This window comes from Hyla sarda, chromosome 1 (genome assembly GCF_029499605.1).
Source record: "Hyla sarda isolate aHylSar1 chromosome 1, aHylSar1.hap1, whole genome shotgun sequence".
NCBI classification, from domain to species: domain Eukaryota; kingdom Metazoa; phylum Chordata; class Amphibia; order Anura; family Hylidae; genus Hyla; species Hyla sarda.
In genome coordinates this window covers 609,672,394-609,801,060 of record NC_079189.1, presented here as the reverse complement: position 1 = coordinate 609,801,060, position 128,667 = coordinate 609,672,394, and the positions used below count along the sequence as shown (strand labels likewise).

At 42.1% G+C, this 128,667-nt stretch overlaps 3 protein-coding genes across 3 annotated transcripts in view; all 3 read left to right on the top strand.

Annotated features, from left to right (window-relative positions):
* Window positions 1-27,814, top strand: part of LOC130300591 (oocyte zinc finger protein XlCOF7.1-like) — a 110,775-nt gene extending 82,961 nt beyond the window's left edge. Inside the window, 2 exon segments of the mRNA XM_056551561.1 lie at window positions 16,333-16,912; window positions 25,275-27,814. Of these exon segments, the coding sequence (XP_056407536.1) occupies window positions 16,333-16,912; window positions 25,275-27,319 (2,625 nt within the window). The 3' untranslated portion in view covers window positions 27,320-27,814.
* Window positions 27,815-60,337: 32,523 nt separating this feature from the next.
* Window positions 60,338-93,239, top strand: LOC130298224 (oocyte zinc finger protein XlCOF6.1-like). Its single transcript, XM_056551145.1, has 4 exons — window positions 60,338-60,399; window positions 79,417-79,589; window positions 80,040-80,328; window positions 89,907-93,239. Exons 3-4 carry the CDS (start codon window positions 80,049-80,051, stop codon window positions 90,941-90,943), a joined length of 1,317 nt encoding a protein of 438 aa, XP_056407120.1. The 5' UTR covers window positions 60,338-60,399; window positions 79,417-79,589; window positions 80,040-80,048; the 3' UTR covers window positions 90,944-93,239.
* A 7,733-nt stretch (window positions 93,240-100,972) lies between these two features.
* Window positions 100,973-125,505, top strand: LOC130297980 (gastrula zinc finger protein XlCGF26.1-like). The gene is made up of 3 exons (XM_056550858.1): window positions 100,973-101,000; window positions 118,847-119,315; window positions 123,577-125,505. The coding sequence occupies exons 2-3, from the start codon at window positions 118,856-118,858 to the stop codon at window positions 124,719-124,721; spliced, it is 1,605 nt and encodes a 534-aa protein (XP_056406833.1). The 5' UTR covers window positions 100,973-101,000; window positions 118,847-118,855; the 3' UTR covers window positions 124,722-125,505.
* Window positions 125,506-128,667: the final 3,162 nt, after the last annotated feature.

Sequence of the window (128,667 nt, the reverse complement as noted above, 5' to 3'; positions counted from 1 at the left end):
CATAACAAGGGGTATAGTGAGCATTTACACCCCACAGGTGTTTGAAGAATTTATTTATTAAAGTTGGATGGAAAAATGAAAAAAAAATGTTTTCACTAAAATGCTGGTGTTACCCTACAATTTGTAACCTCACTTCTTCTGAGTAAGAGCATACCCCATATGTGAATTTAAAGTGCTCTGCGGGCGAACTACGATGCTCAGAAGAGAGGGAGCCCCATTTGGCTTTTGGAGAGAAAATTTGTCCGGAATTGGAGGCCACGTGTATTTACAAAGCCCCCGTAGTGCCAGAACAATGGACCCCCCCACACACGTGACCCCATATTGGAAACTACACCCCTCACGTAATGTAATAAGGGGTACAGTGAACATTTATGCCCCACAGGTGTCTGACAGATTTTTGGAACAGTGGTCCGTGAAAATGAAAAATTGATTTTTTCATTTGCACAGCCCACTGTTGGAAAGATCTGTCAAACGCCAGTGGGGTGGAAATACTCACTGCACCCCTTATTAAATTCTGTTAGGGGTGTAGTTTCCAAAATGGGGTCACATGTGGGGGGGGTCCACTGTTCTGGCACCACGGGGGGCTTTGTAAACGCACATGGCCTCTGACTTCCATTCCAAGCAAATTCTCTCTCTAAAAGCTCAATGACGCTCCTTCTCTTCTGAGCATTGTAGTGTGCCAGCAGAGCACTTGACGTCCACACATGGGGTATTTCCATACTCAGAAGAAATGGGGTTACAAATTTTGGGGTTCATTTTCTCCTATTACCCCTTGTAAAAATGTAAAATTTGGGGAAAAAACTGCATTTTAGTGAAATTCTTTTTTTTTTTTTCATTTATACATCCAACTTTAACAAAAAGTTGTCAAACACCTGTGAGATGTTAAGGCTCACTGTACGCCTTGTTACGTTCCTTGAGGGGTGTAGTTTCCAAAATAGTAGGCCATGTGTTTTTTTTTTTTGCTGTTCTGGCACCATAGGGGCTTCCTAAATTCCAAAAACCATTTCAGCAAAATTTGCTTTCCAAAAGCCAAATGTGACTCCTCTTCTGAGCATTGTAGTTCGCCCGAAGAGCACTTTACATCCTAACATGGGGTATTTACACAGTCAGAAGAGATGGGGTTACAAATTTTTGGGGGCATTTTCTCCCATTACCCTTTGTAAAAATGGTAAATTTGGGGGAAAAAACTGCACTTTAGTGGAAATTTATTTTTTTCATTTACACATCTGATTTTAACTAAAAGTTGTCAAACACCTGTGGACTCACTGGACCCCTTGTTACGTGCCTTGAGGGGTGTAGTTTTCAAAACGGTATGCCATGTGGGGTTTTTTCTGCTGTTCTGACACTATAGGGGCTTCCTAAATGCAACATGCCCCCCAAAAACCATTTCAGCAAAATTCACTCTCCAAAATCCCATTGTTGCTACTTCCCTTCTGAGCCCTCTACTGTGCACGCTGAATACTTGACATATACATATGAGATATTTCCTTACTCAAGAGGAATTGGGTTACAAATTTTGGGGGGCTTTTTCTCCTATTTAAAATCTGGGTCTACAAGAACATGCGAGTGTAAAAAATGAAGATTTAGAATTTTCTCCTTCACTTTGCTGCTATTCCTGTGAAACACCTAAAGGGTTAACACACTTACTGAATGTCATTTTGAATACTTTGAGGGGTGCAGTTTTTATAATTGGGTCATATGTGGGGTATTTCTAATATGAATGCCCTTCAAATCCACTTCAAAACTGAACTGGTCCCTGAAAAATTCAGATTTAGAAAATTTTGTGAAAAATTAGAAAATTGCTGCTGAACTTTGTCTTCCAAAAGTAAAAACATGTCAACTTTAGGATGCAAACATAAATTAGACATATTGTATATGTGAATCAATATATAATTTATTTGGAATGTCTATTTTCCTTACAAGCAGAGAGCTTCAAAGTTAGAAGAATGCAACATTTTAAATTTTTTCATAACATTTTAGAATTTTTCACCAAGAAATGATGCAAGTATCGACATAAATTTACCACTAACATAAAGTAGAATATGTCACGAAATCAGTATGAAAAGTAAAAGCATACCAGAGTTATTAATGTTTAAAGTGAGAGTTGTCAGATGTTCAAAAAACGCTCTGGTCCTTAAGGGGTTAAATCGCACAGGCTGGGTAATAAGGTGTTCTGGACTTATTCACCTGCAACATGTCCAACAGTCCCTTAATCCACTTGTTGTCAAAGTCTCTCTTGGTCAGAGTGTATTCGATTGGGAAGACCGTAGTGTATGAAATACTTCTGCCAAAGTATAGTCACAGCCTTTTGATCTTTAGTGGGAAAAGCTGGAACATTTTAGACCCCCGTTATCGTTTTCAATGCAGAGATAATCCATGCACACAAGATCCATGAGTCCTGTACTATTTAGATCGCCCATGGGGCAAGCTCTCACAGGTAGGGTCTTTCTCTGGATACATCTCCTGAAGGTCTTTACATGATGCTCGACATTTTCCCTCATGCTAGGCCAATAGAATCGGTCTTGTACTAAACCATAGGTCTTGGCCACCCCGAGATGCCCATGTTGATCGTGTAGGGCTCTCAGGACGAACTCTCTGTACCTGTGTGGTAGTACCAATTGTTTTCTGCCAGGGTGATCATGATATTTCACAACCCTATAAAGAATTTCATCTTCCACATTCTCTTCAGTATAAATCTCTCTGACCCACAGGGAGAAAAGTCAACAACTTGGCGTTCTTGGCTTTCTTGGCCCTGAGATCTGCCCCTTTTATTTTAATTTTTTTCAACTTTATTTTTTTAAATCAATTTTTAATAAGGACATGAAAGGACATGAAAATAAAAACATAAGGGGTCAGAGACCCAGTTACAATTGTCAAGACAATGCATAATAGAGCATAAAGCCATGTATGGCCAGCATAGATAAACCAAAACCAAAGGAAGCCCCATGACAGGGGTAAAAGCACAGAAAGGCCAAAATGCCAGCTCTACGGAAAACATAAGCAGGTGTTTTGCATCCCACTAACAAATAAAAGCACAGAAGCCAAGAGGGCAGAAACAAAGGAGAAGGGAGGGAGGAAAGGGGGGGGGGGGACAAAATAGGGACCACGAAGAAGAAGAAGTTCAATACACAATGTGAAGATCAGGGGGGATAACAGACAACCCTGATGAGTACCATTAAACAAAGGGAAAGTAGGAGAGGGGGCATGAGGAAGGCAGAGAAGCAGTAGGAGAGGAGTAGGAGACCCCGCAGTGCAATAGGAATATTACCACTGATACCAAATTTCTGGAGAGTAGCAAAAAAGAAACGGCCATCCCAGCCTATAAAAGGCCTTTTCTGCATCTAAGCTGAGAATCAATGCCTGTTCAGACCTGCGATTGATCAAATCAACAAAACCCACCACTCTTCTAGCATTATCACCTCCCGGACAGCAAGGTATAAATCCAACCTGATCCTCAAGGATAAAAGAGGGGAGAAAAAAGCAAAGACAGACAGTCAAAACCTTAGAAAATAGTTTCAGATCAGAGTTAAGAAGGGCAATGGGTCTATAACTGGAGCAATCGTGAGGATCCTTATAGGGTTTAGGTATCAGAGTGATCAAAGAGTGCAAAAGGACTGCGGGATCTCCTCAACCTCCCATGAAAGAATTGAAGAGAGGAACAAGTTTAGGTATGAGAATTGAAGAGTAAGTCTTATAATACAAATATGTGAATCTGTCTGGGCTGGGGGAGTGACCAGCAGGATGAGACTTGATGACCTCCAGGAGCTCCTCACTAGTAATGGGAGCATTTAGAACCTCACGATCCACCCCTGACATAGTCGGCAAGCCACATCGAGAGATAATAATCAAGGGCAGCTGCACGCTTCACCCGGTCAGACGGAAGCTGAGAAGAAAGAGAATAAAGACCAGAGTAATTGTCAACTAGAAGTTGGGAAATTTTGGCTAGGTAATAATGGACAACACCAGAAGAGTCTTTCAAGGCTGAGGGGGACATAGGCACCTAGCTAACATGGTATAAGCCTTATTTTTCTCATAAAAACGTTGATTAGCATACAACAGTCGTCGCTTAACATGAGAGCAAGGTCACCCAGTTGAGCCCGAGTAGCCGCCAAGCGCCTCATCACCGAGGGGGAGGACAGTAAAAGTGTTTCCAGTCTGGTAATTTGTGCCTTAAGTTCCCGGGAACGAGCCAAAGCATCACGCTTAAGTCGCGCACCCAGAGCAATATAATGCCTCCATACAACTGACTTGTTAGCTTCCCAGAGAACAGCCTGAGAAGTAACTGATACCTCATTATTTGCAAAATATTCAGTCAGGCATGTCTGGATCGACTCCCGGGAGGGAAAGGACTTAAGTAAAGAGTCATTAAGAAACCATTGACAACTCCGAAGGAAAGAGGGATTAGAGGAGAAAGAAAGGTGAATAGGGCAGTGATCAGACCATGAGATCGCCTCAAGAGAGGCATGTGAGAGCATACGCAGATTACCGAAAAAATAGTCTATACGCATATGGAACTTATGGGGATGGGAATAAAAGCTAAAAGAGCTATCCTTCGGGTGGTTAATCCACCAGAGATCGTACAATGAAGAGGCTTGAGTGATCTGTCGAAAAATCGAGGCTAAGTGCAATTGAGCAGGAGCGGGAGGGACAATAGTAAGGAGTGGCGGTCCAGAGAAGGAGAGAAAATATGATTAAACTCCCCCCTCCAAGAAGCCAGGCAGAAGAGGGATATTTATGAAGCTCAGCAAGCCCCCTGCATAAGAATGAAATCTGAGAAGTGTCAGGAGTATAAATATTACTGAGCAGGAGCGATACACCCCCTAGGACACCCTCCACCACCACAAAACGCCCCTGGGGATCAAGGAAGGAAGAGGAAACCTGGAGCGGACAAGATCTAGAAACAAGAATAGAAACCCCAGCAGCCTTCCTATCAGAGATAGCAGAGTAGACCTGCGGATTAAGATGATTGAGAAACTGAAAGGATCCAGAACAGTCAAAGTGTGTCTCCTGAAGGAAAACAATATTGTTCCGCAGCGCAACTAACTCCCGCTGCAATAAATGCCATTTATGGGGGGGGGAGTTCAGGCCCTTGACATACAGAGAGACACACTTAACCATGGTGGATGAGTGGGAGGAACATAGCCAATAAGAGAGATATTCACAGAAGACTCCAAGGGAACCACTTTGGACCAAAAGAGATGGAGCCTGCATACTAGAGCCCAGCAACAGAAGAGCAAAACTAAGGAACATAGTAGGGATTGACCGATTATTGGTTTGGCCGATAATTACGATTTTGGACGTTATCGGTATCGGCAATTACCTTGCCGATAATGCCCGCCGCACCGACAAACCCCCCCCCCATCCCCGGTTTTATAATTACCTGTTCCCTGGGTCCGCGCTACTTTTGGCTCCTGTAGCGTCCTGCGCTATTGCTGTGCACTGCGCAATGACGAGTCCTCAATGCGACGTCACCATCAGTGCGCACAGTGACAGCTCAGGTCGCCCGCGGAGCCAGAAGTAGCCCGGGCCCTGGGAACAGGTAATTATAAAACCGGGGATGGGGTAGGCAATGAACCATTGACCAAGCGGCCAATGCGGAAGCCAAGACCATTAACGGGAGCAGGGTAAACAAATACCCAGAAAACAGGTAGTCCATTGACACAGCCTCAAGGGGGGGGGGGGAAATGGGTGAACGACACCAGAAAGCTACCGCCAAAAGGCCATACACCACTCCCTAAGGCCGCCAAATGGACATGTGCTGAAAGAGAAATAACAGGAGCAGACATTAACTACAGCAAATATGACTACAGTAACATAGCAATATTCAAAGTAGCGACATCAAGCAAGGGTGAACGAGGAGCCAACCAAAGCCCCGAGGCAATAGACAGAGAGGAAGCATCAGTCCTCGGACGGCAGCTCAAAGGTGGGGCCCGCGGTGAGCCCCGAGGATCCTGGGGGGTAGACTTCCTGTTCTGTCCAGAACGGCGGGAGTGGACAGGTTGCCAAACAGGAGGGAGATGAGGGGGAGGGGGTGTCAGGTCCCAGTCTACCATCTGAGGAACAGGCAAGTCCAAGGCTGAGCAGAATGCCAGGACATCTGAGAAGGAGCACAGCAGAGCAGCAAACGGGAAATTCCACCTGTAAGGACCTGTAAGACACTTGGGGTCACCACTGAGGATGGGGTATTTTAATATTTATAATATTTTATTCCTTTTGACACCCCGAAATGCGTTTGGTTTTTGTTATTTATGTTTTGAGATCTGAAGTTTTTTTTGGGGATTATTGCCCTGTTCATACTCTGCGTTTTATCTGCGATTTGTATGAAATAATTGTTTGGACATTTTTTGGATGTTTTTTGATGGAACACCCATTGCTATAGCTGTGACAGAAACAAGAGACTTTTTATCTCCATCTAGCGGCATGGACTACAAGTCCCAGCATAACTTTCTAATTCAGTGTATAAACCTCCGCTAATCTGCATCATTTGCATCATATACACCATTGAAACCACCCTTGGAGTCCCTATCTACTTGTCTGTATACGGCTCACACTGGCTCTAGAGGTCAGCTGACTGAAATCAGCTGACCCGTGACATCACACGCCACCGGGGATTACCGAGGAACGCGCTGTGAGCAGTGGCTGCATTGAGGTACGTTACCTCTGCAGCCTCCCGCGTACGTACTGAACCTTCAGACACCGGGACCCCGAATCATAAGGGTGGTGAGTGGCACACAGTGCCGAGAACTTCTTCCTTTTTAGGATTAATATATGCTTTATTATACCAGAAAATATACAGTATAATATTATTGCCGCACAGGAGAAACATTATATGCTTCTTACAGGATTGAAAAACTGTTATAAATTTACTCTTGGATATAAATTACCTGCGGAACTTTTATAAGCCATCTGTGGAACTGATACGAAATATCCAGAGATTTGCCACATTATTGTTTTCTGTTACAGGACTGATTTTATATTATTTGTGAAATTTCTTTTCTTTTTTGCAGGTTATTTTTTCTTTTAGGATATTCTTCACAGGATATTTTTAGGATATATTTTTACAGATGAGATCATTATTTCTTGTTATTAGCAGATTATCGCTTACCATTTGTACTGTATCAATTCAATATTTGTATGATCACATATGGGCAGAAGTCATTGTTAAGCAAATAATCATTTTACTGTAATCCCATTACACATCTGTAGGGCCCTGCGGTTTGTGGATTGGTTATATTTATATTAATAAATCTTTTATAATATTGTCTAGTAAATCCATTCCTCCATCACATACATGTTTGAACAGGTGGGAGACTGAGGACTGAGTACTCTCTTTTTTTTTATATCTGTCAGAAACATGCTGTAAGTCTTGGCGTAGGGAAGAAACTTCCGTCCGGCAGGTATCTTTGACTTCAGCAATAAGTGAACGGAAATCCTCTTTAGTAGGAATCTGGGAAAGAAGCTGACTCCAATCCGGATGGGCAGAAGAGGGTCCAGGCAGTCCTCAACAAGCCAAAACAGCTTCCGAAAGGGTATCCCATGACGTCTTTTTCAGCCATCAGCACAGGGGGCACCGAAGGCCCAGGGGAAACAGATGGGCTCCCTTGGAAGGAGAAGCGCGGGGCCCCTACATTCAGCTTGTGTGCAGACATAATTCTCTGAGGTTTAGGTGAGGCAGGCAAAATGGTGCTGATGGAGAGGAGCTCAGGGTGCAGTAAGAGGGGGTGGGGGTCATAGAGCTCAGTCCAGTGCCCCCACTGAGGCAGGTAGTACAGGCCCCCTAGCAGGAGGCTCAAGGGGAGAGGGGTCCATAGGCAGGAGGACCAGCTGAAGGAGGGCACCTGCAAGCATGAGGAGGAGAATGACCCCTTGACCAATGAGGCCTAAGATGGCGGCCCCTTGCATAAGATGGGGGAGATGGTCAGAATCCCCTGTGAGGAGGACTGCAGAGAGGCATCCGAAGGGCTGGAGTCCCAGGCAGGCACGCCAAGAGAGTCACTCACCAGAGAGTCTGGGCTGGCAGGAGCAGCGTCAGCAGCAGGAAGCTCCAGGAGCACAGCTACGGAGCAGGGAGGAGGCGTCCGGTCCACCACACGGAGAGGAGGCTGAGGTAGGAGGCAGCAGCTGCAATGTGTCTTGCGAGTCGTCCGCTGCTGTCGGCTGGAGCGCAGGCGAGTCGGCAGCCCGGCTGAAAGCGGGACCCAGGGAGCAGGAACGCAGGGCCTGTAATTTTTACTGCATAGAAAAAATACAAAAACAGAGCTTCCTATTGGGCAGTATGTTTTTACTGGATAATAACAGTAGGGTTGATATAAATTGAAATCTCACCTTGTTGTGTTGGGCAAACAACAACCTTGTGAGCGTCTTGTGTATGTGATCCCTTGGGATCCTGTTTACAGTGCAGCCATCCGGGTTGCTCGAGGTGTGTGGCAGCACACTCGATGAAGCAAGCTTGCAGGGTTTTGTCTCTGGAAAAAATCCCGGGTGTTCGGCGCCAACCGTGGATCAGTACGACTTGGTGAATTCTAAGTTTCTTTATTTGCCGTGTCAAACGCGTTTCGAGGTCATGCACCTCTTTCTCAATGACTGTGGCATACATACATGAGTACAATATCACTGGCTATATATAGTTTAAAAAGGGTGCCAGAGTATACAATTAGTTGATTAAAAGAGTGTCATAAAGCTGCGCCACGGGGTATTGTGATAGCGCTGTCCAATGGCGTAAAAAGTGTTTCATTCATAAAATTGAAGATGTGTGTTTTTAAAGGGGTTATCCAGGAAAAAACTTTTTTTTATATATATATCAACAGTCTCCAGAAAGTTAAACAGATTTGTAAATTACTTCTATTAAAATATCTTAATCCTTTCAGTACTTATGAGCTTCTGAAGTTAAGGTTGTTCTTTTCTAAGTGCTCTCAGATGACACGTGTCTCGGGAACCGCCCAGTTTAGAAACAAATCCCCATAGCAAACCTCTTCTAAACTTCTAAACAAATCTGTTTAACATTCTGGAGCCAGTTGATATATATAAAAAAAGTTTTTTCCTGGATAACCCCTTTAATGTTATACAATGAATAAAACCAAAAAAAGAGATAAAAACTGGTATATAAAAAGAGTTGCCAGACCGGTCTGGTATCTAAGATGTGCATATTGTAGTGTGAGTATTTAAAAAATTCACTTTGGCACGAAGATAAAGTTTCTATTTGGCGCATGCGTGAGTTGAATTTAAACGAGTGCTTGTAAGATAGCAGCAGTGATCTCAAGAGAGTAGAACTGCAGCGCTGTCAACATGCCGGATAATAGGTATCAGAACTTGTTCTTTAACCCCTTAAGGACTGAGCCCTTTTTCACCTTAAGGACTGAGCCCTTTTTCGCAATTCTGACCACCGTCACTTTAGGCGTTAACAACTCTAAGATGCTTTTACCGATTATTCTGATTCTGAGATTGTTTTTTCGTGACATTCTACATTATTTTGGTGGCAAATTTTCGGCGTAACCGCCACCATCTTCTCCCCCCGTTCTGTCCGACATCCAGGGGTGGGCAGAACGGGGGTTTCCATGGCAACCCCCTGTCCTGCGCTGCCATTGGTCAGCACTGCGACCTCGCTCCTATCCCTTAGGATGTTCGGGGCTGTCACTGACAACTCCGATCATCCCTATTTTCCGGGTGATCGGGTCACCAGAGACCCGATCAGCCCGGAATTGGAGAAAATCGCATGTCTGAATTGACATGCGATTTTCTCCGATCGCCGACATGGGGGTGGGGGGGTCTCAAGACCCCCCTTGGCGATGTGCCGGGATGCCTGCTGAATGATTCCAGCAGGCATCCCGGTCCGGTCCCCAACCGGCTAGCGGCGGGGACCGGAATTCCCACGGGCGTATCCATACGCCCTCAGTCCTTAAGGACTTTAAAACGGGGGGCGTATGGATACGCCCGCTGTCCTTAACGGGTTAAAGAAAGATTTTTCTCAGTGCAAGTGTGTATGTTGAATGGCAGCAGCAGTGGTCTCAGAAAATGCAACTGCAGCGCTGTCAACATGCCGGTTAACGGGTATTGGGGTTTGTTATTTAGATAGAGGTTATTCTTGTTTAGAGGGAGATTTTTCTCAGCACAAGTGTGTCTATTGAATGTAGTATATGTATGAATATTTAGTGTTGGTAATAGTTAGGTCGGGTGCGCATATATTCAAGGGTATATGTGGATGCTAGAGATCGGATGCACACAAAATTTAGGATTTTCCTAGTGTAGTGACAGAAAATGTAGATTTTATAAGGACAGGAGGCGAGTATCATTGCATTATCTTTCTTTAATAAGCTCAATAGCAGAAAGAAAAAGATGCATTTATTCATACAATACTGGAAGAAAAAAGATGCAGGTCACCTAGCAACCTGACCGCACCCCTTCCATATGCCAACCAATGATAACAGAACTTGCTCCATAAAGCCACATTGCAGCTCCACCACCTCCTCTTTCTTGACGCTCGTAGTCCCAAGGAAACCGGAACACCACTGAACTACGACCTCCGGGAACCCGTAGAAAACCGCATCACCATGGAGCCACCTTGAATCGAACAGGAATCTATCCTCCAGGACCGAACTTGAAACGACCTTCCATGACCATGAACTGGAAACATCAACCCAGCGATCGCTGAACCGAACTGCCACTCACCATCCGTTAAACAGATACTTCAATAACCTAGAAAAAATAGGGATGGGACTAATAATAATAACACAATAATAACAATAAGAAGTGAGGGATGATACTCTCCTCCTGTCCTTATAAAATCTACATTTTCCGTCACTACACTAGGAAAATCCAAAATTTTATGGCGGACAGGAGGCTCATATCATTGCAAGTTCAAAGCATACATAATCATAATACAGACATAGATACATGACTTTTCGGCCTAAAATAAAACCGCCGAAACGTATCTTCCGATGACCAGTCCGCCGCCTTCAAAACGTCCGAGAGCGAGCCTCCCGATTGAGCCATTTTTGTAGCAATGGCACCTCTAGACGAATGTGCAGAAAAAAAGAGACATCTACACCTGCCAAGGCCATAACCTGTTTAACCCAGCGAGCCAACGACGGAGAAGAAACTGGTTGATGGGGAGGACAAAACAAAATTAACAATTGAGAAAACCGCGGAGACCTAACCGCCGCCGTCTTAAGCTCATAAGCCTTTAAACAACGCACTACACAAAGCTTGGGATGAGAGGAAAAAGTCGGATAAAATACCGAAGGTAAATCCGTCTTAGTACGTCTAGCGATGGTAAACTGAACTCCTTGAGGAGTGAACTGTCTCCTCGAAATGTCCAAAGCCTGTACGTCCGAAACGTGCTTGATGGACACCAGGCATAAAAGCCTAGTCAGTTTAAAGGACAAAAATGTCAACGACAACGTATCGTTATCCTCCCACGTTGAAAACATATTGAGAACCAACGACACATCCCACGTGGCCACATACCGCGGCCCCGGAGGACGTTTAAAACGTATGCCCCTGAGGAGACGACAAACCAAGGCATGTCGACCTATCGCCACCCCATCTATCGGGGCATGCTGGGCGGAAATGGCTGACCTATAAACATTAATAGTCCTTTAGGCCTTGCCATCCTGAAAGGCTTCCGACAAAAAATTCAAAATTCCATACACAGGGGCATGAGCGGGATCCATATGCCGTTGTGAGCACCAAAGAACCCATAATCCCCAGGCAGATCGGTAAGCCGACCTGGTGCCTGGAGCCCACGACTCGCAAATGAGGTCTCTAGCTGCCCGTGAAATGTCGCAATCGAGAGTGGTCTACCTGATATCAGCCAAGCCACCAACGGTAATTGCCCCGACAATACCAACGGATGAAAGTCTCCTGTCGGTCCTATTAGGGTCGAAGGGAACAACGGACATATCCTCGGATAGTCTATGGTCATCCCCAGAACCTGAGGAAACCACGACTGGGTTGGCCACCACGGAGTGATTAAAACCAATGTCGATCCTTGCGACATCGTGTGCCATAGCACCCTGGGTATCAACGCAAACGGAGGAAACGCGTATAGTGTTCCCTGAGGCCAGCTTTGAAGGAAAGCATCCGTCGCCTCCGGATCCGGCCTCCAACTGAAGAATCGGGGCAACTGGCGATTGAGCCTCGAAGCAAACAGGTCCATAAACAGTGGACCCCATAGTACCTGAATGGTCCGAAAAATGGAGGGGTGCAGACGCCAATTGCTGCCGTCTACCAGATGTCTTGAATTCCAATCTGCTACCGAATTGGATCTCCCCGGGAGGTACTCTGCCTGGATGACAATGTTCCTTTCCAGACAAAAGAGCCAAAACTCCTTTGCCAATTCCGCCAGGCTTACCGATTTTGTGCCCCCCAGACGATTGATATACTGAACTGCCGAGATGTTGTCCATCCGGAGCAGTATACAACAATTCATTCTGTGAGCAGCAAAGCTCTTGAGGGCAAACGAGCCTGCCAGAAGTTCCAGACAGTTGATGTGCAACTGAGACTCTTCTGACGACCATTTCCCTACTGTGGTGGAGGACCTTCACCTGGCACCCCAGCCGCTCAGGCTGGCGTCCGATTCGATAATCAAATCCGGTTTGGAATTGAAGATTGTTCTTCCATTCCATTCCTGGACATGCCGCAGCCACCACAGCAGCTCCTCGCGAGCGTCCTCCGATAACGGAACCTGATCCGCCTAAGACAAACCCTCTGCGAGATGTTTGGTCTTCAATCTCTGAAGCGCCCTGTAGTGTAAGGGCGCCGGGAAAATTGCTTGTACAGAAGCGGACAACAGGTCCACGATCCGAGCCACTGCCCGTAAGGACACCCGCTGTTTGTGGAGCAACACCCGTATTTCTTCGCGAAGCATTACCAGCTTCTTGTTTGGCAGACTCAACGTCGCCTCCCGAGTGTCTATGACAAAACCCAAAAACTCCATGTCCCGAGCGGGAACTAACACGGATTTGGGATAGTTGATGAGAAAACCCAGTTCTGTCAATAGATCGGTGGTCCATGCCACATGTAGCAACGCCTGTTGTTCTGATTGTGCCATGATCAATATATCGTCACGATATATGATCAAGCGGACACCCCGGCTCCGCAGAACCGCCATGACCGGCTTCAGGAGCTTGGTGAAACATCACGGAGCTGACGACAGGCCAAACGGGAGACAAGAGAACTCCCATTTCTGACCCTCCCACACGAACTGCAGGAATTGACGGGAGGAGTGATGGATTGGTACCGTGAGGTACGCATCCCTGATGACCGCCATCTTCTTTACTAAGAAGAGATTGCTCACGAATCCTGGCTTGGACAGATCCACCTGTATTATTGCATGTTTGGCATGTAATTTGCTTATTTCTGTTCGAATGAGAGTCACATCGTCGTCGTAAAACTGAATCCTCCTCGGTCATTGCTCTTGAGCCGGAGGAGTCATAAATTCTATGACGTAACCCGCCGCTGCATGCAGGACCCAAGGGTCCACGCTAATCCGGGACCAGGCACGGGTAAAAAATATCAACCTGCCCCCCACCGGGATATTCTGCAGCAACGGAATGTGGGGACCTACCTGCGCCTCTGCCCCTGGAGAATCCACGTGTACTGCCCCTCGCCCTCCAGGGCCGACCTCTCGTTGGGAAGAAAGGGGATGTGACCACGGGTGCCGGGACTGCTTGAAGTTGAGTGGTGGAGGCCTGAGGCGTCTAAGAAAGCGCACAATGTTCCCAGGCGGGGCGGAAGACTGCTGGGCAGTAGAGGAAGACTTTAAACGGCACCGGGAGGTTCTCCCCATCTAATAGAGCGTGGGCACCAGCAGATTCAAGCTAGTTTGCGGCCACGGGAGCAGATTTAGTGTGTGGCGATCTCCTTCGGCACCGTGCTACGCCATAACCCCCCCGAGAACTGCCCGTTTATACCAGTACTGTGACTGGGCCTTCCTCTTGTCTTCCGGGGTTATGCTGGACCACTGTTGAAGCATGACTGGAGTTTGAATTCCTCTGGCACTGCTTCTGAGGAGTGACTGATGGAGTATATCCTCTTGGTCCTGAGTCACTACATACATTTGACAAAATGTTCCCACCCCGATCCAGAATTTTCTTCCCACTTCTCTTTGTCTTGGTGAGGAGGGAGTCCAGGTCTGGGGGACAGGGCATCCGGACTGACATTCTTGGAATCCTGCTTGTATATCAGGCTGAAACTGTAATTTTATAATGCAGCCAAGCACCTATGTCCTGTGGCACCCAGCTTGGCTGTAGTCTGAATGAAGGTAACTGGATTATTATCAGTCCTTACTTCAAATCTTGCTCCATATAAATAGTCATGCAGCTTGTCCACAATGGCCCACTTGAGTGTCACAAATTCCAAATTGTGGACTGGATAATTCTTCTTGGCAACTGTAAGATTTCTTCTTATGTAAACCACCGCCTTAATCCTTCTGGAAAAGGTTGGAGCAGAATGCCCCCTAGGCCTTCCGTACTGGCATCCACGAGGAGTACATAGGGGTTTTCAGGGTCTGCATACGCCAATCAGTAGCTTCTCTTCTTCATTGCTTAGAAGGCCTCTTCACATCCTGAAGTCCATTACTTTCCAATGAGATCTTTAGGATGTGGCGCTTTAGCACCCTGTATCTCAGAGGTAGTCTCGGGCAATTTAACACTGCGTCAATCTTAGCGGGGTCCGTGGCCATTCCTTCTGCAGCGACAACGTGCCCAACACCTTCAGCAATCTCTATTCATGCTCTTCCGGTGTGTTCCCAAATACAATGTGGTTCATTTCTCCCAGTTTTCTCTATCAGCCTCTTAAATGTAGCAGGAGCTCCTGTGCCTCCTCAGCAGATCATCTGTGGCAGCGCGTACTGATCTAGCACAGTCCTCTTGTAGTCCACACATAGCCGGACCGCACCATTTTTTTCCCTCACTACCATGATGGGCAATAGGGACTTCTAGATTTTTGGATGATGTCAGCTCCTTCCATCTCGGGTAGTTAGTTGAGAATGAAGGCCGCCTTTCCACTGCTGTGGTAGAGGAGAATCTTCCTAGTCAAAATCTACCAGTGCTTTAACATGTAGATTCTGTTCTGCCCTCACAGACATGATAAAACTTGGTCTAACAAGTGAATGACACCAATCTTCTAAAGACGATCCATCCGGACTTCCACATGTGTTAGATTCTGTATCATCACAGGAAAACTCTTACACCAATCCATCCCTTCTTCTGATCCTCTTCAGGCAAATACTCAATAAGGTGTGGTCCGGTTCCCCTCAACATTTCATGGTGCATGGAGGCTATGGCTCGTAGAGTGTTGGTTTCACCAGGCTTCATAAATACAGGTTATTTCCCTTAATAGTGGCATGACCCTTGCTTTGTTTCCAGGGCTAGTCGATGGCACTCTTTTTCTAGAGCAGGGCTGACCTCCATCAGCAGAGGTAACAATACATCTCCCACTTCTGTCAGGTAGGATGGAGTTTAGCTGGGGAATGGTTATAGTCGCTCTTATCCCTCCACAGGTTGAGCTTGAGATCCCATTCCCTGTAACTGAAGCTCTCCTGCAGGTTTCTTGGGAATGTGTCAAATAGGTCATCTCTGGGGGGATTTCCCTGACATGGAAGTTAGAAACTGGGAATAATTTTCTGCGCCATAGTCTCCTAACCCTAACTCGAAGGATTGTTGCAGTGTAGCTCCTTTATCCTCATCAGGACTAGCGTACACTAGGAGGCATCTTCCAGGTGGGGCTCCAAACAGATGAAGATTTGTGGCCTCTCATGGTCTCTGAAATCTGTATGGAATATATTTACATGTAAGTTTGATTGTCAGAATCCTGCAGGATATCCCTTATGGCGCCAGTCAGATTTCAAAATTTTGGGCGATCTTTTCTACTTACAATGTTTAGTAGAATTCTTTAAGCTCTGTGTCCTTTCGGTCTTTTCTGCTGCATGTTCCTCCTTCAGCCAAACCGGAGACCGGTCAGTTATGGAAGATAATAGATTATAATATAGATGCAGAATACAGGTGTATTATGGGCAGGAAATATACCTATGCGCTGGAATGTAAGGATCGCGGTAGAAAGGGTGTGATTGTGACCTGACCCGCAAGTCCCTAATCCCTGAATGAGCGTGGCTTTTGATTGTGTATGCATCACACTGGCCGCTCCATCCTTAATGTAACCTCCCCTGTTTATAAACATGGGGGAACATTGTATTAATGGGGTTCAGATAACTCCTTTTGTTATTTTTGTTCTGTGAAATAATTAATGATCTTTTCTGCTTATATAAAACATTCAACATGACTTTTACTGTCTGAAGACTTTTTTACAATATTTTTTCCACATCTTATCATTCAGGGAGAAGATATGAACAATATTAATGTTCCAAAGACAGATTGGAGCGGTGATGAGCAGTATAAGGAGATCTTTCCTACAGGGAAAGATGTGATCTATATTAATGCCACAGACATAAAGGAAGAAGAGAAAGATGTGAGCGGTGATGATCAGCATATGGAGGACATTCCTACAGGAAAAGATCCAATCTATATTCATGCTGCAGACATAAAGGAAGAAGAAGAGGAGACAGATGTGAGCGGTGATGAGCAGTATATGGAGGACATTCCTACAGGAAAAGATCCAATCTATGTTAATGCTGCAGACATAAAGGAAGAAGAAGAGGAGACAGATGTGAGCGGTGATGAGCACTATATGGAAGACATTCCTACAGGAAAAGATCCAATCTATATTCATGCTGCAGACATAAAGGAAGAAGAAGAGGAGACAGATGTGAGCAGTGATGAGCAGTATATGGAGGACATTCCTACAGGAAAAGATCGAATCTATATTAATGCTGCAGACATAAAGGAAGAAGAAGAGGAGACACATGTGAGCGGTGATGAGCAGTATAAGGAGGACATTCCTACAGGTAACCATCCAGGTGAGTAGTAACCACTAAATGCAGGGGACAGATTTTAATCAGTCAGCGGCAGCTACAATGTTTTGTGCAGTTCTTTAAAGGGGTTATCCAGGAAAAAACTTTTTTTTATATATCAACTGGCTCCAGAAAGTTAAACAGATTTGTAAATTACTTCTATTAAAAAAATCTTAATCCTTTCAGTACTTATGAGCTTCTGAAGTTTAGGTTGTTCTTTTCTGTCTAAGTAATCTCTGATGACGTGTCTCGGGAACCGCCCAGTTTAGAAGAGGTTTGCTATGGGAATTTGCTTCTAAACTGGGCGGTTCCCGAGACACGTGTCATCAGAGAGCACTTAGATAGAAAAGAACAACCTTAACTTCAGAAGCTCATAAGTACTGAAAGGATTAATATTTTTTAATAGAAGTAATATACAAATCTGTTCAACTTTCTGGAGCCAGTTGATATATATAAAAAAAAGTTTTTTCCTGGAATACCCCTTTAAGCTCTGTGTCCTGTCTCTTTTCTGCTGTATGTTCCTCCATTCAGCCAAACCTGTGACTCAGTTACGGGAGATAACACATTTATAATATGGATGCAGAATACAGCTGGAATATAGACATAAAATATACCTATGTGCTGGACGTAAGGATCGCAGTGGAAAGGGGGTGTGCCTGTGACCTGGTCTGCAGGGGACACATGTCCCTGATCCCCTAACAAGCGTGGCTATTGATTGTGTATGTGTTACACTGGTGGCTCCGTCCTGTCTCTGTAGCCATGACTTCCGGTGTAGGCAGCATCTCTGTATGGCGCTGTCTGTATAGGGAGCTCAGAGAGTTGGAGCCGCGGGGAGCAGAGAGGAAAAATGATTAGAGAGAGGTATTTGTTTTTTTCATTGGGCTACTACTATATGGTGGCCAACTACTTTATGGGGCACCGAGGGGGCCTAAGTACTATATGTGGCATTATTGAGGCGTAATACTGGGGGCAGTATGGGGGCACAGAAGGGACCTAACTACTATATTGGTGCTCAAAGTGGGAACTATTACTGTGTGGTGCAATACAGATATGTAAAGTGGTGGGGATTGTGCTGGATAAAGGAACACAACATTTTTGTCAGCAGATTCTGCAGAGACGAGTTTTGATCAGGAAAAGTCTTCATGGCTGTCTGGGCCAGATAGAAAAGAGTCACTGGATGTATCTGTAATCACTTATATGGTCTGCAGAGCCCTAGTGTACAGCTAGTATGCCACCAAGACCAACATCTACAAGGAGTTTGGATGTTCTCCCTTTGTTTACGTGGATTTCCTCCCACACTCCAAAGACATACTGATAGGTGAATTAGGGATTTAGATTGTGATCCCCAATGGGGACAGGGAGCAACCTGAGTGATAACAAACTGTGTACAGCGCTGCAGAATATGTGGGCATGATATAAATAAAGGCGTTTTTATTCTGATTTTTTTACCCCTTCTGTGCCCCACTTATTCTGTGCCCCCCCCCCCCCACACTGATATGATACCCCTCCTGTGCCCCCACACTGATATGATAACCCTCCTGTACCCCCATACTGATATTATACCCCTCCTGTGCCCCCACACTGACTCCATGTTTGACAGTGCTATCCAGTGTACATCTTGGTCAATGTATACAATCCTTGAACAGCAGTAGGGGGGTGCATATTGTTGTGCGGGTTGTTCATTTAGAAGCCCAGATCCTGGATCCTGAGGAGCATCTGGCAAGACTGAGATGTATTGACAACATGGAGAGGAGTCTGCTGGGTACTGAGCGGGCACTCTGTGGGGTAGAGGTGGGGAGGATAGTGGGATGGAGGTGCAGGACAGTCAGGCAGCTAGCTGGGTTATAGTTAGAAAACGGGGTAGAGGGAGAAGTGTCAGGGAGGCTAGTCCTGATCTTACACCCCAACAAGTTTGCCCGGTTGGTATATGAGGGGATGTTAGTTCAGAGTTAGCGATGCTGCAGCAAGATACTGCCTCTGACCACCAGGGGGGTGTCTGCACCAGTAAGGATGGAAGGAGGAGTGCAGGGCAGGCCAGACAGGTACTGGTAGTGGGGGACTCTGTTATTAGGGGGACAGACAGGGCGATCTGTCACAAAGACTGGGATCACTGAAACAGTGTGTTGTCTTCCTGGCGCTCGAGTTCGGCACATTGCGGATCGTGTTGACCGGTTACTGGGAGGGGCTGGAGAAGACCCAGCAGTCATGGTACACATTGGCATTAATGACAAAGTAAGAGGTAGGTAGAGTGTCCTTAAAAATGATTTCAGGGACTTAGGCCGCAAGCTGAAGGAGAGGACCTCCAAGGTGGTAATCTCTGAAATATTATCTGTACCACGAGCCACACCAGAGAGACAGCGGGGGATTAGGGTGCATTCACACCACGTTTTTGCAATACAGTTCCCATATCATGTTTTTGTTGAAAAACAAATTCCTCAAAACCGGACTAAACGGTATCAAAACGTGTGTACATATTTTATCCCAAATACGGTTAAAAACTGTATGCAGTTTGAAAAATGATGTCTGGTTGCATACATTTTTTAAGAAAAAAACATATACGTTTTTAACTTTTTACTCCATTATGAAGAAAGTTTTACTTGTTTGATTGAAATTCCAAGAAATATATCTGTGCAAAAGTAAAAAACCGTATGGTTTAAGCCGGATGGACCCGTACTCACAAACGGTTCTGTACGGTTCCCATTGACTCTCAAAAAACGTATAGGGTTTAATACGGTTTTTCACCCAGACCAAGAACCGTGGTAGGCTACAGTTTTGGGTACGGGGAAAAAACTGACAAAACCGTACAAAACGGAAAACGGATGCATCGTTTGGCATACGGTTTTCAATGGAGAGTCAATGCATACGGTTTCTCAATACGGCTCTGTACGGTTTTCACATTGAAAACATATACGGGAACTGTATTGCAAAAACGTGGTGTGAATACACCCTTTGGGAGGTAAACAAGTGGCTCAGAAGCTGTGTAGGAAGGAGGGGTTTGGGTTCATGGAGAACTGGGCTGACTTCTCTGCTGATACAGGCTCTACCGTAGGGACTGGCTGCACCTCAATGAGGAGGGGGCGCTGTGCTCGGGGTGAAGATGGCCAGAAGGGTGGAGGAGTGTAGCATTCTAGGTTTTGTTTTTGATTTTTTTCCCCATATCGTGCACACTCACCATTACTAGTCCTACAGTATAATTTGTTTCATTCCAGTACAGCTACATCCATGTGTTTCATTGCTGTAACTGAGTCATGTAATCACCAGCCCACAAATGACATTGCTTAATATGTCATAGTTAGTGGTCAGTCATAAGTCAGCTAACTTCCTGTGAACTACAGGATGATCTCATCACATAGCAGATCTCTCCTGCTAACCCTCCCCTCCAGCTCTATGTGTGTACTGCTGCTGCTATCTCTATGGGATCAGGATAATTGTTATACACCTCCTTAAAGTTGTGTTCACATATCATTTAGCATTTTTTCAGTTTTTGCCATGGTTTATTTATTTATTTATTTTTTTAAATCTTGGTATTTACTTAAAGGGGTTATTCAGGAAAAAACTTTTATATATATATATATATATATATATATATATATATATATATATATATATATATATATATATATCAACTGGCTCCAGAAAGTTAAACAGATTTCTATTAAAAAATCTTAATCCTTTCAGTACTTATGAGCTGCTGAAGTTAAGGTTGTTGTTTTCTGTCTAAGTGCTCTCTGAGGACACGTGTCTTGGGAACCGCCCCGTTTAGAAGCAAATCCCCATTGCAAACCTCTTCTAAACTGGGCGGTTCCTGAGACACGTCATCAGAGAGCACTTAGACAGAAAAGAACAACCTTAACTTCAGAAGCTCTTAAGTACTGAAAGGATTAAGATTTTTTAATAGAAGTAATTTATAAATCTGTTTACTTTCTGGAGCCAGTTGATATATATAAAAAAAAGTTTTTTCCTGGATAACCCCTTTAACTTTTACAGCGATTTTATAAAATCACGGTCAAAAGGCAGACAAAAAAAAGTGAAAAAAATGCAAATGAAATGATAACATATCCTAAAGACTAAAAACACCTCAATTGTGATTATAGGTCAAACCACTTTCTCCTTATGGTAATATTTCTTTAAAAACGCACTTTGAAAAAGAAAATGCATCAAAACTGCACATAATGTGAACTGAGCTCAACCCATATATGAGTCTAATCAGTTCACCTGGCTTAACTCCAGCACCAACAACCTAATTAGACGACCAGGTGCAGTGATGAGACCCTGCCCCCTCTCTGCAAACCCAGAGGATTCATGGGAAATGTATGAGAAAATAATTTCTGTTCTAAAATAGGAAAAAGGTACGGCTGAGAACCCATGCCTGCCACATCAGCTAAAACAGGTAAGCACAAGGCATACACAAGAACATCTTCAATGTTCTCTAATAATAGCCTATGCTGCACTATATAAGTATAAAATAAATCCCATAGGGCTTTTTTAAAGGGATATTCCAGGATTTCTTTTCTTCAGCCTTTGATCACATGACGTCTAGTTATAATCCTGTGTTATTTGCTTCTATTTCCTCCGTGCGTCACTTTGTCCCATTTTCATGCACAGGACCCGGAAGTGCTGTAGTGCAAGTCTTTTTATTTAACTGTTGTCTCTGTCCTTTCCCAGCATTCCATGCAGCCAGAGACAATATGTCATGAGTCACATGGTCTCCAGGGGGCGTGGTTATGCCGCAGTGGGTGGGTGGATAGCATTACTTCAGTAAATCCCATCCACCCTGCTATCCACTCACCCACTGCAGCATAGCCACGCCCCCTTGTGACCATGTGACTTATGACATTTAGGGTAGGGTCACACGTAACGGATCTGCAGCATTATTTACAACCTTCAAAAGAAAGGTGTCATTACAAAGTACAATTGGTTCCCAAAGGACAAGTCCTCATATTAGTCTGTAGATGAAAAAATAAGAGTTATGGAGGAAAAGTGGTGCAGTTGCCCATAGCAACCAATAACATTGCTTTCATTTTTCTCTTTTAACCTCTTAAGGACGTAGGGCGTACCTGTACGCCCTACGCCCGATCCCGGTATATAAAACGGGGTCACGCCGTGACCCCGTGTTATACCGGGTCGGTCCCGGCGGCTAATGATTGCCGGGACCCTGGGCTAATAGCGCGCGGCACCGATCCAAGTTGATCGCCGTGTCTAAAATTAAAGTGAAAGCTTCCCAGCAGCTCAGTCAGACTGATCGGGACCATCGCGATAAAATCCATCGCGTCCGGTCAGCGATTGATTGCCCCAAGCCTGAGATACAGGCTTGAGCAACCGACCGCCTATAACACTGGTCCATGCAAAGCTATGGCTTTGCAGGAATTAGTGTAAAAGATCAGTGTGTGCAGTGTTATAGGTCCCTATGGGAGCTATAACACTGCAAAAAAAAAGTGGAAAAAAAAGTTAATAAAGGTCATTTAACCCCTTCCCTAATAAAAGTTTGAATCACCCCCTTTTCCCATAAAAAAAACCCCAAACTGTAAATAAAAATAAACGTATGTGATATCGCCGCGTGCGGAAATGTCCGAATTATAAAAATCCATTGTTAATTAAACTGCACGGTCAATGGCGTACGCGCAAAAAAATTCCAACGTCCAAAATAGCATATTTTTGGTCACTTTTTTATATCGTGAAAACATGAATAAAAAGCAATCAACAAGTCCGATCAATACAAAAATGGTACCGATAAAAACTTCAGATTACAGCGCAAAAAATTAGCCCTCATACCGGCCCGTACGCGGAAAAATAAAAAAGTTATAGGAGTCAGAAGATGAGAATTTTTAACATTTACATTTTTCAGAACGAAGTCAAAATCCAACCTATATAATTAGGGTATCATTTTAATCGTATGGACCTACAGAATAAAGATAATGTGTCATTGTTACTGAAAAATGCACTGCGTAGAAACGGAAGCCCCCAAAAATGTCATTTTTTCGCACAATGAATTTTTTCCCCATTTCGCCGGGGATTTTTTGGTAAAATGACACTACGAAGTAGAATTGGTGGCGCAAAAAATAAGCCATAATATGGAATTTTATGTGCAAAATTGAAAGAGTTATGATTTTTAGAAGGTGATGAGGAAAAAATGAAAATGCAAAAACGGAAAAACCCTGCGTCCTTAACCCCTTAAAGGGGTTCTCCCTTGCTTATACTGTTATTTTTGTGTGCTATGTGTGTATAAGTATGTGTTTTTTTATGTGTGTTGTGATTATGTATATATGTATTTTCTTACCTTTTGGGAAGATCCGGAAGCTGGCCCCTTTTTCTTCCAGTGGCTTGCTGTGTACCTCGGCCTTCGCCATGTTGTGTTCGGTAAATGGGATGTCGGGGGGTGTGCTCTTGCTTCTGTCCTTCCTATCTTCTGACGTCCGAGGCAAATCTTTTCTTCCTGTTTCTTCCGTGACTCAGCGACGAATCTGTGGCCTCTTCCGGCGCATGCGCAGGTAGTTATTTTTTTTACCAATACATTTTTTTTCTAATTGACAAACTGTCTGCGCATGCGCGAGTACGCAAGTGCTACGCTAACAGCGTAGCGTACATTAGGTCTACGCTAATAGCGTAGCTTCGCGCAAGCGCAGACAGTTTGTCAATTAGACAAAAAAAACTTTATTGGTAAAAAAAAAAATACCTGCACATGCGCCGGAAGAGGCCGCAGATTCGTCGCTGAGCCACGGAAGAAACAGGAAGAAAAGATTTGCCTCGGACGTCAGAAGATAGGAAGGACAGAAGCAAGAACACACCCCCCGACATCCCACTTACCGAACACAACATGGCGGAGGCCGAGGTGCACAGCAAGCCACTGGAAGAAAAAGGGGCCAGCTTCCGGATCTTCACAAAAGGTAAGAAAATACATGTATACATAATCACAACACACAAAAAAAAACACATACACATATAACACACAAACATAATAACAAAAAACAGTATAAGCAAGGGAGAACCCCTTTAAGGACGCAGGGTTTTTCCGTTTTTGCATTTTCATTTTTTCCTCATCACCTTCTAAAAATCATAACTCTTTCAATTTTGCACATAAAATTCCATATTATGGCTTAATTTTTGCGCCAACAATTCTACTTTGCAGTGACATTAGTCATTTTAGCCAAAAATCCACGGCGAAACGGAAAAAAAATTCGTTGTGCGACAAAATTGAAGAAAAAATGTCATTTTATAACTTTTGGGGGCTTCCGTTTCTACGCAGTTCATTTTTCGGTAAAAATAACACCTTATCTTTATTCTTTATATCATAACTACATGCAGGAAAATGTATATGTTTAAAATTCTCATCTTCTAGCCCCTTGTAACTTTTTTATTTTTCGGCGCACGGGCCGGTATGAGGGCTCATTTTTTGCGCCGTGTTCTGAAGTTTTTATCGGTACCATTTTTGTATTGATCGGACTTTTTGATTGCTTTTTATTCATTTTTTTCATGATATAAAAAGTGACCAAAAATACACTATTTTAGACTTTGGAATTTTTTTGCGCGCACGCCATTGACCGTGCAATTTCATTAACGATATATTTTTATATTTCGGACATTTCTGCACGCGGCGATACCACATATGTTTATTTTTAATTACACAGTTTATTTTTTTTATGGGAAAAGGGGGGTGATTCAAACTTTTAATAAGGAAGGGGTTAAATGACCTTTGTTAACTTTTTTTTTCCACTTTTTTTTTGCAGTGTTATAGCTCCCATAGGGACCTATAACACTGCACACACTGATCATTGTTATCCCATAGGGACCTATAACACTGCACACACTGATCTCCTATGCTGATCCCTGCAAAGCCATAGCTTTGCAGGGATCAGTGAGATAGGGGCTCGATTGCTCAAGCCTGTAGCTCTGGCTTGGAGCAATCAATCGACGATCAGACGCCGCGGAGAGAGGTAAGGAGATTTTATCGCGATGTCCCGATCAGCCCGACTGAGCTGCCGGGAAGCGTTTACATTCGCTTTCAGATGCAGCGGTCAACTTTGATTGCCGCGTCTGAGGGGTTAACAGCGCGCGGCACAGCTATCGGAGATGCTGTTAGCCCAGGGTCCCGGGACCGGCCCGGTGTGATGCAGGGTCACGGCGTGACCCCGTTTTAAACACCGGGACCGGGCATAGGGCGTACAGGTACGCCCTACGTCCTTAAGAGGTTAAGGGGTTAAAATAAAAGAAGCAATCTGGTTGCCATGTGCAACTGCACCACTCTTCCTCTACTCAGGTTTTGATAAATCTCCCTATATGTCTCTTAAAAGCAAAAATTTAAATTTCCTGGGTCATTAAGGGGTTAAGATTGTTGCTTAAAAATATAATCTGTTTTATTTCTTCTTGGCAGATGACTGTACCAGGAGATCCGAGGAGAATCTTATATCTTCAGATTATAAAGCAGATGATGATATCACACAAGATACATATGAAGAACATTCCATTATCCCAGATACACCCTCAGCCCTTCACAGCCAAGATCTGTCATCTCATCCTGTTATACAAGTCCAACCTAAAGATTCATCTCAGTCTGTTAACCAAAAAATGGAAAAGCGATTTTCATGTTCAGAATGTGGGAAATATTTTACTGACAAATCAGGTTTTGTTAAACATAAAAAAATTCACACAGGAGAGAAGCCATTTTCATGTTCAGAATGTGGGAAATGTTTTCCTTGGAAATCAAGTCTTGTTAAGCATCAAAGAACTCACACAGGAGAGAAGCCATTTTCATGCTCAGAATGTGGAAAATGTTTTAGTCTGAATTCAAATCTTGTTAAACATCAAAGAATTCACACAAGAGAAAAGCTTGTTTCATGTTCAGATTGTGGGAAATGTTTTACTGACAAATCAGGATTTGTTAAACATCAAAAAATTCACACAGGAGAAAAGCCATTTTCATGTTCTGAATGTGGGAAAAGTTTTACTCGGAAATCACAACTTGATTCGCATCAAAGAAATCACACAGGAGAAAAGCCATTTTCATGTTCAGAATGTGGGAAGTGTTTTACTCAGAAAACAATTCTTGTTAAACATCAAATAATTCACACAGGAGAAAAGCCATTTTCATGTTCAGAATGTGGGAAATGTTTTACTCGGAAATCACATCTTGTTTCGCATCAAAGAAATCACACAGGAGAAAAGCCATTTTCATGTTCAGAATGTGGGAAGTGTTTTACTCAGAAAACAATTCTTGTTCAACATCAAATAATTCACACAGGAGAAAAGCCATTTTCATGTTCAGAATGTGGGAAATGTTTTACTCGGAAATCACATCTTGTTTCACATCAAAGAAATCACACAGGAGAAAAGCCATTTTCATGTTCAGAATGTGGGAAGTGTTTTACTCAGAAAACAATGCTTGTTAAACATCAAACAATTCACACAGGAGAAGAGCCATTTTCATGTTCAGAATGTGGGAAATGTTTTACTCGGAAATCACATCTTGTTTCGCATCAAAGAAATCACACAGGAGAAAAGCCATTTTCATGTTCAGAATGTGGGAAGTGTTTTACTCTGAAATCAGTTCTTGTTAAACATCAAAGAATTCACACAGGAGAAAAGCCATTTTCCTGTTCAGAATGTGAGAAATGTTTTACTGGGAAATCACATCTTGTTATGCATCAAAAAATTCACACAGGTGAGAAGCCATTTTCATGTTCAGAATGTGGGAAGTGTTTTACTCAGAAAACCGTTCTTGTTAAACATCAAATAATTCACACAGGAAAAAAGCCATTTTCATGTTCGGAATGTGGGAAATGTTTTACTGGGAAATCACATCTTGTAATGCATCAAAGAAATCACACAGGAGAAAAGCCATTTTCATGTTCAGAATGTGGGAAGTGTTTTACTGTGAAATCAGTTCTTGTTAAACACCAAAGAATTCACACAGGAGAAAAGCTATTATCATGTTCAGAATGTGGGAAATGTTTTACTCTGATTTCACATCTTGTTACGCATCAAAGAATTCACACAGGAGAAAAGCCATTTTCATGTTCAGAATGTGGGAAATGTTTTACTCAGAAATCACATCTTGTTACGCATCAAAGAATTCACACAGGAGAAAAGCCATTTTCATGTTCAGAATGTGGGAAATGTTTTACTGAGAAATCGGATCTTCTTAAACATCAAAGAATTAACACAGGAGAAAAGACCTTTTCATGTTCAGAATGTGGGAAATGTTTTACTCTGAAATCACGTCTTGTTACGCATCAAAGAATTCACACAGGAGAAAAGCCATTTTCATGTTCAGAATGTGGGAAATGTTTTACTGAGAAATCGGATCTTCTTAAACATCAAAGAATTCACACAGGAGAAAAGACATTTTCATGTTCAGAATGTGGGAAATGTTTTACTCTGAAATCAAATCTTGTTAAACATCTAAAAACTCACACATGAAAGAAGCCATTTTCCTGTTCTGAATGTGGGAAATGTTTTTCTGTGAAACATCTTATCAAACATCTAAGAATTCACACAGGAGAGAAGCCAATTCAGAGCAATAAATGACACAGATAACACATCTATATATTAACCATGTACATAGGATATCTGACATTTATACATATATCATATACTGCATCTCCAAACTTGTTCCCAATTGTTAATAAAAGTTTTCTTTTAGAACGTAGTCACCGATCCAGCGATGTCATCACTATAGTTTACATGGTAGGAAAAGAGTGTGATATATGGTTGTGATATTCACTGCTCCTCATGGAGAAGACCCAACAGGCATAATCCATGGGGAGCTGCTACTGGAGACCCAAACACCTCAGAGAGAAGGGACTTATTCCAGTGATGAAGAATTCCAGGACATGACCAGATTAGAGACACAAAATCACTTCTATCTTCTGGCTTCTAGGACATTATTCTGATGGAAGAACTTTACACATTATAAAAAGTCCTATAGGTGTTGGGGAACATTTATACAAGGTGGGCCATTTATATGGATACACTGTAATAAAATGGGAATGGTTGGTGATAATAACTTCCTGTTTGTGGCACAATAGTATATGTGAGGGGGGAAACTTTTCAAAATGGGTGGTGACCATGGCGGCCATTTTGAAGTCGGCCATTTTGAATCCAACTTTTATTTTTTCAATAGGAAGAGGGTCATGTGACACATCAAACTTATTGAGAATTTCACAAGAAAAACAAGGATGTGCTTGGTTTTAACATAACTTTATTCTTTCATGAGTTATTTACAAGTTTCTGACCACTTATAAAATGTGTTCAATTTGCTGCCCATTGTGTTGGATTGTCAATGCAACTCTCTTCTCTATATACTGCTATATACTACTATATACACCGCAGGAGAAATGCTAGCACAGGCTTCCAGTATCCGTATACACTGCTATATACTACTATATACACCGCAGGAGACATGCTAGCACAGGCTTCCAGTATCCGTATACACTGCTATAATTTCTCCTGTGGTGTATATAGTAGTATATAGCAGTGTATATGGATACTGGAAGCCTGTGCTAGCATTTCTCCTGCGGTGTATATAGTAGTATATAGCAGTGTATACGGATACTGGAAGCCTGTGCTAGCATTTCTCCTGCGGTGTATATAGTAGTATATAGCAGTGTATACGGATACTGGAAGCCTATGCTAGCATTTCTCCTGCGGTGTATATAGTAGTATATAGCAGTGTATACGGATACTGGAAGCCTGTGCTAGCATTTCTCCTGCGGTGTATATAGTAGTATATAGCAGTGTATACGGATCCTGGAAGCCTGTGCTAGCATTTCTCCTGCGGTGTATATAGTAGTATATAGCAGTGTATACGGATACTGGAAGCCTGTGCTAGCATTTCTCCTGCGGTGTATATAGTAGTATATACGGATACTGGAAGCCTGTGCTAGCATTTCTCCTGCGGTGTATATAGTAGTATATAGCAGTGTATACGGATACTGGAAGCCTGTGCTAGCATTTCTCCTGCAGTGTATATAGTAGTATATAGCAGTGTATACGGATACTGGAAGCCTGTGCTAGCATTTCTCCTGCGGTGTATATAGTAGTATAGAGCAGTGTATACGGATACTGGAAGCCTCTGCTAGCATTTCTCCTGTGGTGTATATAGTAGTATATAGCAGTGTATACAGATACTGGAAGCCTGAGCTAGCATTTCTCCTGCGGTGTATATAGTAGTATATAGCAGTGTATACGGATACTGGAGGCCTGTGCTAGCATTTCTCCTGCAGTGTATATAGTAGTATATAGCAGTGTATACGGATACTGGAAGCCTGTGCTAGCATTTCTCCTGCGGTGTATATAGTAGTATATAGCAGTGTATACGGATACTGGAAGCCTGTGCTAGCATTTCTCCTGCGGTGTATATAGTAGTATATAGCAGTGTATACGGATACTGGAAGCATGTGCTAGCATTTCTCCTGCGGTGTATATAGTAGTATATAGCAGTGTATACGGATACTGGAAGCCTGTGCTAGCATTTCTCCTGCGGTGTATATAGTAGTATATAGCAGTGTATACGGATACTGGAAGCCTGTGCTAGCATTTCTCCTGCGGTGTTGCTATCAGTGTGTGAAGAGTGGGAGAAGAGGGTTGCATTGACAATCCAACACAATTAGCAGCACATTGAACACATTTTATAAGTGTCGTCTCAAAGGGCTGGAGGTGCTCAACCCCAAATGCGGTTGTGCATTTATACTGGGGGAGCATATCCTGTCCTTGTAGTCCGTTGCTCGGGGCGATCCCCAGCATAAAATGCATACAATAGAGGATGCCTGCAGCGGACTACAAGTGTCACAATAGAATCCTACACCAGATAGATGGTGTGGATGTGTAACAATTAGAATAATACAATACAGGAATATGGGTGCAATACTGTGGTAGATGTATACAATGACATTGGCTATCCCTCAACACTGATATTAAAATTGAGACATTCGCCAGCATATCCTTATATGAAGGACATACCAGAGCCCGCACACCAACGCCAAGGTTTCTCAAAATGGTGCGGGACCTAACACTAATCCTACCTGTGTGTGATAAGCAAAACAGGGGCCAGTGGGCAATTAGGGCAGCATTCGGTCGACTCACAGCCTCCTCCCAGGTACCCTCCAGCGTGACTGAGCACACATACAATGGGAGGAGGGAGGCAAGCTGCAAGCCCCACCTGAGTTGGCTAATATAGGTGCATGGCCTCACAGGTGCTACCCTAATGCTGCCTGGAAGATATTCAAGGCGCATTAACTATGGAGTTTACACACCTCCAAGTATAAAATTCAGTCACACAGGAGGGTACCACGGAGGAGGCTGTGAGTCGACCGAATGCTGCCGTAATTGCCCACTGGTCCCTGTTTTGCTTATCACGCACAGGTAGGATTAGCGTTAGGTCCCGTGCCATTTTGAGAAACCCTGGCGTTGGTGTGCGGGCTCTGGTATGTCCTTCATATAAGGATATGCTGGCGAATGTCTCAATTTTAACATCAGTGTTGAGGGATTAGCCAATGTCATTGTATACATCTACCACAGTAGTGCATCCATATTCCTGTATTGTATTATTCTAATTGTTAAACATCCACACCATCTATCTGGTGTAGGATTCTATTGTGGCACTTGTAGTCCGCTGCAGGCATCCTCCATTGTATGCATGCCTTGTATGTATCTGCTTCCCCAGTATAAATGCACAACCGCATTTGGGGTTGAGTACCTCCAGCCATTTGAGACCCCGTTTTTTGTTGTTTGTTTAAATTTTATACTTGGAGGTGTGTAAACTCCATAGTTATTGCGCCTTGAACATTTTCCAGGCAGCATTAGGGTAGCACCTGTGAGGCCATGCACCTATATTAGCCAACTCAGGTGGGGCTTGCAGCTTGCCTCCCTCCTCCCATTGTATGTGTGCTCAGTCACGCTGGAGGGTACCTGGGAGGTTAGGTCCCGCGCCATTTTGAGAAACCTTGGCATTGGTGTGCGGGCTCTGGTATGTCTTTCATATAAGGATATGCTGGCGAATGTCTCAATTTTAACATCAGTGTTGAGGGATTAGCCAATGTCATTGTATACATCTACCACAGTAGTGCACCCATATTCCTGTATTGTTACATTTTATAAGTGGTCAGAAACTTGCAAATAACTCATGAAAGAATAAAGTTACGTTAAAACCAAGCACATCATTGTTTTTCTTGGTAAATTCCCAATAAGTTTCATGTGTCACATGACCCTCTTCCTATTGAAAAACAAAAGTTGGATTCAAAATGGCCAACTTCAAAATGGCCGCCATGGTCACCACCCATCTTGAAAAGTTTCCCCCCTCACATATACTAATGTGCCACAAACAGGAAGTTAATATCACCAACCATTTCTATTTTATTAAGGTGTATCCATATAAATGGCCCACCCTGTAGACAATTATCCCAAGTAATATAAGTAATACAGTAACTCACCACTAGGGATGAGGGAGCCGAGCCCCGGAACCCGGATTTAACCTGAATTTCGGGGTTGCAGTGACTCACAGAATTTCCAGGTTCAGATTGTGCGTCCCGAGTAATGTGTACGATAACATGAGGGATGAAGAACACATGGCGTTTTGGTGCCCAGAGGAAGCAGGAAGTACAGGGGCAGGGAAATGGCGTCAGGTTGACCAGCATTCCTTACAACTATCACATGATCACCCCGGGTTTACAATGATTTGCTGGTTTATGTGTCTGTAAGCTCCCAGGCCAATAGGAGGCAGCATAGGGGTAGGGTCTTTTACACAGTTTCAAAGGCAAAGCGCGCAGCTGCCGACTTTCTGGAAAGAGACAAATAGACAGACAGTGCGTGTATGACCCGAGGCCAGAGCTTAGCGATCCTACAGAATACTAAAAAGCCTTCCCATATCACAATAACCTCTGAGCACAAACCCTAGGATACACAATACCACAGCAAAGTGAGCACAGCCTTCATCTGTGGGCTCCTCTCAGGGACCTCCTGTCCATTCCTACAGAAGCCTCATCGTGCACTACAAATCCCAGCCAGCCTTTGGCACATACAAATATCTGTACAACTACTAAGCAAAGCTGTGGGCTGATCCCAGAGATCTCCTGTGTCATCTCTTCCTGCAGAAGCCACATCGTGCACTACAAATCCCAGCCAGCCTTTTTCCAGGCACAGTACAACTAAACAAAGCTGTCAGCAGCAGAGACATCTAAAACGCCTTACTTACATTTATGGGGTTTAAGCACACACACAGTATATCTACCAGATGTGAGTTAACAGTGTAAGAAAAGTGCAGCCAAATAATACACATTAGCCATCCAAAGCTCCTGTACATCCATATTCTTGGCAAAGAACGAAGAAAAGTCTAGCGTGGTAAGCTCGAGCAATGCAAATAGATTTATTCAGCAATCAGCCAACATAGATGACAGGTGACGCGTTTCGCCCGTGGTATGCAGCCTTAGTCATACAAAAACCAGACATAAGTGGATGGTATTTATAGAGGAAGAGGTGGGGTCTCCACCCGAGAATTTCACCAGGTGGTTAACCCCATCGTTTCCTACTTTACAATAAAGGATAACAATAAAAACGCAGGTAGAAAATAACCCACAATGTGAACACACTATTACCAAAAAATACATATATAAAATCTCATTTTTACAAATACGGAATGTATTCTTATGTTATCTTTATTTCTTATGATGTTAATCGATCAAGAGACCATTAATAAACTCTTTCTTCATTGTTGGAGAAAAAGCAATTACTCATAATAATATGAGCATTCTGATGTGTTCCAGAACGATGTATATCAAAATTATTTAATTCTTGATATTGAATAGCCATTATGTCATGGCTCCCAAAAAACATTTTTTGGGAGAAACATTGTTCTGTAGAACACCATATAATCAACATGTTCATACAAACTATGTTCCAAAGAGGAATCTTATTTATTCGGACCAAGACATTTCATATTATTTCTTTATATAAGCGGAATCAAAAATAAAAATTAATTAGAAAAACACCCTGTGATATAAGGAAGAACATAGCAAGTGAGAGAGGTTGTGTGAATTGTGACCTATATATGTAGGCAACAGATATACATATAGACTTTTTCGGTATCCACCATAAATGACCCTTTTTGTATAATAATTGGCATGTATAGAGATATCTTATAAATTTGACATATAAAGGAGTTTTTTCTACACACTTTTTTTTTTACATAAATTATTATACTTATTAAAATGTATAAATGACACTGTCTGTGAATACAGTGGTCCCTCAACATACGATGGTAATTCGTTCCAAACGAGCCATCGTTTGTCGAATCCATCGTATGTTGAGGGATTCGTGCAATGTAAAGTATAGGAAGCTGTACTCACCTGTCCCCGCCGCTCAAGATGGTGTCCCCGCCGCTCCCGATGGTGACCCCGGCCTCCGCAGTCTTCTATCGGTCCTCTTCTGTCTTCTCTGGTCCTCTGCTGTCTTCTCCGGTCCTCTGCTGTCTTCTATCGGTCCTCTTCTGTCTTCTCTGGTCCTCTGCTGTCTTCTCCATCCTCTTCTGTCTTCTTTGGTCCTCTGCTGTCTTCTCCGGTCCTCTGCTGTCTTCTCCGGTCCTCTTCTGTCTTCTCTGGTCCTCTGCTGTCTTCTCCGGTCCTCCGCTGTCTTCTCCGGTCCTCCGCTGTCTTCTCCGGTCCTCTTCTGTCTTCCGCAAGGCCTTACTGGGCCTGCGTAGCAACGTCATTACGCCGCTGCGTACACCATTCCTATTAGATGACGTGCGCAGCAGCGTATTGACGTCATCGGAGAGGGCCGAGAAGACACCGGAAGACCAGCGCTGGACCCGGAGGGCACCCCGGAGCATCGTGGAGGAGTAAGTAATACTTACCACACCACACGGGGAACATTAAGCTGCTATCCGGCAGCAGCTTAAGCATTTGGCGCTGCCGGATAGCACTTAATGCGATGGCCCCCACATAAGAAAGCATCGTATGTCGATTTCATCATATGTCGGGGCCATCGTAGGTCGGGGGTCACTGTATATCGATGAACACACATACTCCAAGACTGCATAATGAATACTAATAATTGAGAATTATATTAAGAAATAATATGAAATGTCTTGGTCCGAATAAATAAGATTCCTCTTCGAAACATTTGAAAGTTTGTATGAACATGTTGATTATATGGTGTTCTACAGAACAATGTTTCTCCCCAAAAATGTTTTTGGGGGAGCCATGACATAATGGCTATTCAATATCGAGAATTAAATAATTTTGATATACCTCATTCTGGAACACAGATTAGTTATTTACATCAGCATGCTCATATTATTATGAGTACCGTATTTTTCGCCATATAAGACGCACTTTTTCTTCCCCAAAACTGGGGGGAAAAAGTCGGTGCATCTTATACGGCGAATACACCCCTATCGCGGCGGTCCCTGCGTCCATCGACGGCCGGGACCCGCGGCTAATACAGGACGCCACCGATCGCGGTGATGCCCTGTATTAACCCTTCAGACGCGGCAATCAAAGCTGACCGCCGCTTCTGAAGGGAAAGTGACACTAACCCGGCTGTTCAGTCGGGCTGTTCGGGATCACCGCGGCGGTCCCGAACAGCCCGACTGAATAGCCGGGTTAGTGCTTACAGGACACCGGGAGGGACCTTACCTGCCTCCTCTGTGTCTTCTCCATTCAGGGCTCCCCTGTATGGCCGGCACTCTCCTTCCTCGTCATCACGCCGTCGCGTACGTGCATCGGCGTGCGTAACGACGTGATGGCGGCGACGGAGAGAGAGGATACCCGGCCGGCAGCAGACGTTCCGGAACGACGGGGACACGGCGACAGCGATGGAGCGACATCCAGGGCAGCGGTGACGGCTCCGGAGCGGTGGGGACACGTGAGTATTACCTCCTATGCAGTGGTCTTCAATCTGCGGACCTCCAGATGTTGCAAAACTACAACTCCCAGCATGCCCGGACAGCCAACGGCTGTCCGGGCATGCTGGGAGTTGTAGTTTTGCAACATCTGGAGGTCCGCAGGTTGAAGACCACTATTGGGTTCAAAATCTTAATTTTTTTAGATTTTGCACCTATAAATTGGGTGCGTCTTATACGCCGGTGCATCCTATAGGGCGAAAAATAAGGTAATTGCTTTTTCTCCAACAATGAAAAAAGAGTTTATTAATGGTCTCTTGATCGATCAACATCATAAGAAATAAAGGTAACATAAGAATGCATTCCGTATTTGTGTATTTTTTGGTAATAGTGTGTTCACATTGTGGGTTATTTTCTACCTGCATTTTTATTGTTATCCTTGTTGTAAAGTAGGAAACGATGGGGTTAACCACCTGGTGAAATTCTGGGGTGGAGACCCCACCTCTTCCTCTATAAATACCATCCACTTATGTCTGTTTTTTGTATGAATAAGGCTGCATACTACGGTCGAAACGCGTCACCTGTCATCTATGTTGGCTGATTGCTGAATAAATCTATTTGCATTGCTTGAACCAACCACGCTGGACTTTTCTTCGTTCTTTGCCATTTTCCCGGACTGGGGTCCGGTCCTGTTCGTGTCGTGGAGAGGGTGAGCTGTGTCCACTACATTTGTCCATATTCTTGATTTAATCAAACACGTTATATTTCCCTGGTTGTAAGATAACAGCGCAGTTCAAAGCATTGAAAGATAAAGTTGTCTAGTAGGTAAGTTAAAATAGAATCCCAAAAGGATCAAAATAACTGAATTAGAGCAATTGCTGGATGAGGTAGAGGACAGAAGACCCATGTCATGTCCTCTGCCAGTAAGAATGTTGGTGGCAGTACCAGCACCAGTACAGGCAGCAGCAGCCAGGTGCCTAGTGGTAGTAGTAGAAACCGCGTCAGCCGTCCAATGTTCACACTGTCTGCCAGGGGTTGTGGTGTTTCGGAGGATAGTACTGCCCTTCTGAACTGATTAAATCATTCGAGGTGTTTTCAGGAAGAAGAAGAGTCTGACTATATGATGTTAAGCCGGCTGTCAGTGGATTCCTCCTCCTCTACAGTTACATGATGCGGTGGAAATGTCCGTCCTAAACACAGGAGGATAGCACTAACCACGAGGAGGAGTTGTGTCACAGTCAGCTGAGGGGGTGCAGTGGCCGAGCATAGCATTAGAATGCCCAATATTCTGAATACTATTAATAGTCTCTGGCCCTATCTTATATAAAGGATAGCCTTATGCCTATCCCTATCTTATATGAAGGATAACATTACGCCTATTCCTTTTTTATATGAAGAATAGCGTTATACCTATCCCTATCTTATATAATGGATCGTTTTATACCTATCCATATCTTATATAAAGGATACCCTTATGCCTATCCCTCTCTTATATGAAGGATACCCTTATGCCTATCCCTCTCTTATATGAAGGATAACATTACGCCTATTCTTTTCTTATATGAAGAATAGCGTTATACCTATCCCTATCTTATATAATGGATCGTTTTATACCTATCCCTGTCTTATATAAAGGATACCCTTATGCCTATCCCTCTCTTATATGAAGGATAGCCTTATACCTATCACTATCTTATATGAAGGATAGCCTTATACCTATCCCTATCTTATATGAAGGATAGCCTTATACCTATCCCTCTCTTATATGAAGGATAGCCTTATGCTTGTCCCTATGTTATATGATGGAGATATTATACAATTGTAGAGAGGGAATGTTTGGCCCTTGAGTCCCTCAAATATTATTTGTTGGGAAGAAAGCTTAGGTTAGTCACTGACCATGCCCCTCTGAGGTGGATGTACCTAAGTAAAAAGAAAAATAGCAGAGTAACAAGATGGTCTCTAGCTCTGCAGGCCGAAAACTTTATATTGGAGCATAGGTCTGGTCGTCTGCAGGAAATGTCTCCTGTGCTCTGCCTTATGGTTACAGATCCTCATTCCCAGTGGCCTTGGGGGAGATTTATGAAAACCAGAGGAAAAGTTACCCATAGCAACCAATCAGATCGCTTCTTTCATTTATAACAAGACCTCTGCAAGATGATAGAAGAGATCTGATTGGTTGCTATGGGCAACTGGACAACTTTTCCTTTGTAGAATATATCTCTCCCTTTGTGTATTTTGTCCTGTTATTGTCGGTGTCCATACATCTTCTTATCCACATAGACACCTACAGTCACCGTCCTCTGACATATACACTATAATACATGTATATACTATAATACTATAATACATGTATATACTATAATACTATAATACATGTATATACTATAATACTATAATACATGTATATACTATAATACAGACATTTAGTGTATTTTGTCCTGTTATTGTCGGTGTCCATACATCTTCTTATCCACATAGACACCTACAGTCACCGTCCTCTGATATATACACTATAATACATGTATATACTATAATACATGTATATACTATAATACTATAATACACGTATATACTATAATACTATAATACATGTATATACTATAATACTATAATACATGTATATGCTATAATACTATAATACATGTATATACTATAATACTATAATACATGTATATACTATAATACTATAATACATGTATATACTATAATACATGTATATACTATAATACAGACATTTAGTGTATTTGTCCTGTTATTGTCGGTGTCCATACATCTTCTTATCCACATAGACACCTACAGTCACCGTCCTCTGACATATACACTATAATACATGTATATACTATAATACTATAATACATGTATATACTATAATACTATAATACATGTATATGCTATAATACTATAATACATGTATATGCTATAATACTATAATACATGTATATGCTATAATACTATAATACATGTATATGCTATAATACTATAATACATGTATATACTATAATACATGTATATACTATAATACTATAATACATGTATACACTATAATACTATAATACATGTATATACTATAATACATGTATATACTATAATACAGACATTTAGTGTATTTTGTCCTGTTATTGTCGGTGTCCATACATCTTCTTATCCACATAGACACCTACAGTCACCGTCCTCTGATATATACACTATAATACATGTATATACTATAATACTATAATACATGTATATACTATAATACATGTATATGCTATAATACTATAATACATGTATATCCTATAATACATGTATATCCTATAATACATGTATATCCTATAATACATGTATATCCTATAATACATGTATATACTATAATACTATAATACATGTATATACTATAATACTATAATACATGTATATACTATAATACATGTATATACTATAATACAGACATTTAGTGTATTTTGTCCTGTTATTGTCGGTGTCCATACATCTTCTTATCCACATAGACACCTACAGTCACCGTCCTCTGACATATACACTATAATACATGTATATACTATAATACTATAATACATGTATATGCTATAATACTATAATACATGTATATACTATAATACATGTATATACTATAATACTATAATACATGTATATACTATAATACTATAATACATGTATATGATATAATACTATAATACATGTATATACTATAATACTATAATACATGTATATACTATAATACATATAGTATTATAGTGTATACATGTATTATAGTATATATATGTATTATAGTATATACATGTATTATAGTATTATAGTATATACATGTATTATAGTATTATATCATATACATGTATTATAGTATTATAGTATATACATGTATTATAGTATATACATGTATTATAGTATTATAGCATATACATGTATTATAGTATTATAGTATATACATGTATTATAGTATTATAGCATATACATGTATTATAGTGTTATAGTGTATACATGTATTATAGTATTATAGCATATACATGTATTATAGTATATACATGTATTATAGTATTATAGTATATACATGTATTATTGTGTATAGGTCAGAGGACAGTGACTGTAGGTGTCTATGTGGATAAGAAGATGTATGGACACCGACAATAACAGGACAAAATACACTAAATGTCTGTATTATAGTATATACATGTATTATAGTATATACCTGTATTATTGTATTATAGTATATACCTGTATTATAGTATATACATGTATTATAGTGTATATATCAGAGGACGGTGACTGTAGGTGTCTATGTGGATAAGATGATGTATGGACACCGACAATAACAGGACAAAATACACTAAATGTCTGTATTATAGTATATACATGTATTATAGTATTATAGTATATACATGTATTATAGTATTATAGTATATACATGTATTATAGTATTATAGTATATACATGTATTATAGTATTATAGTATATACATGTATTATAGTATTATAGTGTATACATGTATTATAGTATTATAGTATATACATGTATTATAGTATATACATGTATTCTAGTATTATAGTATATACATGTATTCTAGTATTATAGTATATACATGTATTATAGTATTATAGTACATACATGTATTCTAGTATTATAGTATATACATGTATTCTAGTATTATAGTATATACATGTATTATAGTATTATAGTACATACATGTATTATAGTATTATAGTATATACATGTATTATAGTATTATAGTATATACATGTATTATAGTATTATAGTACATACATGTATTATAGTATTATAGTATATACATGTATTATAGTATTATAGTATATACATGTATTATAGTATTATAGTATATACATGTATTATAGTATATACATGTATTCTAGTATTATAGTATATACATGTATTCTAGTATTATAGTATATACATGTATTATAGTATTATAGTATATACATGTATTATAGTATTATAGTATATACATGTATTATAGTATTATAGTATATACATGTATTATAGTATTATAGTATATACATGTATTATAGTATTATAGTATATACATGTATTATAGTATTATAGTATATACATGTATTATAGTATATACATGTATTATAGTATTATAGTATATACATGTATTATAGTATTATAGTGAATTCGGGTAGAAGAGCTGTCATGGTGCACATCTACAATCTTGTATAATGATCTGATTGCTTCCCAGCACAATATCAAAAACTAACAGGTTGTTAGTATACATTTTGATCAAAAAGTACAAGCCCACTCGCCACGTCAAGGCCACCTATCCAGAGTGGGTCCCTAACGTCCCTAGCATAAAATGGCGCAGCACCGGGCGGCGACCACCACCGCCGCAACGCCAAATGCCCACAGGGGGGGGAACGACCCACCGGCAGAGCAGCCCCAATGCCACTCAAACCAGTCTATGAGCCGCACCCCCCCCGCAGACACGGCGCCGCGGCAGCAACGGACACCGCACAGCACCACACCAGTGTGAACAAGGTGTAAAGGCTCACTTACCATACTCTCCCAGTCAGACTGGGAGGCTGCTAGGAAAGAAATGGCCCATGTGCAGCTAATTACTGCTTATATAGGGTTGGGCTGAGGGGGTGGGGAAGAGTGCAGACAACATGTTCAAACAAAAAACAACAAAAAAAAAAAAAGAGGGGATAGAAATCACAGTGTGAATTCGGGTAGAAAAACAGACATGGTGCACATCTACAATCTTGTATAATGATCTGATTGCTTCTCAGCATAATATCAAAAACTAACAGGTTGTTAGTATACATTTTGGTGCTGTGCGGTGTCCGTTGCTGCCGTGGCGCCGTCTCTGCGGGGGGGTGCGGCCCATAGACTGGTTTGGGTGGCATTGGGGCCGCTCTGCCGGTGGGTCGCTCCCCCCTGTGGGCATTGGCGTCGCGGCGGTGGTGGTCGCCGCCCGGTGCTGCGCCATTTTATGCTAGGGACGTTAGGGACCCACTCTGGATAGGTGGCCTTGACGTGGCGAGTGGGCTTGTACTTTTTGATAAAAAATGTATAGTAACAACCTGTCAGTTTTTGATATTATGCTGAGAAGCAATCAGATCATTATACAAGATTGTAGATGTGCGACCATGTCTGTTTTTCTACCCGAATTTATAGTATTATAGTATATACATGTATTATAGTGTTATAGTATATACATGTATTATAGTGTTATAGTATATACATGTATTATAGTATATACATGTATTATAGTATTATAGTATATACATGTATTATAGTATTATAGTATATACATGTATTATAGTATTATAGTATATACATGTATTATAGTATATACATGTATTATAGTATTATAGTATATACATGTATTATAGTATTATAGTATATACATGTATTATAGTATTATAGTATATACATGTATTATAGTATTATAGTATATACATGTATTATAGTATTATAGTATTATAGTATATACATGTATTATAGTATTATAGTATATACATGTATTATAGTATTATAGTATATACATGTATTATAGTATTATAGTATATACATGTATTATAGTATTATAGTATATACATGTATTACAGTATTATAGCATATACATGTATTATAGTATATACATGTATTATAGTATATACATGTATTATAGTATATACATGTATTATAGTATATACATGTATTATAGTATTATAGTATATACATGTATTATAGTATATACATGTATTATAGTATTATAGTGTATACATGTATTATAGTATTATAGTGTATACATGTATTATAGTATTATAGTATATACATGTATTATAGTATTATAGTATATACATGTATTATAGTATTATAGTATATACATGTATTATAGTATTATAGTATATACATGTATTATAGTATATACATGTATTATAGTATTATAGTGTATATACTATAATACATGTATATACTATAATACTATAATACATGTATATACTATAATACATGTATATACTATAATACTATAATACATGTATATACTATAATACAGACATTTAGTGTATTTTGTCCTGTTATTGTCGGTGTCCATACATCATCTTATCCACATAGACACCTACAGTCACCGTCCTCTGATATATACACTATAATACATGTATATACTATAATACAGGTATATACTATAATACATGTATATACTATAATACAGACATTTAGTGTATTTTGTCCTGTTATTGTCGGTGTCCATACATCATCTTATCCACATAGACACCTACAGTCACCGTCCTCTGATATATACACTATAATACATGTATATACTATAATACAGGTATATACTATAATACAATAATACAGGTATATACTATAATACATGTATATACTATAATACAGACATTTAGTGTATTTTGTCCTGTTATTGTCGGTGTCCATACATCTTCTTATCCACATAGACACCTACAGTCACCGTCCTCTGACCTATACACAATAATACATGTATATACTATAATACTATAATACATGTATATACTATAATACTATAATACATGTATATGCTATAATACTATAATACATGTACATACTATAATACTATAATACATGTACATACTATAATACTATAATACATGTATATGCTATAATACTATAATACATGTATATGCTATAATACTATAATACATGTATATACTATAATACATGTATATACTATAATACTATAATACATGTACATACTATAATACATGTATACACTATAATACTATAATACATGTATACACTATAATACTATAATACATGTATATACTATAATACTATAATACATGTATATACTATAATACATGTATACACTATAATACTATAATACATGTATATACTATAATACTATAATACATGTATATGATATAATACATGTATACACTATAATACTATAATACATGTATACACTATAATACTATAATACATGTATACACTATAATACTATAATACATGTATATACTATAATACATGTATATACTATAATACATGTATATACTATAATACATGTATATGATATAATACTATAATACATGTATATACTATAATACTATAATACATGTATATACTATAATACATGTATATACTATAATACTATAATACATGTATATACTATAATACTATAATACATGTATATGCTATAATACTATAATACATGTATATACTATAATACTATAATACATGTATATGCTATAATACTATAATACATGTATATACTATAATACTATAATACATGTATATACTATAATACTATAATACATGTATATACTATAATACTATAATACATGTATATGCTATACTATAATACATGTATATACTATAATACATGTATATGCTATAATACTATAATACATGTATATACTATAATACATGTATATACTATAATACTATAATACATGTATATACTATAATACAGACATTTAGTGTATTTTGTCCTGTTATTGTCGGTGTCCATACATCTTCTTATCCACATAGACACCTACAGACACATACACTATAATACATGTATATACTATAATACATGTATATACTATAATACATGTATATACTATAATACTATAATACATGTATATACTAATACATGTATATACTATAATACATGTATATACTATAATACTATAATACATGTATATACTATAATACATGTATACGCTATAATACTATAATACATGTATACGCTATAATACTATAATACATGTCTATACTATAATACATGTATATACTATAATACTATAATACATGTATATACTATAATACTATAATACATGTATATGATATAATACATGTATATGATATACTATAATACATGTATATGATATAATACTATAATACATGTATATACTATAATACTATAATACATGTATATACTATAATACTATAATACATGTATATACTATAATACATGTATATACTATAATACTATAATACATTTATACACTATAATACATGTATACACTATAATATTATAATACATGTATACACTATAATATTATAATACATGTATATACTATAATACATGTATATACTATAATACATGTATATGATATAATACTATAATACATGTATATGCTATAATACATGTATATACTATAATAATATAATACATGTATATGATATAATACTATAATACATGTATATACTATAATACATGTATATGATATAATACTATAATACATGTATATACTATAATACATGTATATACTATAATACATGTATATACTATAATACTATAATACATGTATATACTATAATACATGTATACACTATAATACTATCATACATGTATATACTATAATACTATAATACATGTATATACTATAATACATGTATATACTATAATACTATAATACATGTATATACTATAATACTATAATACATGTATATACTATAATACAGACATTTAGTGTATTTTGTCCTGTTATTGTCGGTGTCCATACATCTTCTTATCCACATATACACCTACAGTCACCATCCTCTGACATATACACTATAATACATGTATATACTATAATACTATAATACATGTATATGCTATAATACTATAATACATGTATATACTATAATACATGTATATACTATAATACATGTATATCCTATAATACATGTATATCCTATAATACTATAATACATGTATATCCTATAATACATGTATATCCTATAATACTATAATACATGTATATACTATAATACTATAATACATGTATATACTATAATACTATAATACATGTATATACTATAATACTATAATACATGTATATACTATAATACTATAATACATGTATATACTATAATACATGTATATACTATAATACATGTATATACTATAATACTATAATACATGTATATCCTATAATACATGTATATCCTATAATACTATAATACATGTATATCCTATAATACTATAATACATGTATATCCTATAATACTATAATACATGTATATACTATAATACATGTATATCCTATAATACTATAATACATGTATATACTATAATACTATAATACATGTATATGCTATAATACTATAATACATGTATATGCTATAATACATGTATATGCTATAATACTATAATACATGTATATACTATAATACTATAATACATGTATATACTATAATACTATAATACATGTATATGCTATAATACTATAATACATGTATATACTATAATACTATAATACATGTATGCACAACAATGGATCACCGCTCACCACACCCGCAACTGCTCCTTATTCTGTGCTGCGGACACACCGGTACCGCCTCCGGCTCTCACAATTTGCAACAAAGAAGATAGTTCAGCACAGAACTGTTGTATGCAGTTAAAAACTCTGAACTTTATTTCAGCATAACGCAGTACACAGGATAACCTGACGCGTTTCGCAAGAGTGCTTAGTCGTAGGTAACAAACAACCACAATGAACGTCTTAAAATACACAAAATAGCGGTCACATGACCACACACATCATAGTAAAATCGTTCTAATACAAGACATGGTGCTGGAGTATCGGATTGGGAAACATGAATTTTTTAAGCCATATTCACACCTGGGTACACCCAAAACATTTGTTGTTATAATAGAATTTACAATTCCCTTGGTAAATGTAGCTCCTCCGGATATGCTATCCACTATGAGACAGCTGGAGAACCTGATGATTCGGGAAACCAAAACATGGTGGAACTACAAGACGCTTACTACCTATCTTGAGAAAGACATTGTCCCGAGAGGTCTAAGACTTAAGAAAAGACCCATAAAGACATATTCTCAACAGTTTATCACCAAATGGGATTCTGCCTTATTGGAATGCTCGGCCAAACTCATGTCATATATAGCCGAGGAAGAATCAATAGAGCTCAGCAATATGCAAAAAGAACTGGAGAGTCTCAGGGACCAACTAGCCAAGTTTAAAGATCATAAAGACTTTGCCGCAATGGAGCAAATGATCTTAGAAAAACTTTACAATATGGAGAGTGGCATTATGGATATGAAAAAAGGCAAGTTCCAGAGGGATGTGATAGACTACAACAAGGATCAGGTATTTACATGGCACCTCAACAAAGAGGAAGATCCAAGTACACCCCGTTCTATCCTGCAAAATCCACGCTCCAGGTCCAAACACAGGAATTACTCCAGATCCAGACGTGCAAGAAAAGTGAGCTTTTCTGATCCGGAAAGCTCTCAGGAAGAAGGAGCTAGTGTTCCAGTTCAACAAAAGAAGGCAGCTACTGCAAATGTCCCAAAAAAGGACCAGGGAGCGGTACCAAAAAACCGCACTGGAGGGAAGGAGAAGAAAATCATAGCAGAAATAACAAAAAAACCAGGAGAAGCGGCCAGAGACATGGACGCAAGAAGATGGTTTGCTGTCTCCCTGGTGCCAGGGTTCGGCATGTGGTGGAAAGGGTGGACAAATTACTAGGGGGGGCTGGGGATGACTCAGCTGTCTTGGTCCATGTGGGAACCAACGACAGAATACATGGTAGGTGGAGGTCCTTGAAGAATAATTACAAGGAACTAGGTGCCAAGCTGAAGGGAAGGACCTCTAAGGTTGTGTTCTCTGGAATACTTCCTGTGCCATGCGCATCGCAGGAAAGACAGCGGGAGCTTAGGGAGTTAAATGCATGGCTTAAGTCGTGGTGTGAGGGGGAAGGGTTTGGGTTTTTAGAGCACTGGGCTGACTTTTCATAGGGGTACAAACTCTATTCTACGGATAATTTGCACCTGAATGGAAGGGGGTCTGCTGTGCTGGGGGAGAGAATCCTGGAAGGGGTGGCTGAGTATTTAAACTAGGTGAGTGGGGGGAGGATAATAAAGCAAAGAAAGCAGACAGTGGGATGGATAGGTTAGAGAGGGGTCAGGACATAATGGTGGGTGGAGAGGAGTCCTGTGGGGGGAGGTTAAGAGCAGTGGATAAGGAGATTCATGCGTTACAAACCAGCTGTAAAAATAAATGTAGCCCGAAAAATTGTAATCCCAATAATTCAAAAAATTGCATTAGCACCAATAGCTCAATAACTACAATAAGCCCCATTAACTCAAAAAATACCGTTAGCCCCAATAACTTAAATAGTACAATTAGCCCTTATAACTCAAATAATAACATTAACCCCAATAACTCTGAAAATCCCATTAGTGAGACTATATGTGTAAAACTTAATGGAAATGTAAAGTGTATGTTCACAAATGCCAGAAGCCTAGCAAATAAAATGGGGGAGCTTGAGGCCTTGATACTGTAGGAACATATTGATATAGTTGGGGTCACTGAGACATGGCTGGACTCCTCGCATGACTGGGCCGTTAATCTGCAGGGGTTTACATTGTTTCGCAAGGATAGAATGAACAGAAAAGGTGATGGAGTCTGTCTGTATGTTAGAAGTAGTATGAAAGTCAGTGTGAACGATGCCATAGTGTGTGATGATTCTGAGGATGTGGAATCACTGTGGGTAGAATTACAAAAGGAGGGAAATACTGAAAAAATAATATATGGTGTAATCTACAGACCCCCTAATATCACTGAAGAGATAGAAGGTCGGCTGTATAAACAAATAGAGAGGGCCGCCCGGGCAGGTACAGTGGTAATAATGGGAGATTTTAACTATCCAGATATAGATTGGGGTCGGGGGTTGGCTAAAACTACAAAGGGGAGAAAATTCCTAAATTTATTGCAGGATAATTTTATGGGCCAGTTTGTGGAGGACCCAACAAGAAGTGATGCCTTGTTGGATCTGATAATTTCCAACAACGCAGAGCTGGTTGGTAATGTAACTGTGCGGGAAAACCTTGGTAATAGCGACCACAATATAGTTACTTTTGACTTAAAATGTAGAAAACAAAGACAGACGGGGAAGGCAAAAACATATAACTTTAAAAAGGCAAACTTCCCTGGGTTGAGGGCTGCACTACAGGACATAGACTGGGGGGAGGTGTTCTCAAATACTGATACAGAAGGTAAATGGGACATCTTTAAATCAACTCTAAATAACTATACAGCTAAATATATACCAAAGGGGAACAAATATAAACGATTAAAACTAAATCCTACATGGCTGACAAATGAGGTTAAAAGAGCAATAAACAACAAAAAAATAGCCTTCAAAAAATACAAATCTGATGGGTCAGCGATAACATTTAAACAGTACAAAGAGCTTAATAAAATCTGTAAAAATGTAATAAAAACAGCAAAAATTCAAAATGAGAGACAGGTGGCCAAAGAAAGCAAAACTAATCCTAAATATTTTTTTTAGATATATAAATACAAAAAAAACAAGGACAGAGCATGTAGGACCCCTTAATAATGATAATGGGGAGGTTGTCACGGGCGATCAAGAGAAGGCGGAGCTACTGAATGGGTTCTTTAGTTCTGTATACACTATGGAAGAAGGAGCTGACATTGGCCAAGTCAGTGCTGGTAACACATCATATAATGTATTGAACTGGCTTAATGTAGAGATGGTACAAGGTAAGTTAAGTAAAGTAAAGTAAATGTAAGCAAATCTCCAGGGCCGGATGGACTACACCCAAGAGTTCTTAGAGAGGTAAGTTCAGTAATATCTGTACCCCTGTTCATGATATTTAGAGATTCTCTGGTGTCTGGTATTGTGCCAAGGGACTGGCGCAAGGCTAATGTGGTACCAATCTTCAAGAAGGGCTCTAGGTCTTCGCCAGGCAATTATAGACCGGTAAGTCTAACGTGCATTGTGGGTAAATTGTTTGAAGGACTTATAAGGGATTACATACAGGAATACATAGGGGATAATAGTATAATAAGTGATAGCCAGCATGGGTTTACTAAGGATAGAAGTTGTCAAACCAATCTAATTTGCTTTTATGAAGAGGTGAGTAGAAGCCTTGACAGAGGAATGGCTGTGGATATAGAGGGGGGCTGTGTATATAGAGGGGGGGCTGTGTATATAGAGGAATGGCTGTGGATACAGTGTTTCTGGATTTTGCCAAAGCGTTTGATACTGTCCCTCACAGACGTCTGACAGGTAAGTTAAGGTCCTTGGGCTTGGAAACTTTAGTTTGTAACTGGATTGAACACTGGCTCATGGATCGTACCCAGAGAGTGGTGGTCAATGATTCGTACTCTGATTGGTCCCCGGTTATTAGTGGTGTACCCCAAGGTTCAGTACTGGGCCCGCTGCTGTTTAATTTATTTATCAATGATATAGAGGATGGCATTAACAGCTCTGTTTCTATCTTTGCAGATGACACCAAGCTTTGTAGCACAGTACAGTCTATAGAGGATGTGCATAAGTTACAAGATGACTTGGATAGACTAAGTGTCTGGGCATCCACTTGGCAAATGAGGTTCAATGTGGATAAATGTAAAGTTATGCATCTGGGTACTAATAACCTGCATGCGTCGTATGTCTTAGGGGGGATTAAACTGTCAGAGTCACTGGTAGAGAAGGATCTGGGTGTACTTGTAGATCACAGACTACAGAATAGCACAATGTCAGGCTGCTGCTTCCAAAGCCGGCAGGATATTGTCATGTATCAAAAGAGGCATGGACTCAAGGGACAGGGACATAATACTCCCCCTTTATAAAGCATTGGTACGGCCTCACCTGGAATATGCTGTTCAGTTTTGGTCGCCTGTCCATAAAAGGGACACTGCGGAGTTGGAAAGGGTGCAGAGACGCGCGACTAAACTAATATGGGGCATGGAACATCTTAGCTATGAGGAGCGATTAAAGGAGTTACAATTGTTTAGTCTTGAGAAGAGACGTTTAAGGGGGGATATGATAAACGTATATAAGTATATTAATGGCCCATACAAAAAATATGGAGAAAAACTGTTCCAGGTTAAACCCCCCCAAAGGACGAGGGGGCACTCCCTCCGTCTGGAGAAGAAAAGGTTTAGTCTAAAGGGGCGACACGCCTTCTTTACCATGAGGACTGTGAATTTATGGAACGGTCTACCTCAGGAACTGGTCACAGCTGGAACAATTAACAGCTTTACCAGGGGTTAGATACATTCTTGGAACAAAATAACATTAATGCTTATGCAGAATTATAAAACTACATCCCTTTCCCTTATCCCCTTACATCCTTCCCTTCAATTCCCTGGTTGGACTTGATGGACGTATGTGTTTTTTCAACCATACTAACTATGTAATATCCACTGCGTTCGCTCCTGACGCCTCGCTGAGCCCTGTCATGAACTTGTCTGCATGCATCCTATCTTCTGCCCAGATAGTCCTCCTAAGCAAAGGTTTGAATTTTGTACCCACTTGTAAGTTCAACCTTTTTGATACAATATTAGATGTCAATAAGCTTGCTCGGGGACTTACTTTAAAGAGACATTTTTTCAACATGGACTGTGATCTTGATGTGGGGGAGGGGACGTCTGGGAATATTAGTGAGGATTTACATGCAATAGCAGACAGCTCAGACTACAGAGCGAATACCATATGTAGTAGTTTTCAAGATCAGAACCTTTTATTGCATTTATCTAGCATGTGTCTGGAAAGTGGGATTGATGATGATACTCTTGAAAAATCTTACCGCTCTGCCAACCCTGGTTTCTATCCTGTGGCCTCCCGTGTGGAGGCTCTGGATAGATTCCAAGAGTTGGTGGAGCGGGATTTAGTGAAATTAAGAGATAGGAATTCTTCTGTCAAAACTTATGAAAACCTTAATAAATGTGAACGTAAAGCATTGAAAGACATTATGGATAATAAGTCCATTGTTATACGCAATGCCGATAAAGGCGGAAACGTCATTGTCTTGGACGCAGGTCTATATAAAAAACTTAATACAGAAGTCCTATCCGATACAGACACTTACCTGAAACTTAGAGGTGACCCCACTAAATCTTTTCAAACAGAACTTAAAAGAACGCTAAAGGAGGGTGTAGCTTTGGGGGCTATAGATGAAAAATTGGAAGAATACCTCTTTGTAGCAAATCCCATTACACCGGTGTTTCACTCACTCCCCAAGGTGCACAAAGGGGTTTTTCCACCTCCCCTGAGACCCATTGTCGCTGGCATTGGGTCCCTCGTGGAGCGCCTTGGGGAGTGGGTGGACCACTATCTCCAACCTCTAACAAAAATTACCCCCACCTTTATCCAGGATACGAAGCATGTCATCAATATCTTGGATAGAGTACAATGGAACCAGGGGTTGTCATGGGCAACGTGCGACGTTATTGGTTTGTATCCATCCATTCATCCCTTGGAATAAGGGATTGGAGGCGTTATCTGTACACATGGAAAGGTTTAGTACATACTCCCCTGGTCTGAGGGAATTTATCACCATCGCCACGGAATTTTTACTTAGGCATAATTATTTCGTGTTTGATGGTGATTTCTACCTTCAGACCAGGGGAGCTTCAATGGGGGCAAAATAGTCCCCCTCCTTCGCGAACATTTTTATGTTCCAGTGGGAACAGATGTTCGTTTTCAATAATGACAACCCTTTTAGTAGCCACATACATTGGATCGGACGATTCATAGACGATCTCCTTATAATTTGGGGAGGGTCAGAGGAACAGTTCAAACAATTTGTACAATATGTAGGTAGAAATGAATTAAACCTTAGATTCATCTACCATTTTGATAAAAAGGAGATTAATTTCCTGGACATCACAGTGGTGGGTGAAGGAGACCATATAGAAATACTCCCGTACAGAAAGGAGACAGCTACCAACTAGATACTGCTGGCCTCATCCTGCCACCCTAAACATGTCCTGGATAACATTCCCTTTGGGGAATTGTGTAGAGTGAAACGGAATTGTTCCAGTGACAGCAAATTTAGGGTGGCAGCTGTCACGATGCCGGCTGTCAGGTAGTGGATCCTCTGTGCCAGAGAGGGATGGCGAGGGCCGCGCTAGTGGACCGGTTCTAAGCCACTACAGGTTTTCACCAGAGCCCGCCGCAAAGCGGGATGGTCTTGCTGCGGCGGTAGTGACCAGGTCGTATCCACTAGCAACGGCTCACCTCTCTGACTGCTGAAGATAGGCGAGGTACAAGGGAGTAGGCAGAAGCAAAGTCGGACGTAGCAGAAGGTCGGGGGCAGGCAGCAAGGTTCGTAGTCAGGGGAGATAGCAGAAGTTCTGGTACACAGGCTGTAAACACACAAAACGCTTTCACTAGGCACAAGGGCAACAAGATCCGGCAAGGAAGTGCATGGGAGGAGGTTAGATATAGTCAGGGACCAGGTGGAAGCCAATTAAGCTAATTGGGCCAGGCACCAATCATTGGTGCACTGGCCCTTTAAGTCTCAAGGAGCTGGCGCGCGCGCGCCCTAGAGAGCGGAGCCGCGCGCGCCAGCACATGACAGCAGGGGACGGGAACGGGTAAGTGACCTGGGATGCGATTCGCGAGCGGGCGCGTCCCGCTGTGCGAATCGCATCCCCAACGGCCATGACAGAGCAGCGCTCCCGGTCAGCGGGACTGACCGGGGAGCTGCAGGGAGAAAGACGCCGTGAGCGCTCCGGGGAGGAGCGGGGGCCCGGAGCGCTAGGCGTAACAGCAGCATCAAAACTACATATTAGGTTTAAAAATAGAGGGTACAGCGAGCATACCATTGACTTAGCTCATGAAAAAGTCAATGGTATCACTATAAAGGAGTTAGTCACCTACTCTAGGAGAAAGCAACCAAGGAGAGGAGGATACAATATGGAGGGGATGGTAGGCAAAAACAAAAATAAAAGTGTCACCAAACCATATTTTGTAACGCCATATAGTGTAAATTTTGGACAAATTAAGGGTATCATCAAAAAATACATACCAGTATTGGAATCTGATCCGATACTAAAAGAAATAGTGTCGGAGGGCATAGAAATAGTATCTAAAAAGGGCCCCTCAATAGGCTAAAAAATATCGCCCAGCTTGTTCCAGAGCAATAAATCATCTAGTAGCAAATCTAATTGGTTAAAAACTGTGGGAAATAGAAAATGTGGACATACAAGATGTCTCACGTGTGACCACATGGTAAACACAGACACGGTGACATCTTGTTCCACAGGTAACCTCTATAAACTACGGGACTTCACAAATTGTAACATCAAGTCTATTGTTTATGTAGCCACCTGTACCATCTGCAAGATACAGTATGTAGGTTGTTCTAGCAATTCTCTAAAAATGAGATTTAGAAAACATGTCTCAGATGTTAAAAGCAATGTTACAGGCATGTCGATGTTATCCCGTCATTTTAGGGAGGCACATGGAGGAGATGTGACGGGTCTACAGGTATCTGGGGTAGAAAGGGTTATTTTGGGTCCGAGGGGGGGAGACCTTAGGAATAAGCTTTACAACAGGGAGGCATATTGGATATTCCTCCTTGGTACGAGGCATCCCCTCAGATTAAATAAAAGATTAGATCTAGTTCTCACTTGTCCTTAGACCCCAATAGGTAGCTGGGAGCTGTATGCTATGCGCGTGTATGTCTCCATGCGCGGATATGGTACATTGTTCCATACACGTATCAAAATATACGAGCCTAGTGACATCCTATCATTATTTCATTTTTTTCTTGTTTAAATGTAACAATAACATAACTGAGAATGGTACATATACAAATTAATAATTAAAAATATAATATTCAGGTTACTGTTCTTGCAGATGAGTGTTTCTACCTGGCTATTCCCAAAATATGTTATTAAACTATGATATAAATGTCTACACTGTATTTAGAGAAAGTCTATTATAACAACAAATGTTTTGGGTGTACCCAGGTGTGAACATGGCTTAAAAAATTCATGTTTCCCAATCCGATACTCCAGCACCATGTCTTGTATTAGAACGATTTTACTATGATGTGTGTGGTCATGTGACCGCAATTTTGTGTATTTTAAGACGTTCATTGTGGTTGTCTGTTACCTACGACTAAGCACTCTGGTGCGAAACGCGTCAGGTTATCCTGTGTACTGCGTTATGCTGAAATAAAGTTCTGAGTTTTTAACTGCATACTACAGTTCTGTGCCGGACTATCTTCTTTGTTGCATATAATACATGTATATACTATAATACTATAATACATGTATATACTATAATACTATAATACATGTATATACTATAATACATGTATATACTATAATACATGTATATACTATAATACTATAATACTATAATACATGTATATACTATAATACTATAATACATGTATATACTATAATACATGTATATTCTATAATACTATAATACATGTATATACTATAATACATGTATATACTATAATACTATAATACATGTATATACTATAATACTATAATACATGTATATACTATAATACATGTATATACTATAATACAGACATTTAGTCCTGTTATTGTCGGTGTCCATACATCTTCCTATCCACATAGACACCTACAGTCACCGTCCTCTGACATATACACTATAATACATGTATATACTATAATACTATAATACATGTATACACTATAACACTATAATACATGTATATACTATAATACTATAATACATGTATATACTATAATACTATAATACATGTATATACTATAATACATGTATATACTAGAATACTATAATACATGTATATACTATAATACTATAATACATGTATATACTATAATACATGTATATACTATAGTACTATAATACATGTATATACTATAATACTATAATACATGTATATACTATAATACTATAATACATGTATATACTGTTACGCCTAGCGCTCCGGGTCCCCGCTCCTCCCCGGAGCGCTTACGGCGTCTCTCTCTCCGCAGCGCCCCGGTCGGTCCCGCTGACCGGGAGCGCTGCACTGTCATGGCCGTCGGGGATGCGTTTCGCACAGCGGGACGCGCCCGCTCGCGAATCGCATCCCAGGTCACTTACCCGTCCCGGTCCCCTGCTGTCATGTGCTGGCGCGCGCGGCTCCGCTCTCTAGGGCGCGCGCGCGCGCGCCAGCTCCCTGAGACTTAAAGGGCCAGTGCACCAATGATTGGTGCCTGGCCCAATTAGCTTAATTGGCTTCCACCTGCTCCCAGACTATATCTTATCTCTGCCCCTGCACTCCCCTGCCGGATCTTGTTGCCTTAGAGCCTAGTGAAAGCTTTACTGTGATTATCCATATCGTGTTCCAGACCTCCTGCTATTGCCTTATTGACTACGATCCTTGCTGCCTGCCCCGACCTTCTGCTACGTCCGACCTTGCTTTGTCTACTCCCTTGTACCGCGCCTATCTTCAGCAGTCAGAGAGGTTGAGACGTTGCTAGTGGATACGACCTGGTCACTACCGCCGCAGCAAGACCATCCCGCTTTGCGGCGGGCTCTGGTGAACACCAGTAGTGACTTAGAACCGGTCCACTAGCACGGTCCACGCCAATCCCTCTCTGGCACAGAGGATCCACCTCCTGCCAGCCGGCATCGTGACATATACTATAATACTATAATACATGTATATACTATAATACTATAATACATGTATATACTATAATACAGACATTTAGTGTATTTTGTCCTGTTATTGTCGGTCTCCGTACATCTTCCTATCCACATAGACACCTACAGTCACCGTCCTCTGACATATACACCATAATACAAGTATATACTATAATACTATAATACATGTATATACTATAATACATGTATATTCTATAATACTATAATACATGTATATTCTATAATACTATAATACATGTATATACTATAATACTATAATACATGTATATACTATAATACATGTATATACTATAATACATGTATATACTATAATACTATAATACATGTACATACTATAATACTATAATACATGTACATACTATAATACTATAATACATGTACATACTATAATACTATAATACATGTACATACTATAATACTATAATACATGTACATACTATAATACTATAATACATGTATATACTATAATACTATAATACATGTATATACTATAATACTATAATACATGTATATGCTATAATACTATAATACATGTATATGCTATAATACTATAATACATGTATATGCTATAATACTATAATACATGTATATGCTATAATACTATAATACATGTATATGCTATAATACTATAATACATGTATATGCTATAATACTATAATACTATAATACTATATTACATGTATATGCTATAATACTATAATACATGTATATGCTATAATACTATAATACATGTATATGCTATAATACTATAATACATGTATATGCTATAATACTATAATACATGCATATGCTATAATACTATAATACATGCATATGCTATAATACTATAATACATGCATATGCTATAATACTATAATACATGCATATGCTATAATACTATAATACATGTATACACTATAACACTATAATACATGTATACACTATAACACTATAATACATGTATACACTATAACACTATAATACATGTATATACTATAATACTATAATACATGTATATACTATAATACTATAATACATGTATATGCTATAATACATGTATATACTATAATACTATAATACATGTATATACTATAATACTATAATACATGTATATACTATAATACTATAATACATGTATATACTATAATACTATAATACATGTATATACTATAATACTATAATACATGTATATACTATAATACTATAATACATGTATATACTATAATACTATAATACATGTATATACTATAATACTATAATACATGTATATACTATAATACTATAATACATGTATATACTATAATACTATAATACATGTATATACTATAATACATGTATATACTATAATACTATAATACATGTATATACTATAATACTATAATACATGTATATACTATAATACTATAATACATGTATATACTATAATACTATAATACATGTATATACTATAATACATGTATATACTATAATACTATAATACATGTATATACTATAATACATGTATATACTATAATACTATAATACATGTATATACTATAATACTATAATACATGTATATACTATAATACTATAATACATGTATATACTATAATACTATAATACATGTATATACTATAATACTATAATACATGTATACACTATAATACTATAATACATGTATACACTATAATACTATAATACATGTATATACTATAATACATGTTTATACTATAATACATGTTTATACTATAATACTATAATACATGTATATACTATAATACATGTATATACTATAATACTGTCACGATGCCGGCTGGCAGAAGGTGGATCCTCTGTGCCAGAGAGGGATTGGCGTGGACCGTGCTAGTGGACCGGTTCTAAGTCACTACTGGTAATCACCAGAGCCCGCCGCAAAGCGGGATGGTCTTGCTGCGGCGGTAGTGACCAGGTCGTATCCACTAGCAACGGCTCAACCTCTCTGACTGCTGAAGATAGGCGCGGTACAAGGGAGTAGACAAAGCAAGGTCGGACGTAGCAGAAGGTCGGGGCAGGCAGCAAGAATCGTAGTCAATAAGGCAATAGCAGGAGGTCAAGTACACAGTATGGACAAACACAGTAACGCTTTCACTAGGCTCTAAGGCAACAAGATCCGGCAGGGGAGTGCAGGGGCAGAGATAAGATATAGTCTGGGAGCAGGTGGAAGCCAATTAAGCTAATTGGGCCAGGCACCAATCATTGGTGCACTGGCCCTTTAAGTCTCAGGGAGCTGGCGCGCGCGCGCGCGCGCCCTAGAGAGCGGAGCCGCGCGCGCCAGCACATGACAGCGGGGGACCGGGACGGGTAAGTGACCTGGGATGCGATTCGCGAGCGGGCGCGTCCCGCTGTGCGAATCGCATCCCCGACGGCCAAGACAGTGCAGCGCTCCCGGTCAGCGGGACCGACCGGGGCGCTGCGGAGAGAGAGATGCCGTAAGCGCTCCGGGGAGGAGCGGGGACCCGGAGCGCTAGGCGTAACAAATACTATAATACATGTATACACTATAATACTATAATACATGTATACACTATAATACTATAATACATGTATATCCTATAATACTATAATACATGTATATACTATAATACTATAATACATGTATATACTATAACACTATAATACATGTATATACTATAATACTATAATACATGTATATACTATAATACTATAATACATGTATATACTATAATACTATAATACATGTATATACTATAATACTATAATACATGTATATGCTATAATACTATAATACATGTATATGCTATAATACTATAATACATGTATATACTATAACACTATAATACATGTATATACTATAATACTATAATACATGTATATACTATAATACTATAATACATGTATATACTATAATACTATAACACATGTATATACTATAATACTATAATACATGTATATACTATAATATTATAATACATGTATATGCTATAATACTATAATACATGTATATACTATAATACATGTATACACTATAACACTATAATACATGTATATACTATAACACTATAATACATGTATATACTATAATACTATAATACATGTATATACTATAATACATGTATATGCTATAATACTATAATACATGTATATGCTATAACACTATAATACATGTATATACTATAACACTATAATACATGTATATACTATAATACTATAATACATGTATATGCTATAATACTATAATACATGTATATACTATAACACTATAATACATGTATATACTATAATACTATAATACATGTATATACTATAATACATGTATACACTATAATACTATAATACATGTATATCCTATAATACTATAATACATGTATATGCTATAATACTATAATACATGTATATACTATAATACTATAATACATGTATATACTATAATACAGACATTTAGTGTATTTTGTCCTGTTATTGTCGGTGTCCATACATCTTCTTATCCACAGACACCTACAGTCACCGTCCTCTGATATATACACTATAATACATGTATATACTATAATACTATAATACATGTATATGCTATAATACTATAATACATGTATATACTATAATACTATAATACATGTATACACTATAATACATGTATATACTATAATACTATAACACATGTATATACTATAATACTATAACACATGTATATACTATAATACTATAACACATGTATATACTATAATACTATAACACATGTATATACTATAATACTATAACACATGTATATGCTATAATACTATAATACATGTATATACTATAATACTATAATACATGTATATACTATAATACTATAATACATGTATATACTATAATACTATAATACATGTATATACAATAATACTATAATACATGTATATACTATAATACTATAATACATGTATATACTATAATACTATAATACATGTATATACTATAATACTATAATACATGTATATACTATAATACTATAATACATGTATATACTATAATACTATAATACATGTATATACTATAATACTATAATACATGTATATACTATAATACATGTATATACTATAATACTATAATACATGTATATACTATAATACTATAATACATGTATATACTATAATACTATAATACATGTATATACTATAATACTATAATACATGTATATACTATAATACTATAATACATGTATATACTATAATACATGTATACACTATAATACTATAATACATGTATATACTATAATACTATAATACATGTATATACTATAATACTATAATACATGTATATCCTATAATACTATAATACATGTATATACTATAATACTATAATACATGTATATGCTATAATACATGTATATACTATAATACATGTATATACTATAATACTATAATACATGTATATACTATAATACTATAATACATGTATATACTATAATACATGTATATACTATAATACTATAATACATGTATATACTATAATACATGTATACACTATAATACTATAATACATGTATATACTATAATACTATAATACATGTATATGCTATAATACTATAATACATGTATATACTATAATACTATAATACATGTATATACTATAATACAGACATTTAGTGTATTTTGTCCTGTTATTGTCGGTGTCCATACATCTTCTTATCCACATAGACACCTACAGTCATCGTCCTCTGATATATACACTATAATACATGTATATACTATAATACTATAATACATGTATATACTATAATACTATAATACATGTATATACTATAATACTATAATACATGTATATACTATAATACATGTATACACTATAATACTATAATACATGTATATACTATAATACTATAATACATGTATATACTATAATACTATAATACATGTATATACTATAATACTATAATACATGTATATACTATAATACAGACATTTAGTGTATTTTGTCCTGTTATTGTCGGTGTCCATACATCTTCTTATCCACATAGACACCTACAGTCACCGTCCTCTGACATATACACTATAATACATGTATATACTATAATACTATAAAACATGTATATACTATAATACTATAATACATGTATATACTATAATACTATAATACATGTATATACTATAATACTATAATACATGTATATACTATAATACAGACATTTAGTGTATTTTGTCCTGTTATTGTCGGTGTCCATACATCTTCTTATCCACATAGACACCTACAGTCACCGTCCTCTGACATCATTTATCTCTACACTGAGCCCTGATCATGTGACTCCTTGACCCCTCCCTCCTCCTCCATGTGACTGATCACCTGACTGTGACATCATCGCAGGTCCTGTTAGTACACTTCCTGTTCGACTCCAAGGAAGGAGGTATGAAGATATATATGTGTATAGAATATCATGTGGGTAAATATATATATATATATGTATGTATATAATGGCCCAGATTTATCGAACTGTGTGAGAGAAAAAGTAGAGAGATTTCCTCACAGCGACCAATCACAGCTCAGCTTTCACTTTACCACAGCTCGTTATCTGAGCTGTGATTGGTTGCTGTGGAGAAATCACTTTTTCCTCTCACACAGTTTGATAAATCGGGGCCAATATGTGTGTGTGTATGTATATGTATATAGTATATAATGTGTGTGTGTATGTATAGTATATAATGGGGGGATATTTTTAAAAGGATTTATGTGTTTTTTTTTCCCGTAACTTTGGCGCAACACTTTGGCGCATCTTCGCCACTGTCATTTTTATAACTTTCTCAAAATCACACGGTCCTGTGTGTGATTTTTACTTTGGTCAGTAAATCATCATTTACTCCAATCGATCTTTGGCGCAATTTTGCGCCTTTATTTTAATTTTATTTTTTTGGCACAATTCACCGCCAAGAAATTTTGTACATGGAAAACACACATAGCAATGTCAGAAAATGTAAAGGCGTCAAAATACATTTAAATTTTTTTTTTGTGAAAGCAGCGACGCCTCCGGGGCTGCTCAATACTATCCTGCGACATAGTTGTCTCTGAGTGACCTTCACCCTCCGTTGAACCAGCATTGGACATGGCCGCACAGGTTCAGGAAAGATAAGCACTAAAGTAACCAAAAAATAACTACTCAAGGTGAAAATAAAATCCATTTCACATTGCGGCTATAAACCCCACAAAAGAAAATACCTCATGTCGCTTGCTGATATACTGTCGGTTTGGCGATAGTAAATGAGGGCCAATGTGTATATATATATGTGTGTGTGTATATAGTATATAATGTGTATGTATATATAGTATATAATGTGTATGTATATATAGTATATAATGTGTATATAATGTGTATGTGTATATATAGTATATAATGTGTGTGTGTGTGTATATAGTATATAATATGTATGTGTATATAGTATATAATGTGTGTGTGTATATAGTATATAATGTGTGTGTGTGTATATAGTATATAATGTGTGTGTGTGTATATAGTATATAATGTGTGTGTGTATATATAGTATATAATGTGTATATAATGTGTGTGTGTATATAGTATATCATGTGTGTGTGTGTATATAGTATATAATATGTATGTGTATATAGTATATAATGTGTGTGTGTGTATATAGTATATAATGTGTGTGTGTATATAGTATATAATGTGTGTGTGTGTATATATAGTATATAATGTGTATGTGTATATATAGTATATAATGTGTATGTATATATAGTATATAATGTGTATGTGTATATATAGTATATAATGTGTGTGTGTATATATAGTATATAATGTGTGTGTATATATAGTATATAATGTGTGTGTGTGTGTATATAGTATATAATGTGTGTGTGTGTGTATATAGTATATAATGTGTGTGTGTGTGTATATAGTATATAATGTGTGTGTGTGTATATAGTATATAATGTGTGTGTGTGTATATATAGTATATAATGTGTGTGTGTGTATATATAGTATATAATGTGTGTGTGTGTATATATAGTATATAATGTGTGTGTGTGTATATAGTATATAATGTGTGTGTGTGTGTATATAGTATATAATGTGTGTGTGTGTGTATATAGTATATAATGTGTGTGTGTGTGTATATAGTATATAATGTGTGTGTGTGTGTATATAGTATATAATGTGTGTGTGTGTGTGTATATAGTATATAATGTGTGTGTGTGTATATAGTATATAATGTGTGTGTGTGTGTGTATATAGTATATAATGTGTGTGTGTGTGTGTATATAGTATATAATGTGTGTGTGTGTGTGTATATAGTATATAATGTGTGTGTGTGTGTGTATATAGTATATAATGTGTGTGTGTGTGTGTATATAGTATATAATGTGTGTGTGTGTGTATATAGTATATAATGTGTGTGTGTGTGTGTATATAGTATATAATGTGTGTGTGTGTGTGTATATAGTATATAATGTGTGTGTGTGTGTATATAGTATATAATGTGTGTGTGTGTGTGTATATAGTATATAATGTGTGTGTGTGTGTATATAGTATATAATGTGTGTGTGTGTATATATAGTATATAATGTGTGTGTATATATAGTATATAATGTGTGTGTATATAGTATATAATGTGTGTGTGTGTGTGTATATAGTATATAATGTGTGTGTGTGTGTGTGTATATAGTATATAATGTGTGTGTGTGTGTGTGTATATAGTATATAATGTGTGTGTGTGTGTGTGTATATAGTATATATATATGTGTATAGTATATAATGTGTGTGTGTATATAGTATATAATATGTGTGTGTGTATATATAGTATATAATATGTATGTGTATATAGTATATAATGTGTATATAATGTGTATGTGTATATATAGTATATAATATGTATGTGTATATAGTATATAATGTGTGTGTGTATATAGTATATAATGTGTGTGTGTGTGTATATAGTATATAATATGTATGTGTATATAGTATATGTGTATGTGTGTGTGTGTATATAGTATATATATATGTATGTGTATAGTATATAATGTGTATATAGTATATAATGTGTATGTATATGTGTGTATATAGTATATAATGTGTGTGTGTGTGTGTGTGTGTGTGTATATAGTATATATATATATGTGTGTTTATAGTATATAATGTGTGTGTGTGTATATAGTATATAATGTGTGTATATATATGTATGTGTATATAGTATATAATGTGTACATATACATATCTTAGGGCTGCACAATATATCACAATCACATTGCAGTTTTTTTTTTTTTGTATTATGTCGATTATTCCTTAGATTATTCCAAAATTGTAATAGTCTCCATAGTGCAGTGGTTTACAGTGTGTCTCCTGCTGTTGTAAAACTACAACTCCCAGCATGTCCGGACAGCCAAAGGTATGCTAGGAGTTGTAGTTTTGCAACAGCTGGAGACACACACACTGTCCAATGGGGACTAAAAAAAAATAGTAAAAATAAATGGAAATTAAAAAACAAATAGTTAATAAAAGTGAATAAGCCCCTCCCCTAATACAAATTAAAATCCCCCTTTTCCCAATTTTTCAAATAAAAAAAATAATATACCGTATATCCCGGCGTATAAGACGACTTTTTAACCTCGAATTTTCTTCTGAAAAGTCGGGGGTCGTCTTATACGCCGGGTACTGGGGTCCGGCATAGGAATACCTATAATTATCTGCCCGGGCCGGCTCCCGCGTGTGGCTGCAGGCGGGGGCCGGCCAGAGCAAGTAAAAACTAATACTGTATACTAAAAACCAGGGTGCCTCCAGCTGTTGTGAAACTACAACTCCCAGCACGGCAAAGGCTGTCCGGGCATGCTGGGAGTTGTAGTTTTACAACAGCTGGAGGCACACTGGTTTTTAGTATACAGTATTAGTTTTTACTTGCTGTGGCCGGCCCCCGCCTCCAGCCACACATGGGAGCCGGCCCGGCTATTCCTATACCGGCATCCCTGTGTCCCGAAAAATCTTCTCAGGACATAAGGATGTCCGACGGTCACTTACCATTCCCCGACGTCCTCCTGCGGTCCGGTCCTCCGTCTCTATGGTTGTACGCACAAGACGTCAGTGACGTCACGTGCCTACAACCATAGAGGCAGAGGAGCGCAGGACCAGGAGGACCGCAGGAGGACGCGCGCTGACCGGGGCCTGGTGAGTGACCGGCCGTGCTATCTTAAGTGATCCGGTCACCGCTCCCGGCACCTACTGCTATGGTCCATAGGCCATAGCAGTAGATGGTGACCCGGGCCTGAGGAGCGGTGATCGGAACACTGTGGGGGCAGACCAGTACAGACATACAGCCTGCAGCCATACACTGTATATGGCTGGAAGCTGTATGTCTGTTGGGGGGGAGCTGCTGACCTAATGTGGGGGGAACTGCCTACAAATGTGGGGGGAGCTGCCTACAAATGTGGGGGGAGCTGCCTACTATTGTGGGGGAACTGCTGACCTAATGTGGGGGGAGCTGCCTACAAATGTGGGGGAGCTGCCTACTATTGTGGGGGAACTGCTACTAATGTGGGGGGAGCTGCGTACTAATGTGGGGGAACTGCCGACCTAATGTAGGGGGGGGCGGGCAATCTAATGTGGGGGAACTGGCAACCTAATGTGGGGGAACTGCCAACTTAATGTGGGGGGAACTATACTGCCTACCTAATGTGGGGGAAGATGCTGCCTACCTAATTTGGGGGGAACTACAAGGTACCGTACATCGCGGTAGGAGGGGTAGTCTTATATGGTGAGTATATCCCAAACTTTATATTTTAACTGTAAAAGTTGGGGGTCATCTTATACGCCGGCATATACGTTAAACTTAACTCCTTAAGGACCAAGGACGTACCGGTACGTCCTTGGTCCTGCTCTTCTGATATAACGCCGGGTTACACAGTAACCCGGCGTCATATCATGGCGGGCCCGGCGTCATAGTGAAGCCGGGACCCGCCTCTAATAGCGCGCAGCGCCGATCACGGCGCCGCACGCTATTAACCCTTTAGCCGCGTGCTCAGAGCTGAGCCGCGCGGCTAAAAGTGAAAGTGAAAGTTGCCGGCTAGCTCAGTCGGGCTGTTCGGGATAGCCGCGGCTAATCGCGGCATCCCGAACAGCTTACAGGACAGCGGGACGGCCCCTACCTGCCTCCTCGCTGTCCGATCGCCGAATGACTGCTCAGTGCCTGAGATCCAGGCATGAGCAGTCATGCGGAAGAATCATCGATGACTGGTTTCTTATGAGAAACCAGTGATCAATTATGAAGATCAGTGTGTGCAGTGTTATAGGTCCCTATGGGATAACAATGATCAGTATAAGAGATCAGTGTGTGCAGTGTTATAGGTCCCTATGGGATAACAATGATCAGTGTGTGCAGTGTTATAGGTCCCTATGGGATAACAATGATCAGTGTGTGCAGTGTTATAGGTCCCTATGGGATAACAATGATCAGTGTGTGCAGTGTTATAGGTCCCTATGGGATAACAATGATCAGTGTGTGCAGTGGTATAGGTCCCTATGGGATAACAATGATCAGTGTGTGCAGTGTTATAGGTCCCTATGGGATAACAATGATCAGTGTGTGCAGTGTTATAGGTCCCTATGGGATAACAATGATCAGTGTGTGCAGTGTTATAGGTCCCTATGGGATAACAATGATCAGTGTGTGCAGTGTTATAGGTCCCTATGGGACCTATAACACTGCAAAAAAAAAGTGGAAAAAAAAGTGAAAAAAGATCATTTAACTCCTCTCCTATTAAAAGTTTGAATCACTCCCCTTTTCCAATAAAAAAAAAACACAGTGTAAATAAAAATAAACATATATGGTATCACCGCTTGCGGAAATGTCCGAATTATAAAAATATATCATTAATTAAACCGCTCGGTCAATGGCGTGCGCGCAAAAAAATTCCAAAGTCCAAAATAGTGCATTTTTGGTCACTTTTTATATCATTTAAAAATGAATGAAAAGCGATCAATAAGTCCTATCAATGCAAAAATGGTACCGTTAAAAACTTCAGATCACGGCGCAAAAAATGAGCGCGCACACCGCCCCATACACGGAAAAATAAAGTTTTATAGGGATCAGAAGATGACAATTTTAAACGTATTAATTTTCCTGCATGTAGTTATGATTTTTTTCAGAAGTGCGACAAAATCAAACCTATATAAGTAGGGTATCATTTTAATCGTATGGACCTACAGAATAAATATCAGGTGTCATTTTTACCGAAAAATGTACTACGTAGAAACGGAAGCCCCCAAAAGTTACAAAACGGCATTTTTTCAATTTTGTCGCACAATGATTTTTTTTTCCGTTTCACCATAGATTTTTGGGCAAAATGACTGACGTCATTACAAAGTAGAATTGGTGGCGCAAAAAATAAGCCATCATATTGATTTTTAGGTGCAAAATTGAAAGAGTTATGATTTTTTAAAGGCAAGGAGCAAAAAACGAAAATGCAAAAACGTTAAACGTGTAGTATTGCCGCGTTCAGGGCCGGATTAACATATGGGCTGATGGGGCTGTAGCTCCAGGCCCCTACCTGAAAATAGGCCCAGCCGGCCCCCCACCCAAAAAAATTAATAAAAAAGGTCCGTGACTTCAGAGAGGGCGTGGCTACACGGAAGTGGTTTTGTTTGCTATGCGCGCGTCGGGAATTTTCAGCATGGCTGGACACTTGTTGAGGTTAGTAAAGTTGAAGTGCACCATGGTGGGAGTTGTTGTTTGGGGTCAACTGCAGAGCCATGAGCAATATCAGAGCATGCTGGGAGTTGTAGTTTGTAACTAACTGCAACTCCCAGCATGTCCTGTCACAGCCTATAGCTTTGCAGCTGACCCAACCCAAAACTACAACTCCCAGAATGCCCTGATACAGCCTTTGGCTCTGCAGCTGTCTCAAACCAAAACTACAACTCCCAGCATGTTGCATTATATGGTAGTATAGTATGTTATATAGTATAATATGATGAGAGTTGTAGTTTTGGTTTGAGACAGCTGCAGAGCCATAGGCTGTATCAGGGCATTCTGGGAGTTTGAGTTAATAACAAGTTTGAAGAAGGGCGGGGTCCCCACGTGTTACCCGCAGCAGATTTTTGCCAGTGGAATCTTTGCTGTTGAAAATCTGCCACAGACCTAATTGAAGTCAATATTGTCTGTGGCGGATTTTTAATAGCGGAGATTCTGCTGGCGAAAATCTGCTGAAGGTACCATGCGGGGACTCCGCCCCTTTTCAAACTTGTAGTGGGAGATCCGCTGTGAATTTGGAAGAAATACGCTCATGTGAACGAGCCCTAAATGTATTTTAGCTGCAGATTTGCTGCTGCAGATTTTTCTGCCAATTGACTTCCATGGGTAGCAAAATCTGCTGATAATCTGCAGCAGAAAATATGCAAGTGTGATCGTACCCTAAGGGCTCGTTCACATGAGCGAAATTTTGTGTGGATTTTCTGCATCTGATCTGCTGCTTTTTATATTATGCTGCTTATATTCAGCTGCGTATTTTCAGACGCGTATTTTCTGCAGAAAAAAAAGCTGTATAAAAATAAGCAGCTGAAAATTTGCAGCTGAAAATCTGCAGCTAAATCCACTCGTGTGAGTGAGCCCTTAGGGTATGTTCACATGTGTGTATTTTCTGCTGCAGATTTGCTGTAGCAGATTTTGGTACCCCTTGAGGTGATGGGGCAGTAAATCTTCAGCAGATCTGCATCAAAAATACGCACTTGTGAATGCACCCTAAGGGTGCATTCACACGGGCGTATTTGTCAGCGGATCCGCAGCTGCGGATCCGCTGACAAAGGCCCCTAAAGTGCTGCCCTCTTTGTGCCTGCTAATAGCGGCAATCCGCCGCTACCAGCAGACACACTGCGATGTGCGAGTTACCCTGCAGTGTACTCGCACACATTGCGGCCGCTCTCTGTGTAGCTCAGGGAGCCGAGGGAGGGGCCGCGATGTGCAGGATGTGCGGATACACTGCGACTCGCACTTCACAGTGTGTCTGCTGGTAGTGGCGGATTGCTGCTATTAGCAGACACAAAGAGGGCAGCACTTTAGGGGCCTTTGTCAGCGGATCCGCAGCTGCGGATCCGCTGACAAATACGCTGACAAATACGCCCGTGTGAATGCACCCTTAGGGTACATTCACACAAGCGGATCCCTATCGCGTATTTCGTTGCGCATCTGCCGCCGAAGGACCTCTGTATGCTGCCTTTACATGTGCCTGCTCGGAGCAGCAATACGCTGCTATGAGCAGACACACAGCGATGTGCGACCCGCCACGCGCATGCACAGTATACTTGCACATCACGGCAGCTCTTGGCTTAGCTCATAGAGCAGGGGGAGTGGCCGCGATGTGTGCGAGTACACCGCGCATGTGCGGCGACTGGTACATCGCTTCAGTGTGTCTGCACGTAGCAGCGTATTGCCGCTCCAAGCAGGCACATGTAAAAGTAGCATACAGAGGTCCTTCAGCGTCGGTTCCGCATTGTAAAATACACTGGGGATCCGCTCGTGTGAATGTACTTTTAGGGTCTAGGGGTCTTAGGTACAGTATTCTGCGCAGATTTGATGTGCAGGATTTGATGCGCAGGATTTAAAGTTGTATTCAGTCTTTTAGCTTACATTGAAATCTTTACCAGAAAATCCTGCACATCAAATCCGAGCACACTACCAGGCAGACAAAAAGGCATTTTTAATATGTAAAAAAAAAAAAAAATTAAAGGCAGGGAGGGGGTTAGGGATAGATGGGTAATAGGCAGGGACAGAAAAAAGAAAAAGTGATGGTGGGAGCTACACTTTAAGGACTGAGCCCTTTTTCGCAATTCTGACCACCGTCGCTTTACGAATTAATAACTCGAAAACGCTTTTACCGACTATTCTGATTCTGAGATTGTTTTTTTTCGTGACATATTCTACTTTATTTTGGTGGTAAATTTTCGGCGTTACTTGCATCCTTTTTTTGGTGAAAAATCCCAAAACTTTCATGAAAATGTTGCATTTTTCTAACTTTGAAGCTCTCTACTTGTAAGGAAAGTGGATATTCCAAATAAATTTTATTTTTATTCACAAATAAAATATGTCTACTGAAAATTGCTAAATCTGAAGGGACAGATGTTACAGAACTACAATTCCCAGCATGCCTGAGCAGTCTAGGCATGCTGAGAATTGTAGTTTGGCAACATCTGGAGGGCTACCGTTTGGGCACCACTATAACAGTGGTCTCCAAACTGTGACCCTCCAGATGTTGCAAAACTACAACTCCCAGCATGCCCAGACAGCCTTTGGCTGTCTGGGCATGCTGGGAGTTGCAGTTTGGCCTTCCTAGTGGTTGCCACAGTAAAGATCACTTTACTTTCACTTTCGTTTAACCCCCCCCCCCCCCCCCCCCAACTGTCATTTCTCTACCTGAGCCAGGATCTTTGCAGTCTCCAGCGAAGATCAGCGGTTCCCAGGCATCTTCTCCTCCAGGTAACGGCCTTCATCTTCTCCACATCTTCCCCTCGACATCCAGGGGTGGCCACTGTCCTGCTCGGCCATTGGTCAGAATCAGTTCTGACCAATGGCAGGTGATAGGAGGAGATCGCAGCACTGCGACCTCACTCCTAGCCCTCAGGATGATCTGGGCTGTCACTGACAGCTCCGATCATCCCTATTTTCCGGGTGATCGGGTCACCAGAGACCCGATCAGCCCGGAATAGCAGAAAATTGCATGTCTGAATTGACATGCGATTTTCTGCGATCGCCGACATGGGGGGGTTGTCTCAGGACCCCCCTGGGTGATGTGCCGGGGTGCCTGCTAAATGATTTCAGCAGGCATCCTGGTCCGGTCCCCAACCGGCTAGCGGCGGGGACCGGAATTTCCACGGGCGTATGCATACTCCCCACATCCTTAAGGACTCGGGATGCAGGGTGTATGCTTATGCCCTGAAGAGGTTAATCCAGCTCTGGCCTCATGTGTAAGTGTCCGAACTAATAAAAATTAAACGTTAAAGGAAAACTGTCAGCCAGTTCACCCACACTGAACCCAATATACTGGGTGTGTGCCCTGGCCGCTGAGTTCTCTGTAGTAGCGCTTTGAAGGCGGTCCCCTGGCATCCATATTTCTTTGGGTCCCGGAGGAAGGGGCCTAAGCCACCCCCTGTGGTTTGCATATTCATTTTCTGTAACATGCCCCCGGAGTGCAGCGTTCTGTCTGCAGAGTGCATGCGCTTGAAGATTTTACGTAGCTCTCACATCCTGATGAATATCAGTGTAACTGCGCATGTGCCGGGCCCTCGCTACAGAAGTCTGGAGTAGCGAGGGTTTAGTGTGGGTGAACTGACTGACAGTTTTCCTTTAAAGGAAATCTGTCATCAGTGTCACCTGCACTAACCTGTCGGTACCTATAGGTAGTGCAGGTGACACTGATGTCAACGGTACTCACCTTGTCCCGTTCCGTGGCGGGGATCTCCGGTAATTTTCTCCCTTAAGCTTAAGCTCCGGTCCAGCTTGGGGCATGGGCGGAGCTTAGTGACATCACCGATGCTGCTCCCTGCTGGGTCCCATTGCTAGAGAACAGCATCGGTGATGTCACTAAGCTCCGCCTGTGTCCCAAGCCAGGTGCCCGGAGCTGGAGCTAAGGGAGAAAATTACCGGAGATCCCCGCCACGGAATGGGACAAGGTGAGTACCGTTGTCATCAGTGTCACTTGCACTACCTGTCGGTACCGACAATTTGGTGCAGGTGACACTGGTGACAGATTTCCTTTAATGAAAACGCACGGTCAAGGACAGAAACGTAAAAATAATTTCAAATACCAGAATTGCGTATTTTTGGTCACGTCTTGCACAAAAGAAAAAGAGGGAAAAGTCCCATTAAAACAAATTCGGTACAGATAAAAACTTAAAGGGGTATTCCAGGCAAAACCTTTTTTTTTATATATATATCAACTGGCTCCGGAAAGTTAAACAGATTTGTAAATTACTTCTATTAAAAAATCTAAATCCTTTCAATAGTTATTAGTTTCTGAAGTTTTCTGTCTAACTGCTCAATGATGATGTCACGTCCCGGGAGCTGTGCATGATGGGAGAATATCCCCATGGGAGCTGGACAGCTCCCGGGACGTGAGTCATCAGAAAGCAGTTAGACAGAAAACAGCAACTCAACTTCAGAAGCTAATAACTATTGGAAGGATTAAGATTTTTTAATAGAAGTAATTTACAAATCTGGACAATAGAATGTGTATCTCACTTAGCGGTAAAGAGAAAGTGTTCGAGGTTAAAGGTGATGCCTTCACCCAATCAGGCCTAATCAAAAAATGGGGGAAAAAAAATAATATATATGCCAGTCCTCAAGAACAATCGGGATATAGAATGTAAGAAAAGAGATGGTGGATCTAACCAGGATTTAATTTAATTTATTGTATATAGATATGTCAATAGCCAATCACTCTGCAGGGCCCTTGCAGGAATGAATTGGTAATTGTTCAATAAAATAGATAAAAGATTAGGGGTGTGAATCGCCAAGAATTTGGCGATTCGATTCGAATCGCGATACCAGTGTGGCGATTCGATAAATCCCGATATATCGCGATACCGTCTAGGTGACGATACATCGCGATATATCCCGATTCTGTCTAAAAAAAAAATTCTTTTACATTTTTATTAAAACTTTATTTTTATCTTATTTTTTTTATACACTTTATTAGTCTTTTCTTTTAGGAATCATTAGATTCCTCAGACAGATGAATAGAGTTCTATTGAACTCCATTTATCTGCGATCCATTGATAGAGCCTGGTCCAGCCAGGCTCTATCAATGACAGAGTCACGGAGAGCAGGGAAGCAGAGGTAAGCCCTCCGGCTACCTCCATAGTGGATCGCCCGCCCGCGATCGCGCTGCGGGGGGCGATCCACCCCACTAGCCCACCAGGGAACATTCACAGATCCCTTTAGACGCCGCTGTCAGCTTTGACAGCGGCGATCTAAAGGGTTAATAGCCAGCCGCGGCGATCGCCGCATGCTGGCTATTAGCGGCGGCCCCCGGCTACTGAGAACAGCCGGGGGCTTCAGAGTATGGAGCGGGCAGGAGTCGGAGCCCGCTCCGTACACCCAGAGCGCCGCCGCGTCAGATCCGGCTGACAAAATGTGGAACTTGTATCTCCTGATGCCCGGGACATGCAGTTCCGGGGATCAGGAGATACAAATTCCACATCACTAAAAGAATCGATTCAAAAATATTTTTAATCGATTCAGTATCGGCAAGTGAAAAATCGCGATAATCACGGGAATCGATTTTTTCTTACATCCCTATAAAAGATGTAGGTATAAAAATACAAGTAAAATAAAACAGAGAATGCACCAATTATCATAAATGTCCACTACAGTGGTGAGCAACGTGTCTCTTTAGGAAATGCAGTTCATAAATGAATGAATGACCTCCTGTGAACTCCTATGAAATCCTCTGAGTCATGTCAGTTACTGTAGTCAATTTTATGGCAGACAGGAGGCTCGTATCAATTGCATATTCTTTCTTTAATATGCCCAACAGCAGAAAAAACAAATGTAACATGAGTCTAAAATGGAAGAAAAAAGATGCAGGTCACTTAGCAACCTGACCGCACCCCTTCCAACATCTCCACCAATCCCTTCCGGGCTTGCTCCATAAAAGACAGTGTTGCCTCCGCCTCCTCCTCTTTCTTTCTGCTCAGTAGACAGATAAGTACCATTGTGCTAATTGTGCATTAAGTTTATTCATTGTTCACTATTTTTCTATATATTTTCTCTTGGGAACATCTGGGGGTTTCTCCCCACTCCCTTATTCCCATTACCTATTGTTCTTTATTTCTACTCTTTATTTAGTTCCTATTTTTCTTTATTCTACTCTATCTCTATCTCTCTCTCTCTCTCTCTCTCTCTATATATATATATATATATATATATATATATATATATATATATATATATAGTTATCTTCTGGGTTCTGGCGTAGATACTGCATACGCCCGCACCTCCTGTCCTTTTACCTGGTTAGTTCGGGGTACCCGCTGCCCCGCTTCACTGATTGTCCCCACGTTCTCTTTACTATACTGCCATCTCCGGTGACGTCACCGTCTTCTCCAACTGGTTGCGCCGCCCCTCTTCTCCGCTGCCAGCGCACGCTTCCACTTCTCAGGAGCACGGCTGGTATCGCGAGATCTCGGGCGGAAGAACGGCACGCCCCCCTAGAGTCCGGCAGTCGCGTCGGCCTATCTGTTCTTCCTTTTCCCCTGCTGCAGCTCGGCATATTTGTGCCGGATTTGCAGGGGACAGGGGGACTTTGTTGGTCCTCTCACCCTGTTCCACCAGTGGGGTCTCTTGTACCCCGGTGTTTACAGTTAGTTTCTGCGCCCCTCCCCCTCTCCTGATTAGGGATCTGCCCAGATTCCCCTCCTTTCTTTACTGGTGGCCTGTATCACGCCACATGGGAGTATAGGGGTATATACATATTTTTATTTATATATATATATATATATATATATATATATATATATTATATTTATGTGTATATATTTATACTTCTATGTTTTTGTTTTACTGAATTCTATTATCTATACCGTATTAAAGTTTATACTTATTGTATACATATATCTTTTGTCTCCACAGCCCCGTGTTTTTGCTGTAGTTTCCCTACGTTCACTAACTACTATGACAGACGGAAAGTTAGATTTGACCATGGGGGAGGGCCCCAACGGCTCGCATGACCAGGATCGCATGTCCGCTGAGCAAATTCAGCAACTGGTCCACAGGTCGGTACATACCGCCCTAGCAGCCGCTATGACAACAGTTAATGATACCATTACCCGATCTGTATCTATGGCTATATCTCAATCTCGCCAAGACGTGACTATCCTACCACCTTTAGTGCTGGCAGGTTCCTCAGAGCAGACTCGCCCTTCTGGCTCATTGAGACCCGGGAAGTCGTCCCGGAAGAGTTACCATTGTACCGACGCAGCGGCCTCTGCTATGTTGCCAACCCCATTGGGAGGTGGCCAATCTCTTTCAGCTGACCCTTTGCCTGAGGGCAGCAACCCGTTTACGGGCAAAAGACCCTTCCCCCGGGAGGAAGTTGATGCTAGCCGGGTTAAACGATCCGCTAAGCGGATTAAGCCTGATTCCTATGTGAATAGGTCGGATTCAGAGTCCGAAACGGTTTCGGATGATTTTGATCATTCCGTTTTTGATAGCGAGGAGGATGACGGTTGTGACGGGGATGAGGTTCAACCCTCTGGTTCTTCTCACACTGAAGACGTTTCCGTCAATGCCGTTTTGGACTCTCAGGGAGTCCCTTTCTTCGACCCGGAGGCTATCAAGCATCCGCGGTCAGGTGAATGGACACAGATTCCTCATGTCGCTAAATACATCGAGGCATGGCTGAGAAAACCCCTGGACATGGGTAACAGGAACAAGCTCAGGTCTGAGTGTCCCCGTCCTTCAGTCACCAATAAGGTGGCGGTGACCCCAGAGCTCGACCCGATCTTGGTAAAATACCTGCTGAAATCGGGCAAAAACCCTAGTAAGGGGTTGGATAGGTCCTTTAAATCGGTGCAGGATAAACTGCTCGATTTATTAGGTCCGTTGACGAAGATCCTGAACATGGCGGAGCAGGCGGTGGCCGCGGGTACGCAAGTGGACGCGGAGGTATTGAGAGGTTGGGCTCTCAGAGCCACATGCCTGCTCGGTAATGCCAATACGGCCATGTCATCTGAGAGACGCCGCTCTGTCTTGATGAGATTGGATCCTCAATTGACCCATCTTGCGACAGAGGAACCAGGCCCATCTGCTGAGGGCCTTCTCTTCGGAGATTCGCTCATCAAGAACATTAACAAATTCATGAGTCTCTTTTCAAGCCTGGATAAGGCACAATCCTCTTTAAAGAAATCCGCCAAGGTTTTCGGGAAGGCTGGAAGGGGTAGGGGTCGCCCTTCCGGCCGAGGATCCTATTTCAGACCCCACAATAGGGGTCCAGTACATTATGTACAAGAGAGGCCACAGGTGCAGGCGGTCGCCGCCACAGTTCCCGCTACTCCTTTCTTTCCATCCAGAGGTCGGCCCTGGAGGGCTCGAGGAGGTTCTCGAGGTTTCCCTAGAGGAAGATCCACAGGTAGGCCGAATCGACATTCCGTTAATGAATGTTCCTGTGGGGGGCAGACTGAGATATTTTTCCCACGCTTGGTCCCTGATTACATCAGACCCGTGGGTTCTTCAGACGGTGAGGGGATATGTTATAGAATTCGTAACGCCCCCGCTTCAAAGGCGTCGGCCAAGACGCATTTTTTTCTCAAACTCCGACAGAGCCTTAATTTGCACGGAGATCACAGATCTCTATGCCAAAAATGCTATTCGTCCCGTGGCGATGGACGACCCTGGTTTCCTCAGCAACATTTTTCTCGTGAAGAAGAAGGATGGAGGATACAGACCGGTTATAAACCTAAAAAGCTTAAACGAGTGTGTTTTGTATCGCCATTTCAAAATGGAGGGCATTCACCTCCTGAGGGACCTGTTGCTCCCGAACGATTGGTTGGCGAAGATAGATTTGAAGGACGCGTACCTTAAGGTACCGGTTCACCCTTCTTCCCGACACTTTCTCCAATTTCTGTGGGAAGGTCAGAAATGGGCGTTTACCTGCCTTCCGTTCGGGCTGTCGTTGGCCCCTTGGTGCTTCACCAAGCTCATGAGACCGGTGGTGTCAGCTTTAAGAAGCTGGGGGGTTCGACTGATCATATATCTAGACGATATATTGATTATGGCCAGGTCAGTGCATCAGACCATGTTGCATGTAGAGTGGACAATCACTCTTCTTACAGCCCTGGGGTTCCTGGTCAACGAAAAGAAGTCGGTGTTCAGACCGGCACAAATAATGGAGTTTCTGGGGTTTCGAGTGGATACCCGATCGGCAACTTTGAGCTTGCCGAACAAGAAACTTGTGGTGCTGCGCAGGGAGATCAGATTGTTGCTCTGAAAACAATTGGTGTCTCTTCGGGCGGTGGCCCGCATTGTGGGCCTACTGTCCTCCTCAGTTCAGGCGATTTTTCCGGCGCCCCTGCATTACAGGGCGCTGCAGAGACTGAAGATCAGTCACTTGGCGGGAGGCCTGACGTACGCGGATCAGGTTCCACTGTCGCAGGAAGCTCGCGAGGAACTGTTGTGGTGGCTCCGACACGTCCACGACTGGAATGGAAGAACGATCTTCAACTCCAAACCGGACATTATCTTGGAGTCAGACGCCAGCATGAGCGAATGGGGTGCCCGGTGCGGGTCCTCAGCTACAGGGGGCAAATGGTCTCCAGCAGAATCTCAGTTGCACATCAACTGCTTGGAACTGCTCGCGGGTTCGTTTGCTCTCAAAAGCTTTGTGTCTCACAGGGCGGATTGTTGCGGATTGTTACGCATGGACAGCATCACAGCGGTGCAGTACGTCAACCGTTTAGGGGGCACGAAATCCCAGAGGTTGACGGACATTGCAAAGGAACTCTGGCTGTTTTGCCTGGTGAGGAATATAGTTCTTCAAGCAGAGTATCTGCCAGGAGTGTCCAACTCTGTGGCGGATTGGAACTCCAGGCATTTGGTGGATGGCAGTGATTGGACACTGCATCTCACAGTTTTTCGTGCCATTCGGGAGTTATGGGGTCCTTTGAGTCTGGATTTATTTGCGTCCCGACTCAACTGCCGGGTTCCCAGGTTCTTCAGTTGGAGGCCAGACCCGGAGGCGCTGGCGACGGATGCGTTCAGACAGGTTTGGCCTCAGGACACGCTGTATGCGTTTCCGCCGTTTGCCATGATACCCAGAGTATTATGGCAGGCGGAAGCACAGAGGGCGACGTTGGTGTTGATCACCCCATGGTGGCCGACCCAATCGTGGTTTCCTCAGATATTGGGGATGATCATAGATTGTCCGAGGATTTGTCCCCCTTTCCCCGAACTTCTTCGCAATCCGACAGGGGAATTGCATCCACTGGTGTTGTCGGGTCAGTTGCCTTTAGTGGCCTGGCTGATTTCGGGTCGCCAGGAGTTGATAGACGATTATCAAGATCAACTAGAGACCTCATGTGCGAGGCTTGGGCTCCGAGTACCAGATCGGCTTACCGATCGGCCTGGGGATTATGGGTTCATTGGTGCTCACAACGGCAAATGGATCCCGTTCAAGCCCCTGTGTACGGAGTGTTAAATTTTTTGTCGGAAGCGTTCGATGCTGGAAAGGCTTATAGAACCATTAATGTCTATAGGTCTGCGATATCAGCACAACACGTCCCAATGGACGGTGTGCCGGTGGGGCAACACCCACTGGTTTGCCGTCTTCTGAAGGGAATTAGGTTTAAACGTCCTCCGACTCCACGTTATTTAGCCACGTGGGACGTGTCTATGGTGCATCGCATGTTTTCTTCTTGGGAGGATAAGGGTACGTTGTCACTCAAGCTATTGTCATATAAAATTACTGCTGTTGTGCCTGGTGTCTATTAAGCGTGTTTCAGATGTACGCGCTTTAGACATCTCCAGGAGGCAGTTTACCCCTCATGGGGTGAATTTTTCTATTACTAGACATACTAAGACGAATTTGCGCACTGTGTTCTATCCACTGTTTCCTTCTCATCCCAAACTGTGTAGTGCGGTGTTTGAAGGAATATGAGAGCAGAACAGAGTCATTTCGTTCTCCGCGGTTCTCTCAGTTGTTAATTTAATTTTGTGCGCCATATTTTCCGGTTTCTTCCCCGACTCTGGCGCGTTGGGTGAAACTGACGATGGCTATAGCAGGAGTGGATGTGTCTCTCTTCCGGGCACATTCTACCAGGGGGGCCATGGCTACTAAAGTAGCTCAGGCAGGAGGTTCTTTGTCTGATATTTTGAAAGCGGCAGATTGGTCTTCGGAGGAGACTTTCCGCAATTATTATTTTAGACCTGAATCTCATATCGCTATGTCAGTACTGTAATGTTTGCCTTGATTATTCTATTATTTTTTGCTTTGAACTTGCAATTGATACGAGCCTCCTGTCTGCCATAAAATTTAGGATTTTCCTAGTGTATGACGGAAAATATAGATTTTATAAAGACAGGAGGCGAGTATCATCCCCCCCGATGTTTTTGTGCCCTCCCTGTTATGGTGTGTGTTTTTTCTTTTCTAGGATACTGAGAGGATTGTCTGGCAGGCCTGCGAGGTGTGGGTCATCACCTTCAGTTTCTTCGGTTGAATGATCCGATGTTCGTTTGGAGATCGCGGTCAAGTTGGGGCGCATGATGTGCAGTTGTGTCTTCACCGTTCGAAGACGACTTTGGTTCTCGGCTTCGTTTTGAATGTTGGTTACAGTCCGTGGTTTTCAGCATCAAGAAAGAGGAGGAGGCGGAGGCAACACTGTCTTTTATGGAGCAAGCCCGGAAGGGATTGGTGGAGATGTTGGAAGGGGTGCGGTCAGGTTGCTAAGTGACCTGCATCTTTTTTCTTCCATTTTAGACTCATGTTACATTTGTTTTTTCTGCTATTGGGCATATTAAAGAAAGAATATGCAATTGATACTCGCCTCCTGTCTTTATAAAATCTATATTTTCCGTCATACACTAGGAAAATCCTAAATTGTAGCAATAGTAACATTCACAGCAATTGTAGCAGCGGTTTTGTTGCAATCGTGGGATGGATAGTATCGGTGCACAGCACCACTCACCCTCCTTCTCGGCTGTTAATGATCCTGGCAAGCAGCGATGTTCACAGGTAGCGATCTCAGCATACCGTGATGTCCTGTAAGGTAGCAATACTCACAGGCAGCGATTTCAGCAGACCGCAATGTCCTGGAAGTGAGGAGAGCTGTATGCAGTGCCGGTCCGGGTCGTAGCTGTTGTGAGTGGTTCTCTGGTGGGCTGTGAGTGTCCTGGGCTGGCACGGAGGGGCCTTAGGAGGCCTTAGGAGGACGTGTCCAGGAACTCTGCCGTCCGGGGCTGTGAATGGAGGCAGCTGCGTGTGTGAATGATGCGCTAGCTGCGCGCGTGTTGCAGTGATCTCAGTTCTGTGGGCATCCAGCAGTTGCTAGCCACAATATGTGGGTATAGTCTCTTGGATGATAAGGTGCTTTTAAGAGACAGACGCGTTTCAAGGCCTGCGGGCCTTTTCTTCAGTGACAATAAAGTATGTATGCCCAGTGATGGGGTCTATATTTATAAGGTCTAACATGTAGTGATGTCATGTTGATTGGGGGTGGCTACTAAACCATGGAGCCTGGCTAGTTCAAGTTGGGTATAAAAACAGAAATGGATCCAAATAGAGTAAGTAAAATAAAAAGAGAAAGAGAGGGATATAATGAACTATCTATGGATTTGTATATGTATATAAATGCATATATAGTTAAGATATGAATTAAGTGTGAAATGGATATATATAGAGGGTAAATATACATGTTTCAATAATGTGATGATGCCTCCATTCACAGCCCCGGACGGCAGAGTTCCTGGAAGCATCCTCCTCAGGCCGGACGCCCCTCCGTGCCAGCCCAGGACACTCACAGCCCACCGGAGAACCACTCACCCCAGCTACGACCTGGACCGGCACTGCATAAAGCTCTCCTCACTTCCAGGACATCGCGGTCTGCTGAAATCGCTGCCCGTGAGTATTGCTACCTTACAGGACATCACGGTGTGCTGAGATCGCTGAGATTTATGATAATTGGTGCATTCTCTGTTTTATTTTACTTGTATTTTTATACCTACATCTTTTATCTATTTTATTGAACAATTACCAATTCATTCCTGCAAGGGCCCTGCAGAGTGATTGGCTATTGACATATCTATATACAATAAATTAAATCCTGATTAGATCCACCATCTCTTTTCTTACATTCTATATCCCGAGTGTTCTTGAGGACTGGTATATATATATATTTTTTTTCCCATAATTTACAAATCTGTTTAACTTTCCGGAGCCAGTTGATATATAAATAAAAGTTTTGCCCTGGAATACCCCTTTTAATGATCTTTTCTGCTCATATAAAACATTCAACATGACTTTTACTGTCTGAAGACTTTTACAATATTTCTTCCACATCTTATCATTCAGGGAGAAGATATGAACAATATTAATGTTAAAAAGACAGATTGGAGCGGTGATGAGCGGTATAAGGAGAACATTCCTACAGGGAAAGATCCAATCTATATTAATGCTAAAGATATAAAGGAAGAAGAAGAGGAGACAGATTGGAGCGGTGATGAGCAGTATAAGGAGAAAATTCCTACAGGGAAAGATCCAATCTATTTTAATGCTAAAGATATAAAGGAAGAAGAAGAGGAGACAGATGTGAGTGGTGATGAGCAGTATAAGGAGGACATTCCTACAGGAAACCATCCAGGTGAGTAGTAACCACTAAATGCAGGGAACAGATTCTACTCAGTCAGCGGCAGCAACAATGTATTGTGGAATTCTTTAAGCTCTGTGTCCTGTCTCTTTTCTGCTGTATGTTCCTCCATTCAGCCAAACCTGTGACTCAGTTATAGAAGATAACACATTTATAATATGGATGCAGAATACAGCTGGAATATAGACATGAAATATACCTATGTGCAGGACGTAAGGATCGCAGTGGAAAGGGGGCGTGACTGTGAGCTGATCTTCAGGGGACACATGTCCCTGATCCCCCAACAAGCGTGGCTATCGATTGTGTATGTGTTACACTGGTGGCTCCGTCCTGACTCTGCAGCCATGACTTCCGGTGTGGGCAGCATCTCTGTATGGCGCTGTCTGTATAGGGAGCTCAGAGAGTTGGAGCCGCGGGGAGCAGAGCGTCGGTAGCTGCGGAAAAATGATTAGAGAAAAGTATTTGTTTTTTTCATTGGGCTACTACTATATGGGGGCCAACTACTTTATAGGCGAGAACCGAGGGGGCCTAAGTACTAAATGTGGCAGTATTGAGGCAAAATACTGGGGGCAGTATGGGGGCACAGAAGGGACCTAACTACTATATTGGTGCTCAAAGTGGGAACTATTACTGTGTGGGGCAATACAGATATGTAAAGTGGTGGGGATTGTGCTGGATAAAGGAACACAACATTTTTGTCTGCAGATTCCGCAGAGACAAGTTTTGACCAGGAAAAGTCTTCATGGCTGTCTGGGCCAGATAGAAAAGAGTCACTGGATGTATCTGTAATCACTTATATGGTCTGCAGAGCCCTAGTGTACAGCTAGTATGCCACCAAGACCAACATCTACAAGGAGTTTGTATGTTCTCCTCTTGTTTGCGTTGGTTTCCTCCCACACTCCAAAGACATACTGATAGGTGAATTAGGAATTTACATTGTGATCCCCAATGGGGACAGGGAGCAACCCCTGCTGTGCCCCCGGACTGATATTATACCCCTCCTGTGCCCCCTACACTGACTCCATGTTTGACAATGCTATCCAGTGTACATCTTGGTCAATGTATACAATCCTTGAACAGAAGTTGGAGGGTGCATATTGTTGTGTGGGTTGTTCATTTGGAAGCCCAGATCCTGGATCCTGAGGAGCATCTGGCAAGACTGAGATGTATTGACAACATGGAGAGGAGTCTGCTGGGTACTGAGCGGGCACTCTGTGGGGTAGAGGTGGGGAGGATAGTGGGATGGAGGTGCAGGACAGTCAGCTAGCTGGGTTATAGTTAGAAAATGGGGTAGATGGAGAAGTGTCAGGGAGGCTAGTCCTGATCTTACACCCCAACAAGTTTTCCCAGTTGGCAGATGAGGGGATGTTAGTTCTGAGTTAGCGATGCTGCAGCAAGTCACTGCCTCTGACCACCAGGGGGTGTCTGCTCCAGTAAAGATGGAAGGAGGAGAGGAGTGCAGGGCAGGCCAGACAGGTTCTAGTGGTGGGGGACCCTGTTATTAGGGTGACAGACAGGGCGATCTGTCACAAAGACCAGGATCACCGAACAGTGTGTTGTCTTCCTGGCACTCAAGTTGACAGGTTGCTGGAAGGGGCTGGAGAAGACCCAGCAGTCATGGTACACATTGGCACCAATGACAAAGTAAGAGGTAGGTGGAATGTCCTTAAAAATGATTTCAGGGACTTAGGCCGTAAGCTGAAGGTGAGGACCTCCAAGGTAATATTCTCTGAAATATTATCTGTACCACGAGCCTCACCAGAGAGGCAGCGGGAGATTAGGGAGGTAAACAAGTGGCTCAGAAGCTGGTGTAGGAAGGAGGGGTTTGGGTTCATGGAGAACTGGTCTGACCTCTCTGTCGTATACAGGCTCTACCGTTGGGACGGGCTGCACCTCAATGTGGAGGGGGTGCTGTGTTCTGGGAGAAGATGGCCAGAAGGGTGGAGGAGGTTTCCCCCCCCCCCCCCATATTGTGCACACTCACCATTACTAGCCCTACACCACAATTTGTTTCATTCCAGCACAGCTGGATCCATGTGTTTCATTACTGTAACTGAGTCATGTAATCAGCCTGACCCACAGAAAATGACATTACTTAATATGTCAGAGGTAGTGGTCAGTCCTAGATCAGCTAACTTCCTGTGAACTTCAGGATGACATCATCACATAGCAGATCTCTCCTGCTCGCTCCCAGAACCCTCCCAGCTCTATCTGTATACTCCTGCTGCTATCATTATGGGATCAAGATATATAGGAGTTATACAGCTCCCCTCCAGCTCTATCTGTGTACTGCTGCTGCTATCTCTATGAGATCAAGATATATAGGAGTTATAAAGCTCCCCTCCAGCTCTATCTGTGTACTGCTGCTGCTGTCCACATGGGATCAGGATATATAGGAGTTATACACCCTCTCCCTTCCATCTCTATCTGTATACTTCTGCTGCTGTAACTATAGGATCAGAATGTATAGAAGTTACACACCTCCCCTCCCTGCTCCTGTCTGCTGCTGCTATGTCTGTGGGATCAGGGTATATAGTTGTTATACCCCTCCTTAAAGTTGTGTTCACATATCATTTTGCATTTTTTCTGTTTTTTTCCATGTTTTTTTTTTTTTCTTTGGCTGCTTTCATGCTATAAATTTGTTCCGTTAAAAGATCCGTTACAAATGTCCGATAGAAACGCCATGTTAAACGGCCGTTACACAATCCCATTCAAGTCTGTGGGTTTTTTTTATTTTCTGTTATGACCCGTTATAGCCCGTCTTGAATAACGGCCGTTAGTTGTGATGGAAGAAAAAACGGCACATGCACAAATTTTTCTTCCGTCACAAGAAACGGGTAAATTAAAGGCCGTTATTTTTAACATTGGAGTCTATGGCAAACGGATGAGCCTTTATGTCATCCGTTTGCACCTGGTTTATAATATCCGTTGTTACTTCTGAGCATGCGGAGGGATTGATCGTAACGGGTTTCACTTCTGACACCCGATGCGATGAGAAGTTATTAAGCAGGGGAGCGGGCGGCATGCTCCGCAACCCCACGATGTATCGTGTGTTTTAACTTTCATTTTTAAATCCCCCGCGGGGAACCCTGAATAGCCGGTACTGAGGAGCCAATCAGGGCTCCCAGCGGGGGTTTTAAAATGAACATTGTGAGTGGCAGTGGGGGCCATATGTATATTAAAAGCGCTGTGGGTGGCAAGATATATAGTGCTGCAGGGGGGGGGGGGCAGACATATAGCCTATATATCTAGCCCCGCCGGCGCATTAATAAAGATATGACCCCCGCCGGCGCATTTATATATACCCCCCGCAGCGCATTAATAAACATATGACCCCGCCAGCACATTTATATAGCCCGTTAAGGACCCAGCCCATTTTGACCTTAAGGACACAGCCAATTTTATTTTTGCGTTTTCATTTTTTCCTCCTCGCCTTCTAAATTTCATAACTCTTTTATATCTCCATTCCCAGATCCATATGAGGGCTTTGTTTTTTGTGTGACCAGTTTCACTTTATAATGACATCATTCATTTTACACACAAATGTATGGTATACCCCAAAAATTATTTTTTGTGTAAGGAAATTTTAACGAAAATCATAATTTAGCAAATTTGGGGGGGGGGGGGGGTTCGTTTTCACGCTGTACACTTTGTGGTAAAAATTACATGTTTTCTTTATTCTCTGGGTCTATACGTTTAAAATGATCCTGATGGTTACATAAATTTCTATTATTGTTCTGCTTTTAAAAAGTCTCAAACTTTTATTTTTATAAAATATGTATGTTAAAAATTGCCCTATTTTGACCACCTCTAACTTTCTTATTTTTCTGTATTCAGGGATGTGTGAGGGCTAATTTTTTGTGCCATGATATCTAGTTTGTTTTGGTACCACATTTGTGTATATGTGACCTTTTTGATCGCTTTTTTATAAAAGTAATTTCTTTATCGGCTCCATTGGGGGACACAGACCATGTGTATGCTGCTGTCTCTAGGAGGTGTGACACTATGGCAACAAAGAAGTCGGCTCCTCCCAGCAGGATATACCCGCCTCCAGGCCCTGAGCTAATCATTTTTAGCTTAGTGTCTGAAGGAGGTGGACATGGGCTGGAATTCTCCAGACTAGGTCTTCTGTTTTATTATTTTTCTAGTTAGGGAATGTGTTTAGTTTTTTATTCCTTTTTCTTTCATGTTTTCAGGTGGGGACTCAGGAACTGCGGCTCACTGTTTCCCCATTGCGATTGAGGGGGCACAGACATTGCGTATATGCGCTATTCACCCCCTCTCGCCAACGGTCAGCGCCTGGTGTTGTACTTCATGGGTCCGGGTCACCCTATTTCCCTGCTCGCCTCGCTCGCACATGGTAGCTCGGCGTGATGCAGGTGAAAAAAAGCTGACTGAAGACTCCACAGAAGACTCCATTAGGTAAGTTCTTCTGACTGAGGTGAGTATATATATATATATATATATATATATATTCCTTTCTTCCATAGGTGCTGACTCGCAACCTCTGGAGACCCTCAGTTTTTGGCCCACCTTTCAGGGTCTAATGGGGCTGGCCTGTGCTAGGGGCTTAATCTTTATTATACTAGGGAGAGCAGTGGCATATTGGGATGAATGGCTTAGTTTTTTCTATGCACTCGTGTGTGTTACTATGGGCCTGACAGCCGCGGCAGTTGTACTGTACGGGCGCATGAAGCACCGACTTACTTTCACATCGGCAGCAGACTGCTGCCGACGCATATCAGTCTTGCCCGCTCACTTCCCTGCGAGCGCATATGCGGACGACATGTGCGCTCAGGGCAAGGAGCGGGCGCAATTATTATTCTTCTTCATCGGCATTCCAGCGGCCGGAGCGCTATAGCTCCGCCCACAGGGCCGCCGGAGCTTACTGGACGCGCGAATCGTCCTCCAATCAGCGCTGTGCGCGCGATGCAGGTGGCAGGGGCCAATCAGACAGTGCCCCTGCTCCAGGCAGGCCCCTCTCCGGCTATTGGCTAGTCTGTTCTCCTCTCTGTCTACATAGAGCGGAGTTTCATCACAGCAGCTGCCACAGGGGACACAGAACTGTTCCTCCCTCCAAACAGACAACTGCACTGTTCGTCTCCTATTTTGTCTGTATGACATGTAATTCCAAAATGCCTGGTTCTGCTGAAGCCACTGGCTCAGCCTGCTCCACTGCTCCCCCAGACCCCCTAGCTCCCCCGGATGCTCTTACAGTTCCGATGGATTCAGCCGCCCATCCAGTCTGGGTTTCTTCCTATCCCAGTATATGGCTGACTTGACTCAAGTCTCCCGTTCGGTGGCCTCCCGTGACGTGGTGTCTGCCTTGAAGAGGTCTGCCCTGCGCCGGCCCTCTAGAGGGTCCCGCTCCTCTTCTCCACAAGCCTCACACTCTCACAAGCGTACTAGGGGTGCTTCTTCTGACTCTTACATTGAGTCTTTAGGTAGACGTGGGCGCTCCCCCGTGGGTCTCGCCCCCCCGTATCATCTGATCACAGACGTCGCTCCTCCAGAGGACGTTCCCGGAGTGGCCGCTCTGCCTCACCAGAGCCGCGTACCCGGTCAGGGTCACCCCCCTCCAGGGCTGCCTCCACTCGTTCACATTCTCCTATATATATATAACACACACACACAGTGGTCCCTCAAGTTACAATATTAATGGGTTCCAGGACGACCATTGTATGTTGAGACCATAACTCTATGGAAACCTGGTAATTGGTTCTGAAGCCTCAAAATGTAATCTAAAAATAGGAAAAAGTGAGGATTAAAGAAAAATAAGTAGATAACTAATACAGATAAAGCAAATCCTTACATATAAAATTATAATAGTAAGAAAGATCTGCTGGGAGCTGTAAATCACTGTCTATATCAGTGTTTTCCAACCAGGGTGCCTCCAGCTGTTGAGAAACTATAACTCCCAGCATGCCCGGACAGTCTTTGGCTGTCCGGGCATGCTGGGAGTTGTAGATTTGCAACAGCTGGAGGCACCCTCGTTGGGAAACACTGGTCTATGTAGAGGACGGAGGCTTCTTCAGGGTCCTGTACAGTACACGCAATGTCCTAAAAAAGTAAAATGAAGCCGCCCTTACTTGGTGTCCAAAGGAGCAGCTAACCCTGGCACAGGTAAAGAGTAGTACAGAACACGTAATACCTCCCTGTACTGTAGGGGGCGCTACCAGACAGGAATTCAGTGCATGCGCTTCAGTACTACATGCACGCACTAATACAGGGGTTTTACCAGTGAAATGCCCATTCTGATTGGTCGGTTCTTCCAGCCATTGACACGTGTCACAGATCTGGACTGTCTGTAGCATTGTATGTTGAGTCTGGTTTCAAGTTACGATGGTCCAGAAAAGACCATCATATGTTGAATCTATTGTATGTTGAGGCCATTGTAAGTTGAGGGATCACTGTGTGTATGTATATATATATATATATATATATATATATATATATATATATATATATATGCGCTGGCGGGGTCATATCTTTATTAATGCGCTGTGGGGGGCATATTATAAAAGCGTTGGGGGGCTAGATATAGAGCGCCTGCAGCGCTATATATCTTGCCACCCACAGCACTTTTAATAAATAAATAATATATATATATATATATATATATATATATATATATATATATATATGGCCCCCACTGCCACTCACAATGTTAATTTTAACCTCTTTAGGACATAGGACGTTCTGGAACGTCCCCGCTACCTGGGCTTTAATGCCCAAGGACGTTAGAGAACCTTCTGTTGTATTTCCGGTCTCTGCCGCGCGCCGGGCAGAGATTGGAACGGCATGTCTGCTGAAATCTTTCAGCAGGCATACCGTGCAAATGCCGAGGGGGGTCCCGGGACCCCCGCATGTCGGCGATCGCAGAAAATCGCATGTCAATACAGACATGCAATTTTCTCCTATTCCGGGCTGATCGGGTCTCTGGTGACCCGATCACCCGGAAAATAGGGATGCTCGGACCTGTCAGTGACAGGCCTCAGCATCCTGCAGGGGAGGAGTGAGGTCGCAGTGCTGATTCTGAACTGATTCTGACCAATGGCAGAACAGGACGGTGGGTTGCCATGGAAACCCCCCGTTCTGCCCACCCCTGGATGTCAGGCAGAACGGGGGGAGAACATGGAGGCCGGTACCTGGAGGAGAAGACTCGTGGGGCCCGGCAATCATCGCAGATATTCACCGGAGATCCCGGCTCAGGTAGGGAATCGACGGTGGGGGGGAGAAATGAAACTGAAAGTAAAGTGATTTTTACTGTGGCAACCACTAGGAAGGCCGAACTGCAACTCCCAGCATGCCCAGACAGCCAAAGGCTGTCTGGGCATGCTGGGAGTTGTAGTTTTGCAACATCTGGAGGGTCACAGTTTGTGGACCACTGTTACAGTGGTGCCCAAACTGTAGCCCTCCAGATGTTGCCAAACTACATCTCTCAGCATGCCTAGACTGCCCAGGCATGCTGGGAGTTGTAGTTCTGTAACATCTGTCCCTTCAGATTTAGCAATTTTCATGAAATTTTTGAAAATTGCTGCTCTACTTTGAAGCCCTCTAATTTTTTCAAAAAGTAAAAATATGTCCATTTTATGATGCCAACATAAATTGGACATATTGTATTTGTGAATAAAAATAAAATGTATTTGGAATATCCATTTTCCTTTACAAGTAGAGAGCTTCAAAGTTAGAAGCTCTTTGGTCAGATGTGCAAAAAATTTGCAAAAAAAACGCTCTGGTCCTAAGGTGTAAAATGGCCTGGTCCTTAAGGGGTTAAAAACCCAGCTGGGAACCCTGATTGGCTTCTCGGTACCGACCACTCAGGGCTCTCTGCGGGGGATTTAAAAATGAAAGTTAAAACACACCATACTTCGCAGGGTTGCGGAACATGCCGCCCCCTCCCCTGCTTAATAACTTCAGATTGCATCAGGTCTCAGAAGTTAAACCCAGTGTGATCAATTCGTCGCATTTAGGAAGCCCCTATGGTGCCAGAACAGCAAAAAAAAAAAACACATGGCATAATATTTTGGAAGCTACACCCCTCAAGGAACGTAAAAAGGGGTACAGTGAGCCTTAACACCTCACAGGTATTTCACTACTTTTTGTTTAAGCTGGATGTGTAAAAAGAAAAAAAAAAAAAATTTCACTAAAATTCTGTTTTTTTCCCCAAATTGTAAATTTCTACAAGGAGTAAAAGGGGAAAATTACCCCCAAAATTTATAACCCCATTTTTGGAAATACCCCATGTATGGACGTCAAGTGCTCTGCTGGCGAACTACAATGCTCATAAGAGAAGGAGTGCCATTGAGCTTTTGGAGAGTGAATTTGTTTGGAATGGAAGTCTGGGGCAATGTGCGTTTACAAAGCCCCCCCCCCCACATATGACCCCATTTTGGAAACTATACCCCTCACAGAATTTAATAAGGGGTGCAGTCATTATTTACACCCCACAGGCGTTTGACAGATCTTTGGAACAGAGGGCTGTGCAAATGAAAAATTAAATTTTTCATTTTCACGGACCACCTGTGGGGAGTAAATGCTCACTGCACCCCTTATTACAATACGTGCGGGGTGTATTTTCCAAAATGGGGTCACATGTGGGGGGGTCTATTGTTCTTGCACTATGGGAGCTTTGTAAACACACGTGGCCTTCAATTCCGGACAAACTTTCTCTTCAAAAGCCCAATGGCGCTTCTTCTCTTCTGAGCATTGTAGTGCACCCTCAGAGAACTTTACATCCATATATGGGGTATGTTCTTACTCAGAAGAAATGGGGTTACAAATCTTCCCTTGTGAAAATGAAAAATTTAGGGTAACACCAGCATTTTAGTGTATAGTGATCTCCAAACTGTAGCCCTCCAGAGGTTGCTAGACAACTCACCGGCTTCCGTAGGATCCAGGGAGCTGCATCGCCGCAGCATGCTTCCTATGGGTAAGTGGACTTCGGCGCCGGTCCTCGTCCGTTTCCCCATTCTGCCCGGCCTACTGTGGGTGGGCAGAACGGTGGAACCGAACGTTAAACACCCCCCCCCCCCCCCGATCTTCTATTAGTCGCCGATTTTGAACGACCTATAGCAGAGAAAGGAGGGGTGGCGCCCCTGCCACCTCACTCCTATCCCTTCAGGGGGATCCTGGGTGTCTTTGACAACCCTGAACCCCCTTATTTTCTGGGTCACCGGAGACCAGTATGACCCAAAATTGCAGAAAATCGCCGGTGTGAATTCACTGGCGATTTGCAGCTATCGCCGACATCGATGGGGGGAGTGTGTCTCAGGAACTCCCTGGGCATTTGCATGGGGTGCCTGCTGATAAATATCGGCATTCACCCCGGTCCGGTCCCTGCCCGGTGCGTGGCGGGGACCGAAATTCCCACGTGCGTACAGGTACGCCCTAGGTCCTTAAGTGGTTAAAATAAAAGAAGCAATCTGGTTGCCATGGGCAACTGCACCACTCTTCCTCTACTCAGGTCTTAATAAATCTCCCCATATGTCTCTTAAAAGCAAAAATGTAAATGTCCTGGGTCATTAAGGGGTTAAGATTATTGCTTAAAAATATGACTGTATTTTTCACAGATGACTGTACCAGGAGATCAGAGGAGAATCTTATATCTTCAGATTATAAAGCAGATGATGATATCACACAAGATACATATGAAGAACATTCCATTATCCCAGATACACCCTCAGCCCTTCACAGCCAAGATCTCTCATCTCATCCTGTTATACAAGTCCGACCTAAAGATTCATCTCAGTCTGTTAAACAAAATAAGGAAAAGCGATTTTCATGTCCAGAATGTGGGAAGTGTTTTACTCGGAAATCACATCTTGTTCCACATCAAAGAATTCACACAGGAGAGAAGCCATTTTCATGTTCAGAATGTGGAAAATGTTTTAGTCAGAATGGAAAGCTAATTGAACATCAAAGAATTCACACAGATGAGAAGCTATTTTCATGTTCAGAATGTGGGAAATGTTTTTATCAGAAATCAAGTATGGTTAGCCATCAAAGAATTCACACAGGAGAGAAGCCATTTTCATGCTCAGAATGTGGGAAATTTTTTAGACATAATTTAAATCTTGTTATACATCAAAGAATTCACACAGGAGAGAAGCCATTTTCATGTTCAGAATGTGGGAAATGTTTTAGTCAGAATGGAAATCTTGTTGAACATCAAAGAATTCACACAGGTGAGAAGCCATTTTCATGTTCAGAATGTGGGAAATGTTTTAGTCAGAATGGAAATCTTGTTGCACATCAAAGAATTCACACAGGAGTTAACCTATTTTCATGTTCAGAATGTGGGAAATTTTTTACTGACAAATCGAGTTTTGTTAATCATCTAAGAATTCACACAGGAGAAAGGCCATTTTCATGTTCAGAATGTGAGAAGTGTTATACTCAGAAAACAGATCTTGTTAGACATCAAAGCATTCACACAGGTGAGAAGCCATTTCCTTGTTCAGAATGTGGGAAATGTTTTTCTGTGAAATCACATCTTATCACACATCTAAGAACTCACACAGGAGAAAAGCCATTTTCATGTTCAGAATGTAAGAAATGTTTTACTCAGAAATCAAATCTTTTTAGACATCTAAAAACTCACACATGAAAGAAGCCATTTCCTGTTCTGAATGTGGGAAATGTTTTTTTGTGAAATAACATCTTATCAAACATCTAAGAATTCACACAGGAGAGAAACCAATTCAGAGCAATAAATGACACAGATAACACATCTATATATTAACCATGTACATAGGATATCTGACATTTATACATATATCATATACTGCATCTCCAAACTTGTTCCCAATTGTTAATAAAAGTTTTCTTTTAGAACGTAGTCACCGATCCAGCGATGTCATCACTATAGTTTACATGGTAGGAAAAGAGTGTGATATATGGTTGTGATATTCACTGCTCCTCATGGAGAAGACCCAACAGGCATAATCCATGGGGGGCTGCTACTGGAGACCCAAACACCTCAGAGAGAAGGGACTTATTCCAGTGATGAAGAATTCCAGGACATGACCAGATTAGAGACACAAAATCACTTCTATCTTCTGGCTTCTAGGACATTATTCTGATGGAAGAACTTTACACATTATATAAAGTCCTATAGGTGTTGGGGAACATTTATAGACAATTATCCCAAGTAAAAGAAGTAATACAGTAACTCACCCCTAGGGATGAGGGAGCCGAGCCCCGGGAACCTGGATTTAACCCCAATTTAGCGGTTCCAGTGACTCGCAGAAACTCTGAACATTTCCAGGTTCAGATTGCGTGTCCCGGGTAATGTGTGCGATAACAACATGAGGGATGAAGAGCACGTTTTGGCGTTTTGGTGCCCAGAGGAAGCAGGAAGTACAGGGGCAGGGAAATGGTATCAGGTTGACCAGCATTCCTTACAACTATCACATGATCACCCCAGGTTTACGATGAAATGCTGGTTTATGTGTAAATCAGCTCCCAGGCCAATAAGAGACAGCCTTCATCTGTGGGTTCATCTTAGGGACCTCCCGTGCATTCCTGCAGAAGCCTCATCGTCCACTACAAATCCCAGCCATCCTTTTTTCCAGGCACAGTACAACTGATTAAAGCTGTGGGCTGACCTGTATTATAGCAATACATATTTAAATGACTGTAGACGCATCACACACATCTTAAACATCTTACTTACAATTATAGGGTTTAAGCACACACACACAGTATATCTACCGGTTGTAAGATAACAGCACAAGAAAAGTGCAGACAAATAACATGCATTAGCCCTCCAAAGCTCCTGTACGTCCATATTCTTGGTTTAATCAAACACATGTTGTATTTCCCTGGTTGTACAGTAAAAAATACATCGCTGGTGAGCGGTGAGGCTGACATGCCGCCTGCTCCCCCAGTTTCAGAAGTGAAACCTGATGCGATCAATCCCTCAGCCCCTGTACTACTACTCCCAACATGGAACAGACTCTGTTCAATGATGGGAGTAGTAGTACTATTGCTACAGTAGTCTCCCCAGCCGCCCACAGACTCCTGCAGCCAGGAAACTTCTACTCCTATCATGGAAACAAATCTGTTCCAAGATGAGAGTTGTTGTGTAGTACCGCAGCAGTGCAGGAGTCCCGGATAGCTGCGAAGAAAAGATGCAGAGTCTATGTGAACATTTCGGCACAGATTCCCCACAAATTCTACATCTTTTTACCATCTGCAGAATTCTGCACTGAACCAATGCGGATATAGAATTCATGCAGATGTGCGGAATTTACATCGTGTGAACACGGCCTAAGTCTTCTGAGATAATGACCCCTAAATCCCTTTCCCCAGACACTGAGGTCAGGACAGTATCACATATTCTATATTCTGCCCGGGGGTTATTACCCCCCATTATCTTGCACTTCTCCACATTAAATATCAGTGTCCAGAGTTCTGACCATTCCTCTAGATTATATCAATCCTTTCCCATTTGTCGTATCCCTCCAGGAACATTAACCCTGTTACAAATCTTTGTATCATCTGCAAAAAGAACAATACTGAACCCCCGAGACCTTCTGTAATATCACAAATAAGAATATTACACAATGGGCCCCAGTACAGATCCCTGAGGGCCCCACTGGTAACAAGACCTTGCTCTGAATATTCTCCATTGACTTCAACCCTCAATACAATACAATATGGAGTCCAAGCCCAAAGACTTCTATGTGGACAGTGTCAGAAGCCTTAACCTGGGATCAGTGGAGGAGGAGGAAAGCATAAGCTACTTCCACCGACCAATCCTGGAAAGAGCGTCTACTCCTGTCAGTCTCTGGGATTTGGCGTATTGCCGCTCCGAGCAGGCACATCTAAAGGCACCACATAGCAGTCCTTAAGTGGCTGATCGGCAGCGAAAACTACGCAGTGGATCCACCCAAGGGGACGTTCCGTAAATGGGGAAAAAGGGGTTTTATTTTTATTTATTTTTTAGTTTGTATAAGAGAAAGGACTTCTTGTATATTAAATAAATATATATTTTTTATTTTATTTCAAATTTTTTGAAAAGGGGGTTGATTCAATTTTTTTATTGGGAAGTGGTTAATTCACATTTATTATTTTAAAAAAAAATGTTTTCACTCTTTTAGTCCCCAGAGAACTATTACATGTTATCTGTAGATTGAATACACTCATTAATACTATTCCATAGCATAGCATTGAGCAGTGTTATCGGCACTTCTTTACTAATGGCTGGCAGCAGTAAGGGAGCGACGATTGGTCGCACGGAACAGGGTAAGAGACCTCCGGCTGTCCTCACAGCTGATTGGGACACCAAGATTTCACGTGGGGATCCCAATAAGCATCCCTGAGCTAACCGGCAGTTAACTTTAAGACGCCGCAATCAACTTTGATCATGGAGTCTAAAGGGTTAATGCGGGTCCCAACTCTGACACGTGCTCAGCTGCTGAGAACACTGCATAGCTCGGGAGCTGTGGGTGCAGGAGACTTACCACACCTTCATGATGCCTGTCGGCGGGACTCCCTACAGCTCTTCTGTGTACACATACAGCTCAGCTACATGTACATTACACATATACAGCTCTACTGTGTACACATACAGCTCAGCTACATGCACATTACACATATATACAGCTCTACTGTGTACACATACAGCTCAGCTACATGTACATTACACATATACAGCTCTACTGTGTACACATACAGCTCAGCTACATGTACATTACACATATACAGCTCTACTGTGTACACATACAGCTCAGCTACATGTACATTACACATATACAGCTCTAGTGTGTACACATACAGCTCAGCTACATGTACATTACACATATACAGCTCTACTGTGTACACATACAGCTCAGCTACATGCACATTACACATATACAGCTCTACTGTGTACACATACAGCTCAGCTACATGTACATTACACATATACAGCACTACTGTGTACACATACAGCTCAGCTACATGTACATTACACATATACAGCTCTACTGTGTACACATACAGCTCAGCTACATGTACATTACACATATACAGCTCTACTGTGTACACATACAGCTCAGCTACATGTACATTACACATATACAGCTCTACTGTGTACACATACAGCTCAGCTACATGTACATTACACATATACAGCTCTAGTGTGTACACATACAGCTCAGCTACATGTACATTACACATATACAGCTCTACTGTGTACACATACAGCTCAGCTACATGCACATTACACATATACAGCTCTACTGTGTACACATACAGCTCAGCTACATGTACATTACACATATACAGCTCTACTGTGTACACATACAGCTCAGCTACATGTACATTACACATATACAGCTCTACTGTGTACACATACAGCTCAGCTACACGTACATTACACATATACAGCTCTACTGTGTACACATACAGCTAAGCTACATGTACATTACACATATACAGCTCAGCTACATGCACATTACACACATACAGCTCTACTGTGTACACATACAGCTCAGCTACATGCACATTACACATATACAGCTCTACTGTGTACACATACAGCTCAGCTACATGTACAATACACATATACAGCTCTACTGTGTACACATACAGCTCAGCTACACGTACATTACACATATACAGCTCTACTGTGTACACATACAGCTCAGCTACACGTACATTACACATATACAGCTCTACTGTGTACACATACAGCTAAGCTACATGTACATTACACATATACAGCTCTACTGTGTACACATACAGCTCAGCTACATGTACATTACACATATACAGCTCTACTGTGTACACATACAGCTCAGCTACATGTACATTACACATATACAGCTCTACTGTGTACACAAAGCTCAGCTACATGTACATTACACATATACAGCTCAGCTACATGTACATTACACATATACAGCTCTACTGTGTACACATACAGCTCAGCTACATGCACATTACACATATACAGCTCTACTGTGTACACATAAAGCTCAGCTACATGTACATTACACATATACAGCTCAGCTACATGTACATTACACATATACAGCTCTACTGTGTACACATACAGCTCAGCTACATGCACATTACACATATACAGCTCTACTGTGTACACATACAGCTCAGCTACATGTACATTACACATATACAGCTCTACTGTGTACACATACAGCTCAGCTACATGCACATTACACACAGCTCTGCTGTATACACATACAGCTCAGCTACATGTACATTACACATATACAGCTCAGCTACATGCACATTACACACATACAGCTCTACTGTGTACACATACAGCTCAGCTACATGTACATTACACATATACAGCTCTACTGTGTACACATACAGCTCAGCTACATGTACATTACACACATATACAGCTCTACTGTATACACATACAGCTCAGATACATGCACATTACACACATACAGCTCTACTGTGTACACATACAGCTCAGCTACATGCACATTACACATATACAGCTCTACTGTGTACACATACAGCTCAGCTACATGTACATTACACATATACAGCTCTACTGTGTACACATACAGCTCAGCTACATGTACACCACACATATACAGCTCTACTGTGTACACATACAGCTTAGCTACATGTACATTGCACACATACAGCTCAGCTACATGTACATTGCACATATACAGCTCTACTGTGTACACATACAGCTCAGCTACATGTACATTACACATATACAGCTCTACAGTGTACACATACAGCTCAGCTACATGTACATTATACATATACAGCTCTACTGTGTACACATACAGCTCAGCTACATGTACATTACACACATACAGCTCTACTGTGTACACATACAGCTCAGCTACATGTACATTACACATACAGCTCTACTGTGTACACATACAGCTCAGCTACATGTACATTACACATATACAGCTCTACTGTGTACACATACAGCTCAGCTACATGTACACTACACATATACAGCTCTACTGTGTACACATACAGCTCAGCTACATGCACATTATACATATACAGCTCTACTGTGTACACATACAGCTCAGCTACATGTACATTACACATATACAGCTCTACTGTGTACACATACAGCTCAGCTACATGTACATTACACATATACAGCTCTACTGTGTACACATACAGCTCAGCTACATGTACATTACACATATACAGCTCTACTGTGTACACATACAGCTCAGCTACATGCACATTACATATATACAGCTCTACTGTGTACACATACAGCTCAGCTACATGCACATTACACATATACAGCTCTACTGTGTACACATACAGCTCAGCTACATGCACATTACACATATACAGCTCTACTGTGTACACATACAGCTCAGCTACATGTACATTACACATATACAGCTCAGCTACATGCACATTACACACATACAGCTCTACTGTGTACACATACAGCTCAGCTACATGCACATTACACATATACAGCTCTACTGTGTACACATACAGCTCAGCTACATGTACATTACACATATACAGCTCTACTGTGTACACATACAGCTCAGCTACATGTACAATACACATATACAGCTCTACTGTGTACACATACAGCTCAGCTACACGTACATTACACATATACAGCTCTACTGTGTACACATACAGCTCAGCTACATGCACATTACACATATACAGCTCAGCTACATGTACATTACACACATACAGCTCTACTGTGTACACATACAGCACAGCTACATGTACATTACACATATACAGCTCTACTGTGTACACATAAAGCTCAGCTACATGTACAATACACATATACAGCTCAGCTACATGTACATTACACATATACAGCTCTACTGTGTACACATACAGCTCAGCTACATGCACATTACACATATACAGCTCTACTGTGTACACATACAGCTCAGCTACATGTACATTACACATATACAGCTCTACTGTGTACACATACAGCTCAGCTACATGCACATTACACACAGCTCTGCTGTATACACATACAGCTCAGCTACATGTACATTACACATATACAGCTCTACTGTGTACACATACAGCTCAGCTACATGCACATTACACATATACAGCTCTACTGTGTACACATACAGCTCAGCTACATGTACATTACACATATACAGCTCAGCTACATGCACATTACACACATACAGCTCTACTGTGTACACATACAGCTCAGCTACATGTACATTACACATATACAGCTCTACTGTGTACACATACAGCTCAGCTACATGTACATTACACACATATACAGCTCTACTGTATACACATACAGCTCAGATACATGCACATTACACACATACAGCTCTACTGTGTACACATACAGCTCAGCTACATGCACATTACACATATACAGCTCTACTGTGTACACATACAGCTCAGCTACATGTACATTACACATATACAGCTCTACTGTGTACACATACAGCTCAGCTACATGTACAGCTCTACTGTGTACACATACAGCTCAGCTACATGTACACCACACATATACAGCTCTACTGTGTACACATACAGCTTAGCTACATGTACATTGCACACATACAGCTCAGCTACATGTACATTGCACATATACAGCTCTACTGTGTACACATACAGCTCAGCTACATGTACATTACACATATACAGCTCTACAGTGTACACATACAGCTCAGCTACATGTACATTATACATATACAGCTCTACTGTGTACACATACAGCTCAGCTACATGTACATTACACACATACAGCTCTACTGTGTACACATACAGCTCAGCTACATGTACATTACACATATACAGCTCTACTGTGTACACATACAGCTCAGCTACATGTACATTACACATATACAGCTCTACTGTGTACACATACAGCTCAGCTACATGTACACTACACATATACAGCTCTACTGTGTACACATACAGCTCAGCTACATGCACATTATACATATACAGCTCTACTGTGTACACATACAGCTCAGCTACATGCACATTACACATATACAGCTCTACTGTGTACACATACAGCTCAGCTACATGTACATTACACATATACAGCTCTACTGTGTACACATACAGCTCAGCTACATGTACATTACACATATACAGCTCTACTGTGTACACATACAGCTCAGCTACATGTACATTACACATATACAGCTCTACTGTGTACACATACAGCTCAGCTACATGCACATTACACATATACAGCACTACTGTGTACACATACAGCTCAGCTACATGTACATTTCACATATACAGCTCTACTGTGTACACATACAGCTCAGCTACATGTACATTACACATATACAGCTCTACTGTGTACACATACAGCTCAGCTACATGCACATTACACATATACACCTCTACTGTGTACACATACAGCTCAGCTACATGTACATTACATATATACAGCTCTACTGTGTACACATACAGCTCAGCTACATGTACATTACACATATACAGCTCTACTGTGTACACATACAGCTCAGCTACATGTACATTACACATATACAGCTCTACTGTGTACACATACAGCTCAGCTACATGCACATTACACATATACAGCTCTACTGTGTACACATACAGCTCAGCTACATGTACATTACACATATACAGCTCTACTGTGTACACATACAGCTCAGCTACATGTACATTACACACATATACAGCTCTACTGTATACACATACAGCTCAGATACATGCACATTACACACATACAGCTCTACTGTGTACACATACAGCTCAGCTACATGCACATTACACATATACAGCTCTACTGTGTACACATACAGCTCAGCTACATGTACATTACACATATACAGCTCTACTGTGTACACATACAGCTCAGCTACATGTACAGCTCTACTGTGTACACATACAGCTCAGCTACATGTACACCACACATATACAGCTCTACTGTGTACACATACAGCTTAGCTACATGTACATTGCACACATACAGCTCAGCTACATGTACATTGCACATATACAGCTCTACTGTGTACACATACAGCTCAGCTACATGTACATTACACATATACAGCTCTACAGTGTACACATACAGCTCAGCTACATGTACATTATACATATACAGCTCTACTGTGTACACATACAGCTCAGCTACATGTACATTACACACATACAGCTCTACTGTGTACACATACAGCTCAGCTACATGTACATTACACATATACAGCTCTACTGTGTACACATACAGCTCAGCTACATGTACATTACACATATACAGCTCTACTGTGTACACATACAGCTCAGCTACATGTACACTACACATATACAGCTCTACTGTGTACACATACAGCTCAGCTACATGCACATTATACATATACAGCTCTACTGTGTACACATACAGCTCAGCTACATGCACATTACACATATACAGCTCTACTGTGTACACATACAGCTCAGCTACATGTACATTACACATATACAGCTCTACTGTGTACACATACAGCTCAGCTACATGTACATTACACATATACAGCTCTACTGTGTACACATACAGCTCAGCTACATGTACATTACACATATACAGCTCTACTGTGTACACATACAGCTCAGCTACATGTACATTACACATATACAGCTCTACTGTGTACACATACAGCTCAGCTACATGCACATTACACATATACACCTCTACTGTGTACACATACAGCTCAGCTACATGTACATTACATATATACAGCTCTACTGTGTACACATACAGCTCAGCTACATGTACATTACACATATACAGCTCTACTGTGTACACATACAGCTCAGCTACATGCACATTACACATATACACCTCTACTGTGTACACATACAGCTCAGCTACATGTACATTACATATATACAGCTCTACTGTGTACACATACAGCTCAGCTACATGTACATTACACATATACAGCTCTACTGTGTACACATACAGCTCAGCTACATGTACATTACACATATACAGCTCTACTGTGTACACATACAGCTCAGCTACATGCACATTACACATATACAGCTCTACTGTGTACACATACAGCTCAGCTACATGTACATTACACATATACAGCTCAGCTACATGCACATTACACACATACAGCTCTACTGTGTACACATACAGCTCAGCTACATGCACATTACACATATACAGCTCTACTGTGTACACATACAGCTCAGCTACATGCACATTACACATATACACCTCTACTGTGTACACATACAGCTCAGCTACATGTACATTACATATATACAGCTCTACTGTGTACACATACAGCTCAGCTACATGTACATTACACATATACAGCTCTACTGTGTACACATACAGCTCAGCTACATGTACATTACACATATACAGCTCTACTGTGTACACATACAGCTCAGCTACATGCACATTACACATATACAGCTCTACTGTGTACACATACAGCTCAGCTACATGCACATTACACACAGCTCTGCTGCAGACATATATAACACACACATACACAGCTCTGCACCACGCACATCACACACACACAGCTCTGCTGCATACACATAACTTCAGCTCATCCAGCAGCGATCACAACCAGCACAGCAGAGTCCTGCATACACTGAGCAGATGAGCCTAGAGCAGCAGCCCCTGATCATGTGACTCCTCCTCCTCCATGTGACTGATCACATGACGGGGACATCATCGCAGGTCCTGCAAGCACACGGCTCCTGTACAGGTATGTTGCTGTCTATTTCTATGTGTAAGTTTATATATACAAAGAGCCATAGAATCGGCGATGATCAGTGCTGGGACATTATACAGTAATGGAGGGGTCTGGTGATGACTGGAGAGGTGACACTGCTGGGACATTATACAGTAATGGAGGGGTCTGGTGATGACTGGAGAGGTGACCCTGCTGGGACATTATACAGTAATGGAGGGGTCTGGTGATGACTGGAGAGGTGACACTGCTGGGAATGCTGGGACATTATACAGTAATGGAGGGGTCTGGTGATGACTGGAGAGGTGACACTGCTGGGACATTATACAGTAATGGAGGGGTCTGGTGATGACTGGAGAGGTGACACTGCTGGGAATGCTGGGACATTATACAGTAATGGAGGGGTCTGGTGATGACTGGAGAGGTGACCCTGCTGGGACATTATACAGTAATGGAGGGGTCTGGTGATGACTGGAGAGGTGACACTGCTGGGAATGCTGGGACATTATACAGTAATGGAGGGGTCTGGTGATGACTGGAGAGGTGACCCTGCTGGGACATTATACAGTAATGGAGGGGTCTGGTGATGACTGGAGAGGTGACACTGCTGGGAATGCTGGGACATTATACAGTAATGGAGGGGTCTGGTGATGACTGGAGAGGTGACACTGCTGGGAATGCTGGGACATTATACAGTAATGGAGGGGTCTGGTGATGACTGGAGAGGTGACACTGCTGGGACATTATACAGTAATGGAGGGGTCTGGTGATGACTGGAGAGGTGACACTGCTGGGAATGCTGGGACATTATACAGTAATGGAGGGGTCTGGTGATGACTGGAGAGGTGACACTGCTGGGACATTATACAGTAATGGAGGGGTCTGGTGATGACTGGAGAGGTGACACTGCTGGGACATTATACAGTAATGGAGGGGTCTGGTGATGACTGGAGAGGTGACACTGCTGGGACATTATACAGTAATGGAGGGGTCTGGTGATGACTGGAGAGGTGACACTGCTGGGACATTATACAGTAATGGAGGGGTCTGGTGATGACTGGAGAGGTGACACTGCTGGGACATTATACAGTAATGGAGGGGTCTGGTGATGACTGGAGAGGTGACACTGCTGGGACATTATACAGTAATGGAGGGGTCTGGTGATGACTGGAGAGGTGACACTGCTGGGAATGCTGGGACATTATACAGTAATGGAGGGGTCTGGTGATGACTGGAGAGGTGACACTGCTGGGACATTATACAGTAATGGAGGGGTCTGGTGATGACTGGAGAGGTGACACTGCTGGGACATTATACAGTAATGGAGGGGTCTGGTGATGACTGGAGAGGTGACACTGCTGGGACATTATACAGTAATGGAGGGGTCTGGTGATGACTGGAGAGGTGACACTGCTGGGACATTATACAGTAATGGAGGGGTCTGGTGATGACTGGAGAGGTGACACTGCTGGGACATTATACAGTAATGGAGGGGTCTGGTGATGACTGGAGAGGTGACACTGCTGGGACATTATACAGTAATGGAGGGGTCTGGTGATGACTGGAGAGGTGACACTGCTGGGACATTATACAGTAATGGAGGGGTCTGGTGATGACTGGAGAGGTGACACTGCTGGGACATTATACAGTAATGGAGGGGTCTGGTGATGACTGGAGAGGTGACACTGCTGGGACATTATACAGTAATGGAGGGGTCTGGTGATGACTGGAGAGGTGACACTGCTGGGAATGCTGGGACATTATACAGTAATGGAGGGGTCTGGTGATGACTGGAGAGGTGACCCTGCTGGGACATTATACAGTAATGGAGGGGTCTGGTGATGACTGGAGAGGTGACACTGCTGGGAATGCTGGGACATTATACAGTAATGGAGGGGTCTGGTGATGACTGGAGAGGTGACACTGCTGGGAATGCTGGGACATTATACAGTAATGGAGGGGTCTGGTGATGACTGGAGAGGTGACACTGCTGGGACATTATACAGTAATGGAGGGGTCTGGTGATGACTGGAGAGGTGACACTGCTGGGAATGCTGGGACATTATACAGTAATGGAGGGGTCTGGTGATGACTGGAGAGGTGACACTGCTGGGACATTATACAGTAATGGAGGGGTCTGGTGATGACTGGAGAGGTGACACTGCTGGGACATTATACAGTAATGGAGGGGTCTGGTGATGACTGGAGAGGTGACACTGCTGGGACATTATACAGTAATGGAGGGGTCTGGTGATGACTGGAGAGGTGACACTGCTGGGACATTATACAGTAATGGAGGGGTCTGGTGATGACTGGAGAGGTGACACTGCTGGGACATTATACAGTAATGGAGGGGTCTGGTGATGACTGGAGAGGTGACACTGCTGGGACATTATACAGTAATGGAGGGGTCTGGTGATGACTGGAGAGGTGACACTGCTGGGAATGCTGGGACATTATACAGTAATGGAGGGGTCTGGTGATGACTGGAGAGGTGACACTGCTGGGACATTATACAGTAATGGAGGGGTCTGGTGATGACTGGAGAGGTGACACTGCTGGGACATTATACAGTAATGGAGGGGTCTGGTGATGACTGGAGAGGTGACACTGCTGGGACATTATACAGTAATGGAGGGGTCTGGTGATGACTGGAGAGGTGACACTGCTGGGACATTATACAGTAATGGAGGGGTCTGGTGATGACTGGAGAGGTGACACTGCTGGGACATTATACAGTAATGGAGGGGTCTGGTGATGACTGGAGAGGTGACACTGCTGGGACATTATACAGTAATGGAGGGGTCTGGTGATGACTGGAGAGGTGACACTGCTGGGACATTATACAGTAATGGAGGGGTCTGGTGATGACTGGAGAGGTGACACTGCTGGGACATTATACAGTAATGGAGGGGTCTGGTGATGACTGGAGAGGTGACACTGCTGGGACATTATACAGTAATGGTAATGACGTCTTGGATACTCAACAATAAGTGCATTACTTAATTTACTGGAGATAATGTCATCCTCTAGATGAGACATGATATAATTATCTACCATACGTTTATACTGCAATGTAGGCTCTTCTTTTAATACTTTGGATAAATTACTATGAGAAAACTGCCGTCAAGCCACATCTATATGGTCGACCCTGTTCATAACAACAGTGACCCCCCTCTCCTTGCCACTGTCGTTATGAACAGGGTCGACCATATTGATGAGGCTTGACAGCAGTTTTCTCATAGTAATTTATCCAAAGTATTAAAAGAAGAGCCTACATTGCAGTATAAACGTATGGTAGATAATTATATCATGTCTCATCTAGAGGATGACATTAACTCCAGTAAATTAAGTAAAGCACTTATTGTTGAGTATCCAAGAACACCAGTTCTGTATCTGCTCCCTAAATCCACAAGGACTGCGAGAGGCCACCAGGGTGCCCAATCGTGTCCTGGTTGGGGTCCCTGTTGCAGCCTCTCGCAGTCCTTGTGGATGATTACCTCCAACCTATGATTAACAAACTTTTGAGATGTCTATCTGACACTTCAGATTTTTTAAGACATCTTAGTAATATCCAGAGTACTGATGTGGACTGTTTGTATACTTTGGATGTCTTAAGTTTTTACACAACTATTCCACTGGATGAAGGCATGTCCTGTATACATGAGCTACTCTCCAGTGATTCATCGCTGGACTATAGAAAAATAGCATTTTTGATGGGCCTCCTTGACATGGTATTGACCTTGAATTATTTCTGTTTCATCTTTAACATCTTTAAATCAACTCTAAATAACTATACAGCTAAATATATACCAAAGGGGAACAAATATAAACGATTAAAACTAAATCCTACATGGCTGATAAATGATGTTAAAAGAGCAATAAACAACAAAAAAATAGCTTTAAAAAAATTCAGATTTGATGGGTCAGCGATAACATTTAAACAGTACTAAGAGCTTAATAAAATCTGTAAAAATGTAATAAAAAGAGCAAAAATTCAAAATGAGAGACAGGTGGCCAAAGAAAGCAAAACTAATCCTAAATATTTTTTTAGATATATAAATACAAAAAAAACAAGGACAGAGCATGTAGGACCCCTTAATAATGATAATGGGGAGGTTGTCACGGGCGATCAAGAGAAGGCGAAGCTACTGAATGGGTTCTTTAGTTCTGTATATACTAAGGAAGAAGGAGCTGACATTGGACAGTTCAGTGCTGGTAACACATCATGTACAGGTCAGTGTTGGTAACACATCATGTACAGGTCAGTGCTGGTAACACATCATGTACAGGTCAGTGCTGGTAACACATCATGTAATGTACTGAACTGGCTTAATGTAGAGATGCTACAAGGTAAGTTAAGTAAAGTAAATGTAAGCAAATCTCCAGGGCCGGATGGATTGCACCCAAGAGTTCTTAGAGAGGTAAGTTCAGTAATATCTGTACCCCTGTTCATGATATTTAGAGATTCTCTGGTGTCTGGTATTGTGCCAAGGGACTGGCGCAAGGCTAATGTGGTACCAATCTTCAAGAAGGGCTCTAGGTCTTCCCCAGGCAATTATAGACCGGTAAGTCTAACGTGCATTGTGGGTAAATTGTTTGAAGGACTTATAAGGGATTACATACAGGAATACATAGGAGATAATATATATATATATATATATATATATATATATATATATATATAAAACTCAACGTGTGTGTGTGTGTATGTATGTGTGTATATATGTGTATGTATGTATATATGTATGTATGTGTGTATGTTCCACAATCACGTCCAAACGGCTAAAGATATTAACATGAAACTTGGCCACATGTTACTTATATGTCAACAACAAACATAGGATAGGTGATTTAACCCTTACCCACCCCGATTTGCCAGGGGCGGGGTTTATGTTTAAAGTCCCATACAAGTCAATGGGAAATATATGTTACTGCATAACTTCCAAACGGCTGGAGATATTTCGATAATACTTGGTCACATGTTACTTATATGTCCACTTAAAATATAGGATAGTTAATTTAACCCTTAACTACCCCCCATTTGTGAGGGTCGGGGTTTTTGTTTAAAGTCCCATGCAAATCAATGGGAAATGTATGTTCCCACATAACTTCTGTACGGCTGGAGATATTTCAATAACTGGTACAAATATTACGGGTCAGGATAGTAGGTCGACATAGGAGGTCGGGATAGGAGGACCGAGATAGGAGGTCGGGATAGGAGGTCAAGATATGACAACAATATATGAGGATGGGATATGAAGTCAAAAGCTTCCTCCTTTGTTTATTTTCCTCCCCAACAAGGATTAGGAAGGAAAAACCGGGCAACGCCAGGTACTCAGCTAGTTGTATTATAAGTGATAGCCAGCATGGGTTTACTAAGGATAGAAGTTGTCAAACCAATCTAATTTGCTTTTATGAAGAGGTGAGTAGAAGCCTTGACAGAGGAATGGCTGTGGATATAGTGTTTCTGGATTTTGCCAAAGCATTTGATACTGTCCCTCATAGACGTCTGACAGGTAAGTTAAGGTCTTTGGGCTTGGAAACTTTGGTTTGTAACTGGATTGAACACTGGCTCATGGATCGTACCCAGAGAGTGGTGGTCAATGATTCGTACTCTGATTGGTCCCCGGTTATTACTGGTGTACCCCAAGGTTCAGTACTGGGCCCGCTGCTGTTTAATTTATTTATCAATGATATAGAGGATGGTATTAACAGCTCTGTTTCTATCTTTGCAGATGACACCAAGCTTTGTAGCACGGTACAGTCTATAGAGGATGTGCATAAGTTACAAGATGACTTGGATAGACTAAGTGTCTGGGCATCCACTTGGCAAATGAGGTTCAATGTGGATAAATATAAAGTTATGCATCTGGGTACTAATAACCTGCATGCATCGTATGTCTTAGGGGGGATTAAACTGTCAGAGTCACTGGTAGAGAAGGATCTGGGTGTACTTGTAGATCACAGACTACAGAATAGCATGCAATGTCAGGCTGCTGCTTCCAAAGCCGGCAGGATATTGTCATGTATCAAAAGAGGCATGGACTCAAGGGACAGGGACATAATACTCCCCCTTTATAAAGCATTGGTACAGCCTCACCTGGAATATGCTGTTCAGTTTTGGGCACCTGTCCATAAAAGGGACACTGCGGAGCTGGAAAGGGTGCAGAGACGCGCGACTAAACTAATATGGGGCATGGAACATCTTAGCTATGAGGAGCGATTAAAGGAGTTACAATTGTTTAGTCTTGAGAAGAGACGTTTAAGGGGGGGATATGATAAATGTATATAAGTATATTAATGGCCCATACAAAACATATGGAGAAAAACTGTTCCAGGTTAAGCCCCCTCAAAGGACAAGGGAGCACGCCCTCTGTTTGTAGAAGAAAGGGTTTAGTCTCAAGGGGCGACACGCCTTCTTTACCATAAGAACTGTGAATTTATGGAACGGTCTACCTCAGGAACTAGTCACAGCAGAAACGATTAATACATTTAAAACAGGGTTAAATACATTCCTGGAACAAAATAACATTAATGCTTATGCAGAAATATAAAATCCCATCCCTTCCCCCAATATCTCACCACACCCCTACCCTTCAATTCCCTGGTTGAACTTGATGGACATATGATGGACATATGGGGAAATAAACCAGGGAGGTCTCTAGCCAGGGCACTTAGGGACAAGCAGGCATCACTGTATATCCCATCCATCGCTGGACCTGGGGGTAGCCGGAGCTTCCTAACACGAGACATTTTATAGGCTTTTCAGCGCTACTATGCTGACCTCTATAATCTACCTCCACCCTCTAGTACTGACTCTCATCCGCACCCTTCGCTCTCTTTGCTAGATTATATCAGGGACACGGCTCTTCCAACCCTCCCGGTGGACACCATTCTTGACTTGGAGGCTCCGTTCACTTCGGAGGAAATTGAGGGTGGGATTGCCGATTTGCCGTCCGGTAAAAGCCCGGGTCCGGACGGGTACACGAGAAATTTTTTTAAAGCTTTCAAATCTGAGTTAACCCCTCTCCTATGTAAAACTTTTAACAGCATCACCTACTTGGAGGGGTTCCCCTCCTCCTTTCTTAGGGCACACATTGTGGTCATACCTAAGGAGGGCCGAGACCCAAATCAGTGCTCCAGCTACCGCCCCATCTCACTCCTCAATGTAGACACTAAATTGTTCTCAAAAGTAATCGCTAACCGATTGGCGGCGGTCCTTGGGCCTCTGATCCACCCAGATCAATCTGGCTTTGTGCTCTCGTGAAGCCAGAGATAATACGATCCGTGCTTATTCGGTTGTACACCGGGCCGTAGCCCGCAATCAGCCGTTAATGCTTCTCTCTCTGGATGCTGAAAAGGCATTTGATCAGGTGGATTGGAGGTTCATGGAGGCCTCCTTAGTTCAGATAGGTCTGGGCCCCTCTATGTTGGGCCACATCCGGGCCCTCTATAGTGACCCTCAAGCGCAAGTCAGGATTAATGGATCTCTCTCTCTCACCCTTCCCGATCTGTAATGGTACACGGCAGGGGAGTCCGCTCTCCCCTCTCCTATATGTCTTGTGCATGGAACTTGTGCCCTGAGGAGCGACCCGTCGATTTCGGGCCTCCAAGTGGGGGAGAGTGGACACCTCTGTTCGACTTTTGCGGATGACCTCCTCTTTGTCTCCTCCCCTCAAAGGTCCCTGCCTGCAATCACATGCGTCTTACACACTTACTCATTCTTCAGCAAGCACAAGGTCAATATCACACTGCCTGCGACTGAGTTGAGGGCGTTGCAGAGTGACCACCCATTCCGCTGGGCTTCTGGGTCCCTTACATACTTGGGTGTACAAGTCCCTGCGGACCTCCCGGAGGGCTATACACTTAATTTTCTACCCCTGCTGGCCTCCCTGGCTAGGTAGGATGAACACCCTTCCTCGCTTACTCTATCTTTTGCAAGCAGTGCCCCTTGCGATCCCCCTCTCCTTCTTCAAGAGACGGAATCAAGCTCTCCGTTCCTTTATCTGGGCGGGGTGACCGTCGAGAATTTCCAAAAAATTTTGATCCGACGGAAGCAAGCGGGTGGCTTGGCGGTCCCTGACTGCAGGGCCTACTATATAGCGGCTTCTTTGACTCGGTTTATGGATTTTTTCCACGGTCGCTCCTCAAAAAGGTGGGTGGCCATTGAGACCACGGGTACGGATCTGGAGATCACTTTGGTGCCCTGGTTGCCGAAAGGGACTGTGTCGGCACGACAGATAGCCTACGATGGGTATCCAGGGAACTGGTTTTGGTCATCCACCGATACCTGCCTAGAACACAGCTTTTCGCCCCAGATGGCCCTTTGACTCCGGTCTTGGGCAACCCAGTCTTCCCCCCGGGGCTCACTAAATCTTCCTTCCTTGGGATTTCTGGGACACCTACTCTCCCGATCATGCGCTTTTAGTACATACCTGGCAGACAGTAATGGACATGCTTAGGAAGGATCTACGCTTGTCTTGGGGCTAAATGGCTATGTTGTGAGATTACCATAACACTGTGGCTAGCTTTTTGTGAACTTGTATTTCCTGTTTGACTTATATTTTTTTTTACTACAAATCCCACAATGCCATTTTCCTCCCTCCCACACATCAGCCACACCACTCATTGAAACAAAAGATCTGTGGTTTTCAATCAGGGTGCCTACAGCTGTTGCATTAGTTGCAGATTGTTCCCTCCACCCATTGAAGCAGACAGGCTCCCTGTCATCAGCTGACTAGTGAGTCAGGTCTCAGCCGCATTGCAAGCTGGGAAAAATCTGAGACAACAGTCATTTTGTATGCTGTTAAAAATAAATAGTGGGGTGAAAATCACAGAAGAATTGTGAGAAAACCGTCACACACAGGTACAGACACTATATTATGAACTACACTAACTTTACAGCCCCTGTAGCATAGTCAAATAAGAAAAATTCCTGGAATACCACTTTAACATTAGGAAATAGCATGAGAATACTGTTGATTCATGTCTTGTACAGGTATATGTGTGAACCATGGCTTCAACATGTTTACTCCAAGATCACTTCTCAACCAGCATGTCTAGGAGGGGCCTATTAAACCGCTCAGGCTGGGTGATAAGGTGTTCTGGACTCATGCACATGCAGAATGTCCAACAGTCCCTTAATCCACTTGCTCTCAAAGTCTTTCTTGGTCAGAGTGTGATTGGGTAGACCGTAGTTTATGAAATACTTCTGCCAAAGGATCTTGACTACAGTCACAGCCTTTTGCTCTTTAGTGGGAAAAGCTGGAACATTTTAGATCCCCGTGTTATCGTTTTCAATGCAGAGATAATCCATGCACACAAGATCCATGAGTCCTGTACATAGAGGAACAAAGGGACAGAGTTGTTGAAAGAGGCGGTGAGAGATTCCAGAGAAAGGATCTCGCGTATATGAGCCAATAAATCAGCCTCAGAGGGAGGAAGAGTCCTCTTCCTGCACTTAGCAATAAGGGTCTTAGCTGCCAGAGCAAAATGCATGAAAAGTTTAAAGGGCTTCTTGGAGCACAATGGGATAAGTGTAAAAGATAAGGGGATCCAAGGAAACAGAAACACCCAAGACATCGGTCAGCAAATGTACCATTCTCCAGTAGTCAACTATGAGTGGGCAGGACCAGAAAATGTGAAATACCCATCCCTGTCCAACCCCACAGTGCCAGCACTGGGGATAGTGGGGTTCAGCCTGTTCAGCAATTCCGGGGTATGATACCACCCCATAAGCATATATATAAGCATATATATATATATATATATATACTGGGTTTCCTTGTAAGCAGTGCAAATAGAGGCCTTGGATGCTCACTTCCAAATGACATGCCACTGAAGTAGAGTAATAGTATTTTTTAAATCAGTCTCCCAGCATCCCATTATAGCAGCGTGAAGGAGGATCACCAGGAGGATGAAGAAGAAAGAGTAGATATCAGATGAATAACCACAGCTTCTCCAGCTCCATCCAGCGACTTTACGCATGGTACATAGACCACGCTGCAAGATGTCGCAAGTTAGCAGCCCAATAGTATTTCGTCACATCAGGGAGCTCGAAAAATGGGCGACTGAAAAGAGTGAAGGGCAGATAACAGTACATGGACCGGCAACGTCTCGAAAAATACAGGAATTTAGGAAGAATCCTCATTTTAACTTCCGTAATACAGCCAAAGAATTAGATATGTTGTGACTGCCATTTCTCCATGAGAGCCCTGAATTCACGGAAAATAGGAAGGAAATTTGTGGAATAGAGAGAGGAATAGCGAAAGGTTATGTAAACCCCAGGTACTTAATGGCAGAAGATGACCATTTAAAAGAATAGCTAGCATGCAAGAGAGTAGACAGGGGTAAAGGAAGATTCAGAGGAAGTGCTTCAATTTTTGAGAGATTAACGTTATAACCCGAAACTACACCATAAGCATGAAGAACCCTATAGAGATTAGGAAGAGAAAGCAAAGGACAAGAGAGGGTAAGCAAAATATTGTCATAATATAGGCAAATCTTAAATTCCCTATCATGAAGGGAGATGCCCGTAATATCCGGATCCCCCCCCGGATCATGGCAGCAAGAGGTTCAATACACAATGCGAAGATCAGCGGGGATAACGGACAACCCTGACGAGTACCATTAAACAAAGGGAAAGTAGGAGAGGGGGAATGAGGAAGTTTAAGAGAAGCAGTAGGAGAGGAGTAAGAGACCCGCACTGCAATTACTACTGAAATTACCACAGATACCACATTTCTGGATAGTAGCAAAAAATAAATGGCCATCCCAGCCTATCAAAGGCCTTTTCTGCATCTAAGCTGGGAATCAATGCCTGTTCAGACCTCCGATTGATCAAATCAACAAGACCCACCACTCTTCTAGTATTATCACCTCCCTGACACCAAGGTATAAACCCAACATGATCCTTATGGATAAGGGAGGGGAGAAAGGAGCAAAGACGGACAGCTAAAACCTTAGAAAATAGTTTCAGATCAGAGTTGAGAAGAGAAATGGGTCTATAACTGAAGCAATTGTGAGGATCCTTACCGGGTTTCGGTATCAGAGTGATCAAAGAATGCATAAAGGACTGCGGGATCTCCTCACCCCCCATGAAAGAATTGAAGAGAGGAACAAGTTTAGGTATAAGAATTGAAGAGTAAGTCTTATAATACAAATATGTGAATGTGTCTGGGTCGGGGGAGCGACCAGCAGGAAGAGACTTGAGGACCTCCAGGAGCTACTCACTAGTAATGGGAGCATTAACAACCTCACAATCCGCCCCTGACAAAGTCGGCAAGGCACATCGAGAGAGATAAGAATCAAGGGCAGCTGCGCGCTCCACCGGGTCAGATGAAGCTGAGAAGGAAGAGAATAAAAACCAGAGTAATAGTCAACTAGAGGGTGGGAAATTTTGGCTGGGTAATAATGGAGAACACCAGAAGAGTCTTTCAAGGCTGAGGGGGACTGGGCGACTGCTCGATCACTTAGGCACCTAGCTAACATGGTATAAGCCTTATTACCTTTCACATAAAAATGTTGCTTAGCATACAACAGTCGTCGCTCAACATAACAGAGAGCAAGGTCACCCAGTTGAGCCCAAGCAGATGCCAAGCGCCTCAGCACCGAGAGAAAGGGAGTGGACAGTAAAAGTGTTTCCAGTCTGGTAATTTGTGCCTTAAGTTTCCGGGAACAAGCCAGAGCATCACGCTTAAGTCGCACACCCAGAGCAATAAAATGCCTCGGTACAACCGACTTGTGAGCTTCCCAGAGAACAGCCTGAGAGGTAACTGACAACTCATTATTGGCAAAATATTCAGTCAGGCATGTCTGGATCGACTCCCGGGAGGGTAAGGACTGAAGTAAAGAGTCAATAAGACACCATTGACAACTCCGAAGGAAAGAGGGAGTAGAGGAGAAAAAAATGCGAACAGGGCCGTGATCAGACCATAAGATTGGCTCGAGAGGCATGTGATCATATTGGAAGATTACCGTAAAAATAGTCTATACGTGTATGCAATTTATGAGGATGGGAATAAAAGCTAAAAGAACAATCCGTCGGGTGGTTAATCGGCCAGAGATTGTACAATGAAGAGGCCTGAATGACCTGTCGAAAAATTGAGGCTAAGCGCAATTGAGCAGGAGGGGCAGCAGTAAGGGAGTGGCGGTCCAGAGAAGGAGAGAAAATAAGCTTAGCAAATAACTAAATCGGAGAAGTGTCAGGAGCATAAATATTACAGAGCAGGAGCGATACACACCCTAGGACACCCTCCACCACCACAAAACCCCCCTGGGGATCAAGGAAGGGAGAGGGAACCTGGAGCGGACAAGATCTAGAAACAAGAATAGCAACCCCAGCAGCTTTCCAATCAGAGATAGCAGAGATATTGTGGATTAAGATGATTGAGGAACTGAAAGGATCCAGAACAGTCAAAGTGTGTCTCCTGAAGGAAAATAATATCGGCCCACAGTGCAACTAACTCACGCTGTAATAAACGCTGCTTTAGGGGGAGGGGGGTTGGAGGAGTTAAAGCGAGCCCCTAGAATCGTGGGGGGTAGACTTCCTGTTCTGTCCAGAACAGCGGGAGCGGACAGGCTGCCAAACAGGAGGGAGATGAGGGGGAGGGGGTGGCAGGTCCCAGTCTACCATCTGAGGAACAGGCAAGTCCAAGGCTGAGCAGATGGCTGGGAGATCAGAGAAGGAGCAGAGCACAGGAGAGCATCCATCTTTGTGGGCATGGAGAGCAAATGGGAAATTCCACCTGTAAGGCACTTGGTGGGAGCACAGGACTGCCAGAAGGGGTTGAAACATCCGCCTTTTCCTCAACGTAAACCAGGATAGGTCTTGAAACAACTGGATAGGAGCCCCATCAAGATCAAAGTTCCGCAGAGAACGAGCTTTAGCCATGATAGCTTAATGATAGCTTAAGTTGGAAGTCGTGCACACAACAAATAACATCCCTGGGAGTGCCTGTAGCAGATTTAGGGCAGATGGCTCTATGAGGTTTGTCCAGCTTGATTTTGTGGGAGGAGGGCTCACCCAGAATAAGGTTGAAAATAGCTTCCAGGGTCACACAGAGATCCTCCTCACAAGTATCCTCCGGAAGTCCCCACACTCGGATGTTATGCCTCCTAAGATTGTCCAAGTCCTCACAATAAGTATGTAGATCACTGAGAAATTCTGTTTGAGAGGCAATTGTAGACTGGAGCTTAGCAATATAGGCCCTGGTGGAATCGTGGGCATCCTCCATACCCTCAACGAAAGGGGCGTAGGGACGAAACTTCCGTCCGGCAGGTATCTTTGACTTCAGCAAAAAGTGAACGGAAATCCTCTTTAGTAGGAATCTGGGAAAGAAGCTGACTCTAATCCGGAGGGGCAGAAGAGGTTGCAGGCAGCCAAATCAGCCTCCAAAAGGGTATCTCATGACGTTTTTTCAGCCATCAGCCCAGGGGAAACAGACAGGCTCCCTTGGAAGGAGAAGCGCAGGGCCCATACATTCAGCTTGTGTGCAGACATATTTCTTTGAGGTTTAGGTGAGGCAGGCAAAATGGTGCTGATGGCGAGGAGCTCAGGGTGCAGTTAGAGGGGGAGTCAGAGAGCTCAGTCCAGTGCCCCACTGAGGCAGGTAGTACAGGCCCCCTAGCAGAAGGCTCAGGTAAGAATGGTCCAGAGGCACGAGGACCGGCTGAGGGCACCTGCAAGCGGGAGGAGGAGTATGACCCCCGGACCAGTGAGGCGCAAGATGGCGGCCCCTTGCTTAAGATGGGGGAGATGATCAGAATCTCCTGTGAGGATGACTGCAGAGAGGCACCCAAAGGGCTGGAGTCCCGGGCAGGCTGGCCAAGAGAGTCTCTCATCAGAGAGTCTGGGCTGGCAGGAGCACAGTCGCACGCTCTGGCAGGAGCAGCGTCAACAGCAGGAAGCTCCGGGAGCACAGCTGCAGAGCAGGGAGGAGGCGTCCGGTCCAGCACACGGAGAGGAGGCTGAGCGGCTGAGGTCGGAGGCAGCAGCTGCAATGTGTCTTGCGTGTCCTCCGCTGCTGTCGGCTGGAGCGCAGGCAAGTTGGCAGCTTGGCTGGAAGTGGGACTGCATGCCTTGTGCAGGACCTGTAATGGCGGGCGGGCGGCCAGGTGTGGAGGCATCCTCAGGAAGAGCACAATGTTCCGAGATGGGGCGGAAGACTGCCGGGCAGTAGAGGAAGGCTTTAGACGGCATCGGGAGGTTCTCCCTATCTAATAGTGCATGGTCATCAGCAGATTCAAGATAGTTTGCGGCCTCAGGAGCGGGAGCAGACCTAGTGTGCAGCCATCTCCTCTCTACTCCTCGAGAACTGCCCCTTTATACCAGTACTGTGACTGGGCCTTCCTCTTGTCTTCCGGGGTCAAAGGGGTTATCCAGGAAAAAACTTTTTTTTTTATATATCAACTGGCTCCAGAAAATTGAACAGATTTGTAAATTACTTCTATTAAAAAATCTTAATCCTTTCAGTTCTTATGAGCTGCTGAAGTTGAGTTGTTCTTTTCTGTTAAGTGCTCTCTGATGACATGTGTCTCGGGAACCACCCAGTTTAGAAGCAAATCCCCATAGCAAACCTCTTCTACTCTGTGCAGTTCCCAAGACAAGCAGAAATGTCAGCAGAGAGCACTGTTGCCAGACAGAAAACAACAACTCAACTTCAGCAGCTGATAATTTTTGAAAGGATTAAGATTTTTTAATAGAAGTAATTTACAAATCTGTTTAACTTTCTGGAGCCAGTTGATGTAAAAAATAAGTTTTTTCCTGGAATACCCCTTTAAGCTAGACCACTGTTGAAGCATGACTAGAGTGTGAATACCTCTGGCACTTCTTCTGAGAAGTGACTGATTAATTGTATCCTCTTCGTCCTGAGTCACTACATACATTTGACAAAATGTTCCCACCCCGATCCAGGAATTTCTTCCCACTTCTCTTTGTCTTGGTAAGGAGGGAGTCCAGGTCTGGGGGACAGGGCATCCGCACTGACATTCTTGGAATCCAGCTTGTATATCAGGCTGAAACTGTAATTTGACAAGCAGCCAAGCACCTATGTCCTGTGGCATCCAGCTTGGCTGTAGTCTGAATGTAGGTAAGTGGATTATTATCAGTCCTTACTTCAAACATTGCTCCATAGAAATAGCCATGCAGCTTTTCCACAATGGCCCACTTGAGTGTCCGAAATTCTAAATTGTGGACTGCATAATTCTTCTTGGCAACCGTAAGATTTCTTCTTATGTAAGCCACCGTCTTAATCCTTCTGGATAACGTTGGTGCAGAATGTCCCCTAGGGTTTTTCAGAGTCTGCATATGCCAATCAGTAGCTTCTGTCTCTTCATTGCTAAGAAGGCCTCTTCACATCCTGAAGTCCATTACTTTCCTATGAGATCTTTAGGATGTGGCGCTTTAGCACCCTGTATCTCAGAGGTAGTCTCGGGCAGTCTAACACTGCTTCAATCTTAGCGGGGTCCGTGGCGATTGCTTCTGCAGAGACAACTTACCCTACATATATAACAGAAGTCGACATTTGTATTTTAATAGCTTTGATTGCTTGAAGCCGATCCAACACCTTCAGTTCCCAAATGCAATGTGGTTCATTTCTCCCACAGTTTTCTCCATCAGCCTAAATGTAGCAGGAGCTCCTGTGCCTCCTTTGGGCATTTTGGTAAACTGGTAGAATCCCACGGGACTGATGTCTTCTCCTTATCCTCTTTCTTCATGAGTACCTGATAATACCCAGACCTCAGGTCAAGCACACTACTGGCTGCCTGAGAGGGTGTTCAGCAGATCCTCTATCTGTGGCAGTGTGTACTGATCTAGCACAGTCCTCTTGTAGTCCACACATAGCCGGACCGCACCATTCTTTTTCCTCACTACCATGATGGGTGAGACATAGGGTCTTCTAGATTCTTTGATGATCTCAGCTCCTTCCATCTGTTTGGATAAGTCCCGGACATCTTCCACATCTCGAGGACATATTCTTCTTGATCTTTCTCTGAAAGGGGCAGGGGCAGAAAGTCTTATTGTATTAGGGGCACTTTTGGAATACCCCATATCCATTTCTTCTCTGTAGAAAACTTCCTCTCCTGTAGCTAGTTGAGAATGAAGGCCGCCTTTCCACTGCTGTGGTAGAGGAGAATTTTCCAAGTCAAAAACTACCAGTGCTTTAACATGATCCTTCTGTTCTGCCCTCACAGACATGATAGACAAAACTTGGTCTAGCCAGTGAATGACACCAATCTTCTAAAGACGATCAATCCAGACTTCCACATGTGTTAGATTCTGTATCATCACAGGAAAACTCTTACACCAATTTTTGCGCCAATCTTTTACCTCAGGTATTACAGTCCTCAGGTATTCCACAATATAGGATATATTAAATTTATTTTAAAAAAATGAGCGTTTCCCGCAGGGCCCTACGGTAGCGCCCTGCGAGAAATGCTCTGGTTTTTATAAATTTAATATATCCTATATTGTGGAATAAACATATATCTATTAAATTGTCTTTTCTGTGGGTAAACAGACATCCACCCAGATACTATATTTTTATAGGGGTTTTGCTTAGGACTGAATTCCCATTTTATTTTATCTAGTATTATCTTGTTCTCATAGGGTGAGAACATTCAGTTAACCTCGCACTCCCAACACCGTGAGCTGCACATTATCTTTATAGATACTCAATAAGGTCTTGTCCGGTTCCTCCTAACATTTCATGGTGCATGGAGGCTATGGTTCGTAGAGTGTTGGTCTTACCAGGCTTCATAAATACAGGTTCTTTCCCTGAATAGTGGCATGACCCTTGTTTTGTTTCTAGGGCTAGTCGATGGCACTCTTTTTCTAGCGCAGGGCTGACCTCCATCAGCAGAGGTAACAATACATCTCCCACTTCTGTCAGGTAGGATGGGGTTTAGCTGGGGAATGGTTATAGTCGCTCTTATCCCTCCTCAGGTTGAGCTTGAGATCCCATTCCCCATAACTGAAGCTCTCCTGCAGGCTTTTTGGAAATGTGTTTCAAATGACGATTATAGAAATCTTTATAAATAATGGTGACTTGGGATCCTGTATCTAGCAAAGCTGAAGCATGAATTCCTTCCACTTGCAAGTTTGGGGTCAATCTGGGCCCCTACATATAATCTGTTTGTAGGTGTGTTTTTTCTTCCCTTGTAAGACCTGATCATTTGGTCTCCTCAAGTTCGGTAGCCAGCACCTCCACATCCACCTCCAGTGAATTTGTGGGGCAACCCCGCTGAAAATGCCCTGATTTTCTGCATTTAAAGCAGTCTCCTCAAGGAGATGAATGCTCCTGAAACAACATCCTTGGGGGCCTTTCTACCTTGTTCCCCCACTTCCAGGAGAAGGATTTCCCTTCATTAATGGTTTGCACAAGAGCGCTAACTCAACCACCTTCTTCCTAAGGGCTGAATGACACAATAGGGCAGAACTTTATCACCCATCTTGGCTCTCAGCAGAATCATGACTGGATCATTGGTCAAACCACCTCTCTGAATTTGCTTAGATAGTTGGTGTGGGGGGGGGGGGGGGGATGTCACTGGTCTCTAAGTGGGGGGGGGGGGGGAATTTCCCTGACATGGGAGTTAGGAACTGGGAAAAATGCACTGTGCCATAGTCTTCTAACCCTAACCTGAAGGATTGTTGCGGTGCAGCCCCTTCTTCCTCATCAGGACTAGCTTACACAAGAGGCATGAGGGAACATGAGGTATTAATGGGCCTCAGATAACTCTTTTTGTTATTTTTGTCCTGTGTGATAATTTAATGATCTTTTCTGCTCATATAATACATTCATCATGACTTTTACTGTCTGATGACTTTTACAATATTTCTTCTACATCTTATCATTCAGGGAGAAGATATGAATAATATTAATGTTCCAAAGACAGATTGGAGCCTTGATGAGCAGTATAAGGCGAACATTCCTACAGGGAAAAATCTGATCAATATTAATTCTACAGGCATAAAGGAAGAAGAGACATATGTGAGCAGTGATGAGCAGTATAAGGACATTCCTACAGGAAAAGATCCAATCTATATTAATGCTAAAGACATAAAGGAAGAAGAAGAGACAGATGTGAGTAGTGATGAGCAGGATAAGGAGGACATTCCTACAGGGAAAGATCCAATCTATATTAATGCTACAGACATAAAGGAAGAAGAGAAAGATGTGAGCTGTGATGAGCAGTATATGGAGGACATTCCTACAAGGAAAGATCCAATCTATATTAACGCTGAAGACATAAAGGAAGAAAAAGAGGAGACAGATGTGAGCGGTGATGAGCAGTATAAGGAGGACATTCCTACAGGTAACCATCCAGGTGAGTAGTAATCACTAAATGCAGGTAACAGATTCTACTTAGTCATCGGCAGCAACAATGTTTTGTGGAATTCTTTAAGCTCTGTGTCCTGTCTCTTTTCTGCTGTATGTTCCTCCATTCAGCCAAACCTGTGACTCAGTTATGGGAGATAACACATTTATAATATGGATGCAGAATACAGCTGGAATATAGACATGAAATATACCTATGTGCAGGACGTAAGGATCGCAGTGGAAAGGGGGTGTGACTGTGACCTGGTCTGCAGGGGACACATGTCCCTGATCCCCCAACAAGCGTGGCTATCGATTGTGTATGTGTTACACTGGTGGCTCCGTCCTGTCTCTGCAGCCATGAATTCCGGTGTGGGCAGCATCTCTGTATGGCGCTGTCTGTATAGGGAGCTCAGAGAGTTGGAGCCGCGGGGAGCAGAGCACCGATAGCTGCGGAAAAATTATTAGAGAAAGGTATTTTGTTTTTTTCATTGGGCTACTACTATATGGGGGCCAACTACTTTATGGGGCACCGAGGGGGCCTAAGTACTATATGTGGCAGTATTGAGGCGTAATACTGGGGGCAGTATGGGGGCACAGAAGGGACCTAACTACTATATTGGTGCTCAAAGTGGGAACTATTACTGTGTGGGGCAATACAGATATGTAAAGTGGTGGGGATTGTGCTGGATAAAGGAACACAACATTTTTGTCAGCAGATTCTGAAGAGACAAGTTTTGACCAGGAAAAGTCTTCATGGCTGTCTGGGCCAGATAGAAAAGAGTCACTGGATGTATCTGTAATCACTTATATGGTCTGCAGAGCCCTAGTGTACAGCTAGTATGCTACCAAGACCAACATCTACAAGGAGTTTGTATGTTCTCCTCTTGTTTACGTGGATTTCCTCCCATACTCCAAAGACATACTGATAGGTGAATTAGGAATTTATATTGTGATCCCCAATGGGGACAGGGAGCAACCTGAGTGATAACAAACTGTGTACAGCGCTGCAGAATATGTGGGCGTTATAGAAATAAAGGCGTTTTTATTCTGTGCTCCACACTGATATGATACCCCTCCTGTGCCCCCACACTGATATGATACCCCTCCTGTGCCCCCATACTGATATTATACCCCTCCTGTACCCCACACTGATATGATACCCCTCCTCTGCCCCCACACTGATATGATACCCCTCCTGTGCCCCCACACTGATATGATACCCCTCCTGTGCCCCCACACTGATATGATACCCCTCCTGTGCCCCCACACTGATATGATACCCCTCCTGTGCCCCCATACTGATATGATACCCCTCCTGTACCCCACACTATGATACCCCTCCTCTGCCCCCACACTGATATGATACCCCTCCTGTGCCCCCACACTGATATTATACCCCTCCTGTACCCCACCCTGATATGATACCCCTCCTCTGCCCCCACACTGATATGATACCCCCCCTGTACCCCCACACTGATTTTTTACCCCTTCTGTGCCCCCGCACTGACTCCATGTTTGACAGTGCTATCCAGTGTACATCTTGGTCAGTGTATACAATCCTTGAACAGCAGTCGGAGGGTTCCATATTGTTGTGCGGGTTGTTCATTTGGAAGCCCAGATCCTGGATCCTGAGGAGCATCTGGCAAGACTGAGATGTATTGACAACATGGAGAGGAGTCTGCTGGGTACTGAGCGGGCACTCTGTGGGGTAGAGGTGGGGAGGATAGTGGGACGGAGGTGCAGGACAGTCAGGCAGCTAGCTGGGTTATAGTTAGAAAACGGGGTAGAGGGAGAATTGTCAGGGAGGCTAGTCCTGATCTTACACCCCAACAAGTTTGCCCGGTTGGCAGATGAGGGGATGTTAGTTCTGAGTAAGCGATGCTGCAGCAAGATACTGCCTCTGACCACCAGGGGGGTGTCTGCTCCAGTAAGGATGGAGGGAGGAGTGCAGGGCAGGCCAGACAGGTACTGGTAGTGGGGGACTCTATTATTAGGGGGACAGACAGGGCGATCTGTCACAAAGACCGGGATCACCGAACAGTGTGTTGTCTTCCTGGCGCTCGAGTTCGGCACATCGCGAATTGGGTTGACAGGTTACTGGGTGAGGCTGGAGAAGCCCCAGCAGTCATGGTACACATTGGCACCAATGACAAAGTAAGAGGTAGGTGGAGTGTTCCTAAAAATGATTTCAGGGATTTAGGCCGCAAGCTGAAGGAGAGGACCTCCAAGGTAATATTCTCTGAAATATTATCTGTACCACGAGCCTCACCAGAGAGGCAGCGGGAGATTAGGGAGGTAAACAAGTGGCTCAGAAGCTGTGTAGGAAGGAGGGGTTTGGGTTCATGGAGAACTGGGCCGACTTCTCTGATACAGGCTCTACCATAGGGACTTGCTGCACCTCAATGGGGAGGGGGCACTGTGCTTGGGGTGAAGATGTCCAGAAGGGTGGAGATGCGTAGCACTCTAGGTTTTGTTTTGTTTCCCATATAGTGCACACTCACCATTACTGGCCCTACAGCACAATTTGTTTCATTCCAGCACAGCTGCATCCATGTGTTTCATTACTGTAACTGAGTCATGTAATCACCAGCCTGACCCACAGAAAATGACATTGCTTAATGTGTCTGAGACAGTGGTCAGCCCTAGATCAGCTAAATTCCTGTGAACTACAGGATGACATCATCACATAGCAGATCTCTCCTGCTACCTCCCTGAACCCTCCCCTCCCAGCTCTATCTGTATACTGCTGCTGCTATTTCTATGGGATCAGGATATATAGGAGTTATACACCCTCTCCCTACCAGCTCTATCTGTATACTGCTGCTGCTGTAACTATAGGATCAGAATATATAGAAGTTACACACCTCCCCTCCCTGCTCCTGTCTGCTGCTGCTATGTCTGTGGGATCAGGGTATATAGTTGTTATACACCTCCCTAAAGTTGTGTTCACATATCATTTTGCATTTTATCAGTTTTTACTATTTTTTTATTTATTTTTTAAATCTTAGCAAAAAAAATTCTATTTACTTCTTTGCTTTTTGCTATGTATCTTTTGTAGCGATTTTAGAAAATTTATAAAATCATGGTCTAAAGGCAGAAAAAAAAAGTGTAAAAAATGCAAATGAAATGACAACATATCCTAAAGACTAAAAACACCTCAATTGTGATTATAGGTCAAACCACTTTCTCCTTATGGTAATATTTCTTTAAAAACATTCTTTGGAAAAAAAAATGCATCAAAACTGCACATAATGTGAACTGAGCTCAACACATATGAGTCTAATCAGTTCACCTGGCTTAACTCCAGCACCAACAACCTAATTAGACGATCAGGTGCAGTTATAAGACCCCGCCCCCTCTCTGCAAAGCCAGAGGATTCATGGGAAATGTATCAGAAACAAATTCTGTTCTAAAATAGGAATAAGGTACGGCTGAGAACCCATGCCTGCCACATCAGCTAAAACAGGTAAGCACAAGGCGTACACAATAACATCTTCAATGTTCTCTAATAATAGCCTATGCTGCATTATATAAGTATAAAATAAATCCCATAGCGCTTTTTTTTAAAGGGATATTCCAGGATTTCTTTTCTTCGGCCTTTGATCCCATGACGTCTAGTTATAATCCTGTGTTATTTGCTTCTATTTCCTCCCTGCGTCACTTTGTCCGGTTTTCATGGACAGGACCCCACCCGGAAGTGCTGTAGTACAAGTCTTTTTATGTAACTGTTGTCTCTGACCTTTCCCAGCATTCCATGTGGCCAGAGACAATATGTCATGAGTCACATGGTCTCCAGGGGGCGTGGTTATGCTGCAGTGGGTGGGTGGATAGCATTACTTCAGTAAATCCCGTCCACCCTGCTATCCACCCACCCACTGCAGCATAGCCACGCCCCCTTGTGACCATGTGACTTATGACATTTAGGGTAGGGTCACACGTAACGGATCTGCAGCGTAATTTATAACCTTCAGAAGAAAGGTGTCATTACAAAGTACAATTGGTTCACAAAGGACAAGTCCTCACATTAGTCTATAGATGAAAAAATAAGAGTTATGGAGGAAGAGTGGTGCAGTTGTCCATAACAACCAATAACATTGCTTCTTTCATTTTTCTCTTTCACAATCTGGTTGCCATGGGCAACTGCACCACTCTTCCTCTACTCAGGTTTTGATAAATCTCCCCATATGTCTCTTAAAAGCAAAAATTTAAATGTCCTTAAGGGGTTAAGATTATTGCTTAAAAATATAATCTATTTTATTTCTTCACAGATGACTGTACCAGATCAGAGGGGAATCTTATATCTTCAGATTATAAAGCAGATGATGATATCACACAAGATACATATGAAGAACATTCCATTATCCCAGATACACCCTCAGCCCTTCACAGCCAAAATCTCTCATCTCATCCTGTTATACAAGTCCGACCTAAAGATTCATCTCAGTCTGTTAAGCAAAATAAGGAGAAGCCATTTTCATGTTCAGAATGTGGGAAATGTTTTTCTCGAAAATTAAGTATTGTTAGCCATCAAAGAACTCACACAGGAGAGAAGCCATTTTCATGCTCAGAATGTGGAAAATGTATTAGACATAATTCAAATCTTCATAAACATCAAAGGATTCACACAGGAGAAAAGCCATTTTCATGTTCAGAATGTGGGAAATGTTTTACTCACAGATCAAGTTTTGTTAATCATCAAAGAATTCACACAGGTGAGAAGCCATTTTCATGTTCAGAATGTGGGAAATGTTTTACTCGGCAATCACATCTTGTTACGCATCAAAGAATTCACACAGGAGAAAAGCCATTTTCATGTTCAGAATGTGGGAAATTTTTTACTGACAAATCAGGTTTTCTTAATCATCAAAGAATTCACACAGGAGAAAAGCCATTTTCATGTTCAGAATGTGAGAAATGTTTCACTCGGAAATCACATCTTGTTATGCATCAAAGAATTCACACAGGAGAAAAGCCATTTTCATGTTCAGAATGTGGGAAGTGTTTTACTCAGAAAACAGATCTTGTTAAACATCAAAGAATTCACACAGGAGAGAAGCCATTTTCATGTTCAGAAGGTCGGAAATTTTATAACGAGAAATCAGGTTTTGTTAATCATCAAAGAATTCATACAGGAGAAAAGCCATTTTCATGTTCAGAATGTGGGAAATGTTTTACTCGGAAATCACATCTTGTTATGCATTACAGAATTCACACAGGAGAAAAGCCATTTTCATGTTCAGAATGTGGGAAGTGTTTTACTCAGAAAACAGATCTTGTTAAACATCAAAGAATTCACACAGGAGAGAAGCCATTTTCATGTTCTGAATGTGGGAAATGTTTTACTGGGAAATCAAATCTTATCAAACATCTAAGAATTCACACTGGAGAGAAGACAATTGAGAGCAATAAATGATGCAGATAAGACATCTATATATTAACCATGTACATAGGATATCTGACATTTATACATATATCATATACTGCATCTCCAAACTTGTCCCCAATTGTTAATAAAAGTTTTCTTTTAGAACGTAGTCACCGATCCAGCGATGTCATCACTATAGTTTACATGGTAGGAAAAGAGTGTGATATATGGTTGTGATATTCACTGCTCCTCATGGTGAAGCCCCAACAGGCATAATCCATGGGGAGCTGCTACTGGAGACCCAAACACCTCAGAGAGAAGGGACTTATTCCAGTGATGAAGAATTCCAGGACATGACCAGATTAGAGACACAAAATCACTTCTATCTTCTGGCTTCTAGGACATTATTCTGATGGAAGAACTTTACACATTATAAAAAGTCCTATAGGTGTTGGGGAACATTTATAGACAATTGTTGGCCCCGGCTGGCACGCCCCCTCCCATAGACTTGCATTGAGGGGGCAGAGCGTGATGTCACATGGGGGTGGAGCCGTGACATCACAACGCTCCGTCCCCGTGATCGCCAGTAATCAGACCCAGAGCGAACATGCTCCGGGGACTGATTCTAACAGGGTGCTGCGTGCAAGATCACCGGGATCCCCAGCAGTGGGACCCTCGCGATCAGGCATCTTATCCCTTATGCTTTGCATAGGGGATAAGATGTCTTAGTGCTGGAGTACCCCGTTAAGGACTGAGCCCTTTTTCACCTTAAAGGGGTTCTCCGCCCCTAGACATCTTATCCCCTTTCCAAAGGATAGGGGATAAGATGTCAGATGGCTGGGGTCCCGCTGCTGGGGACCCCGGGGATCGCTGCTGCAGCACCCCGCTATCATTACTCAATACAAGTCTATGGGAGGGGGCGCGGTGGTCGTCACGCCCCCCTGCCATAGACTTGCATTAAGGGGACGCGCCGTGATGTCATGAGGGGCGGAGCCATGATGTCACGCTGCTCCGGCCCCTGTATCGCCCGTCATTACGCACAGAACGAACTCGCTCTGCGCTGTAATGATAGCGGGGTGCTGCAGCAGCGATCCCCGGGGTCCCCAGCAGCGGGACCCCGGCGATCTAACATCTTATCATAGGAATTGCAATTCTGACCACTATCACTTTATGCATTAATAACTCTGAGATGCTTTCACGGATTATTCTGATTCCGAGATTGTTTTTTCGTGACATATTCTACTTTAACACAGTGGTAATTTTTCGTCGTTACTTGCATCCTTCTTGGTGAAAAATCCCCAAATTTCATGAAAATTTAGCATTTTTCTAGCTTTGAAACTCTCTGCTTGTAAGGAGAATGGATATTCCAAATAAATTATATATTGATTCACATATACAATATGTCTACTTTATGTTTGCATCATAAAGTTGACTTGTTTTTACTTTTGGAAGACATCAGAGGGCTTCAAAATTCAGCAGCAATTTTCCAATTTTTCACAAAATTTTCAAAATCAGAATTTTTCAGGGACCAGTTCAGTTTTGAAATGGATTTGAGGGGTTTTCATATTAGAAATACCCCATAAATGACCCCATTATAAAAACTGCACCCCCCAATGTATTCAAAATGACATTCAGAAAGTGTTAACCCTTTAGGTGTTTCATAGGAATAGCAGTAAAATGAAGGAGAAAATTCTAAATCTTCTTTTTTTACACTCTCATGTTCTTGTAGACCCAGTTTTTGAAATTTTACAAGGGGTAAAAGGAGAAAAAGCCCCCCAAAATTTGTAACCCAATTTCTCTCGAGTAAGGAAATACTTCATAGGTGGATGTCAAGTGCTCTGTGGGTGCACTACAAGTCTTAGAAGGGAAGGAGCGACAATGGGATTTTGGACAGTAAGTTTTTCTGAAATGGTTTTTGGGAAGCTCCTGTGTTGCCAGAACAGCAAAAAAAAAAAAAAACAACATGGCATACTATTTTGGAAACTACACCCCTCAAGGCACGTAACAATGGGTACAGTGATCCTTAACACCCCACAGGTGTTTGACAAATTTTCGCTAAAGTGGGTCAGGAAAATGAAAATGTAAATTTTTTTTCACTAAAATGCTGATGTTACCCCATTTTCACAAGATCTAATTGGAGAAAAAGCCTTCCAAAATGTGTAGCCCCATTTCTTCTGAGTATGGAAATACCCCATATGTGGATGTTAAGTGCTCTGCGGGTGAACTACAATGCTCAGAAGAGAACGAGCGCCATTGAGCATTTGGTGAGAGAATTTGGTTGGAATAGAAGTTGGGGGCCATGTGCGTTTACAAAGCCCCCCCACATGTGACCCCATTTTGCAAACTACAACCCCCACAGAATTTAATAAGGGGTGCAGTGAACATTTACACCCCACTGGCATTTGACAGATCTTTGGAACAGTAGGCTGTGCAAATGAAAAATTACATTTTAAATTTTCACGGACCACTGTTCCAAAAATCTGTCAGACACCTGTGGGGCGTAAATGCTCGCTGTACCCCTTATTACATTACGTGAGGGGTGTAGTTTCCAAAATGGAGTCACATGTAGGGGGGGGTCCACTGTTTTGGCACTATGGGGGCTTTGTAAACACACATGGCCTTCAATTTCGGACACATTCTCTCTCCAAAATCCCAATGGCGCTCCTTCTCTTCTGAGTATTGTAGTGCACCCGCAGAGCACTTTACATCCACATATGGGGTATGTTCTTACTCAGAAGAAATGGGGCTACAAATTTTGGTGGGCTTTTTTTCCTATTCTCCCTTGTGAAAATGAAAAATGTAGGGCAACACCAACATTTTAGTGAAAACATATTTTTTTTTTTCATTTTCACATCCAAACTTAACAAAATTTGTCAAACACCTGTGGGGTGTTAAGGCTCACTATACCCATTGTTACATTCCGTGAGGGGTGTAGTTTCCAAAATGGGGGTCACATGTGGGTATTTATTGTTTTGCGTTTATGTCAGAACCGCTGTAAAATTAGCCACCCCTGTGCAAATCACCAATTTATACCCCAAATGTACATAGTGCACTCTCACTCCTGAGCCTTGTTGTGCGTCTGCAGCACATTTTACGCCCACTTATGGGATATTTTCGTATTGAGGAGAAATTGCGTTACAAATTTTGGGGGTCTTTTTTTTTTCTTTTACAGCTTGTGAAAATTTAAAGTATGGGGCAACACCAGCATGTTAGTGTAAAAATTAATTTTTTTACACTAATATGCTGGTGTAGACCCCAGCTTTTCCTTTTCATAAGGGATAAAAGGAGAAAAAGCCCCCCAAAATTTGTAACGCAATTTCTCCCGAGTACGGAGATACCCCATATGTGGCCCTAAACTGTTTCCTTGAAACACGACAGGGATCCAAAGCGAGAGAGCACCATGTGCATTTGAAGCCCAAATTGGGGATTTGAATCCACCACAAAAATACCCCACGGTAGTGTTTCCCAAACAGGGTGTCTCCAGCTGTTGCAAAACTCCCAGCATGCCTGGACAGTCAGTGGCTGTCCGGCAATACTGGGAATTGTTGTTTTTCAACAGCTGAAGGCTCTGTTTTGGAAACAGTTCCGTACAAGACATTTTTTCTTTTTATTGGGGGGGGGGGGGGGGGAGACTGTGTAGGGGTATGTGTATATGTAGTGTTTTACTTTTTATTTAGTGTAGTGTAGTGTTTTTAGGGTACATTCACACGGTTGGGTTTAAAGTGAGTTTGAGCTGCGGCGGAAAATTTGCCGCATCTCAAACTTGCAGCAGAACTCGCTGTAGACCCGCCTGTGTGAATGTAGCCTGTACATTCACATGGGGGGCAAACCTCCAGCTGTTGCAAAACTACAACTCCCAGCATGCACAGACAGACCATACATGCTGGGAGTTGTAGTTATGCTACAACTGGAGGCACATTGGTTGTGAAACAGAGTTTGTTACTTAACTCAGTGTTTCGCAACCAGTGTGCCTCCAGCTGTTGCAAAGCTACAA

What these genes read in the sequence shown, in the direction of transcription:
- LOC130297980 (XM_056550858.1), top strand. Translation starts at nt 118,856, where the DNA reads ATGAATAATATTAATGTTCCAAAGACAGATTGGAGCCTTGATGAGCAG. An exon ending in TCCTACAGGTAACCATCCAG is followed by an intron (nt 119,316 to 123,576) that starts GTGAGTAGTAAT and finishes ATTTCTTCACAG; the next exon opens with ATGACTGTACCAGATCAGAG.
- LOC130298224 (XM_056551145.1), top strand. Translation starts at nt 80,049, where the DNA reads ATGAACAATATTAATGTTAAAAAGACAGATTGGAGCGGTGATGAGCGG. An exon ending in TCCTACAGGAAACCATCCAG is followed by an intron (nt 80,329 to 89,906) that starts GTGAGTAGTAAC and finishes TATTTTTCACAG; the next exon opens with ATGACTGTACCAGGAGATCA.